Raw genomic sequence first — 144,179 nt, 5'->3', positions numbered from 1 at the left:
GCGAGCTGCTAGATCTGCTTTAGATGGACGTCCTTTCTTCTTCGTCTTCACGATCTGCCCCATCGACAAAGGTACTCTTTCTCTCTCTAGAACTTACTCTACAAGTCTCTCTCTAGATTCTCGCCCCCTTTTTCTCTCTCTTCTTTTACTACCATTACATTATTTTCTTCCTCTCTGACTGTGAGGTTGTGTGCTTTGGCTTTTTTCGAATTTGCTTTTTGTGGTCCGAACCTCAGTCCATACCTCAGGCTTGGTGGTGGGGTCTTGACAGAGGATTTCAAATAATCCCTCCCTTTAGGTGTTCCAATTTGAAAAATCAACACAAATTTATCACTTTAGTTTCCTAATTTATTTTTATTACTATTAATTAATTATTATCATTTGTCAAATGCATTTTCAAAATCTTGAAGTTTATTATATTCAAAGAGTAATATAACATATTTGTCATTTTATTAATTATTCTCTTCGTTTTAATTTGTTTGTCTGGTTTTGATTTGATAAAAAAATTTAAAAGATAAATAAAAAATTTAAATCTTGTGATTTTAAATTAAAGATACATAAAATGTATTAAAATGTCATTTCATCTTGTGGTTTTAAAATGTCGTGTAGAAAATTGAAATTAAAAAATTGTCAAAAAAGAAAAGAAATGTTTTTTTAAACTGCCTAAAAAAAATAAAACAAACAAATTAAAATGAGGAGATTACTTCTTAAGGGGCATGTTAAGTTAGACAGGAAAAAATAAATCGAGGGAGAATTTATATTAACGTAGAACTGAGCTTCTTTGCTCTCTATGTATGAAACACCGTTGGTGGCTGAGAATAACGGCGTTAAATACTGCTCGCTGAGTTTGCGTGTCCAAAGGTGTGTTCCTGGTTACGTCAAATCATGCATACTTTCTACGTAAGAGCGTGAACTTCACCCATAGATTTATTTGACTTATATTGAAAATAAATTTATTTGACTGATATGAAAGATCGATTAAATTTAAATTGAAAAGTCACATATTAGGGATAAATTAAACCTCTAATTAGAGATGAAAGAGTACTCATTATTCCCCACAATCATTGTTAGTACTCAGAGATGGATTTGAGATTTATTTTTATAGGTTAACGTTTAGTGTTTTTAGTATTGAATTCATTGTATTCTTTATTATGAGCTCAGATTAATTATTTATTATAATTTATATGTATAAAGTTATACTTCGCGTTAAAATTACTGGATTCAAAAGAATCCGGTAATCCCATGTTTCATTCGCCCCTGTTAGGACTATAAGAGGTTACGGAGAATACATGATTAAATATCACATGCATTTATATTATATTAAACTAATTATTTTTTAAAAATAAAACTAGTTATAATTAAGTAATAAATATACTTTTTATTTTGTTTGTATTAATTCGATATGTATATTGAGTGCGATTAAATATTTCTCATGATACGTTATTTGCCAGTCTTGTCATTTCGTGAGCTGGCGTGATTCCATTTCAAGTGACCAAAATGCTTTTTGATTTTTGAGTTTATTTTCTATTTCCCTTTGCGTTCAACATCCAGTTGTCCGAAACCAAAATCCTTTTTTTTTGTCCCACTCGATATTAGGTATCCGCAATGAACCTGATTCATGCTGGATAGAGCTTTATTTTAGGAAAAGTGTTTCCTATAAAAAAAAAAAATCATATCTAGAGCTCGAATTCGAGATCTATAGTTAAGGAAAATCAAAATTCAGAATAAAGGAGCAATTATTTCCCGCTCTTAATTACAGAAGTATGAATAGAATATATTATTGCAACAGCCCGGCCAGCTTAATTCATTGCACTTCATTTATGTCGTGAGCTTGACCAAAATTTAATTAGATTATATCTTGTTTAACACATAGCAGTAATTAATAAAAGATTATAGTAATCAGATATCTGGGAAAAAAAAAATGAATTCATGATGTTGCAATATGAGTTGTGAATTAATTGTAATCTCTGTGAAATTATTTGAACTATCCCGTAGTGACCTTTTTTTTTTTCTTTTTTTGCTAGTAGTGACTGTAAAATTGAAAATTGACTAGCAAAAATTACTGCACTATGGAAGATTGCAGATATTTCGTGGAATTAGTTAAGGTGCGCGTAAATTAATTCAGACACCACAACAACAACATATCTAGTGTAATCCCACAAATGAGGTTTGGAGAGGATAAAGTAAACGCAAACCTTACCCCTTTGAGAGATAGAGAGGTTGTTTCCGATAGACACTAAGTTGATTCAAACACCGCGATTATTAAAGAAGTTACTACTATACTATGGGGTATAAACTATCATTAAACATTTTCCTCTCCGCACACTTTGCCAAATTCAGTACTGATCAAGGAATTAATCTTTCCCAAATTCAGTACTGATCAAGGAATTGATGTCAGTGCGGTAATTTGTCAACGAAGAAAAGTTGCAAATTGTATGCGTCAGATACAAGATATATATTATTATAATAGTCTAATTAATAGTCAATTGAAACAAGAAGATTAAATATAGCACGGGAAATACTAAACAACAGCACTGGAGGAGATTCATAAACAACAGCACTGGAGGAGATTCATAATTACATGTTGTCTTAATACATTAAACTGGTCCTTTTTATGTCATGTGACACAAGTCACACTATTAGTGGCTCTTTATGTTTGAGGTTAGTGATTGATCAATTCTGAATCACATTAGGTGTAAGTACTATAATTAGTTATTTTGGAGCTTAGTAGACTAATGAAAGCGACAATCGGATTATTTATTTTTTGTTTCAGTTCTTCCAAAATACGTATCGTCGCCTACATAAATCATTAGAGAGCAAGATGCACTGTAACCAACCAAATAAACTATTGCATTGTTACCACCGAATATATGACAAAACATTTAATTAGTCTTTCGACTAAAATTTTAAAAAGTTTGTAGGCATGTGTTCAAGCGTCCATTACGTACATAATTAAGTTAGCCGTCCCTTCAAAATATGTTACCTCATTTAATTATACACATTAGGCTCAATAAATCGTAAAAGTCAAAGTTTGTTCCAATTGATGCTGATGTGTATAATTAAAGTATGTGACATATTTTATGTGTCTATGAAATGAGCACTTGAAAACACACAAAAAAAAAAAAGTCAAAAATTAAGTTGAAATTGTCTAATAGAAATATCTTATCATATGTTTGCTCACTTGAAAACTTATCATAATTCGAGTATTTACGTTTTGACATATTTTATGTGTCTATGAAATGAGCACTTGAAACACACAAAAAAAAAAAAAAAGTCAAAATTAAGTTGAAATTGTCTAATAGAAATTCCTATCATATGTTTGCTCACCTGAAAACTTATCATAATTCGAGTATTTACGTAAAATTTAATAAATAGCAAGTTAAAGAAATCGTATTCGGCCAATAAGAATTAAAAACTCAATTAAATATGGAAAAAGTAGTCTCACATTTATGCTGAAGTTATTGTTACTTATCCACCTAACAAAACAACCCCTTGCGTGTTTGCATCAACATGGCAATTTGACCGATTACAACATTCAATATACAAATTTGAAATTAGTCAAAATTTTACTCATAGCAACAACTGGTATAGTTAGTTGTCTATCATAGAAAAAGTTTTCAACGTACAGATTCCCTTGTTACTGGCATGATATGATACCAATCATGAAAATTGTAGTAGTAGTAGTACAGTAAGTTTAAGAGAGGCAACTGGGTCCCCTTTTAGCCATAAAAGCTCCAAAGATTGAAACTGGTGCTCCTAGCTAGCTACCGCTATGAGCCAAAGAGCCTAGCTTCTCTATATCTGTGATTCAAATTATAGTCCTAATCTAAGTAGGCGTTTGGACATGCAATTTCATCTCATGAGATGAAATCTCAAATCATCCAAAAAGACATGATTTGGAATTTGAAATCATGATTTCAAAAAGGGTAAAGGGTCAAATATACACCTCTATTTTTAGTTTATTAGTCAATTTTGTCCTTCATTAATGAAAGTGAACAAATATATCCCGTTAATAAAGTTTACGCCCATATCCCTCAATTGGATGGAATACTCCAAATCAACCTCAGTTTCCCAATTTCACTTAAAATTACCCGATTTCTCCTTTTTAATCCGATCCGACCGTACCCACCTAATTAAAATAACCACGAAATATACCCCATTTACCCAAAAATATTTTGGTGGACATTTGAGAGAGAAGGGAGAGTGACTGCTCCTTCGTCTTCTCTGGCGAACTACATAGAATTTATAAATTAAATATTTTTCTTTTGATAATTGACATGTTTTAATATGAAAGTAATAAATTGATAGGATGACAAAAGAAACAATCTGTATTAAACCGGCTCTCTGTGTTATTTGCAAAGTTCTCACAAACACTTCATCGATCATTGCAGTAATGACACAATGGAGCTATATATCCCATGGGCCATGGCTTGAGGGGTTCCCTCCACATCATCACTGTTCTTCCCTCTATGTTCTCACTCTCACACTGCCAAAACACAACAATCAGCCAATAAAATCCAGCGAGCTCCAACCAAATCCGACGAGCTCGTCTCTGGCCACACCAACCACAACAGCCTTGATGACTGTTCCTAATAGCGTTTATCACTTTAAAAAAGCATCATTTGTACATTTACCATGCTTAAGATAATCTTTTCTTGAGCTAATTTCAGCACCTAAACCCAAGATTGAATCTTGCAAAAGAATCAATTCTTGGACAGAAAATGATTCTATTAGTAACTTTGTTCTTGTGGAAAAATATCATTTTTTGGGAATTTCAATTTTATATGGATCTACCAATTTATGTTAATGATTCTTATATGAATCTTCAATAGCTTTTAAATGGATGTCCAAGAATATTGGTGAGAATCGGTAGTTTTTTTTTTCCCACAAGAATCGGGAGTTAGATGATCCAGAAAATGGGTTTTGGAGCTTAATTCCTATTGGTTAAATTAGTTTAGTGGGTCCGGTCGAGTTGGGTTAAAAAGAGGAAATAGGGTAATTGTAAGTGAAATTAGTAAATTGAGGTTGATTTGGGATTCCATCCAATTGAGGGGTGTGGGTGTATACTTTATTAACAGGAGGAGTATATTTGACCACTTTCGTTAACGAAAGACAAAGTTGACTAATAAACTAATGTAGAGGGGTATATTTGACCCTTTTCCCTTTCAAAAAAAATATAAATGTAAAATTCAATCTATACGTTTATATTTTGTAAAAAAAGACCCATAAGTTGGTAGATATATTTACCAATCATCTGTATTAAATATTAACATGCAAGTTGGTAAAATATATTTATCAATCTTGTTTACCACGTGGGAGGATTATATTAAAGAGTAGTTACATTACTATTCATGTTAAATTTTCCTTTTTATTGAACTAAAGTTTGATCAATTGATGTTGTATTTTTTAGAAAGGCCTTCTAGTAGCGTATTAATTTTATTATGAACTATGATTTACTTATTTGGTAAGATTGTATGAGAATTAGAATTTTTTTGATGTTTTCACAACTTGTGGGGGTTTTATGTCTATAAAAAAAACTGCAGCGTAAGAAATTCAAATTGCATGTCCAAACATGATTTTATCTCGTGATTTCATCTCATGATTTCATCTCATGAGATGAAATCATGTCCAAATGGCTCCTAAACATTTTGACACTTGCTATCATCTACCGATGGATATATTTAGAAGGGTACTTAAATGGACAGTTTTGTTAAATTTGGGCAGATCAAAATGACCAAATTAATAAGTGAACTGACTGGTGATTCGTCCAAAATTACTTGAGCTAAAATAAGCTTAAAAGTGAGTCAGAACTCGACATGTCCGATCCTTACTAAGTTTTTATTTTTTTGATTGGTCTTTATAAGTTTTTATAAGTACCTAATAAAACAAATTCTTTACTATGACAATATATAATATGTGAAAATATATCTTTATGAAAATATTTAAAATTTTCATAGATCCATTTTGGACTATATATCATACCAATTACGATTTAAATGAAGTGAACTAGCGGGATCAAAATGAGCCAAAACTCGAATGAATTGATTAGATTGTATTGTATTTTTATGGACTAATTTTTCACTCTAGATATATTTAATATCTCAATTCCAATGTATCGTACACGCAACAAGCTAAGCCAGACTTGAAGAGGTTCATAATGGATGAGAAACAAATACCACTACGGAAAAGGGTCAAAATACCATGAACATATTGAAAATGACTCAAACTTGTTTTCTTTTATATTTAATTGGACCTCAGTTGTCTTTAAATTATATTCAGGTTTAAAATGTCTCTCCTTCCGGCTATTAGATCTCAATTGTCCCTTCCAATTAAACATATAGACTCAGCACATAAATAACCCGGCTCATCATAATTTATTTCTTATGCATCGGTTTTGAACCAAAGCAAACAAAGAGAACGTCGTTGTCTTTTGAATTCATTTAGTCGCAACATATAAAACTTCAAAGGAACTGGAATAAATTAAAATGTTTCAAACAAAGAAGATAAAGAAAATCTCATGATCAGTTCAATTAAGAAACATCAAATAAAATTATTGAGCTAAAAACAACACACAACTATATTTAACATAACATGATATTATTCATTCTAAACTAAACTCGCACGATTTTTCTAAAAGACCTTACATTATTAAAAGTCCATTCTATAAATTTTTCTTTTCAACAATTAATATGGGATTTTCGTCACATACATCCGACGTAAACAAATGGAGTAAAGAATACAATTGATTCATACGTAGGCTTTTGGTTCTATTTCCTTGTGGGAATGTGCATGTGGCCTCCTTGCAAAACTTTTAGCAAATGTCCGTTTCACTTTTTCAGCATTGCATGTGTATGTTGTTGATGTTTTGCTACTTGTGGCGTATTGTTATTGGAGACCGTGAGCTAAACTAAAACCTTTATACACGGACATAATAATTTATTAAAGGAGATTAATCAAGGTAGCATAGACAAACTACGTGCATGCACTAACGTGATCTCAAAAAAGTCCGCCCCAAAGTAGTAGTTTCGTGGAATCAACACTTTTTCCTTTTTTTGATGATTTAATTTTTATATAATATGAAAGGTATAAAAAATTGTTTTTACGTTATTAGTAGTAGCAGATAGCCAGTCTACTTATTTCTAGATAAGTTAAACTATATAGTGAGAAACTTTTTTTTTTTTAGATTACTGATAGTACAAAAATTATATGTTATCAATATATAAAAGTTAAACTCAAGTTTTTTTAATCCTATCTTATTATACAAAGAAAGGATCCAGTAATTATACATTAATTAATACTCTTTTATTTTATATTATATGACAATGTTTGACTTATATTATATGACAATGTTTGACTTAGTATGGAATTTAATATGTTGATTCAACTTTTGCAACCATTGTTTTTTTAGATTACTGATAGTACAAAAATTATATGTTATCAACATATAAAAGTTAAACTCAACTTTTTTTTTTATCCTATCTTATTCAAAGAAAGGATCCAGTAATTATACATTAATTAATAATATTTTATTTTATATTATATGACAATGTTTGACTTAATATGAAATTTAATATGTTGATTCAACTTGTGCCGTATTATTGGTGTGATATTCAAAGGATATTGTTATATGGAGAAGATATCACATCAAAGTTAAAATTTGGTCGACATTGAATTCAGTTGAATTCTTAATAGTAAATAGGATAATATTACTATTTAGTAGTAGATGTTATTAAAAAAAATGGATGTCCCAAAATGAAACTTTTTTTATATATAATTTTTATGCAAAAACCCACTCTAGTTATAACTAGTTAAAGTAAATTTCGTGACATGTCAAAAAACAAAAATCTCCAAGAAATTGTGTTGGGCTTCATGCACATATTGTGTCCAGCCCAGACAAACAAAGACAGAGTATGTTGGGGGCAATTTTCAGGAAGGGTCTTATTTTGGGGTGGCCTTTAATTTTTGTCCATTAAATTGATGGTCTTTAATTTTTAGCCTTTCCTAGAATCCCTTGGTTTCGGCTTCGAACCCCCGCTCAATTTTTTTTTTTTTTAAAATATCACAAGGAAGAGATTTGCCTGCTAAATTTTGCCTTTGCCTGTATTCAGGTCTCTTTGAAACTCTATCTTAAGGTAGAATTTGCCTCAAAACTCTACCTGATCAGGCAGAGTCAAACTCTACCTTGCCTTCAGGCATGCCAAAACTCTACCTTAAGCCAGAGTTTTGTCTTATACTTGAAGGCAGAACTCTGTCTTAAGTCCTAACTTTGGCCCGAATAGGCCTAACTTTACTATAAAATTCTGCCTTGGAAAATTATCTTTTTTTGTTTTACTGAGCCGGGCTTCGAACCCAAACCTCATAGTATTAGGCGAAAGGGCCAAAAGTTTAAGACTACTAATTTGAGGGAAAGAAATTAAAGACCGGTGCATTTGAAGGGCACTCCGCACAAAAAATTGGTATGTTGGCCATGTAAATTGTAATCCATTCATTTTTTAATTCGAATTATCAAATTGATTACTATTAATCTTGTCGTGTGGAAACATAATCTTTTTTGTGATGTATGAGATTGAAAAGAGAAATATCTTGAATAAATTGATAAATAAAATTTAAAACACGTATGTGAATAAAATATGATAGAAAATATAATAATTCCTCCGAAGGACCATAAAACATGATCCAGTCTAATAAGTACTTTATATTATCAGGCTACAAAATTAACGTTTTAATTACTAAGGGTTGAGACCCACAAAGGAGGGGAGGGTGTCGAGTGAACATATCATCAATTGAAGAGAATTCATTGATATCAAATTCTTAGTATGAATATTTTTCTCAGAACATATACTTTTGGTTATAAAATTTCAAAAAAGTGTAATTTTGGTGAGAAATAAAAAAATATGAAATATCCAAGCAAAAAAAGTGGAGTATTTGCATCCGTCCTAAGTTTAACTAAGATAGTGGGCCGTTTTATGTGGCGCGAATCCAAATTAATCGAACTTCAATGCGGGTATCGAACACCTGATGGAAATAGGGCAGCCCGGTGCACTAAGCTCTCACTATGCGCGGGAAGGGCCGGACCACAAGGGTCTATTGTACACAGTCTTACCTTGCATTTCTGCAAGAGGAAATAAAAAAAAAGAAAAAAAAAAAGGAGAGATAACATCGTCGTTTGTCATATGTTTTTACTCCAAAATCCAACAACTTGAAATAAATGAGATTTGGAGGGGTCATTTGCACTTTCGACCTTCTTTTGTGCTGATCTTGAATTTATGTCCCTCATAATTTAACAAAATCCGAAGGCCACAAATTTATATTTTTGTACATAATATCCACAAGACTTAACAATTTCTAAAGAAGTTAGTTATAGTCCGTTGCTAAAGTAAAAAAATTAAAGACCAGCTCATTTTAATGGCAAAATTAAAGTTCAGTCCATTTTAAGGACAAAACGTGCAATTTTATATGGATTGGATTCATTCCCAAATGCTATTTACTCAGTAATTTAGAGCGTATTGCTCCACTCCTTAACGTGTGTGTCCAGTCCATGGAGAAAATGAGGAAATTGGTGAACCAAATAGCGTATACACCCCCACATGAAAGGCTCCGTACACTTTCACCCCTCCAACTTTCTCTCATACCTCTTCTATCACTAGCTTCCACTCTCTATGCCTTCGCACTTCCCATACGTCATCGCTTTTACCAACTTGGTTTGCTTCACAAAAACAGGTAATTAAAATCCCACAATACAATCTTCACTCAGTAATTAATTATTATTTTGTTCTATGTTCGACTTTGTTTCCTTCCTATGTATTAAGAAAACTATACACTTTCTTTATATGCCTTCTAAATATTTTAAGTCGTTAATTGTTGTTATTTACTGTATAACTTTATTTCAAAAAATTTTAAAAAGTTAAAGGTTCTATGTATGAATTCACAGTCAAAGGTTAGAAGTTTAAATTTCAAAATTTCAATTGTGTCACATAAATTGGAACAGAGTGAGTACTGTTTATATAGAAAATGATACTGCACATATAGGTTAAAAACTAACTTTTATGGATATATATTAAATCCTGGATATCCTTAGCGAAATTCCTAACTTCACCATTGATAACCCTGTAATGCTTTTTGATGTGTTAGGTTGCCGGTGCCAGTGATTAGTGTTGGGAATTTAACTTGGGGAGGTAATGGGAAGACTCCAATGGTTGAGTTTCTTGCTGTTTGGTTGGCTAATGCTGGAATTTCACCTCTGATTCTAACAAGGGTAGTCGCTTTTTCGCCCAATCTTCTTAATATAGCCCAGTTAATCCGTCTGTTACATTATGTGTGATAGTGCTTGATTGAATATGGAACTTGAGATGTTAATTTTGACATGTTGTATTATATTAATATTAGTAGAAGATTATATTAAAGTAATACTGAAATATTTAGGAAGTTAAGGGGTCCATTGGTTGCTGGTTAGAGTTATGCAGCTATTAGTAATGCAGGAATTAGTTACACAGGTTTAGTTATTCATGTATTACTAACCCTTTATTCCATCTTCTATCCCGCATAAAATAATACATAAATTCACTCATAACTTATACCCGTTTTATTTGTGTGGGATTGTAAATGATAACCAGGCACGTACTTGGTGTGCTGAATTGTATACAAAGTAACTAAAAAGCTACCAAACATGGTATTAACTATGCTAGTTTGATACATGAATAACTCCGTTCCTGCCCACAACCAAACGACCCCTTAGTGTGATGAAAAACAGTACGTGAAGATTAAAATTTGAATAGTTAAGTTGATTTGATTTCTGAGAGTTGTATGGAGTAATCCTGTTAATGGGAAGTTATCAAAGATTTTGGAATGTAATTATGATGACAAGAGTGTGCAGCAGTGGGGATACTTTATGATTCCATATTTTAGTTTTTTCATATTATATTTTTGAAAATGAATGAATCCAATCTCATTTCTGTTTCAACTACATTCAATTTGCTTGATGTTCCAGGGTTTTATTATTACCACAAAGGAACCTTGTAAATAGGCCACTCTTCTGCTTTATTGACAGTGGATTATTACTGTTGCATCCGGCCTTTTATTGTCTCTTTGTACTAATCTCATGTCTGACCTAGTGACAGTGTGGTCCAACATTAGTTACCTAAATCTTCCAAGATAGGGAGAAATAGTTTGACCCTCTTATTTGGTTTGTTTGTGGTATTCAGTTGTTTTGGTCTTTTCTCCTTTCTCATGTACTTTGGACCATTTGCAATTCAAATTTCACCGTGTTACAAAAAATAAGGCTAATATGTCGGAAAACGTTTTCTTCTGTAGGGTTATGGTGGCGCAGATGAAGCAAAAATGCTTCAAAGGCATCTGTATGGAACACCCGTGAAGATAGGCATAGGTGCAAACAGGGCCGGTACAGCTTCCTGTTTTCTGAAAAGATATGGCCATATCAGCCCTTGCAAGCATGGTGACACGGATTTGGAGAGACTTTTGTCTGATAACAAAAAAGGAAATAGTTCTTATTCTGACCAAATTGGGATTTCAATCCTAGACGATGGAATGCAGGTCCGGGCCAAAACTGCACGTTAAGTGTTACTCACCTACTGATCAAACAGGAATTTTGTCGTTTATATCCAGTAGAACTAGTTCATGCTATTCTTGGGTTAAAATGAGTTAAAATTGTGTCCCATCTTTCTGTGGAATATGTAATACCTTTCCACATTCCTGCACCGTGCGTAATCACAATCCTTCTTATTCTTTTTTTCTTTTTGGATTATTATTATTTGATCCTCCAAGCAATTAAAAATTGGATATTCTTATTATTTCAATCCTCGGACTTTATATCCGGACCTAAAAATGGCTTAGCTTCTCATTAGGAGTATGGCTGTGGGCTCCTTGTTTTAACATAGAAGTTTTACTCACATTTTGTTAACTGTGGAAATCCGAAAGCAGCATATCAGTTTGTGGCGTGACGTCGAGATTGTGATGGTGAATGCAATGATTCCGTGGGGGAACCATCAGTTAATTCCACTTGGACCATTAAGGGAACCTTTGGCCGCACTCACACGTGCAGATATAGTTGTAATCCATCATGCAGACTTGGTATTAACACTCTCTCTCTTCTGTATATCTGAGATAGCTTCCTGATACTTGTGAAGCATAACATTTGATTAGTAAAATTAGAAAATCAATTACGACCACTGACATCCTTTAATTTGTCCGAGGCACACAGGTCTCAGAAAAGGACATTGATGCCATAGCATCAGAAATTCGAAAAGTAAAAAAATCTCTTCCTATATTCTTGAGCACATTGGCGCCTTTATACTTTCTTAAAGCTGGCAACATGTCATGCAAATTGGTTTTGATGAACATCCGTAATACACTTGTCTTATGTGTCTCTGCAATTGGATCTGCTGATTCTTTTGTTGAGAGGATAAAGAAGGTACAATTTTTTGAGTTCTCTCGTTTGATACTCATACAACCTTCTATTTTCTACCTTCGCTTTGAAGTTTGGAGGTGGTTGAGTTTTTACTCAACTTCTCTCGTTGGTTTCATTACCACAACTTATTATTCTCTCTTTTGTTCTAAAATTTTCTTACACTCTGCAGTTGGGGCCAGCGTATGTTGATCGGCTGGACTTCAGTGACCATCATTCGTTTCAAGCTAAGGTAAACATCATCTGTTTTTGTTTGGCATCTTGTTTTGCCCGTCTGTTTGGTCATAGAGTAATAACGAGTATAATGTAATTGTGAAGGTAGATGTTTTTATGTAGTTTCTCTTACATCACATGGCACCCGTAGATCTGTCATCCACCTGTTTTCCCTGCTCTACCTGGATTCTTTGAATCGATGTTGGTGCTGGACATTTTCGTTTTCTTATCTTTTCCGTTTAGAAAAATTTGAGTTTTCACCTTGTTCCGTAACAATGTTAGGATATTGACATGATCAAAACAAGACTTCGGAATCTTCAATCAGAGTTTGCTATGAAGCCTTTTGTTGTTGTAACAGAAAAGGTATCATCTTTTCTTCTCTTTTTTGTTTCTTAACAAGAGATTAATATGATCAGAACTCAGTAAAGGTGAATACATCTTGCAAATTGGTGTGGTTCTTTTTTCGTTTGTCTTTAAAGAGATGACACATGTTGCGAACTTGGTGATTATCAATAAACATTTGACAGAACCAAGTTACCTGGAGTTTATACGCACTGACACAAACAAGCTGGTAGAGTTAATATAGCCAACATATTTTACATAAAAATTTTACAGGATACGAAATGCAAAGAGTATAATTCTGATCCTAAGACAACTACATTTACCTCATTGTCTGATCTTGCATCCATACGTTTTCGCAATCTGTACAGAGAAATGGCCCAATCCTTGTGGTGGCACCCTTGTTTTATAATGGGTTCGTCTGGCCGAGGTGCCCTAAAATGAAGGCATGAAAACCCCTCACTTTTCCTTGTCCTTCAATAACCATCCAGCGCTTGCTTTTCTAGGTTTTGCTAACCTTATTCCATGCTTTCTAGTCCCGTAATTTCCCTGTATCTTTGCTGGAAAGATGCAATGACCCCATCCACCTGGATTCCGACCTTTTGACAATAACTGCATTTGTTCCATCTCATGTTAGAAGGTCAGTTACCATTCTTCTTCTTCATTTTGAAACATTCCTCCTGGCGCATTCTGTTAAAAAGATGATAACTATCTCTCAACTTGATGGCTTTCTTAATTTATATCCGAGAAAACATAGACCATTAGATTTGTCCTTCGTGACCCTTCCTCTTCCTATTGAGAAACAATTGTCGCTGGGTACGGAATTGGTACTCAAGTCTTAAAAAGAACATCAATTTAAACCATAATGTGTATGGTATGATTCATGTATTTACTAGCTAATGCTTTTTTCTGATAATCACAGTTCTTGATTTGCCAGGACTATGATAGATCTCCTGAGATTCTCAAGTATTTAGATCCACATGAAGTGTTGGTTCTTTGCTCCAGCTTGCAAATTCTACCTCATAAAGGAAACACAGAAGATAGCTTTAAGAAATGTCTGTGGCAGCATTTGGAAGTAAGCGACAAGGTGCAAAATATGGTATAACACTTCCTTTGAAGGTCATATAAGCTTCAATGCTTACTTACAGATGAATTTGTGATCTTTAAAAGATGTGACTGAGGTGACTTTTACACGGAGAGCTTGCACTAAGATATGCTACACACAATTCATAAGATTTTGTCGGATAAATGGAGTTACAGTACCAGAAAATGGTGGGAGGACAGTAACAAAAGGAAGTATTTCTCGTCAAGTATGCACAAGGTAGACCACTTGCCTCCACACCTTACATCATCGTCATGGTTAAATGAAGTTAGAGCTATACCACTAGAGCTATAAGGTACACCGGGATAACCGATTGGAAGCATTGGAAGTGGAATCCTCTGGTTTATATCTGGCTAGAATTCTGTAAGACTTGGTTATTTTGCCTTCTCTTGCTGCTAGATGTAGCGTCGTTTGCCATTTTTCAACATCTACTAGGTCATAAGATGGAATAGCCTTGTGGATTATGTATAAGCTCATTGGTTTTGAAGTACAGAGCTTCATCTATAAAACTAAGGTCAAGCTTGTATTTCATCATTGAAGAAGAAACACATATATTCTTGATTACCTTAATTCCAGTTTGAAGGCAAGGTCTTCCAATGTAAATACTCGTCGTCGTCGTCCAGCAAATGTGGCGATGATCCTGTAGTTGACTATTATCTAAAGTGTACTAGTATCTAGTTAGCATTAATTCTCAATTTAAAGCCCTTTCTTTGTACATTGCCTAGTTGATAATTGTTAGCCTCAGATTCTCAAGTCAATAGTCAAGTAATATCATTAATAGATCTGGAGCATTATTTGGCTATTGCTAAAACTTGTAAAACTAGATTGGTGAAGCTAAATCCAAAGTTTGGCAACTCATGGGACCGATTTAAGGAGGGTTGGATCGAAGCTTGAAGCTAAAAAACGAAAAACGAGCTGCAAAATTTCAGACATTTAAGTGAAACTTCAAACATTCATCTTTGAAGTTTGTCTTTGGACTGTATGCTGGGAGTAGATTTTGAAGCGATTAGGCTTATAATAATTTATAAACTTTGGCTATGTCATAAATAGGGATCCTTAAAGTTGCTACTTGTTCACTTCGATTGAGCTTATCTTGTCGACTTAAAGATTAGGCTCACATTCATGTATGGGCTTTGTGAAACTGAATAAATATTTCTCGGGTCATTTGCACTTTTCTCCCTTTGTGTGCCGGTCTTTAATTTGTATTTCTTGTGACAAACTTTATATTTTCGCATCATAATATCTCACAAATTATGTTTAAGCATCATAAGTTTGATTTTAAAGGGTAAAAATTAAAGACCAGTCCATTTAAAGGACAAACCGTGCAATTTCTTCAAATTTCTCGGCATCGGCACGAGATACTTTGGATTATAGTGCGATGGTGGGGTATCAACTTAGTCAGAGTAGAAGATCCATCTAGAAATTGCATGAATTTCAACAAGTTTACCTAGAAATTGATAGTTTTGGATTACTCATATTTCCCAAATTGACATTTTCCATTTTCCATTGAGATCCGAAAAATTGTAGTGGGAATACCGCATTTTGGTGAAACTGAAATGTGAAACAACAAATATAAAAGAGGCAGTGGAGCACCAGTTACATTGAAATTGACCCGACATACAGTAGAAAATACGACACAAAATTCAACGTCAACTAGGAGGATAATACGTAATACAGCTATACGATGGACCCCAACTTACATTCCATTGTTCCAATTAATGGTCCCCCTTTTTTCTTTTCCTTTTTTTAGGGGAAAAAAAGAATTAAATGTATTCTGGCATTCTGTCATTTTGCAAGTATTGAGTTAAATTTCAATAGAAGACTAACAATTAGTGGATATGGTCAAATCACAAACTTATACAGCAGTAACTTACATTTTTTTTGTCTCACCTGAAGTCTGGTATTAGTATTGGGACTTGACTATATCTGAATCAGTGCCTGAAAAATTTCATATTGGAGGTAAACTTGTCTTAACAAATGTGACTCTCGAACTCGAAATCTCTAATTAAAAATGAATGACCGTTTATCACTCTAACAATCCGTGTTTTGATTAAATTATTATAACTTAAAGAAAGGTCCGAAGACTCAAAGTCTCAAACAAGAAGATGTACTCTCGCAAAACATAAGAACTAAAGCCCCTTTTTTTCCTAAAAGAAGTGTGCTTAGAGAAAACCGAAAAAGAGATTATGATGTTTTGAGTAAACAATATTAGAAAACGGAGTCATGGAATAGACTTTATCCCTATCTTTGTTTTTATCTTACTCCTTTGTTGCCTTTCTTTCTTCTTCTTCTTCTTTTTTTCTTTTTTCTTTTTCGGATATCATACTTCGAAGCCTGTTTTTTTCTCGAGGATTTATCGAAAACAGCCTCCTTACCCCATAAAGATAGGGGTAAGGTCTACGTACATTCTATCCTCCTCAGACTCCATTTGTGAAAATACACTGGTATGTTATTGTTATTGGAGTCATGGAATATGGATTTCCAGGAAAAGGCAAGGCTATGGAGTATGGAAGGCTACCAAAAGCAATATATTTTGGATTAAAAGACAATGAGGAAGTGGGGTGCGTGTGGGAAGGTAGCTTTGAGATCTTATTATTAACTAATTAATAAAAAGAATAAGCATGGGTTGTATGTGATAGATTCACCCTTTGGGGCAAAAAGGGAAAATAAAAGTATTATTCCACTTTGATTGTTGAGGAACATGTCGGTGTTTTTATTTCTAGTAATTAATATGACATTAAACCATTCATTCAATTATTCGAAGTGAAAACTTGGAATTGACATGCGGTCCTATTTTTTTAAAATATAAATTTTAATTACTCCCTCCGTTTCAGAATAAGTGTCATCTTAGCGAAAAAAATTTGTATTCCAAAATAAGTGTTAACTTATGTATACGATAAAAATCGGATATAAGCAAGACCGGTGAAACCGGAGATAAGAAGAGACAGGCATGATCACCGAGTCTTCCCTTAGAACTGGTGATATTGCACCGGCTGCGGTTGACCTGAGAAAAGTGAAGCGAATTTGTTTGGTCCGGTATCACCGGACCAAACTCCGCATCACAGCCAGTCCGGTTTCAGCATGACCGAATTGATCGTGGTCGTTGGTCCGGTTTCAGCACGACCGAGTTGATCGTGGCCGTTGGTCCGGTTTCAGCATGACCGAGTTGATCGTGGTCGTTGGTCCGATTTCAGTATGACCGAGTTGATCGTGGCCATTGGTCCGGTTAATCAATTATAAAATCGCCACGCGTCAACATCGTTCTGTCACATTGTACCGACGGTCGTACGAGTGTCAGACAGTACGGCCCAACCTTATCCTTTTAGGGTTTACTTTATTCTAAAAGGGTTTTATGTTGTATACAAGGCCCATAGGGCAAAACTATAAATAGGGGACATTTCCCTACTTTTAAGGGTTAGCTTGTTGGAATCTAGAGCATTGTAATAGCAAGTCAAAATATTATTTCTCTTTTTAGTCCAAATCTGTGGAGCATTATTGTTTAGCTTCACTCTTCTAATATCATTTTACTTAATCATCCATAGCAACATATGCAACGTATTTATCCAAGTTATTAAAGTATATATTCATATCTACAAACCATTATACACGAATCCATATATATATATATATATATATATATATATATTCCCTCAAAAACCAAAATAGATTAAAGTTTGTCCACATATCCTATACCTCACTTACAAATTCAATTGATTACCTAATTTCAAGGTAAACAATTTGGCGCCCACCGTGGGGCTAGGATAATAGTGGTCTTTGATCTTGGTTTCTATCTCTTACCTATTAAGATTGAAAAAATATTTTGTTCGTCTCTGTGAAAACGGACCAAATGGCAAGCAGTGAACAAGCTGGTCACGTCAACAATAACGAGATTGTGGCCGAAAATGAGAACAGTGGGATACGGGGCTTACCAGCAGAACCCACTGACCCAAACTCCGTTGATTCGAGGGAGGGCCTCAACCGACAGAACACCTTGAACCAGGAGAATGCCGCCTCACCGGCCACCGATCCCTTAAATACTCACAATTCAATTACTTTGTCCCGAGCACAAGGACGGAAAAGTGCCGGATACCCCGGATGATATTAAATTACATTTAATTTTTAAAATGTTGCAGGAACAGAGGGCTGCTATTGCCGAACAAAGAGTCGCAATAGCCCAGTTGCAAAGTAAAAATGATGAAACGACCCCGGAGAGGACAAAAGGTGTTGCCGAACCCAGAAGGGATGAAACACGGATGGTCGAGAGTAATGAGTCCGGAGCTGGTTCATCCACCGAAGTTCTGAGAATGCTCGAAACATTGGCAAAGCGGGTAGACTCGACTGAGAAGAGGGTGGAAACATATAACTCTCGGGTGGATCAGATCCCGGGGGCTCCGCCTATTCTGAAAGGACCGGATTCGAAGAGGTACATTCAGAGGCCTTTTCCTCCGAGTGCGGCTCCGAAATTGATCCCGAAGAGGTTCAAAATATCGGATATCCAGAAATATGACGACACAACAGACCCTCAAGAACACGTGACTTCATACACTTGTGCCATAAAAGGCAATGATGTTGAAGAGGATGAAATTGAATCCGTGTTGTTGAAAAAGTTTGGGGAAACTCTGTCAAAGGGAACATTGACTTGGTACGACCATCTGCCCGAACATTCAATCACTTCTTTCGAAATGCTCGCGGATGCGTTCATAAAAGCTCATGCCGGTGCCAAAAAGGTGCAGGCCCGTAAGGCAGATATTTTCCTTATAGCCCAAAGGGATGATGAGTTATTGCATGAATTTATCAACCGGTTCCAAAGGGAACGGATGGAGCTCCCTCCGCTTCCAGAGGAATGGGCTGCACAAGCTTTTACCAAAGGGCTCAATCCTCGGAACGGATGGAGCTCCCTCCGCTTCCAGAGGAATGGGCTGCACAAGCTTTTACCAAAGGGCTCAATCCTCGGAGCTCGACGGCCTCGTTCAAACTAAAGGAAATCTTGCTGGAATACGAGGCTATGACCTGGGCGGATGTCCATAACAGATACGAATCAAAGATTCGAGTTGAGGATGACCAACTCGAACTTCCACCGGGGCCCGTAAATATGAACAAAAGCTATGAGAGATCGAGGAAAAATTACGATCCGGAGTCAAGACCGTCGAGGGAAAGATATCGGCCATACTCTCATTTGGAAAAGCCATGCTTCGAGTCGGAAAAATCTAGGGTTGGCCCGAGCCAATCCTCTAGTCGGGGTGATAAACGGACCGAGCGCCCGTCAAATAGTCGAGGTCTCTCATTTAGGAGTGATGTCGGAAGCTCGGCCAGCAAAAAAGACTTGTCAAGGATATCGGAGTACAACTTCAACGTTAACACTTCGAACCTCGTCTGGGCTATTGGCCGTATCGCAGAAGCAAAATGGCCGAGACCACTAAGGTCAGACCTGGGCCAGCGGGACCCGAGCGTGTGATGTGTGAATATCATGAAACCCATGGGCACAGAACTGAGGACTGTCGCCAACTAAGATAGGAGGTGGCTCGGTTACTGAAAAATGGCCACCTTCGCGAATCGCTAAGTGAACGAGCTAAAAGCCACTACAAGGAAAATGAATCTCATAAACGGGCCGAACCAGTGGAACCTCAGCATATAATCAACATGATAATCGGGGGTACTGATGCTCCTAGAGGGCCGGTGATGAAACAGACAAAGGTTTCCATTGTTCGTGAGAAGCGCAGCCGGGATTATGTATCCGAGGGTTCTATCTCTTTCAACAACGAGGATGCAGAAGGTATCATTCAACCGCATAATGATGCATTGGTAATCTCTATTCTTATTTTTAAATCGCAAGTTAAACGTATTTTGATTGACCCAGGTAGTTCAACCAACATCATCCGGTGGAGAGTGGTTGAACAACTAAGGCTACTCAACCAAATCGTACTGGTAACCCGAGTGCTCAGTGGATTCAATATGGCAAGTGAAGCCAAGAAGGGGGAGATCTCTTTGCCGGTCAACATTGACGGCACCATTCAGCAAACGGTGTTCTATGTCATCGAAGGGGATGTGAAGTATAATGCATTGCTGGGTAGACCGTGGATTCATAGCATGAGGGTCGTGCCATCGACATTACATCAGCTGCTGAAATTCCCGACCCCGGAGGGGATAAAAACCATCCGGGGAGAATAGCCCGCTGCAAGAGAGATGTTCGCGGTGGAGGAAGCATTACCCCTTCCCAAAAAATCGGATAAAAAAGAAGATGAATCAATCGGCGGCAATGACCTTAAATAGCAACTAAAGTACACGGGTTCGACAATGGAGCATAATGGGTCGTACTCGGGGCATGAAGAGGATGATTTCGGTATACCCAGATCGTTCGTCTTGCCGGATGGCTCGGATGCAACCAAGTCAACAGTAGAGGAGTTGGAGCAAATCATCTTGTTCGAATATCTACCGGATAGAAAGGTATACCTGGGCACGGGGTTAACCACAGAGCTCAGGAACAAGTTAATTAAATTTCTTCAAGCTAATGCCGATTGTTTCGCATGGTCCCATATAGATATGACAAGTGTACCACCGGGAGTGACGACTCACAAGTTCAGCCTTGACGGGAGAGGTTCCCCCCGGTGAAGCAGAAGAGAAGGCCCATGGCAGAGACAAAACTCGCCTTCGTGAAGGATGAGGTAACAAAGATTTTGAAAATAGGCTCTATCCAGGAGGTAAAATACCCGGACTGTCTAGCTAACGTAGTAGTGGTGCCGAAAAAAGGTAATAAATTTCGAATGTGCATTGATTATAAGGATCTAAACAAAGCATGCCCGAAGGATTCATTTCCGATGCCTCACATCGATAGAATGATTGATGCGACGGCCGGACATGAGATGTTAAGTTTTCGCGATGCTTACTCCGGGTATAACCAAATCCGGATGCACCCGGAGGATCAAGAGAAAACATCATTTATTACCCGATATGGGACTTACTGTTACAATGTCATGCCCTTCGGATTAAAAAATGCCGGTGCAACTTACCAACGCCTAGTTAATGGAATGTTTGAAGAACAAATAGGGAAAACACTAGAAGTTTATATTGACGACATGGTGGTCAAGTCCCTGGAAACAAAGGACCATTTAAAGCATTTGCAGGAAACCTTCGATGTACTCCGCAAGTACAACATGAAGCTTAACCTGAATCTTCTGGTCCTTTGCAGGGGGGTCTCCTCGGATGAAGCGTCACCTGAAATGTCAACATATTCAATTGACCTTAAAGGAGTCGGGTAAAGAACTTCTTCCCCACCTGCGTGCAATGCCGGAGCTAACGGTTCTTCCCCGGCTGAAGGAAACGGCGGAATGGTTGTATCCTCCTCCGGTATAGAGTCAACGGAGGAAGTCACACCGACCCTCCGAACAAGGAAATCGGGCTATGTTTCGTCTTTTAGAGTCCGAACGACGCTTCTTGCCCTCTTTTTCGGTTTCTTCCCTTTGTCCTAGGGGTTTCTCCTCCTTTCGTTGGCAGCAGCAATAATACGGGGCGTACCCGCTGAATCAAATTCGGGTGCCGGCACAGCGGGTTCTGCAGCTGGCTCCGGTATTGGGTCTACCGAGCCCTTAGGTAAACTTGAATACCGAAGATGTTATAAAAGGGAAAAGAAAAAGATGAGGATATAATGTGTTCCAAATCAAGCAGAATATTACCGTGGTTTTGGGCGATCCATCGACCACGCGACAGGATTCCCCATGTCAGTTCTCCATGGGTGTGCTGATCGAGGAGAGCTCCAACCCATTCATTCATGTTCCGGACAGCCGGAGGTATCCATGCCACGGCTGATATAAAGAAGGGGAGAAACCATTTTAATACGAGGGGGCAAGTGTTTAACAAAGCGTTCAAGGGTAATTATTGAAGAAGGAACTGAAGAACTTACGATTATTATTCCACCTCTCCGGAAAGGGCATATAGTCAGCTGAAATAATGTCCGGGTCCTCACCCGGACGTAGCGCTCTAGCCAACCTCGGTCCCTGTCTTCATCCATCTTCGAAAAGATTGGATTTCGGCTTCGCTTGGCGAGCTTGATCACACCCCCTCGAAAAAACCTCGGAGAATATAAACGGATGAAGTGAGCCATCATAAACTCCCTTTTTACGTCGTTGGCCAACAACCGGAGGCAGGCCACAGTCCTCCAGACTATCGGGCCAATTAGGGCCAAGGTCACATTATATGTCCGGCACATATCCAATATAATTGGGTCGATTGGGGGGTCGAACTTGAGTGTAAAGGGATAGGTATAAGCGTACAGGGATCCCTCCCTGTAATCGGTGATCGATTCGTCGGGCCCGGGTTCAAACACTTGCACCGGATGGTTATCCCATCCGTAGTCAGCCCGGACTTGGTCGAGTTTATCCTCGGTAATGGACGATGGGTATCGCCTTACATCGAAACCTCTATCCGCAACCGGAGAAGGTTTCTCAACTTCAAACTCTTTGTTATAATTGGGTTTGGACGGTACTATGTCCAAAGTAGTGGGCTCAACGACGGTCTTGCCCCTGGGTTGTGAAGTTGGCTCGGCCCCTTGAGAGGAAACTGAGGGAACATCCTGGGAGGTGGTTTCGGTATTGGCAGACATTTGAGTTAGATAATAAAAAAGGAGGTTCGGCGAACTCGAATGAGGGAGAAGGAACAAGTTACAAAAAATAATAAGAGTGAAGAGACAGTTGAGAGGTTTTTAAAATAGCAAAGTTAGAGGAGAAACGCAAAAGCACTTTTGATCAAAGAACAACAATGGAGAAGTTGACAAAGTTGGTCTGTTTTGGCAATAAAAAATAAGTAAGAAAATGGAAGAGGAAGACGATCAGAGGTGGAGAAGTAAGAATTAGAAGTGAAAGTGGTAAAATGAGAGGGTTAAAAGCCTTATATAGGCATGGGGGATTGAAACGGTTACAGAGGCCAGCCAACCGGAGGGTGACACGTGTCCCACAATTAATGAGACGTGAGTTGAAGAGACGTGCGTTAAGGCGGTTGCCAAAGTCGACCACTCGGGGTAAGACACGTGGCTGACGGCTGAGAGACGTGACACAACTGTTCCCGCCAAAAATTTAAAGATAAGAACGGGCTTATGGCATCACCGGTTTGTTGATTCAACCACTTTCCGTTACTCCGGTAAAATTATAGTCCGGGAAGTGTGGGGACTATCTGTATACGGTAAAAACCGGATATAAGCAAGACCGGTGAGATCGGGGACCGGAGATAAGAAGAGACAGGCATGATCACCGAGTCTTCCCTTAGAACTGATAATATTGCACCGGCTGCGGTTGACCTGAGAAAAGTGAAGCTAATTTGTTTGGTCCGGTGATACCGGACCAAACTCCGCATCACAGCCAGTCAGGTTTCAGCATGACCGAGTTGATCATGGCCGTTGGTCCGATTTCAGCATGATCGAGTTGATCGTGGCCGTTGGTCCGGTTTCAGCATGACCGAGTTGATCGTGGTCGTTGGTCCGGTTTCAGCATGACCGAGTTGATCGTGGCCGTTAGTCCGGTTAATCAGTTATAAAATCGCCACGCGTCAACATGGTTCTGTTACATTGTACCGACGGCCGTACGGTGTCAGACCGTATGACCCAACCTTATCCTTTTAGGGTTTACTTTATTCTAAAAGAGTTTTATGTTGTATACAAGACCCATAGGGCAAAACTATAAATGGAGAGCATTTCCCTACTTTTAAGGGTTAGCTTGTTGGAATCTAGAGCATTGTAATAGCATGTCAAAATATTATTTCTCTCTTTAGTCTGAATCTGTGGAGCATTATTGTTTAGCTTCACTCTTCTAATATCATTTTACTTAATCATCCATAGCAACACATGCAACATATTTATCCAAGTTATTAACATATATATTCATATCTACAAACCATTATACACGAATCCATATATATATATATATTCCCTCAAAAACCAAAATAGATTAAAGTTTGTACACATATCCTATACCTCACTTATAAATTCAATTGATTACCTAATTTCGGGATAAACAACTTAGAAATTCAAGACGAAAATTGGCAAGTGTTTCCAACTATGCCCTTAAATTTAAAGATATATCTTTGTGATGTACTTAAAAGATATTTACAACTTACGACAACTTTAGTCCCCAACTCTTGAATTTTTGATAGGGATAGGAGCTAGGTTTATCTATTTACTTTACTTTAATCCCTTCATTCATTTATACTTGTCCAATATTGATTTACATACCTCTTAACGAGCAATAAATAAATAATAGTTTTATATTATCCCTAGTAATTACTTATTCATAAATCAACTAAACATACCTAGAAATTTTGCTCCCAACTATAATTCCAAAGTGTTGCAGATGAATTGAGAAAGCCGAGTTATTAATAATAAGGGTAAAATAGGCATAAAATGGTATATCTCTTGTTTTTTCAAATTGAAAAAGTAAAAATGAACAACTATTTTTATTATACTGAAAAAAGGGAAAATTTTAGTTATAAACAATTTATGGGTCAAAATTACATATTCATAGCCCATATTTTAAATTAAAAACTTACCGCCCAACATTTCATGGCACAACTTGAATATTCACCTTTATACAACAATATACAACTTTATACACCTATTGTAGACAATGTATACACCTTATATAAAAGTGTATAATTATGTATAAGACTAGTAAAAAACTGAAGAGGGAAAAAATGGCTATGGCGGGTAATTTTAAAAGGATGGGCTAAAACGGATAAATATTTTGCCATAATTAGCATACAGTGTAAAATTCCCGAAAAAAATGGGCGGGTGGAGTATTTATCTACCAAAAGGAGCTTTCATTGATCCAAAAAACGTGTGAATCTGATTCTAGAATCACCAGCTTTACAAAATTCAGCGCATCATTTGAGAAAGCTATTTATTGATGTTAATAATACTATCTAAAAGCTATGAACACATCACTCGAAAGTTTCATTGGACAATTACCCTTTTTGGCTTCTCTTTAAGAAAAAAACATATTTCTTTTTATTACTTTCGATTAAAATTAGGTTCATTTTTTTCAATTTACAAGAAGTGCTTTACCAGTCTGGCAGTTTTTCTAAAATTTAGAATATTTTTTGAGTTAAAAAAAAAAAAAGAATATCTTCTGAGCAACCAAAACAGTAGTCACACTTGGCTCCACTACTAAGCAATGATATTGGAGTCTTCTCGAATCCGTTTTGTTGCATTTTTATAATTTCTTTCATAATAAGTATTTTAGTACAACAAGTTATGGCCTTGACAGAACTTGGACAACATAGATGTCTAATGATATTTAATTATTATTTATATTTGCATATTTCATTTTATATGACACTAATGTTATACAGAGACTCAAATACATTTCATTGATTACATAAACATATTTTTAGTTATAATAAATTTTAAACTGAACGATTTACGATTTTCTTTAGATTCCATCATTCAAAAATCACTATTCCGATTACTTTGGATTTATTCCGTGTCGATTCACTAAGTGGTTGTTTGATTATCAGGATTAGGATTTGAACTTACATTTATCTATTGTTCGGTTGTTGGTATTACCTAGTACCGTTATAAGTTTTATATCAAAATTTTGGTAAGCTGACTGATACAAGAGGTGAGATTATAATCGTGGGATAACCCTGTTTTGCGTCAAATGACCTCTAAGGAAATGAAGCACTCCCTATTAGTAAAAGATTTTTCATTTTCGGAGCTGAAACTCGAATTTCTAATTTTAAAAAAATATATACAAAAATATTACCATTAATTATAAGGTAAACAACATAAAATATCTCTAAATGTAAAATATTTATCCGTTCATGCCCTTCCTAAACTAATTTCGCTTCTTACCCAACCAACCGAAAATATGTACCCGAGTATTCCCTGCCCAAAATCCTTCCTCCATGATACCATCGCATTATTTTGATATGTCATGATGGTATCATGAAGGACTAAGAGGACTGTCCTCCATGATATCGTGTCAATATATTTATGTACCACGATAGTATCACAGAGAATTGAACAGTGTCTCATTGAAGGACTGAAGCAGTTTTCCACGATACCATCATAGTATATATATATAAGATGATGATATCATAGAGGTTTTTTAAAAAACGTTTATCTCTTGAATAAATGCACATGATACCATCTTAGTTTTTTTATATACCGCATCGATATCATAATTTTGAGGGCATTTCGGGTAAATAATTTTAGGGGCATGAAAGTAAGAGATGTATGAACGGATAGTTATTTCATTTTCAAGGGCAGCGACGTTCTTTTCCCTTAATTGTACTCACTTCGGAGCTCGAACTCCAGCTAGACATATGGATTACGACTATTAATTATTATACGACTAAGTTTAAAAAAGAGTCCTCATACATATTAGATACAGACACAAAAAAGCAGCTCCGTTTTAGAAGGCCAATATTTAAGATGTGGCCATCAAATAGCATATACTAATTCCTTGTCACTCAAAAAAATTCAACTTGTTCACACAATAACTTGTCTGGTTCTGTGTCTTCTTATCCTTGCAATAATAACCACCACAACACCGATTCATGTTTATAAATAGTGCCCTTTCTCATACAATTTTTTCAGTGTGGAAGAAATAGCCATAAATCTTTTTTCTTTTTTTTGCAAATTTATCATCAATGGCTGTTTTTTCTTTTTTGAGTTTCTTCTTCTTGCTCATATGTTTTAAACTATCTCAAGCACAGTCAGTGCCAGCAGCTTACATGTTTGGTGATTCTCTAATTGATGTTGGCAATAACAACCATTTTGTTTCCATTATTAAAGCTAATTTTCCTTATAATGGTATTGATTATCCTGGTGCAAAACCTACTGGAAGATTTTGCAATGGCAAAAACACTGCTGATTTTCTAGGTAAGCTCTCATCTTAATTTCACCTATATATGATCACTGAATTCTACTCACGAGCTACAACAATAAAATACATAAAATGATTTTGTTATAGTAAAGTAACTGAACCTTTATTTAGCCAGTATTTAGTCTATTTTCCATATCCGTGATTGTTTGGTAAAAGGAAAATCAAAAAATGCGGGCACTTAGGATGTGTTTGGTACGAAGGAAAATGTTTTAATTTCAATATTTTCATGTTTGGCCGGTTAATGTTCTGAAAATATTTTTTTCCATGGTAAAAGCAAAGAAAACAAATTTCAAAGAGGCATTCCATGTTGATTGTCTTTCCCCACCCAACCCACCACTCCCTCATAGTGTTGGCCTAAATTATTTATAAAATTTTTGGAGATAATATTTTCTATTTACTTACTAAACACAAGCAAACATATATACAAACATGAAACAAGGGCAGATTTAGAGGGTGGTGATGGTGTTCACCCGAACACCTTCGGCAAAAAATTACAGTGTATATATAGGGTAGATTTTTTGTGTTAATGTAAACATATATACTTTTGGATACCCTAAACAAATGCAAAAGTTTAGCTCAAGTGGTCCAGGGTGTTCAAAATTGTCTAGATTTCTAGATTCAATTCTCAGGAACAACATTATTTTTTGTATTTAGCTTTTGTTGTTTTTCCGAACCTTCTGAGTGAAAATCCTGATTTCGCTACTGTATACAAACCAAAAATATTTTCCTTTGTACCCAACGTACCCTTAGTATTGATTTTACATGATAGTAGCAATTTATATACAACCATACATTTTTGTGGTACCACACGTATTCGACTGTAATGTCGAAATCATACTTACTGTAAAATGGGACTATCACTCCTAGTGGGGTACGTAATGTAAATTGTGCATGAAAACCAAACTCTTGGATGCATGCAGCAAAACCCCACCACCACCAAACTGTATTACACGCAATTCTTGTAATTGGAAGGTTTCAGGTTTTTTTATTTTTTTTAACATGAAGACATAGTTTTGTTTGGTAATTTTTTTTTTTGTTTAAAATAAATAAAAATAAATAAATAAATAAAGATGCTTATCGAAAATGAGCGATGAGAACATATTTAGGACCCGTTCATGCATATACGTTAAGTTATATATTCCATATGTTTCATATCATAATAATGCTTTTTAAATTTCATAATTTTATCTTTCATGATATATTTTTGTAATAATCATAACTAGTAATGTTATGGCACGATTTAGATGACACAAGTGTTAAGAGTACTTTAAAATAATCTATTTAGTTTTTTCTTAACTTCTGTTCAGTCAAATAATATCACATAAAATAAAAAGGCAGAAATATAAAATAATTCCAGACAAATATATATTTTATTTCTTTATTAAAATGGGGTGTCAATTGCTCTTTGTATACAAGCACAACTGATGCCACTATAAACTTGACGGTGGAGGATTGATTCTATATTGAGTGATGGAGCAAACTTTAGCTTTTTTTTTCTTCTTTATTTGGACCAGGCCAATATGGGCTTGGTCCGCGAGACCGACCCAACCCAACCCTTTATTTAAGTAGAGTTGGGTTAAGATTTCTTTGGCTCATATAGAAGTGAGGCACACAAGCACAACCTCTCTTGGCCCGCCGGCCTCAAGGGTTGGGCTGAGGCCAGCCCTTGAGATCGGAAAAAAAAATTAATTAATTTAAAAAATAATATAAATAAATTAAACAAAAAGATAAAAAGTAATGAGAAAAAAAATGTACTTACTAAGTAGTAAATTAGAAACTGGAGTATTACTTTTTAGTCTTAGAAATTATATTATGTTTAATTTCTTTTAAACGTGATTTGAATTAGTGATCAAAAATAATAATTTATATTTGTTCTCTTGATTTTTTTTTCTTCTATGATATGGATTTGCTCAAGAATGTGTGATAGAAGATTCTATTTCATATTGTAAAAGTTTCATGTTTAAATTATACCGAAAATCACTTAGAAAATGTTATTTCGGAAGACGAAAAAACTTAAAGGGCTAGCCCGCGGCCCGCGTAGGGCTGGGTTGGGCTGCCATTTTCCGGCCCTTCAACTAAAAGGGTCAGTCCGTCCTAGCCTATTTAATTCTTTGGCCCTTTAGGGCTGGGTTGTGTTGGGCTAGGCCATCCCATTTTGACACCTCTAGCTATAATAATATCTCTTCTTTTATCCTTTTTATCGGGTGACATCCATTTTGTATTGTTTTATGCATGTGGAATTATGGATGCAAACATGGGAACATCACGTAATTTTTTATTTATTTATTTATTATATTTATATAACGTAACTAATTAATTTTTGCCTTTTTATTGTTTGGCAGCTGAGAAATTAGGAATACCAACACCTCCCCCATACTTGGCCGACAAGAATAGTCAGTTCCCCAAAGGTGTAAGCTTTGCTTCTGGTGGAGCTGGAGTCTTCAACACCACCAATGGTGACCTAATTGTAAGACATAAATTCATCTTACATAATTCACCTTTTTTCTTTTTATAATTTTTTTCTTTCTGAAATGCATTTAGATATCTCCTGAGTAGGGTGGGCATAGTACGGTATACCGATTATCATACTGAAATTGAAATTTTTTATACCGCGGTTTCGGTATAATGGTACGGTATTTGGTATGCATTTTTAAAAGGTTTGGTATTCGGTATTCATAAAGAAAATATCGAAATACCATACCGAAGTATATAATTACATATACAATTCATATATCTTTAAATTATAATACTAACAAATATGTAAACTAGTATTATTAGAAAATTAATTGTTTAAACGTTGGAACTTTGACTACTCTATCTTGATTTAAATGTCTTTTTTGTGTAATTGATTTTGCAAAAGAGATTGCTTGTACTTTCTTTTAAATATTTTTACATGTATAAGGTGTTTAATACATAATACTTGAGACGTTTCTTAAGTAGCGGAAGTCATAATTCTCCACAATATGAGTATATGAAGTCGAAGTCGGACAAACTATGGTACCGATTTACCGTACCGTAAAATACCAAAACCGAACTTTAAAATACCGAACCATACCGAATTAATTTGGTACGGTAATGGTATAGTATTTTTAGAAATCGAAACCGAAATTACCGTACCAAAGTTTCAAATACCAGACCATGCCCCTCTACTCTTGAGTACCTCTTTTTGATTTTCTCCGGCTTTGGGTATTTGTTTTGGGCCTTCGATCTAATTGGATCAATGTCGACTGCCGCGTTAGACTCATTAAAGGATAAAAATGCTCTTTATCATGATCTTTTTCTATTCACGGGGTTCAAGCCTGTGATTTCTGGTTAAGAGTCGAGGTATCTTATTCATCTCAACCACAATCGTCGATTATTTCCTGAATGCCTCTCGCCGTTATTTTTCAATTGGACATTTTTTTATTTTACATTATAGATAAGGTACATGAAACTAATCTCCCGTTTGGACATAAAATTTGGGTATTTGTTTCCAAAAAATTGAAAACGTTGTTTGTTCATGGAATTTGATCAGTTTTTGAAAGAAAAAAAAATCAAGTTTCAAAAACTAGTTTGGGCCAATTTTCTCTTCCACTCACAAACATTCAACTTTTTTCAAGTAAAATTTATGTCAAAAGCAATTTTAACTTACAAAATTATTTTTCAACACAACTTCACAATTTCTTTTTTCAAGTTTCAACCAAATCTATGCCTTAAACCTCAGTTAAAAATTAGGAGCCGTTTGGAATGACTTATAAGCTGTTTTCAGCTTTTTGGAGTGTTTGACTGGCCAGATTATAAGTCATTTTGTGCTAAAATAAGCCTAAAAAAATAATTTAGCTCATTTGGCTTAGCTTATCTAAAGCAGCCCAATTTTTTTTTCCCGGCTTATAAGTTATTTTCAGCTTATAAGCAACTTTTTTTAAGCCTATCCAAACAGGCTCTAGGTGACACATTGATCAAATAAATGAAAACAAAAAGTTTCATGGGCCGCAATGGCATTAGCCCCATTATGTCCAACAAAAACTAATGAAAAGAAAACATAAAATGCGGTGAACGTGGATCGAACACGTGACCTTCAGATCTTCAGTCTGACGCTCTCCCAACTGAGCTATCCCCGCTATATGCTTGCGGTCCTTTATTAATTTATTTATCTGCTTAGTAATAAAAAAACCCTTTTGGGCTCAACCGGAATATATGAATATTATTTTTCATAGGATGAAGGAATTAATGCATGAAATCACTAGAATACTCGGAAGAGACTTCAAAATTTGAATTCTTATAGATTCTGAAGGTTATTATATATGCATATTAAGTGAATTTATCAACAAATAATATAATATTTGGATTTAAACAGCCGAATTCTACCAAACTCGTACTCTCAATGCTTTGCCGCACTTGAGTCGAGGGACTTTCGGAAACAACCCTCTGCCTCCCCAAGGTAGGGGTAAGGTCTGCGTAATCCTCCCCAAAAATGAGATTGCATTGGGTATATTGTTATTGTTCGTACTTTCAATGCTAGCTCCGCCTAGAATGCTACGGTTAGATGATAACATTCATGTAAAAAGAAGTATTTTCTTTATTTGCAGAGTAAAGCACTTCATTTTTCTCAACAAGTGCAGTTTTTCTCATTTGTGCAACAAAGATTGGTGAAGCAGCTAGGAGCTGATGGTGCAATGAAGCAACTATCAAAGTCCATACTTGGTGTTGTCATTGGAAGTAATGATATAATTAATTATTTTAAATCCGATTCAAAACTCCCAAAGGCAACAGCACCCCAGCAATACGTTGATCAAATGGTCTCTATTCTACAAGGCGAGCTCAAGGTACATTCATTTTCTACCACCTAATAGCCAAAGTTACATTAATTAAGCTTTTCCCAGTAAATATTTACTCGCCCCCGGTGGTTACACCAATATTTAGATTTCCTATAGTGAAATAATTTAATGAGGTGAAAATGCATGTTAATTAATCATGGTTATGTGTTAAAATCTATATACAAAGACATGTCATGCATCCATTAACATGATGTAAACACCTGTGGGCTGCTACTTTTTTACCTCTCCCTTATTGTAATGCAAAATCAACGGACGGATTTTCCGAGAACTTGCCGGAAATAGAAAATTGATGGCCTTGATGGAGTAATTTTTGTCCTTAAGGAATTTAAATTCCCACTTTTTGGGTTGAGTATGTAGTAGAATTCCTTCAGAATTTACAAAGCCAAAACGAAATTCCAATTTAGCAAAACTTGAATTTTCCCCGATAACACTAACTACAGTAAAAGAGCAGCATGGTGGTAGCAGGTTCCAGAGAAGGGCCGCACCTTATTGGGTGTGATGTAGACAACCTACCCTAATGAAATAGTATTAGTAGCTGCTTCCACCGCTCGAACCCAGTAGCTTCAGTACAATATAATATTGGAAATCTTATTTGTATTTTTTTGTTTTATTTCAGAAACTGCATGGTCTAGGTGCACGTAAATTTGTGATTACAGCAGTAGGATCAGTTGGATGCATTCCATTGCTAAGATACCAAAGTGCAAATAAATCTGGTGAATGCTCCGAACAAGCTAATTTCTGGGCAAACAAATATAACCAACAAGTTCAGTCTATGCTACTAGGATTGAAGGCTGAGCTGAAGGATATCAATTACACATTCTTGGACACATACAATTTGTTGCTCAATGTCATCCAGAATCCAGCTACTTACGGTAAGTTCCGATTTCAATAATTAATCGCAATTACTCATTTTAATTTCTTGTCTGTCATAGAGACGGATCTATAATTTTAAGTTGGTGTGTTTTTGAAATACTACTGCATGCATCCACTATTCTTAGCATAAACACATATATTTTACATACATTTGACTTGGGCTATGCTCTTATAAAAGAGGTGGATCTAGAACTTAAGCTATTGAGCATAGAATACTATCACATGGACAATTTTAGTATGAGCGATATTTGCAATTTTGATCCTTTAGTTATTAATGAATTTTGATTTTGTCCCTTTTGAATATTTATTTAGCGTATTAAACCTTGAATAAATTAAAATTTGCATTTTTTTTTGGCTCTTTTTACATAGAAATTTGTGATTTACTTAATTTTTTACAACTATAAATATTACCATAGGATATGGAGTAACATTATAAATTTAAATATAACACACGGATAATTAAATGGTTTAACAGTTAATAATCTGTTAAGTTTGTAAAAAATCACAAGCAGAAGGATCAAACGTGAACATTTCAATTAACTGGAGGTTAATGTGTAAATAAAATATTACAAGAACCAAACACAACAATTTTTCAAAAGTTCACAGACTAAAACCGCAAACTTCTCCCAGATATCTTTATTTTCTTCTATTCAAATTGACATTGGCCGTTATTTTGTACCATTTTTTCAACTTCCTAAATTATTCAGTATTTGATTTGGCTGAGATGAAATGTTTTTTTCAGGTTTTAGTGAAGCGAAAGGTGCATGTTGTGGATTTGGAAGACTAAGAGCTAAACTTCCATGCACCCCACTTGCCGTATTTTGCTCCAACAGAAGTAGCCATGTTTTTTGGGATAGATATCATCCTACTGAAGCTGCTAATCGTATTATTATTAATACAGCTTTTGATGGAACCAACCAATATGTTTTTCCACTGAATGTGAAGCAACTGATTGCCTTGTAGTTTTGCATATTGAGCACAGGAAAAGAAAATCAAGTTAATTTTGTAGACAGGTTTTTGTCTCTCTCTCTCTCTCTCTCTCTATATATATATATATATACTATCATTGAATTACACTTTTGTTTGTAATTTCTTGCAAATATCTAAAGTAAAAGCTTTGCCTATTTTGTTTTTGAGAGATGGTCTCGTTATTTTATTTGCTGCTTCTATCAATTTCGGCATCAGATTATATATGGAGTTGGATAAAATTTAATTAGGAGCACTAGTAATTATTAGTTGGCTCTACTCAAGGCGAATGACTATACTAATTAGGAGCACCATGGCATGTAGCAAGATATGTTCGTCCTTAATCAAAGGTATCGAGTTCGAGCGTTAGAAATCTATATATGAAACGCTTTCCCGTCTAATAAAATTTATGCAGTGAGCACAGATCGAGCACATTATACAATACTACATTAGCGGTTAGCCCGTTATGTCTGGCTCACACACGTAGTGATGAAACAATATAGGTTGAATTATTGACCCAGTGATATGAACGACAAGTAAAATATAAAGATAAAAAGACCGTAATTGAAATCATATTGATGAAGATAAAGCTTGGCTCTTGATGTAGCAAGCGGCCTTGAACACAGTATGAAGCTTCAGAGAATGAATTAACCAGAAAACTGCGTATTAGATCTTGCTTTTAAAAAACTAAACTGGATGAAAAGGAAAACGTGAAAAATGCGGTGAACGTGGATCGAACACGTGACCTTCAGATCTTCAGTCTGACGCTCTCCCAACTGAGCTATCCCCGCTAGATGTCTTTGTATTGTCAAATGTTAGATATTACAGGTAAGGGATATCTCTTCTTTTACATAACCCATAACAAGTCTTATCTTTGTTTACTTGTTTTCTCTTGTTTGACCTTTTGTCAAAATATAGCAAATAAATAGTTCTGTCTTACGCAACAAAATAAGATAACACGACATGCGACAACTTAGAATACACCGAAATAGTCAGTTAAATATGACAAACATCCATACCGAAGAAAATGACTCGTTATTTTCTTGTTCCTAAGCTATTCAATAAGTTACCTACATCAAAAAGTTATATTCGATCAAATTCAATTAAGATAAAAATCTGTAAAAAATTGAGTCTGAAAAGTCACGTTACTGAATACCCTCTCTACACTAATATAGTGAACAATTTTAGTTCTTAATTTACTTTTTTTTTTTGGATACGTCCATCTTAAGCAATCAGACTCGCTTTTGATATGGGTCTTTTGATACTGTATTATTTAGTGTGGGTCCAGGTTCATATGACATAACAAATCAGCTTATTTTGCTAAGTCAGAAATTTTCAATAACTGTAGAGTGAGTTTGTAAGAAAAGAAAAAAAAAGTTTAGTGACATTATTGTTACAAAATTAAGTTGAATGACTTTGTAAAAGAAAATTCAAAAGTTAAGTGACTTTATTGATACAAAATTAAGTGAATTTACGATAATACTCGCTCCATCTCAAAATAAGTGTCACCTTAACAAAAAAAAGTTGTCCAAAATAAGTGTCACCTTAGGAATTCAATACAAAAATTGGCACATGTTTCCAACTATCCCCTTAGCATTAAAGAAATAGTCCTCTTTAATATTGCTTAATTCTCAAAAAACATCTAATAAATAGGGATAGTTTAGTAAACTTCATATTGTCTATATTGATTTCTTAACGGACGTGATTTTTGTTACGGTAATACTTCTTTTGGGACGGAAGGTGTATATTTTAGCTACGATCTTAAGAAAGCATATTTACTCTGCGCCTTTGGTTTTCCAGAAAAAATTGCTGTTGTGAGATTATCATGATTTCATTTTAATCTTTTTTTCCACGTTTTGACACACAAGATTGCATTGCCTTTAATAGTTAATTTAATTATTTCGGCTCTTTCTAAGAACTTATTTATAACTATTTACCCTTTCTGATTATGACATTAAATTAATTAAACACCTTTTAGATTTCTTCTACCCTTCTAGCTCCTTAAATAAACGCACAAAAATAGTTTTATTGTCCACATCATATTGGAGCTGAGCAAGAATGGAAGCCTGCTCTTCTGTCAAAACTAAATTGCTACATTCATGTTGTTTAATTGCAATTCTCTTACTTTTGCAATTGAATATGTTAAGAGCACAAAAGGTAACAGCCATGTATGTGTTTGGTGACTCTCTAGTAGATGTGGGGAACAACAATTACTTTGAGACTATATTCAGGGCAAATTTTCCTTTCAATGGAATTGATTTTCCTGGTGGCAAACCAACAGGAAGATTCAGCAATGGGAAAAATGCTGCTGATTTTTTTGGTAAATACTAAATACTACTTTCATTATCTCAATTTACGCAATACTTTTTTTTCAACCCGAAAAAGAATTACGTCTTTCTATAATTACACAAATATATATGACTTGTTTTAGACCACATTTTTTTTTTTAAAACACAATCTTTTACTTTTAAACTTTGTGCCTAATCAACCACCTTCACAAAAATTGGGATAGAGGGAGTACTTTTTGTCTCAAGTATTTGTTGTTTTAGTTGTTGAGTCTCACATCAGTTGAAAATATAAAATTAGGTAAATTTATACGATCTTGAGCAATCCTCACTTCATGAGCTAATTTTTTGTTTGAGTTACCAAGATTTTTTTTTTTTTTTTTTTGTCATGGTATCATAGCCCATGTTCATCCCAATTTGGTGTTTGCCCGATGTTAGGCCCAATATTATAGTGTCCATGCTCCTCCATATGTGAGTCCCACGTTGTTGAGAATTTTAAATAAGTCTCTTTATATGGTTTTGAAAAATCCTAACCTCATGAGCTATTTTTTTTTTAGTTTGAGTTAGGCCCAAGATCATTAATGTATTAAATTTGTTCCAAAATATTTAGGCCCTGTTTGAATATGATTTGAAATCATGATATGAGATCAGTGATTTGGAATCTGAATGATTTGAAGTTGAAGTTTTGTTTGGACATGCAATTTAGATTTCTTAAGTTGTATTTTGTCATAAACATAAAAACCAAACAAGATGTGAAAACTATCAAAATTTTCTCAATTCTTATACAATCTTACAAAATAAGCAAATCATAATTCATAACAAAGTTAATACACTACTAGAAGACCTTTATAAAAATATAACATCTATAGATCAAACTTTAGTTCGATAAAAAGAAAAATTGAACATGAGTTGTAGTATAACTACTCTTTAAATGAGTTGCTGGTAAGAGTAAATTTGTTATAAATATACTACCAACTTGCAGATCTTTTTTTTATATTTGATAAAAATGGTTGGTAAACATGGCTGTTAAATATATCTACCAACTTATGTATCTTTGTTTTTTTCAAAAAAAATAATATATATATATATATATATATATAAAAAAAAAACTTATGGCAAGTTTGACATTTAAAAAATTTGAAATCATGCTTTGTAATCCCAAATCATGCCTTGTTGGAGAATTTGGGATTTACAATCATGATATAAAGTTGAAGCTGAATTTTTGTGCAAATTTCATAAACAAACGCTGATTTGAAATCAATATATGAAATCGTATGGACAAACACCTACTTAGCGCTTTATAAAATAAGAAGTATTTATCACTTTTCATCAAGTTTACTCTTACATCTCTAATTAGCGGAGTGTTAATTAGGCGAAACATTTACAAGAAATGATAGTACTACAACAACAACACCAAGTGTAATCCACAAGTGGAGTCTAGAGAGGGTAGGATGTAGGCAAATCTTACCCTTACCTTTGTGGTAAAGAAAAAATAAATGATACTTAATTTTGAAAAATTAATGACTTTTATGTAACAGCTGAAAATGTTGGTTTACCAACACCTCCGCCGTATCTTTCCAACAAGAATGACCTCTTTCTGAAAGGTGTAAGCTTTGCCTCGGGAGGAGCTGGAATTTTAAATAGCACCAATGACCATCCTCTTGTAAGAGCATATTTATTCTATCTTATTTTATATTATTATTGAAATAGTTCAATTTTCTCTGTTTGATTATGAGTTTTTCAAAGTTATTCTTAGTTTGGTACCCTAATTATTTTGTAGTTCCTAAGTACATGAAATTTATCTTAAAAAGAAAATTTATCTCTGATCTCATACTGAAAATTTGGTATGCTTGACTCTCGTATTTCTCATTTAGACATTTTGTCGAGATAATAATAAAAAAAAAAAAAGTAGTACTTATATTTTGAAATCTTACCGTCTTTGTGAAACCAACCCATTAATTAAAGGGAGGTTGGTGCTTCTCTTTTTATTATACTCCCTTTTTCCAATATACCTGTCATATTAGTCTTTTACATATCTTCCGAGAAAACATTAATAAAGAGTCAAATGACTTATTTACTCTTTTTTATTCTTTGATCTTTCAATCAAATCAATCTTTCTTTAATAAAACTCGTTCCACTAATGCTAAGATTATAATTAGAGAGAAATCATTAATTCTTTCTTGTTTCCTTCTTAAATGACAAGTATTTTAAGAATCGTGTTTGCCTTTTTCTATATGAGTTTCTTAATTCTTGTTTTATTTTTTTCTCTGTGACAGAATGGCACAATATACCTCTCAAAACAAGTTGAGTACTTCACCGAAGTGCAACAAAGATTGATTAAAAAGATAGGAGAAAGTGCAGCAAAAAGGCACATGTCAAGTTCTCTATTTGCTGTTGTTATTGGAAGCAATGACCTTTCCAAAATCCCTATCACCAAATCACCACAAGAGTACATCGATTTAATGCTATCCACCTTTGCGGACCAGCTAAAGGTATGTTCTTCTAGCCTCGACAATATTTTATTAATTAAACAACAAGGAAAAAAAAATGGTGTAACATAATCCCTTAATTTGTTCTTCTTTTTTACTGGACTTTATTATTATAACAATAAACTCATCAAACTATTTTCTGCCACATTAAAATAACTGAATTTTGCTCAATATAACAGTTAGATTCCCTAAACTTTAAAACAACTAGAAACATATATTTTTCGACGGACGTTTCCATAGGAATCCTGACGAAAATATCCCGACGAAATAAACAATTTCTGACGGATTTCCAATGGATCGTTGTGTTTCTAGTAGTGAATTGACCATTATAACAGTAAAATCACGTAGCTATTCTTTGTCATATTAAGGTAATAACTAAATTTTACTCGATATAACAGTAAAATTACCGAATTGCATTCACTCTCATGGTAACGATAAACATACCCATCAAGGTGACTTTACTGTAATTGTAGTTAAAGTTTTGTTATTTAATGTGATAATGGGCACAGTTCATTTTTCTAGTGTGACAGAAGTAAATTGATGCTTTACTATTATAATGAATAAAGTTCAATTATTTTAATGTAACAAAAAAAAAATTACTCATGTGACTTTATTATTAGTGTTAGTACAATTTACTGATCCTATGCAAAATTCACATTAATTGTAGGGAAATAATGCTAGCCTACTGAAGTTATTTTGGTTTTGATTACAGAAATTACAAGGTCTAGGTGCACATAAATTTGTGATTGTTGGGATAGGACAAATTGGGTGCATTCCGGCGCAAAGAATTTTGAACCCAACTGATAATTGTAACGATAAGGCAAACTATTGGGCGAGGATTTATAATAAAGGCTTACAATCAATGTTGCAAAAATTGAAGTCACAGCTAAAGGAAGATTTCAACTACTCCTACTTTGACATCTACAGTTTGTCGGGTGATCTCATCCAAAATCCAACAAAATACGGTATAATTTACAATTTCATTTTTTATTTAGCAGTGTTTATTATGATTTTTGTAGATCTGCATTACGACTTGTTTCTTTAGCCTCAGTTATCTCATTGTTTGTTTTGTTTATTGCTACTGCCTCTTTTTATCGTTCCTTGAATTGAGGGCGTATCTGAAATTATCTCTCTATCTTCTCAAGATAGGAGCAGTATGCATTTGTTGTTGTGCATTCGTATTTAATTCTCACAAGACCTATTGACTCTTTTGCTGAATCTTAGTCCATTTTTAATAAATTCAAATCTAAATGGATCGCAATATGACCCCTTTGTTGACTTAAAACCAATTAATTGAATTCAAAATAAGACATCAAATAATTGGGTCGAAACGGATCAAATAGTAACTTAACAGGTCAAAATGCAATACAAATTTAATTATATAAAATCATATTTGGAAACTGAGTATAATATTAATTTAAAAAATCGGATTTAATAATTTAAGAAAAATACATTAGCTTCCATATTGTTTTTTTTTTCCAAAAAGCAAAATGAAAAAGAAGGGCATGTTAGCTCACATCTTGCGTGCTGAATTATGATATGTTTCTTGACTCATCTTGACCTAATCTATTTTGATTCGCCAACAAACTTTGGATGAATTGAGTTATGACATGTTTATTAATTTGACCTATTTTGACTTGTTCTTGTTTAATTCAACCCTTTGCCACCTCTATCACCTTCCTACACAATGTTTTTTTTTTCTTCTTGTATGTTTCTAATTTCTATAAATACCCATTCAAAACTTTGATCTCTCTCTCTCTCACCATTATAAAAATTGTTTTATTTTCAGGTTTTCTTGAGGTTAAAGCGGCTTGTTGTGGGATGGGGAGATTATATGCAGACGTTCCTTGCATTCCTATTTCAAAATATTGTCCCAACAGGAGTGATCACTTTTTCTGGGATAAAGTTCATCCTACGGAAGCAGCATCCAAAATTCTTGTTAATACTCTTTTCAATGATACAAAACAATATGTAACCTCGATGAATTTAACCAAGCTACTTGCTTTGTAGAATCAGTCAATTATCTACAGCACATGGTACTTTCCTAGTGTAGCCTATCCAAAAAAATATTTTAATAACATAAATAAGAATTTGTTTTCATGGGACTATATACTTGATATCAGTATGTTCTATCATCTCAACAAATAGTCTGTTTGACTAAGCTTCCGAAATTTGTTTATTTTGTAAAATTATCAGAAGTGTAGCTATTTGTGCTTGGCAAAACTTTCAAAAAGTACTTATGGGAAGAAACTATTTTCTTCAACTTCTGAAAGCAGCGTATGTTACAGCTAGAAGTGGCAAATGGGTGGGTTTGGTTGGATTTGGTTTGGTTGAAAATGGTTTGAACAAAAACAGATTGGGTTTCAAACCGCCCATATTTCATGTGGTTAAATATGGGTTGGGTGATAAATGGGTGGGTTGGTTATGGGTTAACCCATATTATACAAGTGTAATGTTTATAATTATTTTTTCTTCTGTCAAGTTAAATTATTTTTTTCATATATTCATAATTGATATTATCAAATAGAAATTTCTGGGGGGGGGGGGGGGGGGGGGGAGGGAGTGGTCAGGCGGTGGGATAAGAAAAAAAAAATTCATTAAAAATAAAATATATGAAATTGAAATTTGCCCGGGGGTGGGGGGTAAGAAACCATTTTTTATAAAAAAATTATAAAAGTAAAATATATGAAATTGAAATTTGGCTGGGGGTGGGGGGGGTCATGGACAGGGTGGGGTGGGCCGTAAGATTTTTTTTTTTTTTTTAATTTATAAGAGTAAAATATATGAAACTAAAATTTCCCGAGGGTGGGGTGGGGGTTAGAATTTTTTTCCCATTTTTTATAAATTTCTTATAGAAGTAAAATATATGAAGTTGATTTTTTTTTTTTTGGGGGGGGGGGGGTTTGGGGGGAGGGGTGGGGTGGGGTCGGGTGGGAGTAAGAATTTTTTTCACTTTTTATAAAAGATAAAATGTATGAAATAGAAAATGTGGTGGGGGTAGACGTCGGAGTGGGAGGTAAGAAAAAAAAATCTTTTTTTTTAATAAATTTTTTATAAAAGTAAAATAAAGTATATGAAATAAAAAAATGTGTGCGTTGGGGGGGGGGGGGGGTTATGAAAATATTGCTCACATTTTATGTTTTATTAAAGAAGTAAAATAAATTAATAGAAAATGGTTGGGGGGAGAGTGGGGCATGGCGGGGTGGGTGGTGGGGTAAGGGTTGGGGTTGGATGTAAGAAAGAAATTTCTCATTTTCGAAATAAATTGTGATTGAGTTTAGTGTGTTCTTATATGGATACCCATATTTTTATGTCAAATTCACTTGGCATAGGTTCCATTATTACCTATTTATGGAACATAACTAAACTTTTCAATAATTATATTTAGTAGCTAAAATATTACATATTTACCTCATATAGCTACCATGTTTTTACCACTCATCTTATAACTTCCCACACCCCTAAATTTAAGCCAACAAAAACGTCTCTCTCTCCTATCCCCTAAATACACGCCATTATTCACAATATCCATTAATTTCCTCCAATTTCAAATCAGTTTTACACTTCTTCAACTTCCTTTTTTAATTTCTAATTAACTACTCATTAATTTCACTCATGATTCAAATCTAATTCGCAAAAAAGGTAAGATTCTATACTGATTCGTCATTTTTCACCGTGTATTTAACCTATATTTTGGGGGTTTTTTCCCGTTTGAATCAGGAATGCAACTCAAAATAATTAATTATCAGTGTTTGTTCTTGGTTGTTTTTTCTTAGATTCAAGTGAAATGACTAAGAAAGCGTCTACTCCTATGAGAAATACAGGTATAGAACCCGAAATTGAGATTCCTAATTTTTCTTTGGGAATTTCTCAACATGAAACTGCCATTGTAGGCTCTTATGCTGAGAATCGTTCAAAAAGAATTAACGATCCTAGGCGTTCTAAGGATTATGTTGACTCGAAGAGTAAACAACGAGAAAAAGTGAAAAAGGTTTCTCAAATGGAGAAACAAAAGAAGAGAAAGGCTGGTGACAATGTTGTTAATGTTAAGGGCAAAAAAATTGCTAAAGCTAAACATAATGTGGATGAGGACGATGATGAAGAGGTATATTTATGTTGTATTTTCAGTATATTTAATTCATTTTTTTTAGTTCAGTTATTACAGATCTGTGAATTAACCAGATCTATATTTTATGTGCATTTTAAGTATATTTTCTGTTGTTATTTTTTTACACATGTTTCTTCAGTTAATTCATGTTTATTGTTCTTCACCATAACTTTAATTTTTAAGATTTTGAAGTATATTTGTGTATATTTTGTTGACAGTTATTACAGTTCTGTAATTTACATATTCAGTCAATATATGTCATTGTATTTTCAGTATATTCATATATATTTATTGTTCAATTACATTATATTTTTTCATTGTCAATCACTGTTTTGTTTTACATTTGTATATATTTTTGGTTGATCTCTTTTTTACCTGATTGTGTTCACTGTTTTTTGTCAATCATTCATGTTTTTTGGCATGTTGTTTCAGGTATCTAAATTTTTGGTTACCAAGCACCCTGTTGTGGCACCATCTATGTGTAGATACACGAATGTTAATTTAATGCAAGATATTAGAGGCAAACTAACTGTTACACCTCGGAAAATTTTCCGTTCATGCACAGTGAATTGACTGACGAAGGGCATGATGCATATGATGTTTTGATAAGTAAGAAATAATATTTAATGATTCTAAATGAGATTTCAAAGACATTGGAGGTAGGAGACGAAAGTTGTTAAGGAAAGCAAGGTATATGTTGTGTATCGGGAAAGAATTTCGAGTATCGAATTAATGATGGCTTAATGACATTTTGGAGAAGAGTTATAATGTCCCTTATATTGGTAATGAAGTGTTAAGTAAGTGTCAAGAAGGACCCATAAGCCAAATATGGGCATAAGCCATCCAAAAAGGGCGAGTTACGGAAACATTTTCGGATGATCTGACTTGGAGGGGCCAAACCGCTATTATAAAGTTGGAATTTGGGAAAAACACCACAGGATGAAAGTTGTAGATAATTGAAAGATATTTCTAACCATAGGTCATGGGACCTCACAGCATATCTGGATAAAAAGTTATGGCCATTATACGACAGACTGTCTGAGCAGAAGAGTTCTACGGACCATTTGACGGTCCGTAGAAATTTTTGACGAACCGTAAAACATTTTTACGGTCCGTAAAATGGACCCAGACCAGCGTAAAACGGTCGCAGAAACTCATATTTTGCTGGGCAATTTTACGGTCCATTTTGACGGTCCGTAAAAATGGGCGTAGAGTTGCCCGAAGGATCAGATTTCAAGCCATTAAAAAGAGGACCCAAGTTCATAAATTCATTTCATTTTCCACACCACTTCTCTCTAAGAACCCTCTTAACATTTCATCCACAAGAAAAATCAAAGGGAACCAAGATTAACAACATCAAATTCATGAACCCAAGTGTGTGAAACTCAAGTAGGATTCATCTTCTTCAAGAAATCCTAAGGAAGGTGAAAAAGGGTTTTGGTGATAAAGGGAGGATTCAACTCTAAGCTTGTTCCACCATCATCTAAGGTATGTTTCATGGTTTTATTGTGCTATTTAAGGTATTGTAAAACTAAGATGTTTGGATTGTAGAAAAACATGGAAAATGAGTTTTGGAAGGATGAGTAGTGTCACTATTGAATGGTAGTTGAATGAAACCATGAACGTTGATATGTTGTGATCATGAGTATGCTATAAATGATGTTTAGACCATGAAATGAGTGTGATGTATGAGAAAAATGTGACGATAAGCTAAAACCACTAAATGTGGAGAAATTGGAGGAAATTGGTGGATTTTACTAAATGTATATAAATGATGATTGTTGGTTTCTATATTATGATTATGGTTGCGAATGTTTGGTAGCTGAAACAGAATATGAGAAAAGTAGTAGAAACAAAGGAAATGCTGCCCAATTTTTCCTAAAAATAGCAGTCTGTTCTTATAATTGCTTAGCTAATGACGACATGAATTCTCTTGAAGGTATACATGAGTGCATCATAGGGGAAGCAAGCAAGCGATAAGAATAGTAAACATCAAAGGTATGTGAGGCTAGTCCTTTGTTTCTATGGCATGAATCCGATGGTATGATTCTCCTTTCTCTACATGAATTCTCTATATATATCCCAGAAAGTCAAAAATCTATGATCATGAATAGCTATATGAGACAAGAGATATGTTATGAGTCCAATGATGATAAACTTGAGTTTAAATATTCTAGAGTTCATGTTATGACATTCCTATAACGCTAATGATGTCGTATGTTGTATACACTCACCTCATACATTGTTTCCTCCGAGGTGAAGCAGAATACCATTAAGTTAAGTATGTCATGTATTGTATACACTCACCTTATGTATTGTCCCTTCAAGGTGAGGCAGAACACTATTAAGTTACAGATGTCTGTTATGGCATACACTCACCTTATACACTACTTCCTTCATGGTGAGGCAGGATACGTATAGATATCCATAATGAAGTCGGGGGATCACGACCCTACGTCACCCCGACAAAGTATAGTTGTCCTTGAGTTCTTATGCATGTATATGATATGTATATGTACATAGGGGACATGGGGAAAGGTGAGGCGCTATAGACGCATAGCCACCTGATCAGCTGGCATCTTATGATATCATCCCGGACGCGGGATGCCCGGACGCGGGATATATGGGTGATGGATCGGGTCGTACGTTCCTCGGCACTAATATAATATATTATTTATGGATCAGGCCGTACGTTCCACGACAATATATTTATATATGATGATATATGGATCGGGCCGTTCGTTCCGCGACAATATATTTATATGTATGATGATGTATGGACCGGGCTGCACGTTCCGCAGCAATATATGATATGATGATGGATATGAAGTAAGTCAGCATGTGCTATTTCTTCTATACGTGACAGTCACACACAGTTGCTCCTTATTGATGTTTCTTTTATCTCATTGACGTATTTACATTGTTATGCCTTACATACTCAGTACAATATTCGTACTGACGTCCGTTTTCCTTGGACGCTGTGTTCATGCCCACAGGTAGACAGGAAGGTGAGCTTGGTCCAGACCCTTAGTAGCTGTCAACTGATTGAGAGCACTCCATTGTCCGGAGGTGCTTATGGTTCTTCTTTTGGTATATATGCATATTTTGGGCATGACGGAGTCTTGTTCCGTCTATATGTTTAGTATGTCAGTAGAGGCTCGTAGATACGCAGTGTGGGTCAGATGGTCTCACAAGATGTTATTATTATGTATATATTATTTTGATGGCCGAGAGGCAAATGTATATAAGTATTTATGTTTCTATATAAAATATGATTTTCCTACAATTCGTGTATAAAATTGGTAAAAGGGCATCAAATGAGTAAGATCAGTATTAGAACGAGTGGTGCTCGGTGGCTAGCCCCGGGTACCCGTCACGGCCCCTAGCTGGGTCGTGACACTAACAGACCCACAGATGGATACGTTTAGGAATTCTTGTTTTGGTAAATATCTCAGAATGCAGCAATTGGATGGACAAGCACAAATTTTTCGGTGCTTTATGGTCAAAGAACTTAGGGGCAGTACATATAGGTGCTTTACATTTGAAATAAATGGTAAAGTTCTGCGTTTTGGCCTTAGAGAATTTGCACTGATCACTGGGCTAGATTGTGTCTCTGATGAAAACGATTTTGTTTATGATAACTCAAAACCGAATAGGCTTATGGTTGAATATTTTGGTAGAAATTAGGACAACCAACTGCCAGTTAAAAGACACGAGCTTATTGAGTGTTTCAACAAGACAGTTTGGGATGATAAAGGGGATGACGCAGTCAAGATGGCAATATTGTATTTCATAAATATGTGGGTAAATTGTGGTGAGCCAAACTCAACAAACATACCAAGGATCCATTTTGATGTTGTAGAGGACGGGAGATATAATGAGTATCCTTGGGGTAAAGATTCGTTTAGAGAGTTGGTTGTAAGCATCGGGCAGAAATATGCTGGTTTTATGAAATATTATAGGATTCATGGGTTGCCACTTGCTATGCAAGTCTGGTTGTATGAATGTTGCTCAAAAGTCCCGTCCACCATTGCAGTTAAGACGGGGAATTTAGTTCCTAGAATTTTAAACTGGCGGACTACGGAAGGAAAATCAGAATTCAAGAAATTGATGGATGGCATGTTCAGAGACGACAAAAACCCGGTAAAACAGTTTTTTAACAAACTGAACAGTTATATTTGTTTGTGTCCTTTACCATTTAACTGTTTTAATATGTTTGTTTTTAATGGTATATTTTGACTATATTTATGAAATAAGTCATTTGTGATCAATATATTTTGACTATATTTTCCTCATATTTTAGTATGTTACCAATGTAGATATATATGGTAATGTAGTTTCTATATTTTGTTGTTCACAGTCTTGTAGATTTGAGGAAGTTGTGCCAACACCCCATGAGTTGGAAACTCTTAATTTGCCTCCTGTTGCACATGATATACCAGACATCAAACATGGAGTTGATGGTGTACATGGTACTGATTTGGTAGACGATGATTACGATGATTTTAGTACCACACCACCGCATCTGTCCAGTGGCAAACAACAACAAAGGAGTGCCAATTCTGATTCCCCGCGATGCAAGAAACGGACACAGTTTCCCGTTTATGTTCCTCCTTCCAGGAAACAACCATCACGGAAGGAATCTCGGATAAAAGGGACAAGCAAACCAGATGCACCTACAGGACCCGAAACAAATGAGTTTAAACTGATAAGAGAAGAGATTCAGATTTTCAAGAAAGAAGTAGGCGTTTTGTTTTCAATATGTTTTTGTTACTTCATATTGCTTGTGTCAAGTAAATAACAATTCTAATTCTATTTTTTGTGTTTCAAAACTATAGGTGTTTGACTACATTGATAACAACTTCAAAAATTTGTTAGATGCAATAAAGGGCAATCAAACACCAGATAAGGTAAAAATCAAAACTAAAAGTTATGTTCATTAAATACATTACATGCATTAACAAACCGGTTTACCTTTTTATTAATAAGATATTTTTTTTGAAGCTCGCTGATAGTAAAGCCCCGTCACATCAACATGATGTTGGCATACAACACTCACATGAGAAAAGCCAACGTCATCGTTCTGATAAAGGCACACCAACAGTCAACGACGTAGTCGAAGACAACACAGTAAAAATGCAAATTATTAACTTTTTAAGTTATTTTGATATATTTATTGGAAGACTTTATATTTTCTTTTGGAAAATTTTAAAGGTCGGAGACACAATGTTGCAAGCTGACTTACATACTGATGGTGGGATTTCTCAAGGCAATCAAAGTGGCGGTGCAGTAAAGTTTTCAGCCAAAGAGAATCAAGGTGGTGGTGCAACTTCCGCGCAGAGGAGTCATCCAGTGGTACTCGTTTTTTCTTTCACTTTGCTATATTTGCAGTATATTTTTCAAAGTTAAAATATTGGAATTTTATTTTTGTTTAGTATTACCTATAGTGTATTTACATATATTTTTTTCACATAGTCATTTGTTAGTAGTGTTCCATTTGCTGTATCTATTTGTGCTATTTTTGTTATGATTGTGAGCCCGTTTGGATTGGCTTATAAGTTGCTTATAAGCTATTTTCAGCTTTTTTGAGTGTTTGGCAGGCCAGCTTAAAGTCATTTTGTGCTTAAAATAAGCTCAAAAAAAATAATTGGACCCATTTGACTTAGCTTATCTAAAGCAGCTTATAAGCAAAAAAAATAAGTTAGACTACCCCAACTTATTTTTTTTTAGCTTATAAGCTGTTTGCAGCTTATAGGCATAAGCTCATCCAAACAGGCTCTGTGTTTATATATAATAGTAGTGCTATATTTGTTTTGGATTGATATTTTAATAGTAGTTTTTCATATATATTTTGGCTATATTTTAATTGTATTTTGATTATTGTGCTCAAGGTTTCTTATTCTGGTTTCTGTTGACTATATTTCAGATATATTTTTCATACATTTTGTCTATATTTTAATGAAACTTTTAATTTTTATAGCAGTGCTATATATGTGTATATGTGTATTTATTTTACTGATGCCTTTAAATTTATTTGAACCATGTTTTTATTGTTTTAGGTTGAGGGAGTTGGGTTGCCAATTAATGATCCGATCTCTGTTGTTGATGTGGATAAAGAAACCGGAGTTAAAAGTGATGCACAAACAGATGAAGTGCCCATAACACCAATCCATTTAAAATTTGATGTAAGTACTGAAATGTGGCTTTTAAGTGACAATCACATATCGTTTTGATAAGCAATAATTGACAAACACCAGTCGTTTTTTGTTTGTTTTTTATTTCAGGAATCTCAGCAAACCGGTGATATGGAGAATGCTAATGCTGAATTTACCGCATCAGAGGAAATGATAGTGGACTTGCTAGTCAACTGTCCTTTAGCATGTGTTATTCCTCTCGGTCCTAAACCAGTACCACGCGATGATCAAGCCGATTTGTCAAGTTTAAGGACCCCTCAGAATCCGGACGATAACCCGGTAACGATCTCTCAGTGGATGATTCTTGATTCTCAGATACCAATCCAACTTGGAGTACAACCAACAACTGGACAAAGTTCAACTAATGAAACTGAACAGCAAGTTGGAGTACAACCGATCGTTGGCCACAGTTCAAGTGATGAAACTGGACAACAAGTTCCTGTACAACCAAATGCGGGTAAAGCTCAAGTGTTGAGACTGCACAACTTTCAAACCCTAAAAAACAAATCATTGTCCATCCAGGGGTTGCCCGAGAAAGGAAACCAAGCAAATACAACTTGTCCCCTTACTGTCTCAATTTCAGCTCAGCGGGTTCTTCTGCCAAAAATATCAGTCCTTGCATTTATCAGAAAAAACACCCATTTGTTGAGCACCTTATCAATGCCCTGTTAGATACTTCGTTTCTTCAAGAATATCAAAAGTGGCTTGAGAAGGATCTATTGAAATCGCACGACAAAAAGTAATTATTTTCACAACTTATTTTTTTAGTTTTCCAGAAATCAATTCTTAAAAGAGGAAAATCACTGGATTTTGGTTGTGATATCATTCACTGACAGGTGTGCTCTCATCCTTTGAAATAATTATTCATTTTTCTACGAAATTTATATGTTTGTTTTTTTTCGTATTTTTTCTTTTTTACAAACTGGTGCATCTACGTATACAACTCATACCGAGCTACATGACATGATACTGTTGTTAGAGCCGGAATGAAAATGTTGGCTACTCATGTGACACACAGTCTACAAATGACTGATTTCTATGAGAAGAAGGCGGATATAGATTTTGCCACACATCCTTCTTACAGAAATAGAGAACAAACCGACAACTTTGACATTGTGAATGTAGACAATCTCCCGCAACAAGCTCCCGCTAGCATGTAAGAATCTCTTCCAATAAAAAACACAATAAATACATCTATTTTTTCTTGGGTTTTGATTAGTAAATTTTTTGATCATTTTTTTTTCAGGGATTGTGGTGTGTATGTGGCAGCCTTTGCTGAATACTTGAGCTCAAGTGAAGTCATCCCAACCGAATTCGATGCAATGTTACTCCGTATGAGATACGGTGCCCTTTTATACGACTATGCATGGGATAAGTCAAACAACAATGCATCAAGTGATAACGAGCAGCCTCCAAGACCAATTAGACCGGCAGTTGATTACGATGCAGTTGATAAAGAGGATCTTGATTAGGCCACCAAGTCTTTTGTATTTTTGATTTTCATGTTGAACAATAGCATAGTTGGTTGCGACTTTTGTTGCTGTTTTTTCATTTTGGGCATATCGTTTCATGTGCAGTAATGTTTTTTAGGATGATTAATGTTGAACACCACCTTATGGTTTTTATATTGTTGTTTCTTTCAAGTATGTTATTTTTTCAATGCATAAATTCCATTTTCATTTTCTGTGAAATGTATTCATTCAACAAAGTAGTATATCTAACCATTTAAATACAATCGAAATATACAGAAAATATAACTTAGATATATTCCACAAGTCCATTTTTAATGTATAATGTGTTACAAAAGTTAAAATTTCATCTAAATACACTTCAAATATATGTAAAATATATATGACATGTAGTTAACAGTAAACCAGAATAAGTATTATCTACCAGATCAGACAAAATGCAACTAAAATATAGTCAAAATATATACGAAATACAACTATTAAAGCATAAATCCAAAACAAAAGGTCAAATCAGTTTACATAGAGTAAACTTTCCAAATCCCATTAAACCACCAATATAGCATAACATTTAAAAACATCGGATGTTCAACCATGTGAAAGACAATCATACTAGAATAATATGAATTCAAGATGAATTCATTTTTTATTTTTAACATAAATTTAAAGTAGAATTGTCTTAACAAATAAAATCAAAATGGACTTATTTATTCTTCTTATTGAGCGGCGGATTATCACACGAACGCTTGTTATGACCAAGACGTCCACATTTACCGCAAGCATTCCTGCGTTTACCAATCATCAACTCCTGTAATGGCTTGTCCCTCTTCTTTTTTGGCCTCCCAGGGGGTCTCTTATAGATAGGTGGCATAACAACTTCATCTTATATACTTTTAGGAACATTCCACTCGGTCTCATCGGGAAGAGGATCAACCGGCACATCATATGTGTTCATAATTTTTTCTGGCTTGAATAATTCCGAACAATATGCATCAGCAGTCAAATTTTTATTCTTCAATACTGCCCATGAATGAGAACACGGTATCTCGTCCAGTTGGAACATCCTGCAGCTGCAAGTTTTCTTCTTCAAATCGATTATGAAACGCCTCGGTCCATCATTCACTGTGTAAACATATTCAGTTGACGCTTCAACCTGAGAACCATTTAACCAATAAACAAGCATTAACCTGGCAGTTTTACCATATTGGGAATATAGATAAATATAGATTAGATATAGTAAAATATAGATTAAAGTTTTGTGTTGTAAACAAAGATACCCTCATTCGTATTGATTTGTACTCGTTGATCGACAACATCTCTTGATATCGCCTCATCAGTGTTGTGAATGTGTAGGTACTATTTTTTCTATTTGTGCAATTCTATCTACCAAACATCTTCCTCACTTCTTCAAGGAAATCAAAAATATGTAACTCTCTTGCAGCAACCAGTTTTCCATTAATACATTCGGCTATATTCGAAGTCATTGTCCATCCTATGTTAACAGGTGAATAAAGCCTAGACCATTTATCCCTTCCAACATCTTCTAGGTATCGTTTTACCCGAATATAAACATTCCCAATCTTCTCCATCAATTTATCGAACTCATCCTGGCTGTATACCTTCGCTAGTGAATAAAATATAGGACTCAACACCTCACTGTTTGTTGTGTATTGCTTTGTCACATTTTTCACAAATGCCATATACAAGCCAAATGAGGAACAGTAGGATACACCTTAGAAACTGCGTGTATTATGCTTTCATGTCTATCGGACACGACACACATATTTTGCCTAACACCATAAGCTTGCTTGAACAGTTCAAAGAACCACGTCCAGGACTTATTATTCTCAGAATCTATCACACCATACGCTAGTGGTAGGATATTACCTACAAAAATCAGTATATATTTATAATATATTCAACACATATTTTAACTGAATTTGATCTCACACTATGTATTTAGCAACATCATTTATAAAACAACAGTACATATTTACAATATATTCACCACATATTTACAGTGTATTTCAGCATATATTATTCACAAATTAACACCAGCAATATATCCAGAGTATGTTTTTAGCAGCTTTATTTGCAAATCAATAGCATATTGATGTATTTATAAAGAAAAACATTCATAGAATAGAATTACACATACCTGCTCCATCCAAAGTACTTGCCGACACAAATGTACCATTATACGTTGATTTAAGGTGTGCACCATCCACTACAACTATTGGTCTACAACACTCGAATCCCTTTATAAATGCTTTGAGTGCTACAAACAAATACATAAACTCATTTTCTGGTGATTTATGCATTTTAACAAGCGATCCAGGATACGTTTTATCAAGGATGTATATATATGCAGGCAACTTCTTGTATGAATCAGCTGGATCACCTCTGAAATCTTTTATAGCCTTCTCTCTAGCTCTCCATGCCATCATATTAGAAACATCTACGCCGAATTCATTTTTAACATCGTCTATTATATCCCCAGGTGTGACCTTCCTTTTGTGGTTAGTTATTTTCGGACAACCGCTTCTCCAATAAACCAACTTGTTGCTTGTCTTTGTGAATACACCTTGTCCTTCAACGGACATGTATGTTCGTCATCGAAAGATCTAACCCTAAACATTTCAGAATCCCCAATTCTCGACGCTCTGAAATTCCATTTACATTCCGACGACCAACATCCCAGAGTATAGCTACATAATACAATGCAAATAGTACATATTGAATCAATTAAATACAATAGAAATATACAAAAATATATCAGAAATATATGGCATCAAACATTTTTAATTTAACAGTGTGCTAAATAAGTTAACAAATCATCTCAATATAGTACAAATATAACAAAAATACATCTGCACCTTCAGTTACCAGAATACATTTAGAAAATCATACCTTATAGCATTCGATCTCTCTGTTTTGAAATTGAATCTTTCACGAATTGCGCATTTCGTCATCACAATTTTCAAAGTTTCCTTATCCTGGTAAATTTGATCGACAAAAACTCCTTTCGCTTCCGGTTTCAAAATTACCAAATTGTTATCATTCGCAAACAAAACAACAGCCTTTCCTGTAGAATCACAAACTTCCATACCATCCCGATTCTCGCTATATCCAATTTGCAGCACATCATCTCTAATAATACAATTACCAGTTGCATCATCCTCAACATCAAAATCATGAATACTAACACACATTGGATACATCCCCAAAACTCTATTTTCTCTCTTAAGCTCAACGTAAACACGAACTCCCATATCGTTGTGTATTTCAATTGGTTGAAAATCGCCTTCAACAGTATATTTTATTAAAATAGTTTTCCTGACAGTATCCACACCTAATTGATTTGTAATCGTAGAAACTAACTCATCGTAATTGCAATTATCAATGAATACAACAACATCAATTTTGTAATTCACAAAACATTTCTGATCGTTCCAAAAACCAGAATGACGGATCAACGCAGTTACGATTGTCATTATCCTATTGTTTTCGAATATAACGATGTGTTATATTCAATTTAGCTGAAACAATAATATTTTGAATCTATGAATCTGAGTTTTCGTATAAAAGACGAAAAAATAAAAAGTTTGCAGTGAAAACATTGTTACCTCAATTATGAACTCAACTTGAATTCGATATTTCAACAGATGAAATCAAATATATATTCGTCGTTCTAATCGAGCTCTGTTCACTGGTTTGATATTGTTATTTTTCAAAGATTGTTGATGAACTAGTTTTTGAACCTTTTTATTTTTGGTTAAAAATATGAATGTACTTTTTGAATTCATTTTTTTTTTTTTGAATTTGTTAGCTATTTGAATGAGATATGGAATCAGATATGGAATAGGAGGATATTTGCGTGAATCAGGGAACAATAAAACTGATTATAATTTAAATTGGAACAGATTTTATTTCCATAAATATAGCACTTTCAGTTAGCCCAGCGTCTGTATTTCCGCTATATTTATACTATATTTAAGTATACCCGTCCACTAGCTAAATATAGAGTCATCTAGCTACGAATTGTAAATATAGAATATGTAGTTATAGGTTGTTAGAAGGAGCTAAAAGGTAGCTGTTTGTGAAAATTTTACTATTTTTATGGATTAAAAAGAGACTTGAAGTCCATATTTATCTACCTGAAATATGAGTGACCCAACTCACTAAAATATGATTTAAATGAGTTAGTTTTCTAAATATGGGCTCAAATTGCCACCTCTAGTTACAACTCAAAAATACTTATTTTTTTCTAACACAAAAGGTACTTTTAGCTTCTCATACATTTGTCCAAACAGGCTAAAAATAGGGGAAAGGGATAATGCATTCTCAATTGAGACAACAAGTTTACTCGTACCAAGTCAACTCTTTGATACATAATTAGATAATGGGATAACAGAATTACTATTAATTATTAAAGGTATATATTAATATGATAATGGAAATAGGTGATAATTTTGGAGTTGGAGTCCTTTGTGGGTCGCCGCTTTTAATATTATATCAAAAAACCGAATTGAAAATATCGAACTTCAAAAAACCGAAACCGAAAGAACCGAACCGAACTAGTTAGGTTCGATGTTTGGTGTCCACCTTAAAAAATCGAAACCGAAATAGCCGAATCGAAATTTGATAAAACCGAAGCGAAGAACCGAACGCCCACCCCTAATCAAAACTATTACTAGTTGTTAATTTGAAATTTGAACTAAACGCTTGTCCTCATGTTTGCTCTTGAATTAAACGCTTGTCCCCATGTTGTTTCTTTCCCCCCAAATTAAAATACTCTTAACACATACCTTCTTTATCATTTGCTACTCTTATCACACTAAATTATATTTTTCGAACTTGTATTAAAAATATAGGCGTATAGTGTCCGAGGTGACTTTCAAAATTAATCTACTAGTTAATAGCTAAAAGATAATCTTTTATTAATATTATCAACCCTAAATAATTAATAGTAAAAGATACTCCATTACTATGGTTGGAAGGGTGGAGGTTCCTTGAATCTTATGAATGAAAAATCATATTACCTTATCGAAGATAATTTATCACTCGTAATACGCCCATGTAATATAATACTGTAATTATCAAATAGGCAACATGATAGCAACATAATTAGTCAGTTTACATTATTTTATTTATCCACAAAATGATAAGCATAGCATCTACACTCTAAACAAATTGCTAGAAATTTGACAAACGCGTATGAGACTCCAAAATTATTTGATTTTATTCCCTCCAATAAATCCATCAATCATTTCTCTCTCTCTCAATTTATTTTTTCCTAAGAAAATGGAGGCATCATTCGTATCTAGAGCAAAAACTGCCTTCCATTCAGCAGCTGCTAAAGCGGAGAAAGTTTTCACTGATATCAAAAAATCTGATCTCATCAACGATCCAGGTTTATCCATCTCATTTCTCTCTCTTTTTTTTTTTTTCAATTAATGTAACGACAATGCAAAGCGCGAACAAATTTACTAGTTATTTTTTCTATTACTGATATACATTTTTAATTTTTTACAGTTTTTTTTTTTCTCTAAACATTCAAAATTGGTGTAGATTTGGATAAACCATTGCCGGCGACGTCAACGAGTGAGATTATTACAGACGATAAAGACGAGTCTAATAAGGTAAATTTTTATCTTCGTTTTTTTTTTTTTTTTAAATATATTATTGTTTTGATTTTACGAGATTTTTCTGTTAGAATGTATATGATCGGGATTTTTTTTTTTGATTTGGTTGATGAAGAAGATGATAATGAGGAAAATAAGGAGGATATTTAGATTTTTTATTTTTAACCTTGTTTGGATTGGTTACTCATTTTGTTAAATAGAACTTCAAATAATTACAGGTCAACTGGCTATTTTGATAACAATCAATCAACTAAGACTTAATTGAAAATTAGGGCTATATGAATGTTCGTATTGCTATATTCAGCTCTATATTTTCATGTTTGGTTGATGATGAAGATGATAATGTGAAGGGAAAAAAAAGAGAATATTTAGATTTTGATTATAAAATTTAACCTCGTTTGGATTTGTTACTCATTTTGTCAATTAGAACTTCAAATAATTGCAGGTCAGCTGGCTAATTTCAATCAACTAAACCTTAATCGGAAATTAGTTGGGGACTTGGGGTCAGCTATCTGAATCATTTGTATTGCTTTATTTACATCTATATTCAGAGGATTTATCATAGTTAAACTATTTTGCTATGATAAAAGAGAATATTCAGATATTGATTTTAACCTTGTTTGTATTTGTTACTCATTTTGTTAAATAGAACTTCAAATAATTACAGGTTTCATTATTAATCAATTAACTATGCCTTAATTGAAAATTAGCTAGGGTCGGCTATATGAATTCTTGATAATGCTCTATTCAGCTCTGTATTCAGAGGATTTATCATAGTTAAAGTAGGTCGCAGTACGGATAGGCTATACTTTGGGAAGATAATATAGGCGGATTTAATTGCCTAATTTCAATTTTCTTTTGTTGTTCTTTTCTACAAGGAGAATAGTAGGGCACAAGTTGATGTCGACATAGTTGTCTTTTTCTTAATTAATCTCATACTGTTATGTTTTAGATATCTTTAACTCGATTTTAGCTGTTTGTTTTATTATATAAATCCAATAGTATAAGTAATCTTAAGGATGTATTGTTTCCAGGACGGAAAGAATTCAAAGTGGAGACCTCCACCAATAAAGGCAAAGCAGGACTGGCAGGAGAGGTTTAAGAACATAAGAATAGGCAAAAGAGGAACTGAGAGCACTGATAAAGCTGAAAGTCCACAAATGGCATATGCAATTTTTGATGAAAATATTTGCTTCACGAGTGAGAGAGAATTACCTGATTCAAAGGTGAGTTATCTCACTTGTTAATATACAACAGAAGGTTCTTAATATACAAAACATTCTGTCTTCGTTATTCCTTGAGCTGCTTTGTCGCCCCTGGTTATTTCTCACATAATTCTACCTTTTGACATGCCACGGTAGCTTTTTGTTAGCGACTGTATCCCTAAGTTGCTCGGACTCTCCAAAATTGTTGCCGTACCCATGTCGGATCCTCCAAAAATGCACTATTTTTGGAGGATCCGACACACACCCATCGACATTTTTGAAGAGTCCGAGCAACATAGCTGTATCCCCATTTCGTATTGTTTCAAATAGGTGCTTATATATCCCCAATCTGTACTTGCAGAAACCCTTATTTATACTTGGTTAAAGCTAAAGATTATTTGTTTTCCTGTATGCTGTTGTCAGACCTATAATAACTATTTCTTTTATATGTCAAACTACTTTCATCTTACCTGGAATCAAATAAATTATGTAAACTTGCATATATTTCTCTCTTATAAGAAATGCTTAGTTGGAGAGCACTTGTTGGTCTGTAACTCTGAAGACCTATCAAAGGAATAGGAGATATCTCATAGCTATGACTCCTTTAGCTGAAATATTTCTTTGTTAATTTTGTTTTGCTAATGTTATGAGTTTCTTTATATTCTCAAGGACTCTGAATCAGGTTCGGCAACGGAAGAGTCAAACCTTCGGGACAGAGATGTCATTCCTCCAGCCGCTGTCATGAAGCAATTAGCTGTAGCTGTTGAGTAAGATATTTGTTTATCTTCAAATTTGGAAATTTCTACCACCTCAATTTTAGTCGGGGTTCTCTATGAATTTTCCCATCTCATTGGCATTTGCATGAAGTGTTTGATTTTACATTGTTCAGTTCCATCATGCAAGTGAAATATCTTCCATATCCTTGTCGTGGTTCAACAAACACCCAGTCTGTGAACTAAAAAAGAATGTTAATCACTTACATGGTTACTTTTTCCTTTGAAAATTGATGATGTGGTTCTGATTCCCTTTTCCTTTTTTCCCCTCTATTGGGTCTTTCCTAGGGCTGGAAAGAGGTGTATTACAATGAAAGACTTCCTAGCTTCATCCAGAGGTTCCTCACCCATGGAGAGGGCTAGCTTAAGCTTATCAGCAGTGAAGTCATTAGTGCTACGTGATAAAGATGACAAATTTGCGGGTGAATTTGGTGCAGATGACAAAGTTTTGGCTCTTATCAATTTACTGCTAGATGCAGGTAGCTGCCAGTTTCTTCAATTATGTGGTGGAATATCTTTCTGTGGTAAATATAATAGTAATTTCTACCTTTAGCTATTTGGATTATCCTGTGTGATTTTCACTTCCACTGCAATATCTGCAAGATACTTGTAGAAGGACATTTTCCTGGAAGGAAGGTAGATTCTGCGAATGCTTCATCTTTGCCTAAGGATATTCATGGTGCTCCTCCTGAGAGTTTTATCGTTAAGCTTGCTGATGTAACTGGACGTATGAAATCACTGCGGAAAATGGCATTATTATGGTGCAAAATTGCTGCAGAAGTAAGTATACTCAACAAAACTAGTTCACATTCAATCTTCTAAGCAAGGGATTCATGTTGTCATAGGAGATTTTTCATGTTGTCATAGGAGATTTTTTTTTCTTTTCACTTACCTGCTTATTGTCATTGCTTATGTCACGGACCTGCTTTTTCTAACATGAATGTGCATTGAGCTATCCATCCTGCTGTTAAGGGAGTGGTTTCTGAAGAATAATATAGCAGCATCACTTTTCACCTCGGATAGAATGTTGCAGCTATATCTTACTGCTAAACTAGTTGGCTCTCTTGAGGGTACTAAACTTGCCAAAAAGCAAATCCTATTCATCTGCAGTGATCCTTGACCGGCAAGGCTAGTAGGAACTAGATGTTCAGGTTCTGATGGTAAAGTTGGGTACTGTAATGCAAAATATATAGTGTATTGATGTATAACAACCTGATGGTTACCATGGTTAGAAGTACATCGTGGATTTATTTCATTTTATGCTTATTTTTATTTTCTTTACACACCCCCCACCCCCAAACCCCATAGCTGATATAGCTTGAATAGTATAATTATCAATCAAGTTGAATTTCGTTTTTCAATCATAGTGATATACTATGACAAGTCTACATCCTTGTTTGAAAGTTTTTGCAAATTGAACCTCTTCACACTCTTCTCCTCTGCTGATTTCTTATTTTTTTCTTTTCCTTGTCTTGATGTGAAGAGTAAAAGAGTGCACTTACTTTTCTTTACTATTTTATGAGCTTATGGAATCCTTTCCAGATTTTGTAGTCCACTAGTGCATTAATTCACCTTCCTGATTCGTTTGAGCTGCAGTGACATATGATATCTTCATGAGTAGATATTATTCTCGTACTCAATTTGTTGCAGATAGTGGACCCTTTTAACAGAATATCATCTTCTAGTTAGACATCAAGTTACACATTAGATCATTTTTCTAATTTATTTGATGTGCTATGAACATAGTTCCGTCTCTAACTGAGTACTACTTCTTCACTCTTCTTTGCATGCAGTTGAGGAGGCTGTGGTCTGAAGGACAATATATCCCTGGCATTCCTCCAGATCAAATTCCAGACCTAAATTCGTGTCTTTTGTATCAGCAATTCCAGGTCATTAACCGTTGCATTTCCAGAAAAAATCGTCGCATTGCAGCCACTGAATCGTTGGATTCGGTTGTCAGGCTAGCAAGTTCAAACAATGATGTTCTTGTTGATGAGGGCACTCTCCCTGCAACTCCCGTCTTGTACGCTAAAGTTAGCACAGGAGAATTAATTCTTCGGTTAGGAGTGGATAGACGATCTGATTTAACAATGCTGGAAACGGGTGAACCTATATACACGCCAGTGATGCAGGTTTGTGGACAGGAGCCGATGTTATGATAAGAATTGGATACCTTCCACTGTTAACTATTAATTGCTTATGACCATGAGTATATATATGTAGGAAGAACCTTTGCTAACAGAAGATCTAATCAAAGAAACAGAGGAGCTGGTGCTCCGAACAGGGAGGTAATGCTTTTAGGCTGTTCTGTTTTCAAGATCACACCTGCAACTGCAAATATCCATAAATGGAGGCCAATCATTAAAATTAGTAGTTTAACACTTACTCTGCAAAAACATTTACTTTACTATACCTTGTTTGCACTAAATGTTGCTCAGGAATGACTCAGTAATTGTGGGTCTTCTTTTTCTTGGATAATGGTCACTAATCATCATTTTATTAAAAAAAAAAAAAAGTTGCCATTAATCATCAATGTTGTTCAAACTGTTTTGAATTTTCATCTGAAATGCTCGTCTTTCCTGTTATCAGTCTTGGAGCTGGTTGCTCTCAACTCCTGTCTGACATGCAGGCTTTCAAGGTGAAGTTTCAGTAATAGAATCTTTAATTTAGAGTTTCCTGAAGTACCTTGTCAAGCTGGCAGTTTGGCAGTATCTGACTGAAACTAACATGCAAATTTCTGAACTCTGCTAGGCAGCAAACCCTGGGTGTATATTAGAAGATTTCATTAGATGGCATTCTCCTCCTGATTGGATGGAATATGATGCAAATGATGAAATTAATGAAACCCTTGATGCTAATGACTCATTGTCTGGAAGAGGCCAACTGAGTAGTCGAATGCAGAAAGAAGGTTTTACTCTAATTAACTCAAATTTCATGCCACAACACCCACCTCTTGTTTTCTGAATCTCATTTCAATTGCTGTACTTCAGATATTTTTTCTGTCATACATGAGTCTTGCTTGTTTTGGGGTCTTCTTTAGCCAATAGGGTTTAAATTGACCTTCACTTTGATCTGCTGAGTCAAAAAAAAATTGTTACATGTTTCTATCTGCTAGCAGCCATTGTTAATCAGTCTTCAGACTTCATCTGCTCCGGCTGCTCTCTGTTTTATGAGGTGATAAGGGGCTTGCATAGTTCTCAAATAAGAAAAAATATTATACCTTTCACTTCTGTTATGCCTGGAAAAGACAAAAGTGCTGTGTCAATGGATTGCTTTAGATAGAGTCCTAGCACAAGCAAATGATTATAGCAGTTATTCTTGAAATAGCACTTATTGGTTTTGCTTAAAGCTTTCTGATAAATGCAATGTTATTTTTTACTGGAGTCCTATGATTGTTTGATTCATGAAAATAGATGAATGGAGAAAGTAGAAACTTAAACAAGGTTATTATTTGATTTGCTTGTATTTGTATAAAGATGAGACTATTCCTCAAATTGGACTGTACCACGAATTGGTTTAATTTGGCTATTGGTCACTTGTAAAGTGTGCAGACCTAGAACAACTGCTATTGGTTACATCACTGAAAGCAGTTAATATTGCAGAATCATGAACAGACAAAAACAGTTTTATGTTTGTGGGGTAATTTTATCTTGTGATTTTATGTATCTGTTAACATATTAGATGTCCGCTGTATTCTTCTCTTATAAATTATAGTCACACACACTAGTATAGGCCATACGATAGGCTATTTATTAAAAAAGGACGCTGCTAAAATACTAGTGCACTAGTTGTGGATACACAAGGAACAACTATAGGCCATTTAGCACAAGTGAGACAGAACTTTCCGAAATGGTAGCTTTCTCAGTCTAGTAACTCCACTGGGTCTTAGTAGAAGAAAGATTCTTTGAAGTACGTGCAGCAATTCTAGGTATGACAAGGGGTCTATTGCCTTACTCATAATGCTAAGCAGGTTGTAGAAGAGTATTTTTAAACTAGGTGTAACTGGTATTTGGGGTATTTTGTGGTTTTGATGGTGAAGTTTCAGTTTTCTTGTGGATGGAACAAAATACAAACTTGCACTAAGTTTGAAGTGTCTTCTTAAGACCCCTCACGGTTGCATTATGATTGTTGATCATGTAATAAGTACAAACTATTTTTGATTGCATTCCAAGCAGAACAGGTCGAAGAAGTGTGCAAAACTTTATCTGACAGGTTCTGCTGATTGATGTTTTTAGGCAACTTGTGGCGCGAACTATGGGAAACTGCGAAGCCACTGCCGGCTGTTAGACAAACTCCACTATTTGATGAGGATTTGGCTGTGTAAGTTTTTAAGTTCCAGGTCGGCTAAGAAGATCTAAACAATGTGTTTTGATTTTCTGAAAGGAATTCTATGGTGCGTTCTGTAGGGAAAGTATTCTGGATAACTTAGAGGATATATCGCCACATGAGCTTTTCAAGCAGCTGTTTATATCTCTTGTAAGTCCTCTTATCCATGTTTGAAATGTGTCTGGTCTTAATTTTTATCTGTCTCTTCTGTTACTCTCATTCCTCACTCTCAAAATGAAAGAATTCAGCCACTGCCGTTGGTAATAAAAACCGGAAATGAATAATCCCAGATATATAATCTCTTTCAAATGAATGTCAATATGCATTTTTCTTTTGGAAGCAGAAACTCTCGTCATAGTATTAGTTCCATGTTGAAGAAGGATTTTTTCTGTTATTGTTTCAAGACTTGGTATCTTTCATTTTGAACATAGGTTTTGAATTTGTATCAGCCTGTCTAATGTGGAAAGTTCATCTTATAAATTCAAATATACATCTGATCAAAAAAAAAAAAAAACTCAAAATATACAGTTAAAAAAAATTCCATTTTTTGTGCGTCCTTTCTTTGTCAAGAGGAAAAAGTTGATGTAATTTGTGCGAGACCCGATTTTGTTTCCTATATTCCATATATTTTGGGTAGCCAGATCAATTTTATAGATATAAATTGCAGTTCATTTGGTGATGCTTAGTAACCTTCAAAGTTAATTTTCTACTGTCATCATGTCCTTCCCTCTCACCTTCCCATTACATATAAACAGAGCATCGTTCTGGCTTGGTTGGCATTTTTTAGCTTCCAAATCTCAAAGACTAATTATTTATGTAATTTGCTATTTAAATTTCAGCTGGGATCAGGATTTGTAACTGCTGAAGCCACCCTTTCCAACAACTCAAATTTATCAAAGCTGTTCTGCGATTGTAAAGAATATGTCATTGTCACCTGTCAAAGAAGCAACTGGGTTGAGAAAATTGATGAGTTGTGCCAGGTATGTCTTATCTAACTTGTTGGAGGTTAATAAGGTTGCGGACTGCTTGTGGTGCTGGATACAAGCACAAGTCTTGCTCCTTAGATGTGCTTGTGCATTTGACATCATCTCATGGACTGGCTTATAATAGACTAATAACTTTTCGCCCCTAGGCTTTAGTTCTCTAGTAAAATCACAATACATAATGTGTCGGTTAGGCACACATCATGAGTTCATGCTCTGTCACGGACAAAACCGAATGTTTTAGTGGCCAACAATACAGGAGCTGGTCCATTATCCGCAGAGTTTTGAAGTGTGCACTAGCCAATGAGATATTAAGGTTGGGATATGATGGAAGCAGGGTTCTGGTGCTTGTTAGAAATCTCTCTGTAATTTTATTAGCCCTATAGTGCAGGACGATGCTACATAGAATCATCGATTTGGACCCAAACTTTGCTAACAGCATTTGTGATTTGTGAATGTCATATAGTTACTTTAATAGGTTGTTCTGCTATGAAGAATTACAATTAATTTTTTTACTAGGTCTACGAGACTGTAGAGACAATGGTACTCAGTCCAGATGAAGTCATAAGGATCACATTTCAACCTGAAGAACCTACTGCTGCGCCCGCAAATGAATTAAAAAGTCGATTCAAAAGGCTGAGTCTCATTTTTGGTAACAAGGATAAACCATCACCGCAAGGCCAAAAGAACCAGGAGGAGAGTCCGTTACGCCAACCATTCTCATCGATGTTTTCAAAGAAACCTCCCAAGCCTGGAAGTTCATCTCCAGCTGATAAACCTGTTACACCCGTTGAAAATGACTGGACAATTGTATAAGAAATGTTTTTTGCTCATTGTGCAAGTGTAAATTCATGTTACTAGTTTAGGCACAGAGACCCGATGAATATCCCTGCATTGTGAGTTTCAGCTGATGCTCGTGACGAAACGGTTAATGTAAGAATCTATCAAAGATTCTAGTGTATCTGATATGATGGGAGTTATTTTTCATGAAAAACATTTTTCGGAAACATGTTTTTCATGGAAAAACATTCCTCGAAGATGCTTGCAAAAAGTTTAATATTCCCATTATTCTATCTTAATATTATGATATATTGATAAAAGCGTCAATATAAATACCTGTAATTACGAAAATATATAGGTTTTTTTATTCAGAAATAAATTCTAAGATTATTCCTATTCATACTTAAAATCAGACGCTTCATTAGTAAATTCCAACGTCAGTGTATCCTTTTAGGATGGAAGAAATCCTAACTTGTTTAGGATTTGGATTTGTAGTCAAACTCATATATATAGATTATAGTGTAGTTTGAATTCTCCCCTAAAAATTAGCACTTTTTTCTTGTGGGACAAGTTTTTTTTTCTTCTCCTATCAACGTACAATCTCTTCAATTCTCTCCATCTCTTCTTCTTTTTTATTTTACAACAATGACCTATTTTTCGTAATTGTGGTTGTCTTCTACCTCCTTTTTTCTTGTTTGCTAAATTATGGATCAGGAATACTTAGAGATGCTGGAGGAAGCAAACAAATATATATATATATATATAGCTGAACAAGAAGCAGGAACTTTTCTATTTTGATCAATTAAGCCCTGGAAGTTGTTTCTTTCTTCCACATGGTGCTCGAATTTGCAACAAATTGCCTGAATTCACAAAGAATGAGTATTGGAAAAGAGGCTACGAGGAGATTTGGAGTCCAGATATATACAAGATGCAGTTGTGGGAAATTTCTGGCCATGCTGCAAAGTACAAGGAGAACATGTTCATGTTTGATATTGATGACAAAGCAGATCAATTCGGGTTGAAGCCAATGAACTGCCCTGGACAGTGTAGAGTATTCGGTCACAAAGTTCGTTCCTACAGGGAACTGCCACTTCGTCTGGCTGATTTTGGTGCACTTCACAGGAACGAGGCTAGTGGGGCGCTTACAGGGTGAACCCGTCTCAGGCAATTTCACCAGGACAACGCTCACATCTTCTGCAGGTAGTCACAGGTTAAGGATGAAGTCAAGGGCGTCTTAGATTTCATCAGCTACGTGTATAACATATTCGGTTTCAGTAATTTTGACCTCAAGTTATCGACGAGGCCTGAAAAGTATATCGGAGACATAGAAAGCTGGAAGAAGGCTGAAGATGCTCTTACGGGAGCATTGAATGAGTTCGGGAAGCCTTGGGAGATCAACCAAGGAGACGGAGCGTTTTATGGTCCAAAAATCGATATCAGTGTTTCTGATGCAATGAAAAGAAAATTACAATGTGCAACATTGCAGCTCGATTTCAACTCATGACAGTTGATCTCCTCGTTCAGAAGCAGAAGCTAGTAGTGGTCACGTCAGCGTTCGAGTGAGAGACAAGCGTGATCATCAACTCATGACAGTTGATGATCTCCTCGTTCACTTCAAAGATATGGTTGCATCATTTCAGTAGTATCTTATTGTTAAAGTTTATTAGTATATCGTATTGTTAAATTCATTTTTATGTAAAGATCAATTCGTTATGGTTGCATCTTACCTTATTTTTTTTCTCATCTTTCCTTTACTCATTATTTATGCTTACTTTTCTTTTTTGCAATAGAGTAAGGTTATTCTTCATATGGATGGTATGTGACATTATGAAAAAAAGGGAAAATGGTACAATCAATACAACACAATCTGTAAAAATCACCAAACTAGCAGTAAAACAACTCCATTATCTCATTATGATTAAAAAGAGGTCTTCTATTCAACAAGAGTTTAATATTAATTCCAATATATTCAACGGAAAAAATCAATAAAAAATCTTTAATCTGGAAGAGTTGATAGAGTCTAGCAGAGTTTAACTCCTTGCTTGGTGCTGTAAAGCCTTTGTTCATTTGGTCATAGAAGATCTTTTTCATCAGCCTTGTTATCGTTGGTGGTACTGTCATCTTGAAGATCCTTTAAGACGATCCCCGGCACCACAAAGTTGGCAATCCAATACATAAATAGCATTACTGCACTGTCGAAACAATAAGCAAACACATTACACTTTATTTTATTCTCCTTTAATGCTTGCAAAAAGTTTATTAATATCCCCATTATCCTATCTAATGTTAACATATATTGTTTGAGGAGTCAATATAAATACTTGTAATTACAAAAATATATCAGTAGTTCCTATTATGTACATAATTCTTTTCTTATAGTTATTCCAATTCAGACTTAAAACAGGTGCTTCAGTCTGTTTCCAATTTCACTATTCTTTTTTGATAACAAGTGCACTAGTGTTCTAAATAAAACCACCTCTGCAGTTAAAAACATACTCCATTCAGGGGAAATCTAGAGTACAATATATGGATACATTTGCAGGAACTCTTGATATATATTTACAAATTCACTAAATATGATCAAATATTTGAATGTGAATACGATTATTATTATATATGAACTTGAGGTCGTTGTTAAGATCCATAAACTTCAAATTTTAAATCCGCAAGAAAAGGAAGGAAAAGAAGAAGATTTTTTCAAACAAGGTGCGATTTTTTTTTAATCTTTTTTCACCTCAATCAAGATATTGTGTGAATTAATATGTTATTGAATTTAATGAGTTAAACTTAAAATAAATAAAAAGAGAAAAAAGTACTAACCCTGTCTGTACCAAAACTGACAGGTCTCCGGAAGCAGCAGGTGAGTTAATAGCCTTAAGTGGAGCAATTAAAAGAGTCCTTTTTCCCTTAATTATAAAACAAGTAGCTAATTTAGCTTTATAGTGCTGTTGCTGCTCCAGTAGGCAAATTGGCTTTGATTTATGGTATTGGCATATGAATTTGGTGCTTGGAAGTTTCAGTAAGATTGGAGAGTGAAGGCAAATGCACTTCATATTGTAGGAAATTGAAGTGTTGTTTTTAGTCCATAAAGTTGGTGAATTTTAAACAAGAAATGGCTATCCCACATTATATGGATAAGGTTTTACGGAGAGTGAAATGTCTACTCATGGAGAGATTCACATGGAACGGATAACATTTCCCTTAGTACCAAAAACATCCTGATAGTGCAGTTTTTTCACACTATCAACATATTTTAGCATGTTGTAATAGAACATTGAGTTTAAATTATATATTCTTTAATATATAAAAAAGTTTACCATCAAGTCATTTACCTGTTATAGCATAACAGGTAAACGGTCTTATTTTTAAGATAACAAAATTTCATATTTTAAGAAACTTAGCTATGAATATTTTTTGAATGATTTGATAATGTAATTCTTTTTTATACTAACGATGTATATCACTTAAACTCCGGATAATATATCTTATTTTTCACTTTAATAAATTACCTGTAGTTTTTATACTTTAGACTCTCAAGAACGCCCAGTGAACTTTCAAATGCCCAAGTTGGTATTCAGTGGTGTTTGGGATAGCGTATGGTTTTTGTTGGGAGAAGTTACATAAATACTAGTAAATGAGTAAATTATTGCATAATCAATAACCAATTTCAATATTACATTTAGTACGACAAAATAAGTATACATGGTATACAAAAAAAGAGCCTATTCTCTCTCCAGAAATGAAGAAGTTCACATTAATCAAGGAGTTCACATTATAATAAATTCCTAAATTTAAGCTAATCAATTAATTATATTTTTATTAATTACTATAATTATATCTTTATTAATTACTATAAGAAGAACCGTTTCTAAGTTAGAAAAGCATCCCACCATCAGATTTTGAAAACGTAGGCACTTATTAGGTGATATATGAAGATTCTTTTACCCAAAAATAGAATAAAGGTATTGTTTTCATATATGAATAATGTTTTTCATTAAGAAACTTTTTTGTTTTACTTTGTTTTCTTGTGTGTGCAAACAAATTAGATATTACAATGACTACCAATAAAAATCTTCTGCTAAAATCATATTTGTAGTCTTTTTAAGAATGATATATTAGTGGTAACATATTAAATATAATTAGGGAATATTTACAATGAATATCTAGTATAAATCCTACTTAAAAAAACAATTTCCATGCCCTTCCCCCCACCCCCATCAACCCAAAAAAAAAAAAGTCAGATGCATAGGGTTGTTAGCTCGTGTTGAATTAATTTTTTCCCTCCTTTTGATTTTTATTCTTTTACTTTTCACTTTGATGCAATTATCTTTCTGTTACTAAAAGAAATTGTTGGAATTATTTGAATGCATTAATATAAAGAAAGTGCATGAATATTCATATTAAATCGTAACTATTAGTCAGACTTCAACGTGATAATTATTCTTGTAACTTTTATATCATCAAAAATAATATATCAAGTATATTATAATATTATATATGGTATATAATGTCAAGTATATTATGCTAATTTATACATTATATAATATTAAGTATATTATACAACATATAATATTGGTATAATATTAATTATTGTGCTATTATATAAATTATATAATATTAAGCATACTATATGCAACATTTAACATTGGTATATCAACTATTTTAATGAAATAAAATACATATATAAACACACACACACATATATGCACAATAAAAAACTTATAAGAATAGTTTTTATGCTAAAGCGCGAATAATAACTACTGTATGTTCATGTACTTTTCTTAATATTACTATACTCAAATAATTTCTTTTAGTCATAAAAAATAATTGCATCAACTAAAACTAAAGGAATAAAAATAAAGAGAAGGAAACGAAAAAGAATCTTTTCAAAATGATAGATGTCAGATTTAAAGGTCTATTAAAAATAGTATTCATCTAATTTTGTTTTATTTGAAAAGTTACATTAATTCTCTCTCATGTCTTCTCCATATTTGAAAGAAAGAGAAAGTAAAAAGTATATGCATTAATGATATTAACTCCTAAAAATATGTGTTACAAAGATACTTAGAATTTAAAAAGTTGTAAACTATGTAAATAAATTCAAGTAAATTGTATTTGTGTAATTTTTTGAAAGTTGTTGTAATGTTTTTAAATAACTTTTTAAAAACTTGTATTTACGTGACTTTACCTTTTTGTTTCTAATAATCTATGTGTTTGATTTGGAGTTAAAAAAAATAAGACAGTTCAAAACGATACTTACAATCAATTAGTATTTAGTAACTTACGTGATATTTCAGTAAAGTTAAGTGATTTTTTTGTTACAGAAAATAATTACAGTAGTAACTTTGATACAATAAAATATAATTAGGTGATCATCTGTGAAATTACCCCAATTTATCTATAGCGGCTTCATGGTTAAGATAACGTACCGTAGTAGAAACTAAAATTAGAAGCAAATCTAGGCGGGTCACGCGGATTCAATTGAACCGTTTGATTTTGGGCAGGACCGGCTGGAGGGGAAGCAACTAAAGCAGTTGCTTTAGGTCCCCCAAAATGAAGGCCTCAATTTATTTTATTTTATATACATTATGTATATATGAATAAAAGAGACTAGATTTTATATTTTTTTTTTTGAAATGTGATAGAGGTTATTGAAATAAATAATTCTAATTTTACACTCTTTCCATCCCATTTCTGTGACATTCTTTCTGTTTTAGTTAGTCCAAAAAAGAATGATATATCATTTTACCCTTTATGAGATGATTTATAGCCACAAAATTTCTTCGGCGTATTTTAAACCAAAGTTTCAAAAATCTTTCTTTTCTCTTATACTTCGTGTCCAATCAAATACCTTCACATGAATTAGAGAGTAATAAACGTTATGCAATACAGTCAAACCTCTCTATAACAACATCGTTGGGTCCGAAATTTTTCAGCTGTTATAGAGAATGACTGTTATTAGGGGTGTCAAATTTGGCCCAAAAGGTGATGGCCTGCCCAACCCGCCCAAAATTTTATGGGTTGGGCTCAAGATAATTTTATATTGGGCTGATTTTAGCCCAACCCAACATAGCCCATTTTAAAGTGATCTCCATCTTAACCCAATACTAGCCCAATTCTAGCCCATTTTTAAGATTTACTTAAATTTGGATTTATTGCTTGAATTTTTTTTTTTTTTTTTTTATGTATACACGTTTCTTGTATCATGTATCTTACAAGTTTGCGGTATGTTTAATATGAAGGGAAATATTTTCAGGAAAATATGTTTAATATGATGGGAAATATTTTTCACGAAAAATGTTTTTCTCGAAAATATTTACCACGGAAAATGTTTTCCTCAAAAATATTTTTCACGAAAAATCCGCGAAAATAATTTTCAAGAAAAATATTTTTCGCAAAAAATATTTTTCTAGAAAATAGACCCTTCAAACAAACTGGGTCAAGTTGGGTGGGTCATGACCCAGCCCATTTTTAGCCCAATTCAGCCCAACCCATTTCAGCCCAAGTAACTTTTGGGCCAATGTTAGTCCAACCCATTTATTACCTCAACCCATTTTGACTGGGTCAATTTCAGCCCAACCCGCCCATTTGACACCCCTAACTGTTATACACCTATAACAGCATTGTCAATTAAATAATATTTAGCTGTTATAGGCAAAAAAGACGCATAAAATCTAATTTTCATTTTTAATTGTCAAATTCTAAGATTAATCACACTTTGTATAACGAAGGAAAATCATTTAATGATGAAAAATATATATTCATATAATTTTTTTTTTTGTAATAGTGTATGAAATGATCAAATATTTTGTCAAAATCTCTACACTTATTATTGGTAATTATAGATATTCTATTTTTTAAAGATGGTAATTATTATATTACCAAAAAAAGAAGATAACTATTATATGGGGGGTAATTTTGCAAAGGGCGTACTGTTATAAAGTTGGTTGTTGCTGTTATAGGTGAAATGTTGTTATAGAGAAGTAAAATATAACATAAAAAATAGGTTTCGAAAAAAGTTGGCTGCTATGGAGAGGTGCTGTTATATGCGGGTGCCGTTATAGAGAGGTCTGACTGTATATAAAAGTGAACAAATTGATGACTACTTTGATAATTTTAAAAAGATGAAGTTTCTTGTAGAGTTGATTGTTTCTTATAAATAATGGATTAAACCATTTTTTTTACTTCAAAATAGACTTGAATTGTTCTAATTGTATGAAATTATTTTGACATATACATAGTGTTACGAAATTGAGATTATTAGATTATGAGAAGTTAGAAAAATATTATCGTAACCGTCTATATATGTTTCTTACACAAATGTTTATTTAAATTTTAGTGAATATAGTTACCAAATATCTCTAATAGTGAAGCTAGCATGTAATTGAGTGAATAATCAAGATATACAAGATGAACTATATACCATCCTCACAAAAAAAAAAAAAAAGGGATTTAAATAAAAATATGTACTAATATTTTATTAGATATTTTTAAGGCCTCATATAGAGGTTTGACTTTAGGCCACCGATTTCGTTGATCCGCTCCTGATTTTGGGTTGAACGATATATCTACACATATATAAAATAAAATAAAAATCAAATTGAAAACGAAACACTGTGCATATGTTTGTCCTGTAGTTCATCATCAAGCTGATAGCACGATTCAGGATTAATAAGCTGTTGAATTGCGACGTGACTTTTAGTAGCTTATAAATTTCATGATTAATAAGTATAAAACAAAATATTTAAAAAGTAAGAAAATTCTTTGACCGGTAGAACTTGTTGGCCGTTGCATGAGCATTAAAAATAGACACATATTATATACTTGCACACAGATTCAAGTTTTTTTTTTCTGGTCGTTGAATTGGAAATGTGGAATCACATGATGATTACTGCATGTCTTAATTGATTGTTAACAATGAGGATTGCTAGTTGTCAAACTTGTTTGTACACATGAATGTCATATCGTTGGTTTGCCAGCGGGTTTTAGTTTTAGAAGGGAAAAGGTAAGGAGAGCATAATTTACTTAATTATAAGTTGTTTCACATGTTTTGAAAGGTAGTAGAGATGATATATTTCCTTTTTTCTTGTTAGATTGTTCCACATCTGTTCTAAGAAATCGGCTGTTGTTGTCTAGTTTTCTATATGATTTTAGATAATATTTGCCTCATGAACTAATTTTTGAAGTTGAGTTAGACCAAGATAAAGATCTTAACATGGTATTAGAGCTAGAGAAATCTCTAATATTTTTTATTTATCTAATGTTTGATTGTTGGTTCCATAGTTGTTATCCACACTCCAATTAAATAGGATTAATTAGGTCATCCCATTGGTTTAACATCTTATGATCTCATTATATAATCTTGGTAAATATTTTTTTACTGCATAAACTAATTTTTTAAATAAAGTTAGGTCAAACATTAATTTCCATTGGAGTTCTTACACGTCTGCTACATATTGTACTCTTTATGTGACTGAGGAATATTATATTTCACCTCTCTTACCCCTACTTTTTACACATAAAACTTACATGTTTATTGAATGTTTACACCAATTATCAATAGATGCAACCTTCTTTAAAGTTACTATAAACCATTTTCATTGGATGAAGAATATTTCAATCCACTAGGGTACGTACTTAAACACATAAACATAGAAAGAAAAAGAAGACAGAGAAGGCACAATTAAAAGGCCCGAAAATCTAAGCCTATAGAAAAATGAGAACCATCATCATTTGATTCAACGCAAATTTAGCTGCATGTATTTACTGAAAAAATATAATGCAACCTGCACCACACCTTAATTCAATTGAAAATATTTAACGTTTTAAACTGTCCCGCGCCTGGATACTTAAATTTTCCTTGAGAGTATTGTGTTTTCTACCTCTATATATACATATCACTAGGTTGTTACTCCTCATTGCCTACAAAATTACAGTCTTTTTCTCAACGACTTAGTATTGCACCTAATTAAGAGATGATCAACTCTAAGTTTTCTCTTCTCTTTGTTCTAGATGCTCTTTTCTGCTTTCTTGGTGCCATGCAGCTTGTATCTTCCCGGGTTGACCCGAAGGTAAGGCCACTGAAACTATCGCTTTCATCCGCAAATATTTAAAGCATCGAAGCTGTTAAAATACATAAATAAGTTCAATATATAATTTGTATAAATATCATTGATAAAGTTCCAAATATATATATATATATATATATATATATTCATATTTAGATCTATTTGGTGTAAACTTCCACTTGAGTACCTCTTATCTCTTCAATTCTACTAATTTTTTTCTGCTCTACTTACGTACATTCATTTCATTTTTTTTATTTCTGATAATTATATCACTTTCTAATTTCAACTCGATTATAATTTCTTGAATAAACTATACTTATCTTTATCTTGTTTCCTTCATTCATATATTAATGCAAAGTAAGTCTGTTTGTCTCATTAGTATATCGTTATTATGAAATAAGTTCAGGGTCTCTTATTTGACTTTATGAATATAGGCTACAAACTTTATTAAGCCGTCCCTGATGGATTCAAGGAACTACATGCTTGAGGAAGATAAGTCATTTTACCATCCCACTGCTTGTGGTGAAGGCCCTAGTGTGGGTGGGGGTGAAGCGTCAGGAGGAGGTTCTGGTTATGGTTATGGGGAAGGGTATGGTGAAGGCATAGGTAGTGATGGTGATGGTGGTAGAGATGGAGGATATGGAGGTGGGGGTGGTGGAGGTAGTGGCGAAGGAATGGGAGATGGTGGTTCTGGTTATGGTAGTGGAAGTGGTTATGGTTATGGGAATGGAACTGGAACTGGAGCGAGTGCAGGAGCAGGTGCAGGAGGAGGTGGTGGAGGCGGCAGCGGCGGCGGCGGCGGCGGTGGTGGTGGTGGTATGGATGGAGCTAATGGTAATGGATGTGGTGAAGGTGAAGGTTATGGAGGAGTTGGAACACCTTGAAACACAAGCCAATGCATAGAGTACAAGTTATGCATGCATGGAGTACTAGCCATGCATGCGTGGTGTACTAGCTACTTATGCATGCTTCTACTTTCTTTTTCCTTTTTCTTGTTGCAATTTTTATTTTCTATCTTAATTATGTGTCTCTTCTCAGTTCCTCCTCTCTAAAATTGGTTATCCTTTTGGAGATTTATTAAGAGTCCAGATGTAGTGTATTTTTGTTTCTCCAATGACAATATTATTAACTTAATCTTCTTTGTTCCACTTCAATTTGAAATGGCTAGTTGATTTTGCGCAATTTAAAGTTAGGTTTTTTGTCTCACTATTACTACAAAATACTCAAGAAGTAGTAGTACGTGAGTATTATTTTCTTCCATTTTCTCCCTCTTTGCTCCATATATATCCCATTTAGGGAAATGTATATGGAGCTGCGAAAGCTTGGAGAAATATTTGAATCATAATTAATACGTACGCTAGAAAGTGCTTTAGACAATTATTTATTTCACAAAATCCTTTTATTTCTCCGGTCATTCAAATTAATCTTGGAAGTCAGAAAATTACAACGAAGATAAATAATTGAATAGAAAATTACAACGAGGATAAATAATTAAAGTGACAGATTAAATATACATAGCACCACTATGTAAACAGCCTGCATGGCATCCTTGCGATTCTCTTTGTTTTTTTCTTTCTTTTCTTGCCTTTATGGCCAAATACTTCCAAGTTTCGACTTAACCATATGGTATTTGATGTTTAGTGGCTTGATTAATTTAGATGTGTTATAGACAAGCCCACTAAAAAGGATAAAGCGCACCTTATCAAACAATATATTCTTCAATTTCAAGTCTAAACAATCCCAATTATGTGGTATTGTTCGAAGTTTGAAAGTCCAAACTGTTTAATATTTTAGAGCAAATTTGAACATAGAATTTAGGTTTTCTGAAATAACATTTACATATTTGAAAATTACTTAAAATGTATTATAAGTCACAATAATTAACAATTCAGAATATCTAAAAGGCATATGAAAAGATCACGGTAAAAAAAAAAAAAAAACTCGTTTGACTCTCAATTCGAACGATGACACATTATAAATTGGAATAGAGGGAATACTAATTACGTGATATATTCAAAGTATGTTATTACTTCTCGACATGAGGGCAACAAAGTTTACAAATTATGTAAATTGCACATAATTTCGGAGCTGATATTATTTTCCTATTTAATCATATTCGTGTAATTTGATTTTTATTTTCTTTGGATTCCTAGCAAGCAACAATATTCATTAATGCATCCTTAATAAAGTGACCTGTTACGTGTAAGTTTTTAATCGATCAACAGTTAATTCAGGAAAAAAAACTTTGTTTAATAGGTTACAAAGCAATTAATGGTAAAAAAAAAAATGCGTTTCGTTCTTCCTCTATTAATTTGCAGTTGCATATAGACTCGATACAACCATAAATTGTTCTCATATTGCTATAAATTCTGTACTATTCTCTCTCTCTCTATATATATATATATTTGTTAAAGCTGCTAAGCTAATCAATCAATTTAGAAGGAAGCATTTTCTTTAGCTCACAAATTAAATAAGTTTTTCCTTCAATTTAGAGAAGTATAACAATAAAAAAATGACTTCTAATTTCATGATTTTGGTGATTTTGGGAACTTTAATGTACACAACTTTTGCTCGAGAGCTTATCGGGTTAGATTTTCCCGATAATAATGTTCCACAAGTTACAGGCTCATTTGGAGGCGGAGGTGGTAGTGGAGGACATGTTGGTCCAGATGGTATAGACTTTGGAGCAGGTATCGGTGTTGGAGGTGCAGTAAGTGTACCCGGTGTTGGGTCAATTGGCGGTGGTGGAGGCGGCGGAATAGGTGGAAGCATTGGCAGAGATGGATCGGTCTCTATGGGAGGTGGCGGCGGGATGGGCATCGGTGGTCAAATCGGTAATGTAGGCTTTGGGGGTGGGCAAGGATTGGGTGGTGGCCAAAGTTTTGATGGAATTGACAATTAATTTGTTTGTCTAATTTTATTAATAAAAATGAAAATAATGAATTTCTTTCAAATGTCGAAGAGTATAGGTAGTTCAAATTTCTCTCTTTATATTCATTTTAATGCAAATAATTTACTTTTTTCTAAGTATTTATAGTAATTGGTATTTAGTGATTCGATTAATTTGAGCATCTAAGTTTCATCTACGAAAAAAGATTCCCAAACAAATTACTATCCTACGTCTTGTGTCAATTTGATCGCTCCTTTTCCCCCAAATAGATATACATGCATGTCATTTTGATCTTGCCTCTAACTTCTATGTGACTGATTTTCCCCCAATATGATAAATAAATACTTTATCATGTCAAACAAAATAATTCAATAAAATATAGTATGATTTATCGTTCAGATTTCTTCCGACATAAAAAGAATATAAAATTATATAAGAAAAATTAAATGTTTGTAATATTCCTATCAAGATTCATGTTTATTAATATAGCTCTAACAAATCAATCCATTGTATAAGCAAGTAAATGAAAATATCAAAAAGCATAGACAAATTGAGACAAAGTATATTTATACCCTTTTCGGAAGCGGAACCCACATATAAATTTGTGTATACATATGCCCTTACAGTTATAGATACAGAAGGCGCAATCGGAGCATTAAAATTATGGGTGAAGACACGCTGTTATTACATGATGGATAAGGTGTTGAACTATCTCCAATTTTATTTTTAAATTATCACATGAGGAGAGTAATGGCCCATTAGTTATAATCGATCAAATCGAGTAAGTTCAGTCATACACTAGTTTATCTTCTTCAACGGAAAAATAAACTCAACCGATTAAAGGATGAACTTGTTAAGACAGATATATTCTAAATTATCTCATGCAGCTTTAGAAATGGACAATTCCTAGTTAATTCCTAACTATTATGGTTGTGGTAAATTTTGAGACAACAAAAGAGATCTTTACACACAAATACCCAATCAAACTTACTGTTAACATTTCTTAGATATATACGTAAATTATACACGGTTTGCACATATTACATGGATTGTACATATATTATTCGCTAACTATTTTTAGTTTAGGCGGTTCTGTGAACAATTATTTAGATTAAATCTTAAATAAAAAAACTAAGAGAACTCTAGTTAAATTCAAAGCCAATGTTGTATAGTACCTAGGAAATGGTAATTCTAAGTAAAATTGATAGTGCTAATTGCATGTTTTCTTGTAGCGTATCTTCTTCAAATATTTAAAATCCAGTCCTTGTTCTTTCTGATTTCAATTTTTGTTAAACTTAGGAATTCAACAATAATAAATAGTAAAGAACAAGAAATATAAACAAATTCGGAGTCCCTAAACCTCGTATGTATAACATCTTCTAATATCCTCAAATGAATAGAAATATTCAATCTTTCGTTATAGTGTGTTTAGAATGTTTAGAATTTAGATTGAAAGAAAATTGAGGTAAACTAAGTGCATGATACTAGAGTAAAAGATAATTAAAATAAGATGATATTTTCCTCTATCTTTCTCTTTGAATGTAGCTAATGTAATTATTATAAAATGTAATATTATAAGTATGTATGTGTGCATGTGTGTGTGTACTATGTAATATGGACATATATATGGCTATATTTACAATAAATTATACGATTAGCTTACTTAATTGATTATTTCATTATTTTGTTTCTTAAATATTTTGATTAAGACAAAAAGTGCATTAGACTTGGTGAACAAGGGCATATGTAGTATGAAAAGTACAGATTCGGTATACTAAATTTTAGAACCCAAGAACATATGAAAAGTACAGATTCGCTACGGTGAACTCAGAAAAGTTGAAACTATATTAGCAGTTAGAAGTGTACAAATGCTTATATGTTGTCAACTTTATTTTATTATATTTGTTTTGAATTAGGTTTACAAAAGTCAATAATTCATATAAACAAATGCTTTATGTTATATGCGAGGCGAACCAAAAAGTAATTTTGAAATTCAGGTCATTATTTCATGTGGTATTAAAAATTAGAACAAAACAAAATAGCCCCAGAAATTATTTTTCTAGTCATTCTTCTGAAAATCTATTCATTATACGTCAGTTTACTCTACTTCTCTAGTATTTATTTTCTTTTCTGAATTTACATCAAGTATTAACGTAAGAAAATATTTCTTCTGAAGTCTTTGATTTGGTCAACCTTTAGAAAATTAATTAGTCAAAGATGGAGAGAATATTTATTCAAATTAACTTTATGAAGGTTCTTAAGGAGATAATTTTTCACCCATTAAATATTACTGTTAAATATGCGAATTATAACTCTTCTTAACATGTTCAGTTTTGGTATTCGCATTAATTGGCGAGAATTTAATCACTTTATTCTCTAGTATTTAAACTCTTGGCATTGTGTACAATTCTATCTTGTAAAATCACTTTATCTCTTCCACAGAATTACAGGCAAGAAGAATGAAAAGTAAGGCATTTCTGAACTTTTTTTCTTCTTAAATTAATATATGTTATGTCTACTAAAAAAGTATTATTTGATTTATTTTTGTTCTCTTTATTTTTGGTTTGTTAAATCGTAAAATGATTTCACATCAGTTAGCTCTTTATTAGTTCTCTAAAAATATTTTTTAACTTTTCCATGTGTTTATATCTAAAGGTAAATAGTTTTTCTTTTATTTCTCACTCGGCGTTCCCGACTAATTTGAATTTGTGCCATGTATCAATCATAGAGGCAAACGCTACCAATTAGGGTTTTTTCATTTTCAGGATTCAAATTTGAGACCTCTGATTAAGAATGGAGAAATCTTATTCATTTCACCTGAAGTATTTGGTGAATAGTCAATTTGCCCTTGCAGTGTCACTTAGAACAAAAGTGTCATGTGTCTTGTACACTGAAGATAAACCATATAGACATACTAGAGACCAATTTCACATGATTTAAGATATATATTTTTATATTTATAATAATGTATAAAAATGTAAACTATAAATTTATTTTTAACATGACGTAACAGATTATTTTGTACTATTATTATATAGGTTACTAATATCATTGAAATAAAAACTTATGGGTTTTATTTGCATGCAGTGTCAACACAATATTCAAAGGCGTTCATTTTTCTCATTGTTGTGGGGTTACTTGCACATGACACATCAGCAAGAAAACTCTTGGGAGATGCAGTAGCTACAATCTTTGAGATCCCTGCTGGAGTAAATGGTGTAGGATTTGGTCAAATTATTGGAGGAGCTGGCGGCAGCAGTGGCGGTGGCGGTGGAGGCGGTGGAGGAGGTGGTGGTGGTGATTTTAGTGGCGGATATGGTTCCGGATTTGGATTTGGCTTCGGTAGCGGCCAAGGATCGGGTTTAGGCGGTAGTGGTGGTGGCGGCGGCGGTGGTGGAGGTGGTGGTGGTGGAGGCGGCGGAGATAATGGTGGTAGTGGTTATGGATTTGGGATCGGTGAAGGTTTCGGCGGCGGCGGCGGCATCTAATCCAATAGATTTGCCACATTGAAATAATTTGTAGTAGGCCGAGGATTTAATTTTATGTTTAATAATAAGCTTAGTAATGTTATTTAGGTATCGCGCCGTTCCTTACTTTTTAGTATGTATTACTATCCGTTGCTTAATCTATTTTGTATTTTGATATTTTGATGTCTAATTTTTCGTGCAATCCTACATCGATTACATTTTTTCTGAGCCAAGAGTCAATCGTAAACAACCTCTCTACCCCACAAAGGTAAGAGTAAGGTTTGCATGCATATTACAATCCCCAAACCCCACTTGTAAAATTACGTCGGGTATGTTATTGTTGTTAATAAGCTTAATATATGAGAATATAGCGATGGGACTTCTAGCAGTTGCACCACTCAGCGGGCAAGGTCTACAATGTTGCGCATGTTGGGTTTTAGTTAAGTTGAATGGGAAATATTTCTCAAAAGATGCAACTAAACTGAAAAGTTGCAACTTTTGAGTTGCACCTTTTCACTAAACCAGACCAATGGCTATATAAATCTGTTTAGTCCTTCAGATATTCCTTACGAATTTTCTGAACTTCAAAACTTCTTCTTCTTCTGCACAAATAAATTCTAGTGTAATTTACTGCCGTTGAGTGGTTCGCTGACACCGTGGTTTTAGGTACCGATACACCGGTGAGTAAGATCGTTCTATCATGGGAGGATATATTCCATTAACCTCGGGTACTTGAGGGGAATAATTTTCTTAAGGACACACTGTGCATTCAGTGGGCTCGATTTTCTTCCTTAAAAATTATTTTCGATATTGTTTCTGATCATTTTCAGATTCTCTTTTGTTTACTGGTTTTAACTTTTCTGGTTTTGAAAATATTCTGCAAACTTTATTGTTTCTGGAAATTCTCCAAAGTTGTTGTTTTAAGTATTTTCGTAATACAGATTGATAACAATCTTAAGGAAATTAATAGCCTTTTATGTCTGTATTCGTCTGATTTTATGGACGAGATCACTGTGAAGGCTGTTGTCGACTGTCATATTGATCGGTAGACCATTATCAAATTATATCCCAGGCATATTGCTTTTGCAAGAAAAATAAATAAATAATAAGGTTCTTAATTTGTGGAGACCTATCAGTGAATGAATTATTGCTATGGATTGTCTTGCGTACTACCTGAACGAAGTCACAAAATATCTCTTGCAATGGATAGCACCGTACATTTGAAATCAAATGTCTTACTCTTTTTGGATTTTTTTTTTAATTTCATGTTAAACCACATTTTGCCAAAATGGTGGTTCAAGTATCTTCAGCAGTGGAGTTTCGTGCAAGGCAGTGGACTTTTGACACAATACTTTATTCATCTTAATTTCAGTTTGTGGGAGACTAAAATCTTCGTGATTTTCTACTCCCATTTGGAGATTAAAATCAGTAACTTTCTATTTCCTATGTTTGGAGATTAAAATCAGTGATTTTGTACTCCAAGTTACTATTCGGTTTAAAGAATATAAAAACTTTACTGAATTAGTAACTTTTGTTGGCTTGAAGATATAAAAGCTTTGCTGGTTCTCACAGTTATTTATTCGGTTTGAAGATAAAAAAAACTTCACCGTAAATTTGGTTGTATTAAAGATTATTCGATTTGAAGATATAAAAACTTCGTCGTTTTATTCTCTAGTTAAGAGAATAGAAATACTACGATCTTAAGGATTTTGATTGCATTCTGAGTTACAAATGGCTGATAGAGATGAAAATCAAAAGAAAAATTTTAATTTGAGTCTTCAAAGTGTGAACGGACACGTCTTTTCTTTAACTCCATGTGAATCTCTGTTTTATTACACATTACTGTGGGGAATGAATAATATTTAACAAAAAACCCAATGATTTCCATAGAAACTGGGAGAAGGAACCAGTTCATTAAAGGCATTGGTTCACGGCAAGAGACAATGAAAATGGGCAATGTGGCAAAGTCATTTCTGGAGAAATGGTCTGTGGCTTTCCAACAGATTTTGAATTGAACTTTGCTAATTTGGAAAAAAAAAAAAGGAGAAAAGAAACCGTTTCTGCCTAGTTGTAAATGCCTAGAAATCAATGAATTGGTTTTGCAATATTTGGTGGCTATCTAACAATTTTAATGTCTTGCATAGTATCATTGCAGGAAAATTGAAATGGCTTGATAAACATAAACAAACGGGTTTTATTTCCTTTATCCTGCTCGTTTCTTTAATATCCTCTATGATCTATGAAATTTAGTTCATTTAAGTGTTAGGGTAGATAATCCACATTGTGGTGATCTTGAAATACCTGATAATAAATTTATGAATAACTTATTTATGACATGCTTGCAGTAATTTATCGGTATTACATGCCACTTTATACTAATTATGTATGTATAGTTGGAATATCTATGTTGCAGGATAATCTTAGTACGCTCTCAAGCTTGTAACATAATATGAGTTGTTTCATTTAGACTGATCATATTTATACTTGAAAGTCATTATACTAAATTGATGGTTAATCATGTGATTTGTCATGATATGTTGCATTGTCTCATGAAAGAGTGGTACCTGAATTATTTAAAATGTGGGGGGTTTTCTCATGTCGTGAAATTTTTAAAAATTCCATATTAGACTTAGTATCTAATTTAATTTGGAAATACAGGAAATATGACTTCTAATGACATTTTGTATTATGTCAACCTCACAAATCATTGGTGGATATTTGATATTGTAGCCAGTGGTCGCATAACTTGGTCGTTCTCGGTGAAGATTATGAACCCGTTTGGATTGACTTATAAGTTGCTTATAAACTGTTTTCAGCTTTTTTGAGTGTTTGGCTGGCCAGCTTAAAGTCATTTTGTGCTTAAAATAAGCTCAAAAAAATAATTGGGTCCATTTGACTTAGCTTATCTAAAACAGCTTATAAGCTGAAAACAGCTTATAAGGCAAAAAAAATAAGTTAAACTACCCCAACTTATTTTTACAGTTTATAGGCATAAGCCCATCCAAACAGGCTCTATTACTACTATTAGCTAAATAAAAGTACCACTTGATGGTCAGTTCTATGCATTTTCAAAGATAGTTGTATTGTTCAATGAATTGGTGAATCCATTAAAAGACAACTATTTATATAGACATATCACTTATTCTTTGAATGGGTGCACTAGTATGTTTGTCTATAAAACAAAATCTAGTAGTAAGATGGATTGTAGATGCTCTAATTTAAGCATCAAACTAGACTTGTATTCCACAATAAATAAGATTATTTTGCATATAGATGCTTGAATATAAGCGGAATGCTTGAATATGTCATCAAAGTGATGCAATCTAATATTATGGAAAGGAAGAACTGAACCTTAAAGGAATGATTGAATTCCTTGATAAGTTTTGGATTACGCTTAAATGTGTGGGGAGCTATTTTTTACGGCTAACAAATACTCAATCGAGTACCCCATAGCAAAACACAGTCCATTCCATACAAAATATGGAAAGAAAGAAAACCCAACTTCAAATACGTCGAAGTATTGGGGTGTTTGGAAAAGGTGCAGGTTCTTAAACCCAAGAGAGTAAAAATAGGGCCAAAAAAAACCTTTAACTGTGTTTTCATTGGATATGCCAATAAATGTAAAGCATATCAATTTTTGGTGTACAAATAAGAAAATTCTGACATTCATGTTAATACGACAATTGAATCATATAATGTTGAAACTATTTATCCGTATAAAAAGAAATGTGCGTCGTCTAGCGAAAGATCTAAATGACCTCAGGAAGAAACAAAAGAAAGTACACATAACAAGGAAAATCCAAGGCGTAATAAACGACAAAGGATGTCTACATTCATTGGACTAGATTTTCTGATATTTTTGTTGGAAAATGAGCCTCAAACTTCTTAAAGAAGCTATGACTTCTTCTGAAGCTTAATATTGGAAAGAGGCGGTCAATAGTGAAAATTGAATTCATATTGAACAACCATACATGCGAATTGGTTGATCTTTCTCCCAGGGACAAACCTTTGAGTTCCAAATGAGTTTTAAAAGGAAAATGAAAGTTGATGGCACTATTGAAAAATACAAGACAAAATTTGTTGTCAAATGTTATAGACAAAAAGAAGGCCTTGACTATTTTGACACAGACTTGCCAGTAACAAGGATTACATCCATATGGGTGTTAGCAGCACTGATAGATGTGTATGGTCTTGAAATCCATCAAACGGATGTTAAGACAGCTTTCTTAATTGGAGATTTGTGGAAGCAATTTACATGGAACAACCTGAGGGTTTTGTGTTTCCTGGTAACGAAAAGAAGGTGTGCAAACTTGTTAAGTCGTTACACGGACTAAAACAAGCACCGTAAACAATGTCATGCTAAATTTGACCAAACAATGTTGGCAAATGGGTTTTAATATTAATGAGTGTGATAAATGTGTTTACATTAAGAACTCTCTAAATCATATAGTCATTGGTTGTTTGTTTGTTGATAATGAGACATTAATGACATAAATGCTACTGAGCGTATGCTTGTTAGCAATTTTGATATGAAAGGCTTAGAGGTTGTCAATTTAATTCCAAGAATTAAAATCCACCAAACTTTTTAAAGTCTAGCATTGTCTCGGTCTCATTATGTTGAAATGGTACTTGAAACATTCAAGTATTAAACGCCAATTAATGTAAATCTTGCTGTTGCAAAGAATATTGGTGATGGCAAGTCTCAATTGGACTATATGCTTGGGTATTAAAGAAGCAGACTTGAGTGTTACAATGAAATCTGAATTATTGAATGTGGAGTTGATGAATAGAAGTGGAATGGTTGGGAAAAAAAAATGTTAAAAGTTGTGGCCACAACTATTACCAACTATCCACATGTATTGTTATAATGATGCTACATCAAATGTAGGTAATAATCAGATTTGTAAACTCAAGATGCATGAGTCTTCGACATACTTAAAATTTTGTATTGCATTACAATAAATACCTTGCGGTTGTTGAAGGATATAGTGATGCAAGTTGGATCACCAGATGAAGTGAAAATAAAATCCACAAGTGGATATGTTGTTACCACTGGTGGAGGAGCAATGTCTTGGAAGTCTTCCAAACAAACTTGTATCGCCAGCTCCACAATTTAGTCTAAGTTCATAGCTTTAGACATGATCGGTGAAGAAGCGGAATGGCTCTGAAATTTCTTCAAATATTTTTCATTCTGGCCCAAACCGTTGGTACCAATATGCATACATTGTGATAGCTAAGCAGCAATAGGAAGGGCGGGGAGCTTTATGTATAACGAAAAATCTCGTCACATACGACGGAGACACAATATCGTTCGAAAACTACTCTCTAGTGGAGTTACCGATATTGACTATGTAAAGTCTAGAGATAACGTCGCGGATCCGCTTACAAAAGGCTTAACTACAGAAGTAGTTGAAAGATCATTGAAAGGAATGGGTTTAAGGCTTAGGAAAAGTCATCATGGCGGTAACTCTACCTAGCAGACTGGAGATCCCAAGAGCTAGGTTCAAAGAGATTAAACAAAGTTATGAATGACGGTTCGACATTGTCAAATAACTCAATCCATCCTCGTGATGAAGACAATGTTCAAGAACAAGGATACAACATTAAGGCTTTTTAACGAGTTAATAAAGCTTAAGTTGTTTAATGGTTTATAAGTTTGGCAGGTATGACCAAATAGTGTATCTACGTGATGACACGTTTTAGGAATCACCTATGTGAGTGTGAAGTGTAAGCCGTTTCAAAGAGAATGATAGAAAAAGCCCATTCTTTATACACTCATGAAACCAGCCGGTGTTCATGGCTGAAACGAACACAACCGTGAGAACCATAGACGGTAAATGGTTGATTGTGTGACATGTGGTTGTCTAGGTATACACCAAAGCTCGACGGTTCAAAGATATCAGATCTACCGATTGACCGAGTATATCTGACATATGTTCATTACGGAAAGTTCAAAGGGAAACCTACTTATCCAGATGCAGTTAATCCTTGCTTGTAAATTACACACTCGTCCGTGCATTCCTTTTTCTTATAGCCATTCCCCATTCATGTGGGGGATTGTTGGGTTTTAGTTAAGTTGAATGGGAAATATTTCTCAAAAGATGCAACTAAACTGAAAAGTTGCACCTTTTCACTAAACCAGACCAATGGCTATATAAATCTGTTTAGTCCGTCAGATATTCCTTACGAATTTTCTGAACTTCAAAACTTCTTCTTTTTCTGCACAAATAAATTCTATTGTAATTTATTGCCGTTGAGTGGTTCGCTGACACCGTGGTTTTAGGTACCGATACACCGGTGAGTAAGATCGTTCTATCCTGAGAGGATATATTCCATTAACCTCGGATACTTGAGGGGAATAATTTTCTTAAGGACACACTGTGCATTCAGTGGGCTCGATTTTCTTCCGTAAAAATTATTTTCGATACCGTTTCTGATCATTTTCAGATTCTCTTCTGTTTACTGGTTTTAACTTTTTTGGTTTTAAAAATATTCTGCAAATTTATTGTTTCGGGAAATTCTCGAAAGTTGTTGTTTTAAGTATTTTCGTAATACAGATTGATAACAGTGCATTGATGGAGTATCTACTATGAGAAGTTAGTTGAGCTAAAATTTATCTCTAATCGAGTTTAAAAAAAAAAAAATAGATAGAAATTTAGGAAAAATTGTTATCTGAGATTTGGTGTTTCAAATTTCGTTTTGGTTGGTTCGAAAATGGGGATTGCTAGCTAGTTTGTCAAAGGGACGGAATACATAAAGAGAGCGTAATTTACTTCATTATGTTGTTTGACACGTTTGAAGGTAGTACGTAGTAATAAAGTGATATACAATAGTCTCCTTAATCTCACTTTTCATATTGCAGCGTTCTCGGCAGAAAAATGACATCTTTTTAAAATTGAAAATAATTTAACTTAAACATTTCATTTTATTATTAAAAAGTTTTTATAGTATGTTATGTTTAAGTTCACAAGTTTCAACTTATAGCTATCCACACAATATGTTAGAAATACTTAAAATCACAAATTTTAGAAATCTTTTTTTTTTCTTAAACTCTATGCCCAATCAAACTATCATATAAATTGAGACAGAAGAATTACTTTTTATGTAACATCGGTGCAGAATGATATTGTGTCACCTCTTACCTCTTCTTTACAAATGTGCGCGGAGCTAGAGGGGAGAATCGAACTCCTTCGCCGAAAAATTACGTTTCATTATATATAATAAGGTAATTTTTTTTATGTATAATGATGATAAACTTTTTGGTGAAAATTCTGTCTTCACCATAGTTGCTATCAAATATTACAAAGTAAAATAGCAAGAAACAGTAACTAATCGTCAGCTATCACACAATTACAACTACATATATAATAATGTAAGTTTTTTTTTGTTTTTGTTTTTTGCACTTTTAACTTAAATCCGTAGTACATTAGTCTAGATCTCATGACCAACTCTTTGCAACACAGATCTAAAGCAGTAAACACTCGAATTTCGTTGGATGCAGAATAATTTAATGTAATAGTAAAAGAGTACTTAAACTCATGAAGTAGATTAACTTAGAAAGAAAAGAAGATAGAAATGACACAATTAACAGGCCTGAAATTCTAAGCCTGTAGAAAGAGATGTGAATCATCATCATTAATTTGATTCACTGCAAATTTAACTGCATATATTAACTGGAAAAAAATATAATTCAACCTGCACCACAACTTCAATTGCAACTGTCCCGCGTCTTGACACTACTAAAGCACATGTACATCCGTCTAAGGAGACACATGGGCGGATCTACATGGAGCCAGGGTTCGAACCCCCTTCCTCATAAAATAACGCTGTATAATAGAAGCAAATTTTTGTTTTATGTGTACATATTAAATGTTAAACCCCTTTAACACAAATCAAAAACTTACCTCAGTAGTAAAGGGGGTTTAAATTTTTGTGGAGCACATATGTTCGAGTCCGCTTACAATATTTTCTCGTCATACAAGAGCCTTGTACAAATAATGTAATGAAGAACAACCAGTAAGCTTAGCCGTGTACTCTCTCTGTTACGTTATTTACGCTTTTATAGAAACACAAGCCAATGCATGGAGTACAAGGCATGCATGCATTTGTTGTGTCTTTTTCCTTCCTCCCTTTTTTTTTTTTTTTTTTTTTTTTTTGCAATTTTCTTTCCATCTTGTGTTTTTTCTAGTTGCTCCTCTCTTTTATTATCCTTTGGGAGAATTTGTTAAGAGTCGAGATGTAGTGTACTTATGTTTTTCTGTGCAAGTAGTCACTAAATTTGCATTAGGGTAGCCTATCTATATCACATTCCTTCCGCTACAAACCTTCCTCGAATCCTACTAATGTGGGATGCTTTGTGCATCAGACTGTCCTTTAATTTGTAGTATACAATAAACTTTCTCTTCTTAATTCCACTTTAATTTGTATTGTTTGTTGGTTTTGCGCATATTAAAAGTTAAAATTTTAGTCTCATACATTATTACTACAAAATAATAAGTAATAGTACGTGAGTGTTTTATTTTCTTCCGTTGTCTCTCTGTTGTTGCTCCATATATATCGATTTAGGGAAATGTATATATGGAGTTGCTAAAGCTTAAAGAAGTATTTGACTTATAATTTATACTCTGAAAAGTGCTTTAGACAAATAGTAATTCATAAAATTCTTTTTATTTCTTAGATCATTCAAACATTTGAAGTCAGACAATTACAGCGAATTAGAAAAATAATTAAAGTGCCAGATTTGGAACATAGCACGTATAGCAATAACATGTAAACAGCCTGCATGGCATCCTAGATATTCTTTTCTTTGTCCTTTCTTTTTTTCCTTTATGGCCAAATACTTTCAACTTAATCATAGGGTATTCGATGTTTACTGGCTCGATTATTTTAGATTATTATAGATAATCCTACTAAAAAGGATAAAGTGTACCTTATCAAACAATTCTTCAATTTCAAGACTCAAACTATTACTCTCTCTCTTTATGTGGTACCGATAGAATTTCGAGAGTCAGAGATATGAAAAAATCATGATAAAAAAAGTTGTTTGACTCTCAATATACGAGTGGTGCCACATAAATTGGTATGGAGGGACTATTGACTACGTAATATATTCAAAGTATATTTATTACTTCTCGATATGAAGGGGAACAAAGCTTACAAATTAAAATAAGTTGCACCAGAATTTCGTGGCTGATATTATTTTCCTATTGGATTAGATTCGTGTGATTTGTTTTTTTAACTCTTTGAATTGAACTCCTAGCAAACAATATTGTTCATTAATGCATCCTTAATAAAGTCATCTGTTACATTATAAACCTTTAATCAACAGTTAATGCAAAAAACTTTGTTTAATAGGTTACCAAGCAATTAATGGTGAAAATTTTCTGTTTCGTCTTTCTCTATCAATCTACAGTTGCATATATACTCCATAGTCCATACAACCATGAATCATATTAATGCAGAATGTTCCTAAAAGCAATTTGTTAAACTTATATGCAGCTAAGCTGATCACTCAACTTACAACGAATTGAAGCGTTTCCTTTAGCTCACAAACTAAAGAGCTTACTCTTTCTATTTAGCGAAGTAATCAATTTAAAGATGGCTTCGAAATTCATGATTTTGATGATTTTGGGAACTTTAATGTACACAACTTCGGCTCGAAAGCTTATCGGATTAGGGGTTCCCAATAGTAATGTTCCACAAGTTACGGGCGGATTAGGGGTTCCCAATAATAATGTTCCACAAGTTGCGGGCTCATTTGGAGGCGGAGGGGGTAGTGGAGGACATGCTGGTCCTGATGGTATAGACTTTGGAGCAGGTATTGGTGTTGGAGGTTCAATAAGTGTACCCGGTGTTGGGTCAATTGGCGGTGGTGGAGGCGGCGGAATAGGTGGAAGTATCGGCAGAGATGGATCGGTCTCTATGGGAGGTGGCGGCGGGGTAGGCGTCGGTGGTCAAATCGGTAATGTAGGCTTTGGGGGTGGCCAAGGTTTTGGTGGCGGCCAAAGTTTTGATGGAATTCATCACGATTAATTTGTTTGTCTAATTTTATTATTGAAATAATGAACTTTACTTCAAATGTTGAAGAGTAGGATAGTTCATTTTTTTCTCTTTATATTCATTAATGCAAACAACTTACTTTATTCTAATTATTTCGTATTGGTATATTCAGTGATTCGATTAATTTGAATTCACATCAGGTAAGGTTCATCACAGAAAAGTCGTTACCAAGCAATTACTATCCTATGTCTTGTGCCAAGTCGATCGCTCCTTTTTTTTACCGAAGTAGCTAGATATACATGCCATTTCGGTCCTGTCTCCAATTTTTATATGACTGATATGATTCCCCCCCCCCCCCCCCCCAATTATGATAAACAAATAATTTATCGATCTTGTCAAACAAAATAATTTTAAAAAATATATGATTTGTCGTTCAAATTTCTTTTTGATATAGAAAAAATAGGAAATTATATTAAAAAAAAAAAAAAAGTTCAAATGTCTGTAATATTCCTATCAAGATCCATGTTTATTAATGTAGCTCTAACAAATCAATCCATTGTATACACGAAAGTAAATGAAAATATCAAAAAGGAGAAACGAATTGAGATGACGTATTTTTGTTACTTAATTTTATAATTCAATTTTTTAAAGTAAATACATAACGGGAATAATAGCCCATTAGTAATCTATATCAAATCGAATAAGTTCAGTCATACACACTATTTTATCTTCTTCAACGAAAAATAAACTCAACCACTTAAAGGATGAACTCAAAGGAAGATATATCCTAAATTATCTCATGCAGCTTCAAATGGGAAAATTGCTAGTTAATTCCTAACTATTACAGTTGTGATTAAATTTTGAGATAAAACAAACTACGAAATATGAACTCTTGTTAAATTCAAAGCTAATGTTGTATATTAGCTGGGAACTCGACTAACTATAGAAAATCAATAGTGCTAATTGTTAGGTTTTTAGGTTTTTCCTTCCTATTTGGAATTGGATTAATAAAACCCAATCCAATTAGGTTTTTGGGTTTTTCATTCCTATGTGGAATTAGATTAATAAAACCCAATCCAATTTGGACCAGACCAATTTTGCCCAAAAATTCCTCTATATATAGGATCAATTTAGGTCTTATTTTGACAACACAAGAGTGAATTTATAGCAGCCATATAGAGAGAAAAACGTGAGAGAGAAAGCAGATTTTCGTCCAGAAATTTTCTGCTACAGTAGTCAGCTTTAAATTGTGTTTCCGAATCCGTTAACCGTTGGATCGTGCTGAAATTTGAACTGGGGGTTCTCAACATCTGGTTCTTCTATTTCAATGGTGAAGATCGGATTTTGTAGTCTGTAACTCCAGTTTTCGAGTACGAACAGTAGCTCATTCTTGGGGGTGATTTCTCTCTTTTCTTCACTAGTTTTGGTGTTATCTTTTATGTATTGTTGCTCCATGCTTGGCTTTGTTGTTGTAGCCATTTGGAGAACATTATTGTAACTTTTGTTGATTATAGTGGAGCTTTTGTGGGCCGGAGGTCCCGTGGATGTTTCCTCTTCACCTTGAAGGGGTTTTACCACGTAAATTTGGTGTCTCTTCCATTCAATTTATCTTTGCCTGCTTTGTTATTTTATTGTTGGTATAGCTGCTGCCCGGATTTCCATCTGTGCTAGTATTTATTGTCTTCTCTTGATTCAAATAGTGTGAGAAGTTTTGACTTGGATATTCCTTCCGCTATTACCTCGTCGTACAATTTGGTTATTACTTGTTTTTTCCCAACACTAATTGCATGTTTAATTTTCTTAGTGCATTTTTTCCAAAAAAATTAAAGGAAATATGAACTCTTGTAACAGCGGAAGGAGGATTAATGGTTTGAAAGAGGATGTTGGGTAAAGACATCAAGACCCTTTTTTCTTAGTTTTGAATAAGCGTGTATTTGTTTAACTTTTTCTTTTATCAGATATGTAATTAATTGTAAATAATATACAAAAAAATTAGTTCATGGGCGTAAATAACACGAGAAAAATTAGTTAGTTGATGGGGGCTCATCAGACCCTCGTATAGTTTAGCTGTGTAGCTGGCGCAATTTCATACCTTAGTTTAGGTGTTTCTATGCCTTATCCCGAAATTTTACGATTAGCTTACTAATTAACTGATTATTTCATTATTTGTATCTTAATTATTTTAATTAATACAAAAAGTACATTAGACTTGGTGAACATGGGGAACTAATATGAAAAGTACAGGTTCGATATAATAAACTTCAGAATCCATAGACTTCAAACTCATAAGCATGAACTTTAAATCTTTGATCTGTCTCTGTGTGAACTCAGAAAAATTAAAACACTATTATTAATTATAAGTCTACAAATGCATGCCATGGTGTTAAATTTTTTATTATTATTATTATTATTTAAGTTTTAAAAAGTCAATAATTCAAAATCATCCCTATAAACAAATGTTTTGTGCTATTAATTAATATGTAAGCGTACCAGAAAGTAATTTTGAAATTCATGTCATTTTTCATATAGCAGTTAAAACATTTTAAAATAAAATTAGCCCAAGAAGTTATTGTTTCTACTCATTCTTCTGACTATCTATTCATTAAACATCATAATAAAAATATAGTTTAGTCTAGCTTTCTCCTAGTATTTATGCTCTTTTCTGATTTACATCAAGTATTAACGTAAGAATACATTTATTATAAAGTTTTAGGTCTGGTCAAACCTTTAGAAAATTAATAATTAGTCGGGAGGAAGAGAACGTGCGTTATTCAAATTTTATCAAGGTTTTTTAAGGGGATAAGTTGACCCATTAAATATTACTGTTACATATGCGAGTCATAACTCTTCTTAATATGTTCAGTTTTAGTTCTCACATTAATTAGCTAGACATGTTATCTTCAGCTATCTCTAGTATTTAAAGTCTTTGCATTGCGTACAATTCTATCTTGTAAAATCACTTTATCTCTTCAGAAGAATCAAAGACACGCAGAATGAAAAGTAAGGATTCTTGAACTTCTTTTTTCTTCTTAAGCTAATACTACGTATATATGCTTATGTCTATTGAAAATTATTACTTGATTTATTGTAATTCTCTTTATTTTGGTTTGTTAAGTCATACAGTGTATGATTTCACATTCAGTTGATCCTCGTGTTTCTTTAAAATGATTTTAAAAATAGTAAAGAATCTTAGATTTTCTTTTAACTTTTCCGTGTGTTATACTATTAGGTGAATAGCTGCTTCTTCTTCTTTTCTGCTCTTCTTTTTTTATATTTATTTTTCATGTGTTCGGTATCTATTTTGAATCCGATTAATTTGAATTCGCATCGTGAAAGACTTATTATGAGAAAAAACACTCCCTAGCAGAATTTTTTTCGATCCAAGGGATTCAATCCCAAAATCTTTAGTTAAGAATAAAGAAATTTTATTCATAGTTAATTAATTTGCCATGCCGGTGTCTTATTTTGCATCTTATCATTTAGAACAAATGTGTCATGTGTGTTTGTATGCTGATTTAAAAACCAATTTCACACGATTTAAATGTTGCATTATTAATATATTTAACGTGTTATAGTAAATATTTTATATTATTTGCAAGTTACTGATCTAATTTTTTCTTTGAAAACAGTGTCAACACAATATTCAAAGGCATTCATTTTTCTCATTATTGTGGGATTACTTGCACGTGACACGTCAGCAAGAAAACTCTTGGGAGATGCAGTAGCTACAATCTTTGATATCCCTGCTGGAGCAAATGGTGTAGGATTTAGTCAAATTATTGGAGGAGCAGGCGGCAGCAGTGGCGGGGGCGGAGGCGGTGGAGGAGGAGGTGGTGGTTTTAGTGGCGGATATGGTTCCGGATTTGGATTTGGCTTCGGCAGCGGCCAAGGATCGGGTTTAGGCGGTAGCGGCGGTGGCGGCGGTGGTGGTGGAGGTGGCGGCGGTGGAGGCAGCGGAGAGGATGGTGGTAGTGGTTATGGATTTGGTATCGGAGAAGGTTTCGGTGGTGGTGGCATCTAATTCAAATTTGCCACATTGAAATAATTTGTAGTAGGCCGAGGAATTAATTTTATGTTTTAATAAGCTTAATATAAGAGAATATTTCACTATGTTAAAGTCAGTTACTGTTACATCTAATAACGAAAGTTAGTGAAGAATAAATGCATGTTTATGCTGACATTATATTCATAACTTGTTTGTTTTTTTGGTTGATCGTCGCTTTCTTTTTTCTACTTCACGATTTCTTTGTGTAAGGACATGATATCAAAAGGGAAATCATGTAATGATTCGGTGAAAAAAATATGAACAATTTGAGCAATGAAAAAACTCAATAATATAATGCACATAAACGTACATATTCAAAAAATATGTAAATCACATGCAAGTAGTTGTGCGTGTATATAAAGCGAAGAATAAAATCTGATTATAACATCTCAGGGATAATAATTTCAATTTGAACAAGAATAAGGGTGATAGGTTATGTCATCCGTAAAGTTGAAATGTAAAATGATTTTTCAGACAACTTTATGGAACAATTTATATTTTTTGCTCTATGGTATATTATGAAACGATGGGTTCATCCCATTCATTCTTTCAAGAACTTATCAATGTCTGTTTGGTTTAGTAACTTTCGATCGTTATTATTTTCAGCTATTTCTATAATTCAAGAAAATTACTGCCACTGTTTCGTGGAAACTTAGATTCAACAGTTGACACTGGGTTTCCACAAAAACAAAGTACTATATATTATTAATCCGCAATTATGAACTGTTTTTCCTCACACAACTAGTTTTTTGTCTCACAAATTAGTGGATCCACACATAATCTTACATTTTTGAGTCTACAAAATTGGATTCACAAATTTGTGAGATAAAAAAAGCCTCACGCAATTAGTATCAATTGTGTGAGACATGTAATAAAGTTTCCACCGATCGATGTTATGAGTTTTCTACACCAACATTGTAGTTTAACCATGTTACAACATGTTATTTAATTACCATTATTTTAGGTTACTAATCAATGCTAGTATTAAAAAGTTACCTTATCAAATTATTTTTTAAATGATGATCTAATTATATAAATATATTTCACACGGTCAAAACGGAAGCCTTGACATTGGTAAAGTTGTCTCTGATGACCTGTAGGTCACGGTTTGAGTCATAGAATAATCGTTAATGTGTGTGTCGGGGTAAATTACATGCCTAGCTACATATCACAATCACACCTCTAGAATGTGACTCTTCCCTGAACCCTGCACGTGAACGCGGAATACCTCATGCACCGTGTTATTTTTTCTTCATTATCCATGAAATTAGAAAACTAGTTGAACTCCAACTTAAATGATAAAGATTGGACATGAAATTAGAAAACTAGTTGAACTCCAACTTAAATGATAAAGATTGGACTCTAGGTGTAGGCTATTACTAGCAGACACAGATCATATAAACCTTTTGTCTCTACTATTGGCATGATGAGTCAAAATACTTCTAGTCCAAATTAAATGTTCATCAATTTTTTGAGAATTAAATGTGCATTAATATTCTGAGGATCAGTTATTCTCTCTTTCATATGCAAATACAGTTGCAGGGTTCTTCAAGTTTGTAATGATAACACTGAATTCCGACGTGCATGGTTTACAAATGTCAACAAAATTCATGCACTCATTTACGTACAATGAATGAAAATACAGTAAACCGTTGGGTTTTTGTATTTTCCAGGCACAAACTCCCTATAAAATCCCTCCTATAATCCCTCTAAATTCTCACAAAACTTTTTATTATATCTCTTTTGCCTATTAAAGTTCTAACTGCGCTAGCCAAAATGCTTGCCAAAATTCTCTCACTTTTTTTTGTGCTTTCACTTGGAGCTTTTGTTGGTGCTAGAAATTTACCAACTGAAAATGATTCTCTTGTTGCGGCAAACTATGTGACTACTGATAACCAAGGCGGAGACAATATTGGTGGTAGTTTACTAGAAACTTCTTCACTTCCATTTCGTTTGATATTATTTTTTTATTAGTCAGTTAAAAAATAAATGATATATTTGTTATTGAAAATAATTAACTTTAAACTTACGACTATCATTTACCTTAATGAGAATTTATCCATACTATATCACATAAATTAGAATACATAAAGTAAAGTATTTAATATTTTTATTTTCTTACGCCATCAAGCCAATTTTACGCATTATAGCTAGTAAATTGTCTTATTTCAAGATTACAAATTTCATATTTTAAATAAACTTACCTATAAATATTCTTTGAATGACATGATAATGTAAATATTTTTATACAAATGGTATATATATCTTAAACTAGATCTTTAAAATAATCTTCTCTTAACTATATAAATTTATTATTTAAAAGTCCACTAAGCTAATATACAGTATGTATACAGTTTGCCTTTAATTAAGTTTCTTCTAACTTATTTTCATTTTGTTTATCTAACAGGCAATGGGGTTGGAATAGGAGGATCCATTCGTGGGGGTGTTAGCGCTGGAATAGGAGGAAGGTTGGGTATGGGTGCTGGGCCCATTAGTGGAGGAGCTGAAGGTAGGGTTGGGATTGGTGCTGGAGTTGGTGCAGGTGTCGGTGCTGGCGGCATGGGTGGTGACACTGGTGGCGGAAGCCTTGGCGGTGGATCAGGCGGCAGCAGCAGCATTGGCGGAGGAGCAGGCGGTAGCGGCAGCGTTGGAGGTGGAGCAGGTGGCATCCCTGGCGGTGGAGTAGGTGGCAGCCCTGGTGGCACTGGAGGGCTTGGAGGAGAAGTAGGTGGTAGCGGCAGCGTTGGTGGTGGAGCAGGCGCCAGCGGCAGCATTGGTGGTGGAGCAGGCGCCAGCGGCAGCGTTGGAGGTGGAGCAGGTGGCATCCCTGGCGGTGGAGTAGGTGGCAACCCGGGTGGCACTGGAGGGCTTGGAGGAGGAGTAGGTGGTAGCGGCAGCGTTGGTGGTGGGGTAGGCGGTAATGTTGGCGGTGGAGTAGGTGGCAGTGACGGGCTTGGTGGAGGATATGGCGGTGGATGGCCATGAAACCAACGTAGATAGCAGTGGAGTTGAAGCTATTGTACAAATATTACCACTTGCATGTTAATTTCATGTTATGTTTTATGAGATGTGTGAGTAGGATGTAATGTAATGTTTTGGTTAATAAATTGAGAGAACAAATTCGTGTGTGATGTCATTCTAACCTAAGCAATCACCATTTTTTCTTAAATTTTACTGTATATTAAATGGCCAAGGAAGAAACAATAAGTAAAAAAATAATTGAACTCATGCCTATTATATTTCTACCAAATTATAAGTTTAATGACAATCATCACTAATGATCATTTTGATCAATTAAATCTAGGCCTCTACCTCTAGGATCGGTGTGTTTTTAATTTAAGTTACACGTCTCGATTTAAACTTTGAGAATTGAATTTTTTTGGTAGAAAATGTTCCACTTTATGAATTTTATCTAAAGTAATCAAATACGTAAATTTCGAAAAAAAAAAATAGTTATACCAAAAATATATAAGCTTAAAATATAGTGGAAATTGTTTGTTTCTATTTTAATTTGTGAAGGATCTCTTTGCACATACATCATTAATGTATCATGTGATTGAACAATAATTAGAAGGACCAATCATATGGTGGTCAGCTAACAATTAAAAGGAAAGATCTAATCTCCCTAAATCGTGATTAAAGAATCATTTTAGAGATTCCAACAAAAAAAAAATTGTGACATTGTTATTGTTGTATTCTAATTATTCTAGACGAGAAAGTTATTATTATTATGTAATTGTATAATACTGGTTTAAGATGAAATGATTTTAGATAATATGGTCATTAAGAATTTATATTATGGACTTAACTTCGTAGAATTGAGGCCGCAATTATTGTTTTAGATATTTTTTTGTTCAATTTATGTGATAATCTCTGACTGACACATAATTTAAAAATTAAAGATTAAAAATCTTAGATATGACAGGAGATCTCAATAATAAAGATTAAAAATCTTAGATATGACAGGAGATCTCAATAACAACCGTAAAACATGTCATTATTAATGACATGAAAAGTTTAAAATTATAATTTTCTAATTAAAAAGGTGCCAATTATTTTTTAAGAAATATTACGTACCACATAAATAAAACGAAGCTAGTAATTGGTATTTCGAAAGTCAGAGACACGACTTTTATGGAAGGCTGAGTCAGTTACCATCAAAGGTAAGAGAATGTGAAATTTCATTTGGTAAGAGAATGACTTTTATGGAAGGCTGAGTTAGTTACCGACACTATATAATCGCATTTGGTAAGAGAAAGTGAAATTTCTCGTTAGTCTAACCCAAAGTGGATAGAAGCGGACATGATACGGTATTTAAAACTTTTATTTTTAATTTTTTAAACTGAAAAGGGCCTAAAATACCGTTAAACATATGAAAAAGGGCAATGAAACAATGTAACATCACAAACGTTTCAAATATGCAACAGTTCTAATTGTTTCTAGAACATGATGAACCAAAACACAATATTCACACTTGTTCTTAGGGTTGGCCCACCAATCTTAAGTAGACACATGATTTAGCCACCAATTAACTGGAACAATTTCCATTGCACAGAAAACCTCTTCAAAAGGGTCCATAGCCGCCAGCAATTTCTTCATTGCAATTTATTCAATTTCTCATCTCAGTAACAAGAAAAGTGTGAACTTTAGTTTCTGGGTACTTTTCAAGATTCAACATTTACATACCCACCCATCAATTAATCAACTAAACCGTGCAACTTTTATAAAGCTATCATCACAGGAACACTTTGATTGAATAAGAAAGGGCAGTTTGTGCAACTTCATTGCTTTGGTGGCGGGGAAGGTTGGCGGTGGGGAAGGTTGGCGGCGGGGTTGGTGGGCAGAAATTACACGAACTGCCCACCCAGACAAAGAAAGGAGAATTTTTTTTTTTTTTTTTTTTTTAAAGGAAGATAGCAGCAACATTTGGGGGATGGAGAAGAAGGAGAGGGAGGGGGGGGTGGAGTTAGAAGAAGAAAGAGAAAAGTAAAAAAAAAAATATATTAAAAAAGTATAATTAAGTATAATAAATTGTCATCCAATTAAAAGAGGACATGTGTACAGCTGGAATCATTTTTGGTATTTTTTTCTCCTTTCACGCGCTTTTGAGAAAGTCATCACACTTTCTTGCCTTGTCACCCGTTAAGGGGTATTTAATTAACTTAAAAGTTGTTAAGGGGGTAAATAAATACAACTTAAGTTTAGTTGCTAAACGAAGTTTTCGTGCCAAGTTCAGGGATCAAATGATGTATTTTCTCTTTTAGATATTTTTTTATTCAATTTATGTGACAATCTCTGACTGATACATAATTTAAAAAATTAAGATTAAAAATCTTAAATATGACCGGAGATCTCAATAACAACCGTAAAACATGTCAAAGTTTAAAATTATAATTTTATAATAAAAAAGGTGCCAATTATTTTCTAAGAAATATTACGTACCACATAAATAAAACGAAGCTAGTAATTGGTATTTCGAAAGTCATAGACATGACTTTTATGGAAGGCTGAGTCAGTTACCATCAAAGGATTAAAAGTTTGATATTTGAGTCCCGACACTATATAATCGCATTTGGTAAGAGAATGTGAAATTTCTCGTTAGTCTAACCCAAAGTGTATAGTAGCGGGATGGTACGGTATTTGAAACTTCTATTTTTAATTTTTTAAAATATTATATCATTACTTTACTAAATTAATTCGGTATGATTTGATATTTTGAGGTACGGTAAATCAGTAACCACAGTTTGTAAGCATGAAATTCAGTTGCTAGCTGGACTGACTGTCTTCTCTCTCTTTCGGTTTCTAGTCTTTGCTTCAGAAAGTCATTTAGAAAGATCCGCTTTTAACATAGAGGATTTCCTTACATTACATACGATATTTGAGTGGGGATTCACTAAGCATGTTTTTGAAAAATTCACTTCATTGATTTAACTTACATATACTCATATAATAGAGAATAATAATGTCTTCAACTATTAAAGAAAAGCTAACACCTTATACATGTAAAAGAAAGTATAAGCACCCCTTCGTAAATCAATTACATAAAAAGGACATTTCAATCAAAATAGATTCGTCAAATTTCAACGTCTAAACAATTAGTTTATATTAATACTAATTTATATACTATTTGTTAGTAATTAAATACCAATATGTATATGTAATTTTTACACTTCGATACAAATACCGTACCAAATATCGATTTTATTTTACCAAATATCATAATATCAAAACAGTGGTATGAAAAATTCATTTGGATATGATGATTCGTATATACGGTAGTCGGCACCATACCAAGATGAATCATCAAAAAATAAAATAAAGGACGAGTTAATTAAACAATTAGATTCTTTTCACTGTTTCGCTACGTAGTAAAAAGGGAAAAAGCCCGAATAAAGAAAGCTAAGCAGAGGTATAGTACAATTTCATCGTGTGCGAATTTTCAATCAGCGCCTTCTTCTCGAACCCTACCATTTATTCAATCTTCAATTTTCTCTCATTCACATCAGGTCAAATCTTTGTTTCTCGTATTCATATTACACAAGATCTGTTCACACATATATATAGTCATTTATAAACGGTTTATTTTGTTTCTCAACGTTTTTGTGATTTTGTTGTATTGATTTATTTAACAGATCGAAATCAGCGATGTTAGGCGTTTTAAGGCGCAAAGTCATTTCTAGCGCCTCTTCTACTTCGGTACCAATCCCTGATTTAGCTTTTAATTTGATATGTTTATGTATTCTGTACAATGAATTACTCGCTCTGTCCCAATTTATTTGACACTGAGATTCAAACTGCATGAACTTTGACCAAATATATAGATGTATGTTTCCACCAAATTGATATGATAAAAGTTGCCTTTTCATGCAGATTTTGAATTTACAACAACAACGTACTTAGTGAATTTATAAATTTTTAATCTTAGAATATTGAGTTTTTTTTTTTTTTTTGATTAAGCACCGGGTGTCCGGGTCTCTTAGAGCCCCGACTAATCCCGGGGGTGCACAGGCCCTCGGCAAGGAGTTTCCCGCCAGTGCACCACGGTTAATTCAGGTTTTACCCAGTCCGATGGCCCTCAGAAATTGTTTGCACCCAGTGGGTTTCGAACTTGAGACCTTGAAAGGGAGCACCCCAAGGCTCAAGTCAATTGCCACCAGGCCAACCCCTGAGGGTTAGAATATTGAGTTAATCTAATCCAATTTAGCTTCAATACTCTCTCCGTCTCAATTTATGTAAATACTTTTTTTGCTTCTCAAGATTCAAACTGTGTGAACTTTAACCAATATTTTAAGATGACCAAATTGATATGAGAAAAGTTGAAACTTATAGTTCTTTTCATGTAGTTTTCAAATACATAAATTTCTAATCTTAAAATATTGAGTTAATATAATCCAATTTAGCTTCAAAGTTTAATCAAATTGACTCTCGAAAAGCAAAAAGTATTACATAAATTGGGACAAAGGGAGTGGCTTTTGTTTTGATATATTTGTGCATTTTGTAAAATGAGTTACTGAAATTATTTGATATGACAACAATTTTGCTTTTTTTTGGGACAGTGTTTAAGGAAATCTCTGCACACGGTTAGACCTGCAGCATCTAAATCAAGAAATCCTTCTGCTGCAGTAGAAGAGGTAATGCCTGATTTTAGGTTTATCCTTTTTTTTTTTTTTGGGTTCTGTATCTTTTCGGAGATTTTTTTTTTTCTAGTAATGAAGTGTTTTGAGTTATTATTTAGAATACAAAGCTATTGCAATTTCATGGAGGTGAAATTTTTGTTAAATTGATTTAGATACTCCGTTTCAATTTGTTTGTCTGGTTTTGATTTGGCACGGAGTTTAAGAAAGCAAATGGTCTTAAACTAAAGATATGTAGAATGTACTAAATTGTCCTTTAATTTTGTGGTCTTAAACACACCATGTGGAAAGTTGGAATTAAAGATTTGCCAGAAAAGGAATGAGGCATTCTTCTTGAAATGGACTAAAAAGGAAAGTAAGACAAACAAATTGAAACAGAGGCAGTATATATTTAGCCACAATTTAAATACTTGATCTGCATTGATTGGTAGTTAATACTATTGATAAATGAATTGACAGAGTCCTTTTGATATTGGTACAGTTTATCTGGAGAAGGAACATTGTTTCACATTGTTTTGTCTAGACTCTAGTGTCGTAAATTGTGAATTTGTTTTGGATTTTTGATACATCAGTTTCAAAATTTGCAGTTCAGTACTCTTGTGATAACTATTGTTAACGTTGCTTTTGGTTTATCCTTAAATTCTCCTTATGCAATGTATCGGTGCTAGCCTTTTGGCTGTGATCGCTCCTACAATATTATGCTCTGACTTAGTAAGCTATTCAAATTCCACAACATACTGTCTATGGAAACTCTTCTGATACTTAACGATTCAGACTCATGTTTTTCTCCTCCGCCTCATTATATTGAACACGAGGCTTCATGTTATTTGTCTTGCTACTGTTTTTATTTTTAATCTCATTTAAAATGTTGTTGTGACATATTTTGAGTGTGAGAACAGATATCAGTTCTTACTAGACAATGTGGTCATGTGCGAAATTTCAGTCAGCTTGTGTTACCTGGTAAGTGTAATTAAGCTATGACGATTCATTACATTTATACTGGTGTCAGCTGTTATAATGAACTCCTACTTCTTAATACAGGGTGCTCATCAAATTTGCGGCCAGAAAGGTTAGTACCTAATATTGCTAAAACACCTTTCATATATTATTTGAAGGCGTAGAGCATGAGTAAGTACACAGTGTACTTTCTCGAATTAGCCATTCTATTTTCTCCTAGGACAAACTCGGTTGAATTCATATAGTTTTCTTGTATGCATTTCTTAGGGACCTAGCTCGGTGTTGTTGGATCTGCTTTGTATTTTCATTTGGTTGAATGAGTAACTAAAAGCCGACACACTCCAATTAATTTACTCTGTGTTAAGAGTGCCAGTGTGTGCATGTCCACAGAGGAGATGGAGATGGTGGACCTCTGTTAGTGAATGTACCTGTGTTATAATGACAGTGTGTGCATATCACATACCTTGATTTTCAAAAAAGAAAAAAATTTAAAGGACTTACACTATTAGGGTAGTTGGTGGAGTTTGATTAGTTGGTTTGTTGTGCACAACTTCAGAGATTTAACATCATTATTATGAAATTGTCTTCAATCATTTGTAATGTCCTAAAGTAATATAATCAATACTCACATATATTGGGATTGATATTTACCTGCTTGTATCTTCCTTTCTTTTACTTTTGTGAATTTTATAATGACAACGACTACGCCTCAATCCCAAACACGTTGGAGTTGGCTATACGAATTTTCTATTTCCATTCCTCTTTGTTCACTTCATTTCATTACTCAGTAGTTTGTCTTTTATGATAAATTAGAGGTTCTCTGAATGTTGTATGTTTCCCTATAACCAATTAAAGAGACTCCTAGCAAACAATCGGCTAATGCAATCTGATTGGCTAACTTATAAACACATGAAGAAGTCTTGACATGAAGCAAATTATATCGAAATCTCTTTTAGCAATTAAAGATCGTTAAGTATGTCATCAATTTTAGCTGTGTTTTACTAATCAAGCCTACATACTTCATTTTTAGTCCAACCAAAATCCATATATTAGTCCTAATTTATAATATGCATTTACCCAATTCGAAGTGCATAGGCGTCGGGAATGTTCGGATACAGCAATTTTTCATAAGGGTACCTTGTTGTGATGCTTGAACTTTCCTTCATTTGTGGTCCGTGAGGATTCATTAGCTGATCCTAACATGTTTGGGATTGAGGCATATTTGTTGTTGCGTGTTAATTAGAAAAATTATGGGACTTGGTGATGTGTTAATTTTCTCTACGCACACCAGTTGTTTATATGAATTACTGCATTGCTTGCAGGGGAGCTGTGACCAATCTTTGCTCAAGTCCAATACTACCAAATTGGAGCAGGCATTACTGTGCAAATAGTGGTATATTTTTATAGCAATTAAGCTTAATTGGAATGTCGATACAAATGAAATTAGTCATGGACATGATTACAGTGAATATGATATTGTTCAAAAACGTTATTTGGTCTCTTGGTATTGTTCCTGCAATTGATCATGGTCCCATCGCCTTATTCTTTAGCGCTTTTGAACATATTAATTATCAATTGGATATTCCTAAGTCAGTTGTACCTTCCCTTTTAAATTATTATCTTCACATCGTTTAGTGAAGTTACCCTTTCCATTTCTTTTCTATTTGATTGTGCTCATATAGATACTAACAGCCTCCCTACCTTCAAAGGTAAGGGTAAGGTCTGCATACACTTTACCCTCCTCAGACCCCACATTGTGGGATTTCACTGGGTATGTTGTTTTTGTGGTCATATAGATACTAAAAAGCATTACAGGTGTCTTCTGATTCCTATTATTGTGCCAAATTATTGGGTGGTGTTAGTTGTGATCATTTGCATATATCTCTTTGGAAGTGGAAGAATTATTTGCATTTCTACCCATAGGATATAGCTAGCTAGCAGTTCCAATGCGGTATAAAGTTCTATATCATCTCTAGCATCAAGACTGTCATTATCATCAACATCGATGCCATCAAGAAGGACCTATATCTTTATTCAATTAGTGGAAATAATTATTGTTAAAGGTATATATGATAAGGTGCTCACTCAATAAGTTTAATATACCCTTTGTTATAGCTTTTAGAATCTGGTGGAGTAGAAATTAAGAATTAGTAGGAAATTGGCACTTTGTTTACAGTTTAAACAATGGGGGAATTTATAAAGTGAATAACTTATGGATTGCTTCCAGTTATTTTGAATTGTTTTTCTTTGACATTTGCTTTCTCCTTTTCTCTGCCAACCTTTTCCCTTATTCTGTATTGTTACAATTACTCACTTTTTTTTCGCTTTTATTTGTCCCTCAATGTTTGTAATGAAGGTGATTCGGTTGACGCTATTGTTCCATATATGGGCGAATCTATAAGTGATGGGACACTGGCCAAGTTCCTGAAGAGTATGTCTTTATTGATTAGTCCTTCAACTATCTTCTGTCTTAGTAGTATTCATTGAGTCTATGTACTTACTTTCTTTCCTCTTTCCTCTTTCCTTATGTGAGCAGATGTTGGTGACAGAGTAGAAGTTGATGAACCAATTGCTCAGATTGAAACAGATAAGGTACATAACTTCTAATATTAGTTGATTTCGGTCACCTTTCTCTTAGGTCTCTGTGGAGATTAATGGCTTATATTTGGATGGTCTTTACTTTGACAGGTGACAATTGATGTTACCAGTCCTGAAGCTGGTGTAATCCAAAAGGTAGAACATATTTGGCTGGCACTGAAACTCTGCTTCGCCCAACTTTGCCAAACCCCAACCGCCACCACCTAGTATGTTACATTTTTGTTTGGTACTCAACAGCTTCTGAATCCGGTTTTGAACACCTGTAGTTTGTAGCCAAGGAAGGGGACACTGTAGAACCAGGCAATAAAGTTGCTATCATTTCAAAATCTGGTGAGGGTGTTGCTCCATCCGAGAAGCCCTCTGAAAAAGCAGCTACTCCAGCTGAAGATAAGAAAGAGGAAAAGGCAAAACCTCAAGTTGAGACAACTCCTGTTAAGGAGAAGCCTAAGGAAAGTTCACCTCCACCCCCTAAACGCTCTCCTACAGAGCTCCAACTTCCTCCCAAAGACCGGGAAAGACGAGTGAGTCAACAATTGATGCTGTCTAATCTCATTTTCATGGCAATACTCATTTATGTATCTTGGCAATTACTACGTGTTAACTTTTACAGTATGTTTTAATGACAGGTTCCCATGACCAGGCTCAGAAAAAGAGTTGCCACACGTTTGAAAGATTCTCAGAACACATTTGCTTTGCTGACGACATTCAATGAAGTTGATATGTAAGTTTGGACTTTGATTTTGTATCGTACTTATTATCTTTTTTTGCTAATATTTCTGCATCTTTATCACACGTTTAATTAAACACGAAACAGAAAATTGATCTAGTTTGATTTGGAAGATCTGAATCTTGATGTTAGGTTTTATCTTATTGAATATCATATACAGCACTCACACAAATGAACAAGTAAGTTTTTAAACAGAAACTGGAATTTAAGGTTATAACTTCGGTTACTCTTTCCAATTTATTTTCCTGGAAGCAGATTGGTCTCTGATCTGACCTAAAGGAGAGGTGTAGTGGGCATTTATCATATATGATGTTTGTTTTGCATCTATGTTGACCTTATGTTGTATTTCTTTCTTCATTGTTGCTCTTTTCAGGACAAATTTGATGAAGCTCCGCTCTGATTACAAAGATGCCTTCGTTGAAAAGCATGGAGTGAAGTTAGGATTCATGTCTGGATTTGTGAAAGTATGAATAGGAAGACTAGTTTCTGTTTGTTTTCCATATTCATTCTCAAACTCTGGCCTAAAATCGTTATATAAATTTCAGGCAGCAGTTAGCGCCCTCCAGAATCAGCCTATAGTTAATGCAGTTATCGATGGCGATGACATCATATATAGGGATTATATAGACATCAGTATCGCTGTTGGTACCCCAAAGGCAAGCTTGCTCTCTCTGACTCAAAAGTTTCAGATTTTACATGGATACTTCTTGCATAATCAGTCTCAATTTGTCCGTCAAACTCTTTTTTCTATGGACTCTGCTTCTTTAGTTTTTGGCAGTGTTTTCATAAATGTTGGAAGGTTCATATCTTCTTTTCTCCTTGCTCTCAGGGTCTTGTTGTTCCAGTTATACGCAATGCTGAGCAGATGAATTTTGCTGAGATAGAAAAGACAATTAACACACTTGCTAAGAAGGCAAGTGATGGAAGTATTTCTATTGATGAAATGGCTGGAGGATCATTCACCATATCAAATGGTGGTGTGTATGGAAGTCTTCTCAGTACCCCTATCATAAATCCTCCCCAGGTATCTATCTTTGAGGTGACATAGGAAGTGGTTGCATTTACCCTGTAGAGCTATCTAACCATTGAGAATTTGCTGATTGATTTTGTAGTCTGCTATCTTGGGAATGCATTCAATAGTCAGTCGCCCAATGGTTGTTGGAGGAAACATTGTCCCAAGACCGATGATGTACATTGCGCTGACATACGATCATAGGCTGATCGATGGAAGAGAAGCGGTGTACTTCTTGAGAAGAATTAAGGACGTGGTGGAAGATCCCCGTCGCTTGCTCCTTGATGTTTGAAGATGAGCAACATCATCTGGCTTTTGATTTGATACGTCAGTGTATACTTGAGTGCACATTCAAACTTAGAACCAGAATAAATGGCGATATCAAAGTTTTGTTGGCCTGATGTTGCTTTGGTCATGATTATTTACTCAGTTGCAGCCAGATATACTTGACATTTGCAAAGAGCCATAAAGATTTTGAGTTCCTTCCGTTTCACCCTTCTACAGAACCATATATACTTTGCAGGATGCTTATTTCTCATTTGGATATATTTATAGTAACTTGAACCGTCTTCGAATTGGTAACGTTTGAAAAGTCATTCGTTGTTGCTCCCACTATTTTAAGACTGATTAAACTGCAATCATCGCTTTTGGGGTCATGCCAATGGCCTTTGGCCACTCAAAAAATGACTATGGACAATCATTTTGGCCTTTCAATTTTTAAAGGGGGATCATTAATTGCAGTTCCATATAGATAAATGGCAAAAGTGCTCGAAGCTCTCTCTTCTATGCTCTAGCAACTTACAAGCACCAAAGTTGATTGAGAGTGTAATCGGACTTACCCAGAGCTTTTCAGTTTTTGTCAAAGTTTGAATAGGCACAAAATTTTAAAACAGGAAAAGAAGATTTTTGAAACTTTTGATATCGATATGCCAATAACATTTGTGTGGTAATACGATTTTTAAAACTTATGGCCTCAAACTTTACGTATCATTTGTGTTTACATAAGCTTCTCATTAAAGGTACAGTATAAAGTTTAATTTGTAGTATGTCACCACATAAACTGAGCATTCTCTAGTTTCATTCCAACGGAAATATATCTACTTATATAGAGTACTAGATGGGCATGCCCGTGCTGCGCACGGGTCCAACATCTTATATTTTTAAATGAAATTTTTACATGCCATAGCTATGTATAAGAGCTATTTATATATAATTACTTTTTTTTAATTAAATTTCGTAGCTTGAAGTTGTATTTTAATTAAATTTTGTAGCTAGATGTTGCATTTTCTATTACATTTCATAGCTACTAAATACAAAAGGGGACGTAGGTGGAGTGGTTATTAGGCATGTGTTTTGCCCTTGCGCTTAGGTTCGAACCCGCTGGCTGCAACTTTTTTTCTGAGAATTTAAAGTTACTATCCAAATAAGTTTGCCTTTTTAGATTTGGAATGTACGTATCCATAGCAGTAAAAAGAAATTAAAAAAAAAAAAACAAGAAAATTATATATGAAAGAACACAACACTAAAATTGCATGAGATTATATTTTGATATGATTGATCCAAGCAGATTCTAACTTGATATTTTTTTCTTTTCTCAGATCTCACGTGAATTTGAAATTATTTCCTATTTTGAAATCTCTAATAAATGTGATGTGGCCCTTCGAGGAGAAAAACGTTGATTTTTTTAATGCAGTGAATAGAAAAAGTGAAAAACATTTTAACTTGTAGGAATTGCATAGCGTGTATTCTGAATTTGCCAAAACAGCAAGCATGTCACAGCTGCGGGGGAAACCGCTTAGATAGGACCACCACCGAGAACACTTGTGCATGTCACAGCTGCGGGGAAACTGCTTAGATGGGCCACGACCTAGAATACTTCTACTTTGTGACTGTTGCTCTGATGTCACAAATTGTACGTTGTTCTTTTTTCAGTCCCTTTGTTTTAATTTTGTACAATACTATATATCTTTCTATATTTTGCAAACAATTAATTATCAGTGGCAGAGCCATATAAAGGATGGAAAAGCGGTCAGTTCAACACCCTTTGTCGGATTATACTACGTGTAACACTATTTACTTATTATTTTGTTTTAGAAGGAAAGGTCAATATTTTAAATCATGAACATTCTCAATGAAAGTCCTAGTTTCACTACTGAATAACTATAAATTTCACATCTTACTCTTAATGAGAAGTTTTCTTTAATCGTGCACACAAATATTATGACATATTTTAAATCACAAATTTTAATAGCTATTTTTATTTCTTAAATTTAATTCCCAATCAAACTATACAATAGAAATCGAGGGAAATAACTTTTTTGCCCTTTTGCATGATATTTTATAATTTTACTATTGAAATTCTTGTCTTTAGTTTCTGAATTTTTAAGGTTTTTTTGCAGGTTCCATAACTTGTTGGTGTCCATGTATTACATCTTGGAATAGAGTTGCCTTTGGTACATAGGAAGCATTTTACATCCTGTATGAGAGTGTGCGCGCTCGCGCACGTGTGTGTTGAATACCCTCGTATTTTTACATGTGTTTACTTTTTTATATTTAATTTAACTTTAATTAGTGAAAATTAGAGGCTCCAATTTATGGCCACGTTGCATCTGTTTGTTGTTGAAATGATAGTGGATCTGAATTTGGTATGAGCTGCTGCTTCCTTTTGGATTTTTCTAGCAATAGCTTGAGTGGCTGAATCGTAAAAGTATTTCCCTACTTGCCTGATTTGCTTGAATATCATGTTGATTTGATGAAGAAGACCAGGGTTTACAATTAATTGATGAAGAAGAGAGGGTTTACAAGGGTCTAAATTTACGTATTACTCTACTGTCTAATATGTTCAAAACTAATCCTCCTAAAAAGAAATAAACAGCCCGCCCATTTCTAAATGTGTACGTATTACTCCCTCCATTTTGGGCTTTTTCATTTTGTTCCAAAATAAGTGGTGTTTTTTTAGGATTTCGAGAAGAAATTGATCTTATTTTTTCAAAATTACCCTTATTTATATAATCAAGAATCATTAAGTAACTTTTCTAAGAAAGAGGTAAAATTTGATTGGGGCTAAGTTAGTAGAAACAATCCTAATTTTCTAGGAGTGAACAATTTTTTAAGTGCTTAAGCTAAAAACATCACTTGGTATGAAACGAAGGGAGTATAAACCATGATCAAGAACATTACTCCCTTCCGTCTCAATTTATGTGCATCATTTGACCCGACACAAAGTTTAAGATCTTTAACCAATGTTAAAAAAATTGTGTGGCTATAAATTATTTCATTAAGAATAAAAGAGGAATTTAAAAGTTAAGTTATTTTTAATAATTATAGAAAGGTAACACTGTTTTTGAGACAAACTAAAAAAGAATATATCAGTGCCCTTTTCAAATCAGATTTTCCACATAATCTTGAGCTATCCCATTCAACATTTTTCACTAAATCTTGTTTGTGAAATTACTTTATTTAAGTTCTCAAATTGTATTTTGATCCAATTCTGTCAAACATATTCACCATTCCGTGCTCCTAAAATTGTTGCTAAGCTGTTAACTAAAGACAACGAGAACAAAAACTAAAAAGTGAATAAACTTTGGAATAAAGAAACAAACTTGGGAAAAGGAATAGTTATTAGCAATGAAATGTCCAATTAACTATGCACTAAAATTCGAATTCCTGATATACTTTAATTCAAATTCAGACTTTCATCACTTAAATTGCAATTCTTTGATCAGTCTTTGACATGAGAACGCCTTAATTTAGTATACGTTTCCAAAAGGACGCATTCCTTTTCAAAAATAGTTACTTTGATTATAATATTACCATGCTTTTTGTGATATTAATTTATTGAAAAATTAGGTCGATATTTTTTGCAAACTCTTAAAAATTAAAGACTTTTCATATATTTAGATTGCAAAAAAATATTTAAAAATTGAGTCCTTACATTAGATCTTTTTTTTTTTTTTTTACCTGAAAACAACTGCATGACATAAAGTCTCTTAATTTTTTAACAACATCCAATATGAACTATACCGTTTTCTTCCAAAAAGAAGAAAAATAGTATCGTTCTAGAGACATCAACTATTTATGCTATATTTATTCCTTTTTTGAGATTTTAATGAGGTTACTTATAATCAAAGATAACTTTCAAACAAATAAAAATAAAATTTTATACTTACTAATATCTGTAGATGTCAATTTCAATTAAATTATACAAAGTATATCGAAAAGATGAAGAAAATTAATTACTTTTCTTAATATAAGTAGACTTTCGTGTTACTTTCTAAAAATTTACGTGATGAGAAAATGACATTTTTCGTTTTGTTAGTTTAAATGGAATATTATTTTATAAAATGTATACTTTAATTATTTTCTTAAACATAAATGAAGATTCAATGCTTCATGATTCATTTAATCATGTTTCCCTATGCTAACAAACACTGCCTAACATTTTTTTCACCCACCCAAAAAAAAGATATATAAAAGACATAAAAAGTATATTCCCTTTTGTCACAATTTGTTTGACATTACTACTGCCTAAGAAACCAAAAAATTATTTCATTAACTACATATTTTTCAAAGATGTTCTCAACATTTTAACTACTCTATCAAGTTCAGATTATAATTTCTTTTTATGTAATTTTTAAGTGTAAATATATATTAAGAAATATATTTATGAATTCATATCAAATATTGAACTGACTGACCGAATACCTTGCATTATTTTTTTAGATGAATGGAGTATAAACTACAACTTACATTGTTCGTATGCATAGAAAATATCACTAAGTATGTGTATCAAATTTAAAAAATAAAATATTATAATACACCAAATAATATCCAAAAAAGAAAGTTAATTTTGTTAAACATGAACAATATGGCTAATCAACCTGCAAACCAACATAATATGCCAATAAAGATTCATATTTCAATATTGTTAACAAATGATTAGATAAAAATAAATATTTTAGGTAACAATATTTAATCCAAATGAAGACCAATTTTATCTGTTAAATTTTTAAAGTTTCACACTGAGCAATTAAAGAGCTGTTAATTAGAGAAATTTCGATTTTTGAGTGCAGTACATGTTTTAATCAAGGTAAAAATTACGCATAGTGACGTGTTTCTTTTAATTGACTTCATGGAATTCACAATTTCTTAAGCCTTTTAAGAGGAGTTTAAAATTTTCTAAATTTATCAAAATTAGGTGTGGCACTTGAGAAAATAAAGTAGGAGTAAAAATAAGATATATGAAGAAGTTAGTACATGTCACATCACTTAAAAAAATTAGCCTAGGGGTTTTGTATTATCAAAAAGGTTTTAAAAGCGTCTTTTTTAAACAATCTATAGTATATGAAACAATAAAAGACAAATATAGTGATAAATATGGAAAAAGACAACCTTTAATTGACAACTCTTAGTTGTAACCTAACCAAGGACTCTAACTAACTCTAACTAAAGACTACAAAAAAATTACATTGGCCCTTATTATATATAGTAAAATATGTTAACCAAAATATTCTTTGGGAATAAACTCATTCTCAAATGCTCAACATAAAAGAGTCTCAATAAAATGTATATCATCGCTCTAATCGAAACTTTCTGAATAACTAAGCACCTTTATGTCATAACCAACTGTGATGATATTCGGGACTAACACCCACAGAGAGACATCAGATATGGGCAATCCTATGGAAATACACAAAAAATGTAATAGTACAATTATACAATGATAACCTGCTCAAAATTGGCACAAAACTCGAAGAGTACAAGATACTGAAAGAAGAGGCTCTCCTTGTAGCAACAAGATAAAAAAGAAAAAGCTGACATTCAGTAGCATCAACTAATGAGGATTGGTCGAGGACAGTACTGCCTATTGAGTTGCTCGATCGCAAAAATTCTGTTACATTCTAACTTCTATACCTTCCTTTGACAGGTGCCCTTTCACAGCTTGAATGGGAACCTGGGGAGAATAATTATACAACTCTCTAGGTCAGTCAGATATCCGTATACATGTATGTATGCATATTATTTTTTTTGGTGAATACCTAACATGTATGTATATTACAACAAGAAACTTAAAAATGCTTTCTTCCAGGATCCATGTACATTACCTATCATACAAAACTTAGTTTAAACACTTTCCTCCCAAGAACTCTAGTTCGACCATGTTAGTATTTATTTTCGCGTTACATTCATTCCTTTTAACCACTTAGAGAACCGTGATACCTTTCTCGGCCTTTTGAATAAGATAAAGTGTAGAGAACCGTGTTGAGAATTTTGTGGGGGGGGGGGGGGGGGGGGGTTCTGGATGTGCAGGCTACCTATTGCATTCCCTTGTACTATACAGAATCTTACGTTTGGAAATGAAAAGGTTTTGCTGAAACTAAAAGATACTGCAAAATATGCAACTTCACGCAATCTTTATAATCTAGAAGATTTTATTTTTTTGATAAGGAGCAATGCAGAAGGACCTTAATAATCTAAAAGAAATTTCTCTTCAATACTTAAGATAACAAATAGTAGCCATAGATATCACTTAAATATGCACTTCTGGAAGAAATAGAAAGCACTTTCAAGTGACGTTAATTAGCTGGCAAGCGGCAGATATCTCTTAGATCCATTTTAGAAGATAGAAAAAAACCCTTTAGGCAAGGCTTTGCAGCTCATTAAACGCATATAGAAGGTGCATGCTATCAGAGACATCAACATCCACCTTTCATTGATTATCCAAGATTAACGTGTTTTTCTCATCTAACTACGTTTTATCTTCGTTTTGAGCTAACACCAATACAGAAGAAGGCATCTTTTTAATATAGCCAACTCACCTCCTTCCTGTGGAAAATTCCAGCAGCAAGGGCAGCAGAAGCATTTGTTTCTCTGAAGACCTCTGAGAAGTGTTCAACAGTTCCAGCTCCACTGCTTGCAATCACAGGAATGCTTACAGCATCTGAAATCAACTTAATTAGGTCTGTATCAAATCCTTTTCCTTGACCTGAAAAGACATCAAAAGAACAATAATTAGGCATTACAGTGTCCCAAAATACATTAAATGGATTGTTGCAAAAAGACACCCACAGGTTGTATGACTAGTCTATTATCCTAACAAGTAATGAACCACAAGACAGCAAACTTTGGAGTAGAGCTAATGGGTGAATGAAAATTCTGTCCTAATAAGGCAAAGAAAGAAGTCATATCAAGAGTGGCCAACTATGCAAGTTTTGTATAGTTTCATTCACAAGTACCATGGATCATACCATGTAAGTTAATCAAGGAAAGAAATAGCTAAGATGATAAGAGAGGGTCGCTCAGATGGTAAGCACCCTCCACCTCCAACCCCAAGGTTGTGGGTTCGAGTCACCAAGGGAGCAAAAAGGAGGGAGCTCCTTGGGGGAGGGGTTAAAAAAAAATAGTTAACCTTGCTCCTATAAAGTTATTAGAAGTAGCACATCTCTTTTTGGTAACTAACTTGATTTCGTTATCAGAGAGAACAGTGTACAGCACAAATGGAGTAATTGTGGACTTATAGTCCCCACAAACACTGAAGGGAAAAAACAAAAATCAGTACACAGACAAGGGAAGGCGTAATATAGCAAATACTCCTTCCATCCAATTTTAAATACAATGTAAGGTAACAAAAGTGGGTCCAAAGATTAAGCTTTGTTCTTTAACTTTTCATAGATTTGAACTTCTAATACAACAAAAGTGAGTTCTGGGAATACTATATCGCAAACAAAAGCAGAAAGGATATGTAAATCCTACTGCTGCTTGGCAACTGTTACAGTAGAAATACCAAATTATGGCGCTGACCACCTTGTCAGACTCATTCTAACACAACCTGAAATATAGGATAAATATACGTGAAGTTCATGAACAACGTACCATCACAATCAATGCAGTTTAGCAGTATCTCCCCAGCTCCCAATTCCTCAACAGCTTTCGCAAGCTCATAAGCTCCAATAGGGCGACCTTCTCTCCCACCACTCACCTTGAAACATAGAATTAAATTGAACTTAGGTGAAGATATATAAATTATCAACCGTGAAAAACAAAAGATATATAAATTATCAACAGTGAAAAACAATCTTTGATATTCCATGTGACACCAATAAGAGAAAGATACTACAAAAATACAACAATATACCCAGTGAAATCCCACAAGTAGGGTCTGGGGAGGGTAGAGTATACGCAGACCTTACCCCTACCCTGGACGTAGAGAGGCTATTTCTGATAGACCCTCGGCTCAGAATAAACCAAATATATTACAAAAATAACGGTGTGTAATTTATAATAGAAAAGAGTCACTGCTCACCGTGCACTGGTACCACGCGTATTCTTCTCCATTTGGACCTGCAACCAGTAGACACACTTCAGTCAAATTAATATTCCCTTCTTGTCCCCGTTTTATTTTGGACGAGTGAGAATGTGAGATGACATATAGCAAGAGATTTTCTTTTTACTTCCCCAAAATTGACACAAATCTGATAAGACGGTGTGCATGAATGCATTTCTGATATGCTAAGGATATATAACCGCCAAGCTATACCCCACGGACCTGCTCTCCTTTTTTTTTTCCTCCCAGGGAAAAAGAGGGAGGGGGTTAAGGAGCATCACAAGGTATAGCTGGAACTTCACAAAACAACCTCAAATGTATAGACACCACATTTAGACAGCAAGTCTCAAACATATAGCAGCACATGTAAGTTGATGTTCATCTCTAATTACAACACCCTGTTTCCTGTTTTGTAAGTTGATGTTCTTCTTCCCAGACCCCACTTGTGGGATTACACTGGGTATGTTGTTGTTGTTGTCTTCTTCATCAAAAAAAAAAAAAAAGACGCTCTTGGGCAAAACGATTCTCTTTCTACGAGGAAACACTGGATGCAGATAAACTACTAAATTGCTTTGGAAGAGAATATCTGAATGCAGTTACCTGGGCTTCTCACTTTCACAGTCCTGAATTCCACAGCCTTGGGGTCCTTCACATAAACCCTTCGAGGATCAATGCTTACAACTACTGCCTACAATATTACAATACATCAAACCACATTCAACAATTTTTTGGTACAACTCATCCAATAACAATGAGTATGCTATTATACATGAAAGCAAGCAGGCAAAGGAAAGCACTTATAGACTAATATGTCTAAGTCACTCTTCATCAGTGAAGACTGACGAGAGAAGAAAAAGGTAGTTTCCACATTAAAAGTCAAATCTTGGCAGTTGGAATCCAAGCTATTCAACCTAGGATAGTGACACAAAAATGTGTTATCATTACTAGCACCAGCAGACAAAGACATCACTATCTGAAGAAAATAGCATAAAGTTATACATGACTTCAAATCTACCTGATTTCCATAAACTCGGGAGATCTGCTCTAGACTGCTCTTTCCACTTTTCACCTTCAAAGACAGTAAGCGAAACGAAAAAAACAGATTAATGTCACAATAAATAAGGAAGTATTTTTTTCTTGAAAACTAAACAGATTAATTTTCATATAAGCTGAGTATCACATACTCCAGATTTTAAGTATTCTTCCGCAGCATAAACGGCATCACTTCCAATAGAAATTTTGTCTGCTCCAGAACGAAAATATTCTGAAGCAACTTCCAAACTAGAGTAGTATCTGCGAAGTAAATCCATATATCAACTAGTGAACTTTGATAATTATCCACGTTCCCAGATGAACATTATTCAATTTGTCAACTCAGTTTGAGGCAACCAATATGGAAGATTCAAAGCAAATGATTAGTGATGTATGAACAAGATAACAAGTAGACATAAACCTGCCATTTCCATCTTTGAAGTCTCTAATACCACCTCCAACGGTTAATGGCACAAAAACATTCTCTGATGCATACCTCAATACCTAAATGACAAATCAAGTAGCACAAATTATCACCAACCATCCTCTTGACCGGGAACGGTTTTAAATAATTTACTCAGAATATTGAACTAAAGAAAACTATAAGAAAGTACAGAACAGACCTTCAACATTGGCAGATCGCCCAAGGGGAAGTCTCGGAAAGCAGTAATATTTAAAAAGCTAACCTAAAACCACCGAAAACAACTAGTTAGTCTATCATCAGGATATGGTAACATAGATTTATGGATAACTAATGCTAAGGTAAACCTCATCTGCCCCATCCTTGTAATACTGTCCAGCAAGATCCACTGGCTTGCCAAGGTTTCTCACCTTCAGGAAAAACAGTCATGTTCAAATAAAGTAGCAAGTATTGGAAAATTAGAATCAAGTAAAAGATCCACATGGCTTCAGCATAAGAGCCATAAATTTCAGATGTCAAAAAAACAAAATATTCCAATACAGCTATACAACATAGTTAGATTACTGATCAAAAAGTATTAACTAGGTGCATCAAGTAACATACACCAAGAACCTTAAGAGGCCATAAACCAGCTAGCTACTTCCTCGTTGTCTTTCTATTGCACCTTCTCTTTCATTTAGATATCTTACAGGTAGAGAAACCTCTTATCACATATGCCACCAGGTCTGGTAGCCCAAAACTTGCAACTTTTTAGCGTCTATTTTCTAAACAAACAAATAAGAATAAAGAACTAGCAATTTTTTTCCTTTTTACAGCGGAAGAATAAAATCCCTTTATTTTTAGAAAAAGAAGAATGACAAAACTTTATTGTCCTTAATCCCTTTTACATCTCTTGGCGATCTCCTTTTCCAAATAAATTTTGTTGTTTTTTTTACTTTTCCAAAAACAAAAATTGTCGGCTCTCATTTTTGTCTGGTGTTTGTGATTTAAAGTGTCCGCTTTCAACTGTTTGCAAATCAACTACAGCATTGAACTGCTTCAAAGATTAATTTGAATTGACAGAGCTCAGAAGGAGCTGATGGTTAAACAATGACTAATGCTCCCTTACCTCATTTTCTTTTGTGTGCTCTCTAACATCATATTGGTCTCCTTTGGTTACAACCAGATCACCTTTATCATTCGTCCTCACATCAAGACATGCAATAACCTGAGTAATCGCAAAATTTGCTAACTTCAGCAATACAAACAAATCAAAATTATGAGAATCAAGTTACTACTATGAAGAATGTGACCTACCCTTTTTGCAAGTTTGGAGGCATTCCCTTGGACTAGCTTCTGTCTTGCGTGAAGTTTTCATGTGTTAGATGCTTTGAACAATTAACTTGAGAAGTATAGCATTAAGTCATAAGCATCATTAATACCTGCGTTTTCCCAGATTTTGGATTCAAGAACCTCCTCAATACAGAAAGGCCAACATCTGTAAAAGTATTCCAACAGTTTAAGGAGAAAGTAATTATAAGAAAAAAATTAAACAGTTTAAGGGGATGTGTGTGTGTGTGATATATACATAAATGTGTGTGTGTGTGTGTGTGATCCCTCTATTTACAACTTTAATATTGTGCTTAACCATAAAGGATAAAAAATTAAAGAGGGTTATCTCTGAGCTCTTCAAAGATGAGAAAAACAAATTTAAGTATCTATGAACGACATGCAAAAGGTTAAAAAGGGGCTTGAACTATTAATGATTTAAAAAATTGGCTATCTCCTTAACAAATTCTCCAATGATGTTTGACTGGTAGTGTTTACATTATGATCGCTTCCATGCCAACATATTTTAATTGATCAAACATACAAAGGTTAAAGAGAGTTTTGTCATAGTTAACTTTTTCTTTTCATGCTTCAAAACAATTGAGGAAGTCACCATACCACCACTCTTCTCGGGATGAAACTGAACTGCATGGACATTTCCCCTCTGAATGGATGCTATGAAATTGTCACCATACTTGCAGGTCGATGATATCCACTCTCTATTATCATCTGACTAAATCAGGAGAAATGTTTGAATCAAGCTGTTTGCCAATTTATTAAATAAACTTAAAAAATGAGAAAAATGAGGATGGAGTCACCATCAATATATATTTACTCAATGAGAAGTAGTACCGGCATTGCCCGATAAGAATGTACGAAATAGACATGGGAATTTCCAATGTCATCCAAAATTTGAGTATCTTTTGCTATTTGAAGTGCATTCCAGCCAATATGAGGTACTCTGATCCCTTTAGAAGAGTCAAATCGTCCAACTACTCCAGGAATTAAACCAAGACCCTTTACTGATAAACATGTTGGAAAGTCAGTTTCTCGGATGAAGTAGCTATATATTAAAATGATGTATGAAATTGCGGCAAACAAATAAATATATATTGTTGGAGAGTAACGATCACTTGAGTTTGAAAGATGGATTATGCAATCGAAATTGACATCCAAATATACTTGTAACTGGAAAAGTGAAACCAAAGGACTCAATGTATGACATCAATAAGGTAAAAATGTAAAGCAGGTGGACAGCCCAATCAATTCATTTCGTAGATAAATTCTTATAGCTGAAACTGCAAGCCTTGGATCCTCATCCATGATAATATAGTCCAAAATATACAACCATTTTAAATACTGAAATGATCCTGTTTGTTATTGCAGCAGACATAATCTCATAGTCCACAAGTTAAGCGTCTTGCTGCACAAGGACCATTTTTACAGTCAGATAAAAGCGATTTGAACTCAATTAATATGAAATGTCTAAAGCCATAAATAAACTAAATGTCAGTTTGTGACCTGGTCCATTTTCTTCACTTGACTCAAAAAGTAGCTGCAGTCCAAGACAAATGCCTAGGAATGGGCGATCTTGCTCAATGTAAGTACAAAGTGCTTCAGCCATTCTGCAGAACAAGTTTCCCATAATTTTCAGAGAAGCTAAAAAAACTTAATTTAAATGGACCAAGAAAGTAAAACACGAAAATCAAAATAGTGACACATGAACTTTCTATAGACATGTTGTAATCTTTGCAAAAGCTTTAACCAAGATAAATTAGTACAATGTATTTTTAACTGGTCTTTCAAATATTTTGTTGTGCCTTTTTTAGTTCCTTCTGGCAGAAGAAGTCTTGCAGTAAATACTAAATACTGGTTGATTACTCTCAAGCAAATACACAGCTTATCTTGTACATAGACATGGAGCAAGAGGTTGTATTATCCCAGAACCATGCTTGAGTTATGAACTTCCCACACGAGTAAAATTATCAATAGGTATTTTACCTGTTTATTTACAACTACAAGTACTTAACAAATAAAGAAGCCCATCCTTATGGATTATGTGGGAGAGAATCATACCCCTTCTTGTTTAGCACATCCATGGCAGGAGCAAAAGCACCAACCCCAGGAAAAATGAGCCGTTTTGCTTTCAAAATGTCCTCTGGTGTTTGGACCTGGAAGACATTGAAAAAATAAAGTACGGAAAGAGAGCAACCAAAACTCTAAATGCATGGATACTTTCTCCCTTTTGGCTTTGGCTTGCGCTTGCAATAAACTTTCCACAAAATAAAAATAAACATAAGAATTACTTCATGATTCGTCATCAGCGATTAAGGGGCATGCTTATCCTCAAATTCTCAAAGGACAAACACTTAAGGTTGATATGACAAAGAGCAAATAACATTTCAAGGGTAAATTTCCTAAAAAGGACATTCAATTGTTTGTCAGCCAAGACTTTAGGAAACAATAAGCCGCGGTAATTCCAGTTCCACTGCTTTATAAGATTGCAAACTTCATTTGTATGAACATAAGAGTACCACTGAACTATGCTAATGATGTGCAAATGGAAACAATTGATGCCATACATACATTCTTCTTTGATTAGTATTTCTCTAAATTTCCTACAAATAGACCTCAATTTAAATACTTAAAAAGAAGTAAAAGTCACAAAAGCAGAAAAGGAAATTAAAGGTGGACCTTACATCTTTGATGTCGAAACCGAGATGTTTAATTGCATTCCTCAGACTTCGTACATTGCCAGCACCATAATCAAGTAGAGTTATCACTGCAAACAAAAAGCAATCCTACCAGTCAATAGATAATCATAGCAGCAAGGATTACAATCTCCTACAGGGCCATCATACATTAAGACATCATCTTACACATAATTAACCGTGTACGTAGATTTGCGAATTATTAAGAGTTAATGGTCAAAAACACACCTAAACTATCTCATTTTCACGAGTTTCATACCTCAACCATCCATTGTTCCCTTTACCTACCTAAACTATCAGTTCCTTCGTATTAAAACACGCCTCGATGCTGAGTTGGCCAAATATTTGAAATCAATGACAACAGGATCATGTAGGGTGTGTTTTAATATATAGGAGTGATAGTTTAGGTAGGTAAATGAAACAATGGATAGTTGAGGTATGAAATTCGCGGAAAAAGTGATAGTTTAGGTGTGTTTTTTAACATTAACTCATTATTATTTACAAGTCAATAATAGATGATTATGGCAACGAGCATTACAATCACGTACGCCGCCATCACACAATTGAGACATCATTTTACATATAATAAACGTGCATTTGCATAGTATTAATTATTTAATTGTTAACATGAGGAAGAGAAATTGAGAAACAGACCAGAATCATCGGTGGAGGCTCGGACTGAGAAGCTTCTAGAAGATTTGCAATTGAGAGGTTTGGCATTAGGTTTGAAACGAAGAGATTGAGAAGATGAGGAATACGACGAAAACGACGCCGTCGATTCAGCTGTTAATAACTGTGAACTAGCAGTGAAACTCGCCGCCTCCATTTTCTAAGCTCTGGTTTCTGGTTTACATGTGTAAATTATATGTTATAATATGTTATAGTGAAGAAACGGCTACATTTGGCAATTGGACTGAACTACAAAATGAAAGAGTAGATTTTAAAGATTAGTGTTCTTTCTGTTTCCCTTTTGGATCAGCTTTAACATTAACTGGTAGTGGATTTTGAGTCCATATTTAAAAACTTATTGATTTGGGCCGATAGGTAACACGCCGGGCAATTCGCCCTTCTTTTGGGGTGGTCTTTAAATTTTGCCCTTCATATTTGAAATCTTTAAATTTTGCCCTTTGCTAAATCCTATGGGTTTCAGGTTCGAACCCCCACACAGTCAAAATTTAAAAAAAAAATCGCAAGTCAAAGTTTAAATTTCGCTATGCCCCCATCGGCATACACTTGTGAAGGAATTAGCAAAGTTATGCCGGACCCGGCATACTTATGCCTTATGACAGACTTGGCATAAGTATGTCGGTTCCGGTATAACTTTGATAATTCCTTCATAAGTTTATGCCGGATCCGGCATAAAAGTTTGCCCATTAAAAGTATGCCCCCATCGGCATAAACTTGTTAAGGATTTACCAAACTTATGCCGATGGGGGCATACTTATGCCTTATGGGCAAACTTTGCCTTGAAGCATATATATGTATTTTTTCAAGCATATATACCAAAGTTACATGGAAAAGTATTATGCTGCAACCAAATGTCCATCCCAGATACAAATTCACACTTTGGCTGGCAATACAAGGTAGATTAGCAACTGTTGATAGACTTCACAAATTTGGCATTCAAGTGCCACCTGATTGCATCTTTTGTGGGCAGACCCAAGAAACATTTTCCCATCTTTATTTTGAATGCTCCATCACAAAAGGGTTGTGGTACAGATTGTTGGTATGGCTGGGGTACACTAGAAGAATAGGGGGCTGGCAAGATGAAATCAAATGGATCTCACACATTGCTAGACACAAATCAGGCCACTGCTCCATTACTTGCTGCATTTTTGGTATGCTAGTGGCATTGGTTTGGAGAGAAAGGAACCTATTCAGATTTCAAAACACTCAGTTTCTTCCTGATAGACTCTGCAGAGAGATTGCACAACATATTCACATCCAAGGCAGGAACAACTTCAAATGGCAGAGAGCTCTTGCTGCTATGAATTGCTATCCCTAGCTAAGTGTAGTTGATTGAAATTGGCTGTTGTTTTTTTAATGTAATAGTTGCTCCTAGTTTGACTTATACAAGTTAGTGAGTAGGAATTTTACCATGTACAGTTGAAGGTCAGCTTCAACTTTGTGCTGTACAAGTTTTTTGGATGGAATAAAATAGACTTTCAACAAAAAAAAAAAAAAAAAAATTTGCCTTATAAGGCAAAGTTTAAATTTTGTATGCCCCCTCCGGCTGACTTTTAGTTATGTTTAACTAAAAGTCTACCGGAGGGGGCAGACTTTGCCTTGAGGGGCAGACTTTTAGTTATGCCGGATCCGGCATAACTTTAACTTTTTCTTAAAGATTGTATGTTGGATCCGGCATACACTCCCCCAGTCCTGCCTTGCGAAATTATTTTTTTATTTTATGCCTGAGCGGGGGTTCGAACCCAGAACTTCATATATTCGCTCATCTTTCCAAGCAAAGGGCAAAATTTAAAGACCACAAATATGAAGGGAAAAATTTAAAGACCACAAATTTGAGGGGCAAAATTTAAAGACCACCCCAAACGAAGGGCAATCTGTGCAAAAAAATGTAACACGCCCTGGGCTTCGAGTCCATCTTTCAGAAATTCACTGAAGGTCTTGAGTGGTGTTTTGGGGCTACTTTGAAAGAAGAGTAACTTACATAAATAGTTATAGTTTCTAGGTATCTAATCAACCGTAGCTACTGTTTTTGAGCTATGTTTTACCTGTTTCGCTTGTATTCGGGTGTGTTCCAATGCACAGTTCCAAAAATACAGTCAGTCAAATACATATGTGTATAGATCAATCGAACAACACATACAGTCAAATACTTTACTTCGCCAAAATAGAGTCAGCCAAACAAATATGTATATATATCAGTCAAACAACACATAAAGTCAAATACAACTAGTTTGCCCAAAAATACAATCAGCCAAATACTTACAGTCAAATTTTGGAACTGTGTATCTAAATACACCTGAATACACGCGAACCCGGTAAAGCATAGCTACAAGTTGTAATTACAAATACCTTATAGCTATGATTTGTAATAAAATTAAAATGTAGTTATTATACTTAAATACCTCTTATATGTTAGCTATACAATGTAAAAATTTCTTGAAAGAAATGGAAAGAACGGAAGAATTAGCACAGGGTAGCCAATTTTCACCCTATTATTTAAGTTATAATACAAATGTCTAAAATTAGCCAACTTGTAGTCAATATTGATAAACTTCAAACAGAAACGTTGTTGATCCTTCTTCGCTTCTTCTAACTTGACTAATAACATGGAGAAAATCTAAAAAACTTAACCTACTAGTAGAAATAGATATGGCATTTAAACAATGAGTTTACATAGTTGATAAATGAGTTATTAAGTGGTTCGATACTAACTTTGAATTTGGAATTGAGTGGTTATTGGAAAAGAACATTACGTTTGCAAAAAATAGTTTATTGGTTTCCTTGATACTTATATAAAGTCAGAGTGGTTATTTCCTTGAACAATATAAAGTTTAGTGGCCAAATATACCATGTACTATTAAAAAAGGGCTAAATATACCCATACCGTTATACTCTTGGTTCGAATATACCCTTACTCAGCTAAAGTTGTTCAAGGTGGACATCCAATCCTATGTGGCACTAGCATTTGATGAGGTGGACACCACGTGGCATGACACCTCAACACCCCTAACCCATTTTACCCCTCTCCTCTATTTGTTCTTCCACCGCTAAGATTTCCTTCCCCTCCACCATCATTGCCACCACCATTGCTCCTCTGCTTCTCCGTCACAATAGTTGCAGCTCAAAGGTTTAAAAATACAACCAATAAATGGCTCACACTAAATGGTAACTTCTGATACGTAACTGCGGTGCTTACTTCCCGAAACTGTGAGTTTTCTTTTTCCAACTTTGAGTCATATGAAGAATTCTCGGAGGGCGTAAAAATTTGGATTTTTATTTAGGAAATTGAAATTTTTTTAAATTGTCCCCCAAGTGCGCTTTAGTAGTCTAGAATTTTTCACCATTTTTTTTTGTCATGATAATTGATATAGATGCAAAGAGGTTAGATGAGTTATTCATTTGAAGTCATCCTGCACCGCGCTTTCTCAAGTTTTTGTCAGGACTGGGTGTGGGTAAGATTCCAGTGACTATAAGATAGGTGATAAAGAAGCCTAATAATGCTTTCACTATAATCAAGAGCCAAAGAAGTGTAATTTTTTTGCTAATTCACCTTCTCTTTCAGTTGTGACGGTAAAGAAGTGTAATTTTTTGCTAATTCACCTTCTCTTTCAGTTGTGACGAAAAAGCAGAGGAGCAATGGCAGTGGCAATGATAGTGGAGGGGAAGGAAATCTTAGCGGTGGAAGAACAAACAGAGAGGAGGGGTAAAATGATTTAGGGGTGTTGAGGTGGCATGTTACGTGACGTCTACCTCATTAAATGCTAGTGCCACGTAGGATCGGATGTCCATCTTGGAAAATTTTAACTGAGTAAGGATATATTCAAACCAATGGTATAACAGCAGCGGTATATTTAGACCTAAAGTATAAAGAATGTTATATTTGATCCTTTTTCAATAGTACAGGGGTATATTTGACCCTTTTCCGATAATTTTAATGCAATAAAGTAAAAGTCGACTATCCATGACAAATTCAACGCGAAATTGAAAATACGGTTAGGAAAGCTCTAAGTAATTAAACCTGATTGGTTAGATATTGTGGTTGTTGATTCCAAGGAGTATATTTGAGGGTCAAAAAGGTTCTCGAAAATGTTGGCCAAGTATATTTCCTCCAGAGATTCTGTAAAACCTTTTTAAGAAAAAAAGTATATTCACAAGTATAATATCCAAACAACTTTTTTTATCTAGAAATGTTTGCATCACCATTCACGCCTAAGGAATAGAAATAAAAGTAGTTCATTGTGGTAGAAGAATAATATGGAATATAAAAATGGAAAAGAACACCAATGTCCACTACATAAAAATAATTAACCTTTTATGTCCCCCTTAATTTCATACTCTCAAAATTATTTATCCTTCCTACCTATTATAGCTTTTGTAGATAATTGTCTCTTTTTTTCTTCTCTTATTTTTTATTTCTACACTTCTTATCTTCTTTTCTTGTTTTCCTCTTTTGAGCCGACGATCTTTCGGAAATAGGCGTCCTATATTTCAAGGTGGGGTTAGGTCTGCGTACACTCTACCCTACTCAGACCCCACATGGTGAGATTCTACTGGGCTTGTTGTTGTTGTTGTTATCTTCTATTCTTCTTGACTTCTTTTTCCCCTTTTTTGTTCATCTATTTCTTTCCCAAATCATACTATCTTTATTTTCTTTTTCACCATAATTTGATTTCATATTTAATTCTAGCTCCTTTATTTTTATTTTTTGCTCTATTTTTTTAATTTTTTGTTCCTTTTTAATTTCAGCTATTTCTTTGCTTTTTATTTTTTTATCTCCATGATCTAATTTCATTCACCTTTTTTGTTAGTTTTATTTATTATTCTTTTTTATTTCTGGTGATTTTTATTTATTTTTTCTCTTTTTTTAATTTCATTTTTTAAATTATTTTTTTCTTTAGTTCCTATTTTTTTTCATAGTCTAATTCTACCTTTTGGCTCCTTTTTATTTTTTATTTTTTTATATCAATAAGAAGGATAACTGATATATGTTTTTTTTTCCTTCTATATCTCAAAAAATAACATATTTTAGCATATAATATACCAAATCAGTAGCAGTTGAAGTATACTATTACAGTATACTATGATACCCACGTGGTATACTATATACTAACATGGTATCATAGGGGACTGTCAGTTCATTCCTTCAAGAAAAACACTCAGTCCTCTGTGATACCCACATGGTATATATTATATACAGATAAGGTATCATAGAACGTTGGATCATTCCTAGAAAAAATACTATTCAATCTTCAGTGATACCCAAATGGTATATCATATACTGACATGATATCATACAGGACTGACAGTCCATTCCTTCAAGAAAACATTGAGTTCTCTATGATACCAACTTGGTATATCATGTACTACCAAAGTTTAGTAGATAACAAATTCATTCCAACGCTGCTCAATCCTCTATGATGCCTATACAGTATATTCATATACTGTTAGGGTATCATAGAGGACTGGTTCATTTCTTCGGGGGAAAAAACACTCATCGGTCCTCTATGATACCCACACAGTATATTTATATACTGCCAGGGTATCATAGAGGACGGGTTCATTTCTTCGAAAAAACACACTCCTCGGTCATTTATGATACCCACACGATATACTCACATACTGCCAAGATAGAAGACTGCTTCATTTATTAAAAAAAAAACACTCCTCAGTCCTCTATGATACCCATACAGTATATTCATATACTGTCATGGTATCATAGAGGACTGATTCATTTCTACGAAAAAATACTCTTCAGTCCTCTATGATACCCACACAATATATTCATATACTATCGGGGTATCATAGAGGACTGGTTCATTTCTTCGAGAAAAAAACACTCTTCGGTCCTCTATGATACCCATACGGTATATTCATATACTGCCAGGATATCATAGAGGACTGGTTCATTTATTAAAAAAAAACTCCTTGATCCTCTATGATACCCACACGGTAAAAAAACACTCTTCGGTCCTCTATGATACCCATACGGTATATTCATATACTGCCAGGGTATCATAGAGGACTGGTTCATTTATTAAAAAAAAACTCATTGATCCTCTATGATACCCACACGGTATATTCATATACTGTCAGGTAGAAGACTGGTTCATTTCTTCGGAAAAAAAATGCTCATCGGTCCTCTTTGATACCCACACGGTATATTCATATACTGTCAGGGTATCACAAAGGACTGATTCATTTCTTCCAAAAAAAAACACTCCTCGGTCCTCTATGATACCCACACGGTATATTCATATACTGCCAGGGTATCATAAAGGACTGATTCACTCCTTCAAAAAAGCTCCTCGGTCTTTTATGATATCCACATGGTATATATCTATATTGGCAGGGTATCATAGAGAACTAATTCATCTCTTCAAGAAAAACACAACTCAATCCATTATGATACCCACATGGTAAATATCATATACTGACATGGTATCATAGAAGATTGATTCATTCCTTCAAAAAATACTACTCAGTCCTCTATGATACCCACATGGTATATCATATACTGACAGAATATCATAGAGGTCTGACAGTTCATTCCTTCAACAAAAAAATTCAATCCTCTATGATACCATCGTGGTATGTATCATCTACTGAAAGAGCATCATAGATGACGAATTCATTACAATATTACTCAGTCTGCTATGATACACTGATAGGGTTCATAGAGGACTAGTTCATTTCTACAAAAAAAAAAAAAAAACACTTGTCAATCCTCTATGATACCAACATGGTATATATCATGTACTATATACTGACAAGGTATCATAGAGGACTGGTTCATTCCTTCCAGAAAAACACAACTCAAACCTCTATGATACCCATATGGTATATATCATATACTGACAAGGTATCATGGATGACTGACCCACGTGATATATCATATACTCGCAAGACATCATGAAGGACTGATTTATTCCTTCATAAAAAGAGCTTAGTCATCTATGATATCCATATGGTATATATCATATACTGATGAGTTATCATAAAGACTAATTTTTATATTTTAATTTATATCATTTTAGCATGTTTTACAACAACAACAACAAGTCCAGTATAATCCCACCATGTGGGGTCTGGGGAGGGTAGAGTGTATGTGGACCTAACCCCCATTTTAGCATGTTTTATTTTTAAAAATATTACCAAAAAAATAGTCACATTTTAGATATAAATTGTTTTCATTTGTAAAAATAATTATTAAATTATAAACATATACTATTTTCTATTAATTTAGATTTTAATAAATAAACTAGTGACTTTAGCCTTTTTCTAATTATTTATTATTGTAATCTAATTATTTAATTTTTTATATTTTTTTTAGTCTAAAGTTAGTTAGTTAGTTAATATTTTTATCTTTAAAATTTTATTTTTATTTTTTAAAAAGAAAAAATATAATAAGAGAAAAAGAAAAAGTAATAGAGATGTCACCAAAGTACATCTACAATAAACTAGTTATGTGAGGCCCGTGCTAAGCTCGGGCCCAAACTCAAGATATAAAAGTAGATATCTTAATTAAAGAAATATAATTTATTTGTGTTAGTACAAGTGTACAACAACAACCATATACCCATTGTAATCCCACAAGTGGATAATTACGTTAGTAATAATTAAATTTCATATAAGTGTATTTTCAATATATGAAAGCAAAATTTTCATTCCACTCCTTTAATATTTTAACTTCCATTTTGATGAAATTATTTACTTCAAATCAAATGCGGAGCCAGAATTTGACATTTATAAGTTATGTATCCTAATTTTCTGAAGTTATTTAGTTCTAAATAAATAATCTATATATAGTTAATGAACTTTTAAGACAAATACATAATTTAACTTTTGCAGCGGATGGAGTTGCTCCTCCCTTAATTAGGGATTAGGGGTTCGAACATGGATATGGAAAAAATCTTTGGAGGGAGCGCTTCCCCTGAATGGGCGCGATACAGTGCGAATTATCTGGATTAATTGGGCTCAAATGCGGATATCGAGCACCAAACAGAAAACCAAAGAACATGAAAATTGAGGTAGGAGGTTCGATAGCTTTTGAAAAGTAGACTTTAAAAATAAAAATAAAAAATTGACTTAAATAAATAAGATTAGGACCTAAAAGTAATTAATTAAAAAGTTTCAAAAAATTTGAAAATTCTTGTGAGGACTACAAAAGTCCCTAAGTTTTCCCATATATATATATATATATATAGTAATGAAGGACAAAGGATAGGGAAAGATTAAAAAAAAAAAAACACACAAAAGGACAAAAGCAATAAAGGAGCAGATATTTCATTGCCATAAAAGAATACTTACCTAAGCAAAGGTCTCCTGCACACAGTAGAAATGTTAGACAACTCGGATAAATTGTTTTGGCTTAATGGGCATTTCGGGTAAATAATTTATATGGGGGTAAACTTCGATAAATATACTTTGCTTTTGTGGGGCAGTTTGTGTAGCTTTCCCTATAAAAATAGAGGAATATAGTCACTTAGTCAGAGTGCAAATGAATAGAAAAATTGGAGTATGATATTTGAAGAGGGAATATAATCGTAGGCTCATTACATAGACTAGGTGAAGTCACTGCTTAAGTCAGGACTATGGCATTAATTTGAATTTCCACAAGAATATGCTTTTAGCCTTTTATTATTCGAGACAAAAACAGCACGCATAAAATAGTTGAAATTTCCTCCACTTTGGTTTTATCTATCATGGGAATATGGTGAAAAATCATTTTCTTGTTACAAACCCCAGCTAACAAAGCTGGTCAATTCCAAGGTTGACCACCCATGATGGCCCTTGTTTAATAGTCAACGTCTCTAGAGGTGAAAAAGATTATAATAGTTTGGCCAACTCATTCGAAATTTAGACGAATTAGATTATGATATATATTTGGTGATTCAATCTAACAGATTGAACTCGAAATGACTCATCAAATTGTTAAGTCAAAACATGTCAAGTAATGTAATTTAAGATGTCAAATACAATTCAAACTCAAAACATATAAAATCATAAGAAGTTAAACTTTAGCTTTCATTTTCTTATTCCAAAAAGCAAAATAGAACAGGATGGGGGGATTTGATCGTGTTGATTGTGGTGCGTTATGACACGTTATTTGTCTTATCTTCACCGAGCTCATGTTTGACGGGTCGAGCCATGACATGTTAATGCATTTGACAAATTTTGTCTCTGATAAACACAATAGAACACGAGTAGAGCTAGAATTTTGATTACGGGTTCGAAAAAATAACAGTAACTCTATACACTATATATTGTGTTGAAAAAAATACTTAATGTAGGTAATTTATTCATAACCCAATAAAATATCTTCTCTAATATTCGCAACACACAAATTCAATAGTCTGAACATCGTCTATTTAATTATAGGATATGTTACTTACCACCTGTTTTGGATTTTTCCATTAGGTCGGTTTTTGGATAAGAAGAACTACGTCCACAGCAAAATGGAGCTTGACACAACCACCCCACTAGCAAAACCAAGTATGATTGGGACCAACACTAGATGCACCATTAGAAAAAGTCTGTGTTCTTTGCCTCTTCAAGGTATGAAATCATTGTTTGGCAAATTGGGTAAACCTAAATAGGCCAACCCCATTCTTCCAAACTCCAAAAGACAAAAAACGTTGCCCAATTCAAAGTGGAGTTCAATGAGTTTAGCGTGGTCAACGGAACGAAAAACAACTTTAATTTCCCTGTTGACTTCGTTTTTTTAGTTCTCACTTTGTATCAGGCACCTATATTAAGACTCGATGAATGCGGATTTGTACAGTGTAAGATCTATTAAAGTAGGAAGCGTTCCTTATTAGGATTTTTTCACACACAGAGCTCAAGCTCGAGACATTCAGTTAAGAGTGAGAATATCCATTCACGTTGATCTCATTTTTTCTTCTCACCTAGTGTCTAATACCTACATTACAACCTCGATTGGTCCAAAATTAGGCCACGTAAGCATGGGCAGATCCACAATGGCAGATACAACTTGGGCAAAATCTAATAGATTGCAACAAGCAAAAGAAAATGTGGACCAGAACCCATAAATTTTAATTTTTGGCTCCTCTACGCACAAGGCACATTAAAAAATGAAAACATATCCTATTAGGATTTTTTCATTCTTAAGGTTCGAACCCGAGGTCACTGATTAAGGATAGAGAATCCTATCCATTCCACCTTATCACCAAACACATGGTGATCCGTTGACCCCATCTCAGTTCCAATTCACACCTAATCTATTCAAATTAAAGAAGGCTTCAAATGCAATGGCCCAGTAGAAAACGCGGCTATAATTTTCCCCGTTGACCTCATCGCAAGTTGCGCCATTCACCTAATCCATTCAAACTATAGAATGCTCCAAATGCAATGGCCAAAAATTAGTTGACTCTACTTTTCCTCCAAAAGTCCAGTGCCTTCACACTCAACAGAACAATTACTTCTTCAAAAAGTCCACGCCCACTTTTTCTGTTTAGGAAAGTGGAAGTCGGTGATGCAATATTTGCTTGTGTGTGAGCTTGCTCGCAAGTTGACAATCAAAACTAGTAAACTTACGATCCCCCATATTGTATGTATCTATTCACTGAGAATTTTTACATTATTAATGTAGTTTAAACGTTTTGGAATTTCATTTTTTGCACTAATAGTGAAATAATGTGTTGCACTATCAAGTGGTTTAATAACTGTCTATAGTATCTCGAAGTTATCAACGAAAAAAGGCAAGTAAAGTTGAATTAAAATAATAGCCTTAAATATCTTTACAGGACAAGTGCATGTAATTTAAATCTAATGCTTACTGATTTTAGCCTTGTTATTTACAATATTTTCCATGTCACAAAGACACAAACTAATGCTTACTGGCATTTGTCCGGATATGGCTTGTTAATGATATGAATTATGATAGCCTAAAATTTGTTTACACTGCATAGTAGTTGTATAAATGAAGCCTTCACAACTCACAAGAGGAAATATTTTTTGGAACTGTACCTTTCTCGTGTGCAGAGAGGTAAAAACAAAACGTCTAACAATTGAGATGGGGAAAATGAAATTGCAGTTCAGAGAACAAACTAAATTCAGTAAAAAGAACTTCAATTGGACAGTTAAATTGCTTTCTTTTTATTTCAGAGTCACTGAACTCAGATACAAAAATGTATCCATTCTCAGGAGAAATAATCAAATTCATCCTACTACTACCCGTATAAAAAATGCTAATTATCTCATCGTTAATACAATCAACCAAAGCATCTTCTAAGTCCAATGACCTCATAGGGAGTTGTGCCATTCACCTAATTTATACAAACTATAGAATGCTCCAAATGCAATGGCCAAAATTAGTTGACTTTACTTTTCTTCCAAAAGTCCATTGGGTTCACACTCAACGGAACAATAACTTTTTCAGAAAAGTCCACGCTCACTTCTTCTAGATGTAATAGGTGATGTAATCTTTTGCTCTGATCATTCTATGTCTCCGCTTGAACTTGCTCACTTGATCCCAACTTTAAATAAATAAAAGGATTGCAATAAGTCAAAAACTATTGTAAAATTAGTTAATTTATGATGAATCATTCTTAAAACAAAATATATGGTGTTGTACCCAATGATATTAAAGAAGTCTGGTACTATTGATATTCTAGTTTAATTGGCTGGAGTTAAAAATGTGATGCTCTTCAAGTTACTTAATAACTATCTACAAAGGCGGATTCAGAATTTTAACTTTACAAATTCAGCATGCCACTAAACTCACCAATCATTTTTAGGGGGTTTGAAGTTTAATATTTCTACTTATCGAATAGATGGGCCAAAATTACTAATTCGCCCTCACTTCTACTGCGCATTCTCCTCTCACTGACTAAATTAACTAAGTTATTTTTTTTTATAAAAAAAGGGCAAGGAACAGTAAATATAATACTGTACTAATCTAAACATCTTTGACAGTTGGTGTATATACACTTTTTAATCTAATAGATTAGAACGTGTCATTTAGAATCTTTTCTATGCTACAAACTAATGCATACTGGCATTTCCCCAGTTGGCTTATTAATGATATGATAGCCTAAAGATTTGTTTACTCTGCCTAATAGTGTATCAAATGAAACCTTCACAAGAGGAGAAACTGAATTCAGTAAAAGAATTTCAATTGTACAATAAAATTTCATCCTTTTTATTTCAGAATCATTAAACTCGGATACAAAAATGTCACCTACAATCTCAGAAGACATCATCAAATTTATCCTAGTACTACCAGTATCAAGAATGCTAATTATCTCATCGTTAATAATACAATTAACCAGAGTATCTTCTAAGTCCAATGAGACAACAAACTCATGTTCAGGAAAAAATGTTGACACTGATGTTTCCATATCTAACAATTCTCCAAACTCTTCGATCAACTCGCAGTTTTGCTCTGAAATTATCAAATTTTCTTCTGTATCATTGCATCTAACAGTAATCCAATCTTCTTCCTCCACCCAATTAGGCTTCAAAGAGCTTGATATCAGCCGTTTGATCCTATCAGCAGGCGAATCAACGGTGTTGCTAGACTCAAAAGGCGAAGATTCCATCACCTCGAACGAATTCCAAAATCCCTGATCCAAAATACTTGTAGGAGAATCCCTCTTCAATTCTTCATCTTTCCAAGAATTCAACTCTAAACACTGCAAAAACGGGTGTTGAAGAAGTTGTTTCGCAGTCCATCGCTCTTCGGGGCATTTCATCAAACACTTACTGATAAATTCTCTCGCATCGCTTGATAAACTGTTTGGTAATTGTGGCAAATCACCTGAAAAACCAATTCTATACATAGCTGAAACAGGGTCTTTAATCTCAACCCAAGGATGTGAACCTGTAACCATTTCAATAACAGTGCACCCAAAAGCCCAAATATCAGCTGGAAAATTTTGTTCTTCGCCTCGAGCAACTTCAGGTGCCATAAAGGCTGGTGTACCTGAAAATCCTGAATTTTCATCTCCAAGTAATTTCGCACATCCCAAATCTGCGATCTTGATACCATTTTCACTAATCAAAATGTTCTGCCCTTTTACATCACAATGTACAACTCCAACTGAGTGAAGATAATCCAGGCCTAGTAAGATTTGTTGAGAGTAAAATTTGATCATAGATTCATTTAAAGAACCTCCTTGTTTCTTGATCAAATCAGTGAGGGTCCCACCTGGTATATACTCCATGAACATGTTGTACATGTTCTTATTTTGCTCATTAGTGATGTCAAAGCCAAAACACTTGACTAAATATGGAGAATTCAGCTGAGAAATTAGTGAGTACTCTTTTTGCAACATGTTTGAACAAGATAGCTCGGTTGATTTAACAGCAACGAGTTCAACTGAAGAACTGGTTACTAGGGAGACTGTAGCAGATGAGCCACGGCCAATTATGGGACCTCTAATCCAATCCATTGAAGAATTTAGCTCGACTCAACTCGACTCTTCTGTATTTTAGATAAGAATTTTTGGTAGTAAGAAAAGAAGAGAGGGTTTGGGGTGTGGAGTTAAAAGTTTAGGGAGTTTCTAATGAGAAAGGTATATGCTTGATGGTGTTATTTATATGGTTGGAAATATTTTGCCTACAAATGCAGCTAAGTAGTTAATGGACATTGAGTGGAGTTGGGGTCTTTTATAAGTAGGTGGATTATACAAAGAATCTTCATTGTATTTGAACCAATGACAGCAATGTATTTGCTCTTTTGTACTTTTCGTTTTTAAGTCCTTTCCTTCCTTGTAGCACCAAATGATGTGGCCAATGTTAAATTAACCGGGTCGAGAATAAAAAGAATTTCATGTTTTTATAATTAAAACAACTTAATTTTAAAATTTTCTTTTACCTTTAATGAAATGATTTATAGTCATGCAAATGTCTAAAATTTATTTTACATCATAAATTTCAAAAATCTCTCTTTCTCTCTTATACTTTATGTCAAGTCAAACAATGTCATACTAATTAGGACTGAGAGAGTGTATGATTTCTTCTTATCTAGCCAAATCTTAATAAACAGAATCATCCAATATTTACACCGATGATAACTAATAAATATCCCGTAAAATTAATTAAAATGAGCACAAATCAATCCAAACACACTATTATAAAGAGGGACCTTTCCTTGCTTGTAATTTGCCTCTCCAACTAAGTTTGAGGCAAGAAAAACTAAGTGGATAGTTAACCACGTGGCGAAAGGAGAAGGAATGGACAGCTTAGGCTGACTGCGGGCGGTGTTTGTTTAGTTATGAAGAAAAAGCCGTCCACATGAAGACACGTGAGAATGTGCTTTTAAATTGCGTTATCACCGCTATTGTAATATCTGACCAATCATAAATCATATTCCTCTGCTTTCACTTCATAATTGCGGCGCGTTTCACTGTTTGCGTAAGGGACCGCGCAATAGTCCGTGTTTTAAATCCTTACCGAGTAAAGTGCTTTACTACTAATCGCTTATTTGGTCAAGTGTTTTTGAAAGCCAAAAAATATTAATTTATGTTTTTCGGTTCCTCAGTCATTAATTAAACATAAGTTTTTCTTATACTTATTTATTTTAGTAAATCAAGAAAAACTTATTATCTTCTTCTATTATTACCTGATTATAATTAACTAAATAGAATATTAGGACTTAAATTTGATTTCTAAAGCATTATTAATATGTATAATTTAAAAAATAAACACTTAACAGATAATTTCTTAAGAGAAGTGTCCAGTTAATAGAGAATAGTAAAATGGAACGATGTGAGTAGAGTTAAGGTGTTTGATCAAGACTTTTCTCAGAAAAGAATAAATATTTTTGAGTTATAGTATATGCTATTTTTCAGAAGCTAAAAAGAATATTTTCTCCTCATAAGTACTTTCTGAAAGCTTGGCCAAACATATATGGTAATATTCACATATGTTACCTAAAAAAGGCTTGGCCAAAAATAAATTATTGCTTTAATATTGATAAAAATATTTTTCAAATTGATTGACCTAACATAATTGTTACTCTTTTACCAAAAACATATCAAAATAGAGCACCTAAATTCTAGAAGTTTGACCAAATTGGTTGTTTATGAGGTCAATTCAGGTCTTTAAACTAAGCTAAGGAAGACTCGGCATGTCTTTGCTTGATTGCAGTTTCCAATATGCTTACAGATGTGAAACTAAGAACAAATGGTATGTTCACATGGTTAGATCAAAAAGTTTTGTATTTTGTATGTTTATATATAAAAGTCCACCTAAAACTAACTACGAAGCAAAGTCTTGTGTATGTATTTTGATATAAAAGTCCACCTAAAACTAACTACGAAGCTAAGTCTTGTGTACATATTTTTAAAAATACTAAGTCAATTCATCAAATTCCGTTCACTTACAAGTCTGGTGCATTCACATTAAACGTAATAAGCCCTTAATTAAGCTTGCCGGCAATTGCGAAGAATGTGCGTATAGTAGTTTTTTTCTTCGTTTTCATACTTTTGAAGATCTACTTATCATGTATTTTAAGTGATTAAACAAAATTCCAATAAGAAAGGACTCAAGATTACTGAGGGTCAAAATTTAAGTTCTCAATAGGACTTGAACATCTTAGGATTTTTAAGTAAATTCTGTAAATTTTGAAACTAAAAAGTATATGTTACATAAATCTAAATTTAATGGTTAAACAGGTAATTTTGAATACGCATTTGGATTAAGAAAAACACTCTTAAAGGTTTTGAATGATCGCGATACACTTTGCACATGTAAAAAGTAAATAAAGTTATAGGAGTATGATGCATTTAATCTGCCCAAATTGCTAGCGTCATTGGGGGTTGAAACTATAGCCATATTAACAGTTAGTACAAGCTAAGCTAGGCAACATTTACATTTAAAACCCGTAGACTTTCTTTTTAATTATTTATTACCTAAAAAAAAGGTAGGAGAGATGAAAAAGTCAAACAGATACAATATACTGCTATATGAGAGACTAACGCAAAATACGCAATCATAAATTATAAGTTTTGGTATAAGTGAAAATTAAGGATCCATTCATATGAAGTAACAATTAAAGGATACCACAACCCGACATGACAGAGTGAATGAGATTCTTCCACCATTAATTAGAGATTTTGGGTCTAATTTTGAGAATGAAGAAATATGGGAGAGCATTCCTTTAATGGGCCTTGAGCAACACAAGTATAGATGAATTTTAGGAGCTCATTACTAAGCTGTTAAATGGACATTGAGCTATTATAATACTTGAACAAAATTATTTTTCATTCTTTTGATATTAGGAAAGTCATTTTTTTTTTTTTTTGTTATTTCATTCAAAAGGTAACTCAAACCAAAAAGCAATATAATTAGTTTATTTTTTAACGATGTGACACTTAATTTATGTAAGTCAAAAGACAAATATTAAGTCCACTATATTTTATGTTAATCAAATACCTCATATCTCGTTCGACCAAATACGCGACTCATAATTTCTTTTTATTTACGATAATTCAGTAATCATTTAAGCAGTGAACTCTCAATTCTAGCTATCAAATGGTTATTGAAAGAAGAAAAAAAACGACAAACCACTACAGCGGTGAGCAATTTAGAGCTGAAAAAAGTGCATATTGTGGAAGTAAATAATAAAAGCAACGCAATAAAGGCATTTCATAATTGTGTGAGCCAACCTGACGTATCATATCGCTCAGCCAGAAAAAAGAATCCACGACACAATTAATGCATTTAGTTCCTTGTCGTTTTGGTCGAACTACCACCATTTCTTTTTTCTCCCTACCTATATTTTTCTAGTTTGGCAGTTTCGGTAAAATGCTAGAGTGGGTTAAATTGAAAGCCAATTTAACGGCTGCAAAGTTGGTACAACTAACAAACCTTTTACATGTATAGTTATAGTTATATCTTTCCTTATTAAAGTAGATTCCAGAAGCTCATGACACAGCCAAAGCACAGCCGCCCACAACCGCCCTCTAAGATAAGATAAGCTGCAATCTATGAGCCCGTTTTTTTTTTTTTTTTTTTAGTATTTGACTGGCCAGCTTATAAGTCATTTTGTGCTTAAATTAAGTCCCAAAAAATAATTGGGCTCGTTTGACTTAGCTTATCTAAAACAGTCTTTTCAGCTTATATGTTGCTTTTTTTAAGCACATCCAAACAAGCTTATATCCATAGGCATTTTACATTCCATATACAGGTTTTAAAAAGAAATTGATATTAGGGTTGTATTCGTGTACTTCCTTTGTCCTAATTTATGCTTTTATATGATTTGAGTATGGAGTTTAAGTTTTTTTTTTTTTGAAACTTATGATCTAAAATAAATTAAAATATTTGTATAATTATAGATTAGGCATTACAAAATTAAATTTTCAAAATATAAACTATGACAGTTTTCTAAAACAAACTAAAAATGAAAGTTTATCACATAAATTTAGAAAGATGGAGTATATATATTAACTTGTATCCCTGTTTTACGTAATAATATCGGGTGGAGTGCATATTTTCTTGTTGATAAAGCAACTAATAGAGATTCAATTCGTGACGTATGATAAAACGCATGTAAGATGTGAGCAATTATAAATATTACGGTAGTTGAAATTTTAAGTTTAAATTAAATCCAAAACGTGAAACTTGTTTTTCTTTTCCATTGAAAGTGACTAAATTCGTAATATCATTACATGTAGCACCTCATAATTAGAGTACTTAGGAGAGAATAGAGCAAAAATAATTACAACAAAAAAGAACTAATGACGGCATAAATTATACTAATCACTTATGTTATGTGGACTTTATTAGGAGCAGTGGTGGAGCCCGAATAAGAAAAAATCAAAATAGAGAGTAGTAAACACACGAAAATAGTAAAAGAAATTCAACATCAACTACCTATACATGGAGAGTTTTTAACCTTACACTTAACGAAAATGATTTGGATGAACCCCTTTACATCCCTAGCTACGCCCCCTGACTATGAGTACGTATCTGATATGATATAAGTTTATAATAAGAGTACACGTTATTTTATGGTACTTTTATTATTTTAACAACATGCACTATCGTATAAGAATTTGTACACCGCCATATCATTTAAGAGCAATAACATATAATGTCTAAAGATATAGGAGAAATTTTTTGTAACGAATGTATACCAGCAACTCACAAAATAGCGTAAATAATACTAGCCTAGCTATTACCTCTGATAATATAAAAAAAAAATCACTGTATATAAGTTTTTTTAATACTATCTCATGAAAAATTCACATTAAATACACACGGATATGTCAGTGAAGTCATATTATTAACTGTCCACGCGATGTGGTAATAACTAACTTACTTAAGATCTGTGACATGCAGTAGAACGTGGGCGGTGACAACTGATCACTCGGCACAATTCCATGCTATCTATCATGAGAGAATGTAAGGCGCAAGCGAAGCCAATGAGGCCAAAACAGCTTTGATTCACACCTTTTATCATGTTGCCCATCCCTTGACCCTTGAGCTATTGCTGACTAAGGAAAAACTAATGTGTGCCTAGTGCTGTAATGTGTTGGTTTCACAGTTGTGTCACGTTAAAAAGGCAAGATTCACGCGATTTTGGAACCCTTAAGACCCTTTGGGTAACCAAAAGCACTTGTACCTTTTTTTTTGCTTTTGGTTTTTAGCCGGTGTGTGGTATTCATATTGAGGTAGGATAAAATTTGAATTCGTGCTGAAAAAAATCACATTGGAGGATAAAACGCTCCCTAACAAAAATATTCATACTCAAGGCTCAAACACGAGACCTCTGATTATGGTCGAAGAACCACTTATCACTCCACCATGACCTTTGTTGGCAAACACTTGGTACTTTTTGTGCTTTCTAGGTGATTATCCATGTAATATGAACTTACGAAGTACTATTTTTTATTTAACTACCTGCTTTCTAGCTTATTCGTCTGACTAGTTCAACTTTCTTTATCGGGTAAGTTCGTTAAGAAAGTAAGTAATGCAAGATTATTTACGCCATATATGACCTTTTCTGAGGTCTCTTTTAAGTTTTGTTTCCATTAATTCAGTGGGTTAAATTTCACCTTTAAAAATAATTGATGATCTTAATTTTTGCAAACAATTTTAGTTCACTATGCTAACAAGGAAAAAAAAAAAAAACTTAAAATAGTGACCTCAAAAGAAGTCATTTGTCCAAATGCTCCATTAACACGTTTCAGACTAAAAGTTCTTTATTCTTAAAACTCGAACCTGGACTAACTTCGGTTAAATTATTAAAAGTGAAAAAATGTTAATCACTTCATCAGGCAACCGGCCTCCCACGAAGGGAATCCGTTGACATATAGGTCAAATTTCTCTCTCTCTCTCTATATATATACACTAATCGTTGACTATTTCGTTGGCTTCTTGATGTATTTATATGTTTATATTTGGAATTTCTTTTGTAAAAATCTTCACTCTACTACTCCGACCACAATAGTCTATTTTTCCTAAGTTTGTTAAGCAATGTGACTCTTTACACTCTTGGGGATAACGCTATCCAACTTCAATGATCTTTTCCTCCACAATGAGTGGGTATACACACTCATTTTCCTTTTTAATTCGTTACCTGCCGCCGCTGGCTTTGCTTTAATCACACTCTACCGTCCACGCTGTGTGACTTTAATTTGGAGCGTCCTTATATGTCAGCTTTTAGAAAACGAGAAAAACATTGCCCCAGGCATTTTTCTTCAGTATTTTCTTCTTTTACTCTTCCCTTTTATTTTTTACTACTGTTTAGTTTCTCATTCTCTTTTCTTTCAGGAAAAATGTCGTAATTATTTCATTTCTTTTCGTATTTAAACTTTGAAATCGTGTATTGTTGGCAGCCACAAGTATTTATGAGCATTGAATAAGCTAATTGTATAGAATACCCATATGTCACGATATTAATGAATTGTTTCAAAGCATTTTGCTCATATCATCAGTTCATCACGCTTTTTGCTGGCTTCTTTTTTTCCCCCATAAGAGAATCACGTTTCATTTTTTTCTCTGCCGACGAAAATTGAACATGAGGAAATATTTTGAATATTTAAACCAGCCCTACTTGGTACTTGGCAGTTCTGTTACTCTAATTTTTAAATTTGGCAAAAACATAAATTGGCCCTTAAACTTGTCCTCAAAAGTCATTTCACACTTAAACTATACAGATGACCTATTACACACCTGAACAATTAAAATGTGAATTTAATATTATTTAATTATAATTTTTTTTGTGCCACATCAGATCAAAAGGTGGTATTAAATTCACTTTTGAGATGTTCAGGTGTGTAATAGGTCGTTTGTATAGTTCAAGTATGATATCGACGTTTGGGGTATAGTTTAGGGGTCAATTTATGTCTTTTGCCTTTAAGTTTTTTATGGGGTGGCAGTTTAGTGGGAGAATTGGATTTTTAATCCTTTACAAACTTTATTTAGTTTTATGACCTTTTTACAAGAGATTTTTATTTTTTACATATAAGAAATATGAAAAAAACACATAAGAGATTTGAAAAAGCCATTTTTTTCTATTTAAATTGTAAGAGGGCAAGAGATCCTAGTTTCACCAGTGTTCTGTTACTCTTATTTTTATATTTTTTATGGGGGACTTGGAAGCTATTATGTTTTGTTATTTTAATTATTTTTTTGCGCGGATTGGCCTTGATTTGGAGTGGTCTTTAATTTTTGCGATTCAAATTAGTTGTCTTTAAGTTTTGCCCTTCGCCTAATACCCTTAGGTTGTGGGTTCGAACCCCTGCTCACTAAAAAAAATAAAGTCACAAGGAGGACGTTTGGATTCGCAAAGCAGATTTTTGCTTTAAAATTTTGCCTTGCAAATCTAAACTCTACCTTGTGAATTTTTTTCTAAAATTTTTTATTGAGCGGAGTTCGAACCTGAATTCAAAGGATTTTTAGCAAAAGATAAAATTTAAAGACCGAAAAAAAATTAAAGACCACCCCAGCGAAGAACAATCCTTCAAATTGCCCACTTTAATTTGTTTGTGGGCCTTTAGACATAATCGTTGGCCTATTGGGTCATTTCGGACAGCCTATATCCTGCGCATAAAAGAAGGTTTTCATTGACCTGTTCAGCCGGTTTGTGTGAACAAGCAGCCTATTACTAGGCCCACTGACATTTAAGGAAAAGTTTTACTATGTGTGAGGTATGCCATGTCATATTTGTGTAAGGGTGTCTATTAATTGACAAGTGCACAGTGAGTTTTACATTTTTACTTTTTTCACTAGTGACCTTTCATTTTCTCTTCACATGCCATGCTACCACCTTGGAAAATTTATTGTGCTTCCTTTTTTTTTTTTGTTTAGTGTATATTCAATTCAAAGTTGCTACATTCTACATCCGAGAAATTCAAAATTTTAAGTGTCATCAAAGTAGACCCTGAATAGGACTGTGCAAAAATCGGTTTAACCGATAAAATTGAAGGAAAAAAATATTATTGATTTACCGATATAGAGTTATTGAGTTAATGATTTTTATACGATTTTGTAATTTTTTTTATTGGACTACCAGTTCGATTATGATTTTTACGTTTTTATTAACGGATAATCGGTAACCCAATAAGAATATAAGGTCTTATTAAAATTATATTTTTAAGTATATTTCAGTGATATATCTTTGTGAAGATGCGGGAGGCCAAACCAGTTATGTTTGAAAACTTTGTTGGTCCAATTTATCGGTTAACCTATTTTTGCATAGCTCTAGATTCAGGGTCTACTTGTGTAAAGTACCAACAACTCCATGCTGTGTGGTTTTTAATTCAAAAAAAATAAAATTCGAAGTATCCTAAATTTCATCTTTAGTTTTCAGTTTTTTAATTTAAAACTTTTTTTAAGGCCAAATATTTTCTTTTAAGGTAGTTGGGAGTTTAACTGAATTATTAAGAAGAAATTGAAAAATTGGATAATGAAACAGAAGAATATGTTAAAGAATTTTAATATGTGTATAATAGAATTGATTTTATAATTAATGAAAAACAGAAAATGAGAAAAAAGAGGAAAAAAGGAGAGAGAAATTGAAGAGGATGAAAAAGAAGGAGGATGAGAGGATAAAGTGGTGAGCCCCGCATTATAATTCAATTAAATAGTCCCTCACACACCATATCATACATATGCCTCTCCCATTGGGCCATTTAAGTAGTACATCTTCATTGGGGCACTGGAAAGCCAAGTTTGATCTAAGCCCAATGTATTCTCCGTCGTATCAATTTCTTCATTTTGAAGTAAGTTTTGCATTTGTTTGTTGATAATATGGAGCACCTATATTATTTTGAAAAATTAACTCAAATAGCGGCCCATATAGTATCAATAAACTCAAAATACCCTCATTCTTTTTTCTTTACCCTTTTTAACTGTTCGGTCATGATTTTTCTTTTTAAAGCCTATTAATCCAATACACAGTGATCCATAAATTAAGCCTACATTTTAGGAAATAACTTTTGATAATTATCTAAGCCTACATTTTTTAATGTAACAGATTCCAGTTGCAAACTAGTAAAATCAGTAATTACTATACAATACAGTGGTCGTTTGGTTTAAGGTATAACATGGATTATGCCGGTACTAATTTTTATACCACGTTTGGTATAAGGTATAGATTTATCCCGGGATTATTTTATACCTTGTACCAAACGTGGTATAAAAATTAGTGCTGGAATAACTCAACTTATACCTTCTTAACCCACTTATACTGGTATTATTTTATACCATCTTTCAGATGGTATAAAATAATACCAACAGATGGTATAAATTAGTCCCGGGATTGTAATCCCGGGACTATTTTGACCTCAAACCAAACGACCACTTAAACGTGTATCTCACACTGTCACACACCAACTTTTCTATCATCTTTTTCTTCAACATTTCCAATCCCAATGTAATATTACCTTTCTTCCTTTTCTCATCGATGCTTCTATTTTTTTCTCCACAAATCCACCACCTAACTTCTTAGATTTATGTGTCTTCATTAGTAAAAGTGTGGTATTATTCTCTTTCAAATTCATGGATTTTTCATCTACTTTGGGTGGTTGATAGAGGAGCTTCAAAGTGTTCCCTGGTAGAAAAAAAAAATTGAAGAAGCAGTAGAGTTTTTGGTCTAAAAAGTGGTGAAAGCGGAAGGTCCTAAAAATTTGTTCAATTGTCCAAAGTAATGGACGTTTAGGTGGTGTTATTACTGCTTCGAAGGATTCCTTCGTCAGTGCAATGAGAGAAAGTATCTTGAGGGCACCTTGAAGTATACATATTATATATTATATATTCAGTTTTTATTAAGTGTATAATCAATGTATAAGGTGTACACACTGACTATACATTGCATACTGACTATACATTGCATATATATACATATGTTACACATCAAATATGAGCATAATTTGTGTATAAGGTATCCACACCTAGTATACATTGAATATATTGGATATACATCAATTATACATGGGTGTTGCAGACTTGTGTTGGTAACTGATTTTTGGGTCTC

General features: G+C 33.9%; 13 protein-coding genes and 2 non-coding genes across 20 annotated transcripts in view; 9 read left to right on the top strand and 6 right to left on the bottom strand.

Moving 5' to 3' along the window:
• The window catches only part of LOC132619075 (uncharacterized), a 7,364-nt gene extending 7,115 nt beyond the window's left edge, over positions 1 to 249 (bottom strand). The window contains exon 1 of the mRNA XM_060334046.1: positions 1 to 249. This exon is cut by the window's left edge and continues 402 nt beyond it. Coding sequence (XP_060190029.1) covers positions 1 to 63 — 63 coding nt within the window. The 5' untranslated portion in view covers positions 64 to 249.
• Positions 250 to 9,451: 9,202 nt separating this feature from the next.
• On the top strand, positions 9,452 to 14,790 carry LOC132617169 (probable tetraacyldisaccharide 4'-kinase, mitochondrial). 3 transcript variants are annotated; one of them, XM_060332116.1, is made up of 8 exons: positions 9,465 to 9,720; positions 10,132 to 10,255; positions 11,311 to 11,550; positions 11,938 to 12,087; positions 12,218 to 12,427; positions 12,594 to 12,653; positions 12,917 to 12,997; positions 13,896 to 14,790. In XM_060332116.1, exons 1-8 carry the CDS (start codon positions 9,539 to 9,541, stop codon positions 14,076 to 14,078), a joined length of 1,230 nt encoding a protein of 409 aa, XP_060188099.1. In that variant the 5' UTR covers positions 9,465 to 9,538; the 3' UTR covers positions 14,079 to 14,790. The 3 variants fall into 3 exon arrangements, with proteins under 3 accessions (XP_060188101.1, XP_060188099.1, XP_060188100.1); XM_060332117.1 differs by having other exon boundaries at positions 9,472 to 9,720; positions 13,911 to 14,790; XM_060332118.1 differs by lacking the exon at positions 11,311 to 11,550 and having other exon boundaries at positions 9,452 to 9,720.
• An 11,728-nt stretch (positions 14,791 to 26,518) lies between these two features.
• Positions 26,519 to 33,660, top strand: LOC132617918 (GDSL esterase/lipase At5g55050-like). The gene is made up of 5 exons (XM_060332982.1): positions 26,519 to 26,940; positions 29,287 to 29,411; positions 31,513 to 31,749; positions 32,378 to 32,633; positions 33,377 to 33,660. Exons 1-5 carry the CDS (start codon positions 26,709 to 26,711, stop codon positions 33,595 to 33,597), a joined length of 1,071 nt encoding a protein of 356 aa, XP_060188965.1. The 5' UTR covers positions 26,519 to 26,708; the 3' UTR covers positions 33,598 to 33,660.
• Positions 30,972 to 31,044, bottom strand: TRNAF-GAA (transfer RNA phenylalanine (anticodon GAA)). Its single transcript has one exon. It is a non-coding gene; the product is annotated as a tRNA-Phe (tRNA).
• Positions 33,661 to 33,924: 264 nt separating the features above from the next.
• Positions 33,925 to 40,484, top strand: LOC132617917 (GDSL esterase/lipase At5g55050). The gene is made up of 5 exons (XM_060332981.1): positions 33,925 to 35,920; positions 37,424 to 37,548; positions 38,162 to 38,377; positions 39,087 to 39,339; positions 40,164 to 40,484. The coding sequence occupies exons 1-5, from the start codon at positions 35,659 to 35,661 to the stop codon at positions 40,382 to 40,384; spliced, it is 1,077 nt and encodes a 358-aa protein (XP_060188964.1). The 5' UTR covers positions 33,925 to 35,658; the 3' UTR covers positions 40,385 to 40,484.
• Positions 34,319 to 34,391, bottom strand: TRNAF-GAA (transfer RNA phenylalanine (anticodon GAA)). The gene has a single exon. It is a non-coding gene; the product is annotated as a tRNA-Phe (tRNA).
• Positions 40,485 to 55,268: 14,784 nt separating the features above from the next.
• Positions 55,269 to 64,081, top strand: LOC132616975 (uncharacterized). Of its 2 annotated transcripts, none has more exons than XM_060331792.1 (14): positions 55,269 to 55,555; positions 55,714 to 55,784; positions 56,822 to 57,013; positions 57,662 to 57,759; positions 58,054 to 58,289; positions 58,379 to 58,545; positions 59,559 to 59,897; positions 59,989 to 60,053; positions 60,355 to 60,403; positions 60,517 to 60,673; positions 62,001 to 62,085; positions 62,172 to 62,241; positions 62,931 to 63,071; positions 63,594 to 64,081. In XM_060331792.1, exons 1-14 carry the CDS (start codon positions 55,360 to 55,362, stop codon positions 63,888 to 63,890), a joined length of 2,163 nt encoding a protein of 720 aa, XP_060187775.1. In that variant the 5' UTR covers positions 55,269 to 55,359; the 3' UTR covers positions 63,891 to 64,081. The 2 variants fall into 2 exon arrangements, with proteins under 2 accessions (XP_060187775.1, XP_060187776.1); XM_060331793.1 differs by having other exon boundaries at positions 55,272 to 55,555; positions 58,054 to 58,244.
• Positions 64,082 to 65,739: 1,658 nt separating this feature from the next.
• Positions 65,740 to 67,063, bottom strand: LOC132617525 (uncharacterized). The gene is made up of 2 exons (XM_060332538.1): positions 66,675 to 67,063; positions 65,740 to 66,046 (listed from the first exon to the last, which is right to left on the bottom strand). Exons 1-2 carry the CDS (start codon positions 66,905 to 66,907, stop codon positions 65,926 to 65,928), a joined length of 354 nt encoding a protein of 117 aa, XP_060188521.1. The 5' UTR covers positions 66,908 to 67,063; the 3' UTR covers positions 65,740 to 65,925.
• Positions 67,064 to 72,784: 5,721 nt separating this feature from the next.
• Positions 72,785 to 79,300, top strand: LOC132617543 (glycine-rich cell wall structural protein-like). The gene is made up of 4 exons (XM_060332561.1): positions 72,785 to 72,925; positions 73,357 to 73,774; positions 75,415 to 75,756; positions 78,900 to 79,300. The coding sequence occupies exons 1-4, from the start codon at positions 72,830 to 72,832 to the stop codon at positions 79,298 to 79,300; spliced, it is 1,257 nt and encodes a 418-aa protein (XP_060188544.1). The 5' UTR covers positions 72,785 to 72,829.
• A 9,576-nt stretch (positions 79,301 to 88,876) lies between these two features.
• On the top strand, positions 88,877 to 89,311 carry LOC132617542 (glycine-rich protein 5-like). The gene has a single exon (XM_060332560.1). The coding sequence runs from the start codon at positions 88,877 to 88,879 to the stop codon at positions 89,309 to 89,311; it is 435 nt and encodes a 144-aa protein (XP_060188543.1).
• Positions 89,312 to 92,153: 2,842 nt separating this feature from the next.
• LOC132616544 (putative glycine-rich cell wall structural protein 1) lies at positions 92,154 to 93,448 on the top strand. The gene is made up of 2 exons (XM_060331018.1): positions 92,154 to 92,278; positions 92,908 to 93,448. Exons 1-2 carry the CDS (start codon positions 92,272 to 92,274, stop codon positions 93,297 to 93,299), a joined length of 399 nt encoding a protein of 132 aa, XP_060187001.1. The 5' UTR covers positions 92,154 to 92,271; the 3' UTR covers positions 93,300 to 93,448.
• A 1,573-nt stretch (positions 93,449 to 95,021) lies between these two features.
• On the top strand, positions 95,022 to 96,454 carry LOC132617480 (glycine-rich cell wall structural protein-like). 2 transcript variants are annotated; one of them, XM_060332485.1, is made up of 2 exons: positions 95,022 to 95,238; positions 95,731 to 96,454. In XM_060332485.1, the coding sequence occupies exons 1-2, from the start codon at positions 95,100 to 95,102 to the stop codon at positions 96,306 to 96,308; spliced, it is 717 nt and encodes a 238-aa protein (XP_060188468.1). In that variant the 5' UTR covers positions 95,022 to 95,099; the 3' UTR covers positions 96,309 to 96,454. The 2 variants fall into 2 exon arrangements, with proteins under 2 accessions (XP_060188468.1, XP_060188467.1); XM_060332484.1 differs by having other exon boundaries at positions 95,025 to 95,241.
• A 3,209-nt stretch (positions 96,455 to 99,663) lies between these two features.
• On the top strand, positions 99,664 to 106,742 carry LOC132616629 (dihydrolipoyllysine-residue succinyltransferase component of 2-oxoglutarate dehydrogenase complex 2, mitochondrial-like). 2 transcript variants are annotated; one of them, XM_060331177.1, is made up of 16 exons: positions 99,669 to 99,829; positions 99,956 to 100,019; positions 100,281 to 100,376; positions 100,880 to 100,954; positions 101,857 to 101,917; positions 101,999 to 102,026; positions 103,237 to 103,307; positions 104,271 to 104,345; positions 104,451 to 104,506; positions 104,603 to 104,647; positions 104,779 to 105,033; positions 105,139 to 105,233; positions 105,613 to 105,703; positions 105,785 to 105,895; positions 106,069 to 106,263; positions 106,352 to 106,742. In XM_060331177.1, the coding sequence occupies exons 2-16, from the start codon at positions 99,969 to 99,971 to the stop codon at positions 106,541 to 106,543; spliced, it is 1,497 nt and encodes a 498-aa protein (XP_060187160.1). In that variant the 5' UTR covers positions 99,669 to 99,829; positions 99,956 to 99,968; the 3' UTR covers positions 106,544 to 106,742. The 2 variants fall into 2 exon arrangements, with proteins under 2 accessions (XP_060187161.1, XP_060187160.1); XM_060331178.1 differs by lacking the exon at positions 100,281 to 100,376 and having other exon boundaries at positions 99,664 to 99,829.
• A 5,098-nt stretch (positions 106,743 to 111,840) lies between these two features.
• Positions 111,841 to 121,004, bottom strand: LOC132617353 (imidazole glycerol phosphate synthase hisHF, chloroplastic). Its single transcript, XM_060332344.1, has 19 exons — positions 120,701 to 121,004; positions 120,035 to 120,117; positions 119,412 to 119,506; positions 118,857 to 118,960; positions 118,188 to 118,357; positions 117,954 to 118,068; positions 117,449 to 117,504; positions 117,324 to 117,362; positions 117,136 to 117,234; positions 116,375 to 116,437; positions 116,230 to 116,292; positions 116,028 to 116,110; positions 115,759 to 115,867; positions 115,590 to 115,643; positions 115,175 to 115,262; positions 114,554 to 114,591; positions 114,124 to 114,229; positions 113,070 to 113,236; positions 111,841 to 112,204 (listed from the first exon to the last, which is right to left on the bottom strand). Exons 1-19 carry the CDS (start codon positions 120,870 to 120,872, stop codon positions 112,145 to 112,147), a joined length of 1,764 nt encoding a protein of 587 aa, XP_060188327.1. The 5' UTR covers positions 120,873 to 121,004; the 3' UTR covers positions 111,841 to 112,144.
• An 11,710-nt stretch (positions 121,005 to 132,714) lies between these two features.
• LOC132618251 (mitogen-activated protein kinase kinase kinase 18) lies at positions 132,715 to 134,360 on the bottom strand. The gene has a single exon (XM_060333313.1). It carries the CDS (start codon positions 134,143 to 134,145, stop codon positions 132,730 to 132,732), a length of 1,416 nt encoding a protein of 471 aa, XP_060189296.1. The 5' UTR covers positions 134,146 to 134,360; the 3' UTR covers positions 132,715 to 132,729.
• Positions 134,361 to 144,179: the final 9,819 nt, after the last annotated feature.

This window comes from Lycium barbarum, chromosome 11 (genome assembly GCF_019175385.1).
Source record: "Lycium barbarum isolate Lr01 chromosome 11, ASM1917538v2, whole genome shotgun sequence".
Taxonomy (NCBI): domain Eukaryota; kingdom Viridiplantae; phylum Streptophyta; class Magnoliopsida; order Solanales; family Solanaceae; genus Lycium; species Lycium barbarum.
Note: the sequence above shows the minus strand (reverse complement) of the source record. Positions and strands in the feature narration are given on the sequence as shown.

Coding starts and splice junctions, on each gene's coding strand:
- LOC132617169 (XM_060332116.1), top strand. CDS start 9,539: ATGGAGAAAATGAGGAAATTGGTGAACCAAATAGCGTATACACCCCCA. Junction 12,654..12,916: donor ATCATTCGTTTCAAGCTAAG/GTAAACATCATC, acceptor TAACAATGTTAG/GATATTGACATGATCAAAAC. Junction 12,998..13,895: donor TTGTTGTTGTAACAGAAAAG/GTATCATCTTTT, acceptor TGATAATCACAG/TTCTTGATTTGCCAGGACTA.
- LOC132617918 (XM_060332982.1), top strand. CDS start 26,709: ATGGCTGTTTTTTCTTTTTTGAGTTTCTTCTTCTTGCTCATATGTTTT. Junction 26,941..29,286: donor AAACACTGCTGATTTTCTAG/GTAAGCTCTCAT, acceptor ATTGTTTGGCAG/CTGAGAAATTAGGAATACCA. Junction 31,750..32,377: donor TTCTACAAGGCGAGCTCAAG/GTACATTCATTT, acceptor GTTTTATTTCAG/AAACTGCATGGTCTAGGTGC.
- LOC132617917 (XM_060332981.1), top strand. CDS start 35,659: ATGGAAGCCTGCTCTTCTGTCAAAACTAAATTGCTACATTCATGTTGT. Junction 35,921..37,423: donor AAATGCTGCTGATTTTTTTG/GTAAATACTAAA, acceptor TTTATGTAACAG/CTGAAAATGTTGGTTTACCA. Junction 37,549..38,161: donor GCACCAATGACCATCCTCTT/GTAAGAGCATAT, acceptor TCTCTGTGACAG/AATGGCACAATATACCTCTC.
- LOC132616975 (XM_060331792.1), top strand. CDS start 55,360: ATGAGACTCCAAAATTATTTGATTTTATTCCCTCCAATAAATCCATCA. Junction 57,014..57,661: donor GAGAATTACCTGATTCAAAG/GTGAGTTATCTC, acceptor TATATTCTCAAG/GACTCTGAATCAGGTTCGGC. Junction 60,674..62,000: donor TAGTCGAATGCAGAAAGAAG/GTTTTACTCTAA, acceptor TGATGTTTTTAG/GCAACTTGTGGCGCGAACTA.
- LOC132617525 (XM_060332538.1), bottom strand. CDS start 66,907: ATGAAGTGCATTTGCCTTCACTCTCCAATCTTACTGAAACTTCCAAGC. Junction 66,047..66,674: donor TCAGTTTTGGTACAGACAGG/GTTAGTACTTTT, acceptor TTGTTTCGACAG/TGCAGTAATGCTATTTATGT.
- LOC132617543 (XM_060332561.1), top strand. CDS start 72,830: ATGATCAACTCTAAGTTTTCTCTTCTCTTTGTTCTAGATGCTCTTTTC. Junction 72,926..73,356: donor CTTCCCGGGTTGACCCGAAG/GTAAGGCCACTG, acceptor TTATGAATATAG/GCTACAAACTTTATTAAGCC. Junction 73,775..75,414: donor TGGTAATGGATGTGGTGAAG/GTGAAGGTTATG, acceptor CCTTCAATTTAG/AGAAGTATAACAATAAAAAA.
- LOC132617542 (XM_060332560.1), top strand. CDS start 88,877: ATGGCTTCGAAATTCATGATTTTGATGATTTTGGGAACTTTAATGTAC.
- LOC132617480 (XM_060332484.1), top strand. CDS start 95,100: ATGCTTGCCAAAATTCTCTCACTTTTTTTTGTGCTTTCACTTGGAGCT. Junction 95,242..95,730: donor AGGCGGAGACAATATTGGTG/GTAGTTTACTAG, acceptor TTTATCTAACAG/GCAATGGGGTTGGAATAGGA.
- LOC132616629 (XM_060331177.1), top strand. CDS start 99,969: ATGTTAGGCGTTTTAAGGCGCAAAGTCATTTCTAGCGCCTCTTCTACT. Junction 102,027..103,236: donor TCAAATTTGCGGCCAGAAAG/GTTAGTACCTAA, acceptor CATTGCTTGCAG/GGGAGCTGTGACCAATCTTT. Junction 105,034..105,138: donor CCAAAGACCGGGAAAGACGA/GTGAGTCAACAA, acceptor TTTTAATGACAG/GTTCCCATGACCAGGCTCAG.
- LOC132617353 (XM_060332344.1), bottom strand. CDS start 120,872: ATGGAGGCGGCGAGTTTCACTGCTAGTTCACAGTTATTAACAGCTGAA. Junction 118,069..118,187: donor ATTCTTATCGGGCAATGCCG/GTACTACTTCTC, acceptor CTCCTGATTTAG/TCAGATGATAATAGAGAGTG. Junction 113,237..114,123: donor AAACTGCATTGATTGTGATG/GTACGTTGTTCA, acceptor ATGTCTTTTCAG/GTCAAGGAAAAGGATTTGAT.
- LOC132618251 (XM_060333313.1), bottom strand. CDS start 134,145: ATGGATTGGATTAGAGGTCCCATAATTGGCCGTGGCTCATCTGCTACA.